At 46.1% G+C, this 144,179-nt stretch overlaps 1 protein-coding gene across 1 annotated transcript; it reads right to left on the bottom strand.

Moving 5' to 3' along the window:
• Positions 1 to 49,891: 49,891 nt before the first annotated feature.
• LOC141173171 (leukocyte immunoglobulin-like receptor subfamily A member 5) lies at positions 49,892 to 104,710 on the bottom strand. The gene is made up of 5 exons (XM_073657804.1): positions 104,593 to 104,710; positions 97,055 to 97,084; positions 94,765 to 95,034; positions 51,503 to 51,805; positions 49,892 to 50,671 (listed from the first exon to the last, which is right to left on the bottom strand). The coding sequence occupies exons 1-5, from the start codon at positions 104,624 to 104,626 to the stop codon at positions 50,499 to 50,501; spliced, it is 810 nt and encodes a 269-aa protein (XP_073513905.1). The 5' UTR covers positions 104,627 to 104,710; the 3' UTR covers positions 49,892 to 50,498.
• Positions 104,711 to 144,179: the final 39,469 nt, after the last annotated feature.

The raw sequence follows: 144,179 nt of genomic DNA, 5'->3' as shown, positions 1-144,179 counted from the left end.
GTGTGCATAGCCTAGTGAGGGCCCGAGTAGGCCGAAGGCGAGTGGCGAGTTAGTACATAAGGGGCAGAGGAGCTTAACCAGCTCACCCCGAAGCATTTACCGGACACTGGATCCGAGCTTACCGGGATCTCTATGACCCAGTAAGGCATAACCGGAATCCCTTGAGAACTACAAGTTCCAGGATCGCTAAGGTGTTGATACTTAACAGAGCCAGGAGACGCTTAGGCCCCGCATACTGGGAGTGTGAATTCCAAGAGAAGGCCCTACCACAAGGTCAGCCAGCGCAGGACAGAGAAAAAGTTAGGCCTAGCTCCAGGCAGGTCAGAAACTTACTACGCAGAGGCAAGAAACAGGAGGCCCTACACCCACTCATTGGGGAGGATCCTGATATGCAACCTTCACCCTATAGTGCTCCGGGATGTGGTTGAATTTCCTCCAGTAAAAGGTACTGAAGTGACTACCGTGTCCGTTCCCGTTCTTGCTCTGACCCAGCTGGGTCTCACCTGTCCTGCATTCCCCCTGCATACGCTGCCCTGAAACCTAGCTCCACCTGTGGGGAGCTATACCATCGAGCTGCCTTATCACGGGCCTCAGTGGACTGCTGCAGCGCTGGTACTTCTCACCAGATACCACAGGTGGCGTCACGAACTCTTATAAAATTAACAATTATCCACCCTTTTAAAGAGTGAGGCCAGGGTACGGGCCAGGGAGCCGACCACCGCGACATCCCCAAGGCCAGGCAAAGGCCCGGGTGACCTCATCGACTGGCTGACTGTGGGTTGACAGTAAGTGGGATCTCCAACCTTGTCATCATCACCCTGTGTGTTATCACACCCGTCGTCCTCAAAGCCAACCTCTTCCTGCCCTGACCGAAAAGTCAAGTTGTCGCTACAATCAGGTATTTGAGTCTCATCATCGTCTTCATCATTGTCTCCACCAACAGGAGTTACAGTTTGGGAACGAGGGTCTACATTATGCTCAGAACCTTCTTCATCTTGTCCTGGATCCGACTTTGGGCATCAGTGCCCGATTCTGGGCATCAGTGCAGATCATTTCCTCATCTGGATTAACAGAAGCTCTGGAGCAGACCTCCGTTCCCAGGCTATAGTATGAGTAAACAGCTCTGCAGACTCAACCATCTGTGTTAACCCATACTCAGACGGGCAGCTGGAGACTTGGGAGCTGTGAGGCAGCAAGTGCGATTGGGGTGACACCTCTGAGGACTGGAGTATTTGTGATGTTGAAATTGAGGTGGAGGAGAGCCCACTTGAAGGAGCACTTGATATCCGCTGTAGCACCTGCTGTTTTTGTGCCTCATCTGGAATTTGTAGCGATGGGCGTGTCTGTAACAAAGGGATCGTATCACATTGTCCACGAAAAGAAGTCGACATGTTAGTTTGGCTGGAAGATGGTCTTTCTTCTGCAGATGTTAATCCCCCCCCCACTGCGGGGGGGCTCGACCCACCAGTGGACAGGCACCAGTATTGGCAGAGGGGGGCTGGCCGTCAGGGTCCACCGCGGCTCTGGCACAAACCCGGCGACACGGAGGTGGCAAGGGCAGGAACTGACTGGCCGTGTCGGCTTCTCACTTTTTGGATTTTAGAAGTGCATGACATGCCTATATCTGTGTCTCCCCCTCCTTTTACTCCTCCACCTCCTTTCTTTTCGCATGACTATATGTACTTGTCACTTTTCCATGTGTTATTTATGTCTTCTGAGCAGTTTGTCAGCTTTTGGACACCTTTGAAGGTGTTTTCTATGTGTTTCTATGTGTTTTTGTTTGCCTACCATTGGTTTTAACGGTGTTCGAAGGTGTTCGACGAACAGTTCGATGAACACAAGGATGTTCGACGAACCAAACCGAACTCGAACACTACGGGGGTGGCTCAACACTAATGGTGATGCTAATTATGGCGTCATCGCCGCTCACCATCTTGGTGGAGTCCTCAAAGTTTTGGAGGATTATACAGAATTCTTACATCCCTGTCCACTCCTGAGGTCTTATATGTGGAGTCTAACCTGAATACCAACGGCCTTGTTGATGCTAGTAGTCAACAACTGCCCTCTTCTGCTCACAAATCCTTCCCAACATCTGCAGAGTAGAGTTCCAAAGCGTGGGGACATCGCAGATCAGTCGGTGAGCTGGAAGCTGCAAAAGCTGCTGAAGCACGGCAAGGGCGGTGGAAGCTGTAGCTGACTTTCTAAAATGGGCACACAGGCAGCGTACTTTAACAAGCAGATCCGGGTAGGTTTTGAGAAACCACTGAACTATGAGGTTAAGCACATGGGCCAGGCATTTTACGTGTGTGAGCTTGCCTCGCCTCAGAGCCGCCACCAGGTTCCGGCCATTGTTACACACAACCATGCCTGGCTGTAGGGTCAGCAGTGTCAGTCACAGATCTGCCTGCTCTTTCAGAGCTGTCCACAACTCTTCAACGTTGTGCAGTTTGTCACCTAAGCATATTAGCTTCAGAACAACCTGTTGCCACTGAGGCAGTGCTGCAGTGCTTCCAGCTTGCGCCTGATGTGGTCATTTCGGAGATGGAGGCTGAAGAGGAGGAGGAGGTGCAGAAGCTGTAGAATGTGGGGGGCAACCCAGATTGACCCAGGGCCCACAATCCTCAGCTTCTCAATGTCCGACTGGGTCCCGGCTTCCACTATATTAACCCAGTGTGTCGTCAGTGAGATGTACCATCCCTGCCCACAAGCACTTGTCCACATTTCCGTGGTTAGGTGGACTTTCTCAGTAACTGCATTGTTGAGGGCACGGCTAATGTTGTGGGACACGTGCTCGTGTAATGCGGGGATGGCACACAGGGAGAAATAGTGGCGGCTGGGGACCGAGTACCGTGCGATGGCCGCCGTCATCAGGTTGTGGAAAGATTCCATCTTCACGAGCCTAAAAGAGAACATTTTGAGCGCAAGTAGTCGCAAAATGTGTGAACTTAGTAGTGTGGCCTGTAGAGCGTTGGCTTTGTATTTGCGCTTGCGTTCCAAGGACTGGGGTAGGGACAACTGAACGCTGTGCTGGGACAAGGACATGGACGTGCTTGCTGATCGTGCTAGTTGAGAGTGTGCAACAACACGTGCAGGGCGGGAGGAATCTTGGCATGTGCCATGGACAGGGGATTGGCGTGCACGCACAACAGCGGAAGAAGCAGTGGTGCCACCCGCAGACACTGTTTCTGGACCCTGGGGTTTGGCCCACTTAGTTGGGTGCTTTGCTGCCATATGCCTGATCATGCTGGTGATGGTCAGGCTGCTAGTTTTTCTACCCCTGTTGATGCTGGCCTGGCAGATGGTGCAAATGGCCTTTTTGGGGTTATCTGCAGAGTATTTAAAAAACAACCAGACTCGGGAAGACCTAACAGTTGTACTGGCAATGTCCGTCGTGTTGGCGTTACCCGCCTTGTGTCTGCGGTCACCACACTGCTTCTTCCTGCCTGTTGTGGTGCTGCGCCTCCCTCCCCCTGTGTGCTGCTGTCCTCACTCTGTATGTTCCCCTGCCAGGTTGGGTCAGTTACTATATCATCCACCACCTCGTCTTCCACTTCCACACCTTGGTCCTCCTCTTGACTTTCTGGCAATTGTGTATCATCATCATCATCCACCTCTTGCAACAGTAATTGCATATTCCCACCATTGCCTTCATGTGACCGTGGCTGCTCTAATATTTGGGCATTGCTACATGCATTCTCCTTTTGACTCGCTTGAAGCTGGCTGGGCGAGACGTCTACAAATGGAAAAGTGAACAGCTCTTCTGAGTGTCCAAGTGTGGGATCAGTTGTCTCCGGGCATTCGCATGGCGGGAGGAAGGAGGATCAGGATGAGGAAAATGCGGTCCAGACTCACGACTACTGAGACTTGACCGTATGGAAGACAGGGTGGTGGTGGTGGCAAAGTGACTGGAAGCATTATCTGCTATCCAACCAACAACCTTTTGACACTGCTCTGGGTTCAATAGTGGTGTACAGTGGTCCCCTAGTAATTGGGACAGTAAGGTCGAGCGACAAGATTTGGGTGTTTGTTGTGGCACAATTTCAGCTTGCCCACGGCCACAGCCTCAGCTTCGGCCTCTGCATGCACCATCACATCCACTTCCCCGTCCCTTGCCACGCACCTTGCCCATTTTAAATGGAGGACAATATTTACCAAGTTCACGAGAAATGGCTGATTTTGGAATACAGTTACTATATATGTGATACATCTGACAGAGAACCATGGTTTTAAATAGCAGGCCTGTAATTTACTAATATTATTTTACACAGAGACCTAGTGTGAATAGCTTGACCAACACACTGCAACGAAATGGAAGGCAGAAATGGATGATTTTGGAACACTGTTATAGGTGATATGTCTGACAGAGAACCATGGTTTTAAATAAAAGGCCTGTAATTTACTAATAATTTTCTTCACAGACACCTAGTGTGAATAGCTTGACCAACACACTACAACAGAATGGAAAAGGAGGCCAATATTTTCCATGTTCAGTTCAAATTTTTGGATGTTTGTCGCTGAAATATGGAACAGATCTGGCACTATTCTGCAGTGCTAACAAGAAAATGGAGAAGAAAAATGGTGTACTCTGGATTAGAGATGAGCGTTGTTCTACTCGAACTGTTCGCCAATCTCAAATTCGAGCTGTTTTGGGCGGTGTTCGAGCCGTTCGGCGAACACGAATGATTTGAGAAAAATTCGGCTGTTCGAGGTTATGTTCGATAACTGTTTGTGCACCAAAATCATAACTGGATTTTTTCTCAGTAATGATGAAAATTAATGTTAATACGCAGTTTGAGTGTACAGCGGGGTGGGGGGAGGGGCAGGGGATGGATCTCTGCATGAACAATGAAGATCTCCATTTTTTTTCTCTTTCCCGCATTTACAGTGGGGAGGTGCAATCTGTCAGCCTATCAGCAGCGCACACACGGAGCGAAGTGCTTTTTTTCACACAAGCAAGGGCATGTGTCATTGGCAGTGAATGTCACATGTCCTTGCCCTATAAGACCAAGCCATTTTCCCCGTCGCCACCATTTTCTCACTGCTGCAGCTGCGTGTTAGACGGCACCGCTGTTGCTGTGTGCGCTATACCTTGTTAATTTCAAGCCAATTTTCGCACAAATCTACAGATAGCTTGGGAGTAGGGAATAGTTGTGATTGCAGTCCTTTTAAGGACTAGGTTACAGCATTTCCTACGACTTTTATCAGGCAGGTCTGTGCTCTTAAATAGATAGATTGTGGGAGTAAAGACTAATTGTAATTGCAGTCCTTTTCAGGACTAGGTTACATCAGTTCCTATCAGTTTTTGCCAGGCAGGTCTGTGCCAGTGCTGTGCAAGTTTTTTTCACAGCATTTGGCTGAATCTAGCAAAGATAATCCTTTTTGGCCTATTGCAGAGTGTGTTAGTCAGTGGAGCAGCCTATCTGTGTTGCAAGATATACCACCTGTGTATAGAATACCAATTTTTTTACTGCACCTAGTGAAGTAAAATCTTTTGGGCATAGCATCATTCTATTAGTCCATCTATACTGACCTCCATCAGGTTGCAAATTGAATATAATTTTTTTCTGCATCTAGCTCTGAAAAAATATTTGGCCTTCTAGCAGTGTGTGGGACTTGTTCTATTAGTCCATCTATACTGACCTCCATCACGCTGCAAATTCAAAATAATTTTTTGTCTGCATCTAGCTCTGAAAAAATATTTGGCCTTCTAGCAGTGTGTGGGACTTTCTCTATTAGTCCATCTATACTGACCTCCATCAGGTTGCAAATTAAAAATAATTTTTATCTGCATCTACCTCTGAAAAAATATTTGGCCTTCTAGCTGTGTGTGGGACTTGTTCTATTAGTCCATCTATACTGACCTCCATCAGGTTGCAAACTGAATATAATTTTTTTCTGCATCTAGCTCTGAAAAAAATATTTGGCCTTCTAGCAGTGTGTGGGACTTTTTCTATTAGTCCATTTATACTGACCTCCATCACGCTGCAAATTCAAAATAATTTTTTGTCTGCATCTAGCTCTGAAAAAATATTTGGCCTTCTAGCAGTGTGTGGGACTTTCTCTATTAGTCCATCTATACTGACCTCCATCAGGTTGCAAATTAAAAATAAATTTTATCTGCATCTACCTCTGAAAAAATATTTGGGCTTCTAGCTGTGTGTGGGACTTGTTCTATTAGTCCATCTATACTGACCTCCATCAGGTTGCAAACTGAATATAAGTTTTTGTCTGCATCTAGCTCTGAAAAAATATTTGGCCTTCTAGCAGTGTGTGGGACTTTCTCTATTAGTCCATCTATACTGACCTCCATCAGGTTGCAAATTCAAAATAATTTTTTGTCTGCATCTAGCTCTGAAAAAATATTTGGCCTTCTAGCAGTGTGTGGGACTTTCTCTATTATTCCATATATACTGACCTCCATCAGGTTGCAAATTCAAAATAATTTTTTGTCTGCATCTAGCTCTGAAAAAATATTTGGCCTTCTAGCAGTGTGTGGGACTTTCTCTATTAGTCCATCTATACTGACCTCCATCAGGCTGCAAACTAAAAATAATTTTTATCTGCATCTACCTCTGAAAAAAATATTTGGCCTTCTAGCTGTGTGTGAGACTTGTTCTATTAGTCCATCTATACTGACCTCCATCAGGTTGCAAACTGAATATAATTTTTTTCTGCATCTAGCTCTGAAAAAATATTTGGCCTTCTAGCAGTGTGTGGGACTTTCTCTATTAGTCCATCTATACTGACCTCCATCAGGTTGCAAATTAAAAATAATTTATATCTGCATCTAGCTCTGAAAAAATATTTGGCCTTCTAGCAGTGTGTGGGACTTTCTCTATTAGTCCATCTATACTGACCTCCATCAGGTTGCAAATTCAAAATAATTTTTTGTCTGCATCTAGCTCTGAAAAAATATTTGGCCTTCTAGCAGTGTGTGGGACTTTCTCTATTAGTCCATCTATACTGACCTCCATCAGGCTCCAAATTAAAAATAATTTTTATCTGCATCTACCTCTGAAAAAATATTTGGCCTTCTAGCTGTGTGTGGGACTTGTTCTATTAGTCCATCTATACTGACCTCCATCAGGTTGCAAACTGAATCTAATTTTTTTCTGCATCTAGCTCTGAAAAAATATTTGGCCTTCTAGCAGTGTGTGGGACTTTCTCTATTAGTCCATCTATACTGACCTCCATCAGGTTGCAAATTAAAATAATTTTTTGTCTGCATCTAGCTCTGAAAAAATATTTGGCCTTCTAGCAGTGTGTGGGACTTTCTCTATTAGTCCATCTATACTGACCTCCATCAGGCTGCAAATTAAAAATAAATTTTATCTGCATCTACCTCTGAAAAAATATTTGGGCTTCTAGCTGTGTGTGGGACTTGTTCTATTAGTCCATCTATACTGACCTCCATCAGGTTGTAAACTGAATATAATTTTTTTCTGCATCTAGCTCTGAAAAAATATTTGGGCTTCTAGCAGTGTGTGGGACTTGGTCTATTAGTCCATCTACACTGACCTCCATCAGGTTGCAAATTAAAAATAATTTTTATCTGCATCTAGCTCTGAAAAAATATTTGGGCTTCTAGCAGTGTGTGGGACTTGGTCTATTAGTCCATCTATACTGATCTCCGTCAGATTGCAAATTAAAAATAATTTTTATCTGCATCTAGCTCTGAAAAAGTATTTGGGCTTCTAGCAGTGTGTGGGACTTGGTCTATTAGTCCATCTATACTGACCTCCATCAGGTTGCAAATTGAATATAATTTTTTTCTGCATCTAGCTCTGAAAAAATATTTGGGCTTCTAGCAGTGTGTGGGACTTGTTCTATTCGTCCATCTATACTGACCTCCATCAGGTTGCATATCGAATATAATTTTTTTTTGCATCTAGCTCTGAAAAAATATTTGGGCTTCTAGCAGTGTGTGGGACTCATTGTATTAGGCCATCTATACCAAGCTCCACCAGCTTTGAAATTAATAATAATTTTTAGCTGCATCTAGCCCTGAAAATAATTTTTCCCAATAGTGGTAGCAATAGAAATATGGGGCGCGCGCCTGGCTAACAAAAATATACGCTTCATAACACAAAACACCAGCCTAGCGCACTGCATTAATAAGATGGCATCATCGTCTCTCCCAGTGCTAGGCCTACTACGCAGGCTAGCATTCCTGTGCCTAAAACACAATGTATGGGTCCGCGCTAGCCACTATGCTGAGGGGTATAAAGCTGCTGCTAACGCTTTATAACAATTCAATTGGCAGATTTTCACAGAGCTCTTCCACAACGCCCACCCATGGGGCAACAGTTGCCCACCCTCCCTATGGAATCTAGTGGCAAATAGTTGATGCCATTAATCAGAGCGTCAGTTGCCCCGTCAACGTGGCAAGCATACGGTAAGGCATGGGAAGAGTGGACACGACTAGTAGCAGGCAGACGGGTTGACCAATGTGAACAAGCCAGATCACAAGTCACCATAGAATTTCTCCACCAGCTAATGATGAGGGGCATATCAGGGGCGTCAGCGCAGTGGTGTCTGACCGGAGTAGCATTTCACTTCCAACTACTGAATTGGGGAGATGTGACAAAGATTCATCATCAGACAATCCATAAAAGGGTGGAAAAGGGGTCAGCCAAGTCAGGAATGTAGACGTCCCGTCCCGTGTCACTAAAACTGATTTCTCACATCTTATCCCTAACACCATTAACATGACACTCACAATTTGAAGCAACACTAATGTCTACTGCATTTGTGATCGCCTTCTTCAGGGCAATATGTATAAGCGAATTAGTCCCTCAATCCAAAATTACCACCAGTGGAGGCTTATTACACCAGGACGTAGTCATAGCCAACAATGCAATACATCTACGCATACACCAATCGAAAACGGTTCCAGCGGGCAGGGGTACTTGGGTACTTCTACAACCCACAAACGGTACACTGAGTCGGGTAACAATAATAAAAACATATCTAACCATCAGATCACAAAGTAATTTCTTCCTATCACACATTGATGGAACGCCATTATCAAGATACCTGTTCCAAGCTATATTTAATAAATGCATAACATCGGCAGGGAACCACCCCAAAGATTACGGGACACACTCATTCCGCATAGGTGCGGCCACACAAGCAGCAAGAGCAGGACTGTCAGAAACGGAAGTTCAGAGGATAGGGAGATGGCGATCCACGTGTTTGGCGAGATACATAAGACCGGACTTGTTATCCTAACGTGGTTTGTTTCTTTTACAGGTGACGCTAAGCCAACAGTGTGAGTGATAGGCCACTCGTATATATATTGGGCACAAAAAAGGGCGAAAGTCCGCCCAGGCGGGAGGAAATTAGAGTTTCATAACACATATTTCAACTGGAGAGGTATTAGAGGCCTGCTATGGCCACAGGTACTAATGGAGGTAATCAAGGTAGGGAGAGAGGCAAGAGGTCCGGTCATCTTAGTTATACAGGCCGGGGGAAACAACCTAGGTCATCACAAGAGCGCATAACTAATGGCAATAATGAAACTAGACACTGAGCGCTTCAGAGAATTTTTCACAAAATTAGCTATAGTATGGTCAGAGATTGTGCCGATAGCAGTATGGCAAGGTGCGCGAGACATCACGGCCATCGAATGGACAAGGCGGGTAATAAATGTACGGATGGCAAAATTTAGAAGAGACAGAGGCGGTGTAGTGATACGACACCGACAACTGGAAGGAGATAAAGCAGGCCTCATACGGCCCGACGGTGTTCACTTAATAGACATTGGACTGGACATATTCCTGTCAGGACTCCAGGACGGAGTGGAATAAGCGTTAAGAGTGATGGGTGGCGGTCAGAGTCCTGCATACAAGTACGCTGGATCCTCTGTGGCCTGGAAATAGAAAGGACATGTTGGAGAGTTACACTTGTTGGCCAACTAGCCAGAGTGGGGACCCAGGGCATGCTGCAACAAGCTGAATTATTTTAGAAATAAAATGCCTTTCTAATGGAATGAGTATAAAGAGTTAATAAAGCTGTGACCGATCCTCACCCATCCAGTTGTAAGAGTTACATTATTGTATTGTCCATGAAAGGGGGGCGGTAGGGGGGCTGAGCGTCTGGGTTTGGTTGGGGGTCCCCACAGTCTGCCTAGGCTAGATTCATTTAAAAATTCTTATTAGATACACAGGCGGTGCAGCTTGCTTCGCAGCTGGGCTACTACACCCAAAGTATTGCCTAGGCTAGATGCAGTTAAAAATTCTACGCTGACTAGCAGACACTGAAGATTTGGAGCAGACCTCTGAGTAAACAGCTCTTCAGACTCAACCATCTGTGTTACCCCAAGCCATAGTGTATGTAGTTTCTTACAGTTAAAAGGGGGGGGGTGCGACCCAACCCACCTGGAATTGACAATGCCAACGTCACGTAAGACACAGCAAGGGGACTCCCAAAATTGTGGCACAGACACCACTTAACCCTAGAACGCATACCTGTGGCCTTGCAGGCCCGCCCAGTTAATTGTTTTCTATTTTCTGCAAGATTACTTTAGTTAGAATTTTGAAACTCTAGGTATTCTTCATGTATATAGTTGTTTGTCATTTGAGTTTGAGTTATTCCATGTTATTTGCACACAGGCCTAAAGGGCCCCAGGTATGTGAAAGTGTAGATTTTTATGGTCATGCGTTCTAGGGTTAAGTGGCATCAATTGCCCCACTGTTACTTAAAATGGTTGGCGAGGTGATTTTACCAAATCCCCAAGCTTTTAGTCTCCCAAGGATGACACAGGGGTAGAAATGTCCTTGCGAATCCATGATTTGTTCATCTTTATGAACGTGAGTCTGTCTACATTCTCAGTGGACAGCCACGTGCGCTTATCTGTCAGCACACCACCAGCAGCGCTGAACACACGTTCAGAGAGAACGCTGGCTGCATGGCATGACAAGTTCTCCAAGGCGTGAGTGGTGAGTTCCGGCGATTTTTCCAGATTGGAATACCAAAATGAGCAAGGGTCCAGTGACACAGTCATGGCTTCGATGTTCACTTGGAGATTCTCCTGTACCATCCTCTCTAGGCATTGACTATGTGTCAGACTTCTTGTCTCCTGTGGCCTTGCAAAGGATGGTCTAAAAAAGTGGTGAAACGATTCCACAAAATTGCTGTTACCAGCAGATACTGTGTTACTGTTACTGTTTGAGTGATGAAGACTCGACAGTCCCACCGTTGGCAAGTTAGAACTGTGAGATTCACTACGTGCACCACTGGTGTTTTGTGGAAAAGCACATGTAAGATTCTGCAACAGCGTCTGCAGATACTCCTGCATTCGTCAATACCTTTTTATGGCAGGAATTATTTCGGCAAATATACTTTTGTACCGGGGATCTAAGAGTGTGGCAACCCAGTAGTCGGGATTACTTCGAATTCTGACAATCCGGGGGTCATGTTGCAGGTAGTGCAGCAAGAAGGCACTCATGTGTCTTGCGCATCCAGAAGGACCAAGTCCTTGTTGTGTTGGTAGCGAGGTAAGAATCATGCTTCCTTCCTCTGCCCTCTCCCTCCAACCTCGCACAACAGAAATGTGATCAAGGTCTCCCTCATCTGATGAGTCTTCCATGCCCATCGCCAGTTCGTCCTCCACTTCTTCCTCGGCTCCTGCACCTTCCTCAACAGTTTGGCTACTACCATGCGCCCTGGTTAATCCCTCTCCCCCACCCTCCCATGCCTGCCGCCTTGGTGCTGCAAACCGTCTGGACCTTGGAGATGTTATCCCTTCCGCATACGACTCCTTATCTACTTCCTCCACCTCCTCTTGTCCCACCACCTGACTCTGAATTCTGTTTAATGTGTGCTCCAGAATGTAAATCACCGGAATAGTCATGCTGATAATGGCATCGTCGTCAGCACTAAACATCTTCGTCGCCATTTCAAAACTGTGCAGAAGGGTGTGTGGCGCCCCTGAGGGTTCAGTCGCCACAGAGTTACTGCATCTCACCCAGAGGTGTGGTATCTCACCCTCAGGTAAGGAAGGCGTATGGCTCGGGACCCTAACTCCTGCATCCAACACATACCCGCAGTGGGGGTAGGGCGAGATTGCTCCTAAGGGAGAGCACAGTCCCAGGTCCCTAGCTGGTTTGAGGGTCCTATGTAGTGGGTGCTTAGGGGAGCAGCTTAGGGGAGCACATGACAAGGAGAGTATAAATAGGAAGCCATCTTAGAAAGAGCAAGCCAGACAGAGGAGGAAAAGTGACAGGAGCAGAGACTAGGCATGAGCTCTGCTCCGGAGGCGGGCCTAGCCTGGGAGGCCCAGGACTGAAGGAGAGAAGAGAGGAGTGGGAGCTGGAAGGCCACCCGTACTCCCGCTGCTACCAGGAGGTAGAGGGGTCAGGCCAGATAAGGGGAACCGGTCCCTCAACTAGCGGAGAAACAGCAAGGCTCAACTAGAAACTGGAGGCTGCTGCATTTCATGTACTGCAGGCCAAAGTCCACACCAGTCTCATTAAGAAGGTAGCCACATAGGACCCAGGGGACGGAACACACGTCACCAGCTAAGGCCCGAGGATACCGGATAGAAGTGTCACTGCGTGTGAGGTGCAGGGAGAAGGCCAGAGAAAGGACACACAGAAGGGGGTCCTGCTAAGTACTCCGGAGCTATCTGGGGGTGGACTGAGCCCCTCACTGAGTATGCATAGCACGACGGGGGAGATTTCTCTGGTATCTGTAATCTGGACTACAACAACTGTGAGTAATATCTTGAGACGGCATCACACGGACTCTGTGTTCATTACTGACTCCCTGCACTACAACCACCATCATCCACCCACACTGCCCTGAAGCTACACTCTTCCTTTGGTGAGTAATAATACCGTTGCTGCAAAACCACCAGCTTCAGAGGACTGTTCCGCAGCGGCGGCCCATTTGGCCGCACTCCACAGGTGGCGTAGTCAGACATTATAAAATCCATATATACAAATTACCCTTGGATTGACCGCCCTGGGTCACGGACTGGGTCACCGCCACAGTGACTACAACCCCCAGCGTCTACCGGCCCGGCTCAGGGTACCCCATGGCCCAGGGGGCGCGTCAACTTCATAGGTCCCTGATCTGAGACCACTCCTGCAGCATGATTTGCCCCACCTCTGGATCTCGTTGGCCCAGGCTATACGTCAGAACGTATTGCACCAGGGCTTGTCGGTGCTGCCACAGTCGCTGCAACATGTGCAGAGTTGAATTACAACATGTCGGCACATCGAATTTCAGCCGGTGAACTGGCAGGCCCAACGACTTCTGTAGAGATGTAAGTCGTTGAACTTCGGGATGCGAACGGCGGAAGTGAGCACACAGCGACCATGCCCTCTGCAGAAGGCCATCTAGTCCAGGATAGTGGGCTAAAAATTGCTGGACAACCAGGTTCAACACGTGAGCCATACAAGGCACGTGTGTGACATTGCCCCGGCGAAGTGCCGCACCCAGGTTTGCAGCATTGTCGCACATGGCCTTCCCTGGTTGCAGGTCCAGTGGAGACAACCTTTCATGAAACTGGGTCTCCAGAGCTGACCACAACTCCTCAGCTGTGTGACTCACATTTCCCAGACATTTCAAAGTAAACACTGATGCCGTTGAGCCCTGCTGCCAGCATAGTAAGGAGGTGTGCAGGATTCCTTCTGCGCAGTTAGAAAGCAGGAGGCATTACCAGACAGGCTTTGGGTGCAGGTGGAGGACCGAGAGGAGGTTGAGGAGGCAGAAGCAGTGGAGGAACTTCGAGATAAAGAGGATTGACGCACAACTCGTGGGGACGGTAAGACTTGGACAGCAGCCCCTTGTCCTGCTGTCACCATAGTTACCCAGTGCCCAGTCAGCGACATGTAACGCCCCTGTCCATGCCTTCTCGTCCAAGTGTCTGTGGTGAAGTGCACCCTGTCACACACAGAGTTTCTCAAAGAAGCAGTGATGTTGTGTGCGACATGCCAGTGGAGCGCAGGCACACCTTTCTTTGAGAAGTAGTGCCGACTGGGCATCTGGTACTGGGGCACTGTGACGGACATAAGGTCTTGAAAATCCTCTGTGTCCACCAGGTGGAAAGGCAGCATTTCTGTAGCCAACAGTTTGCAGATGGTGAAATTCAACCTCTTAGCTTTCTCATGGCTAGGAGGAAATGGTCTTTTACTTTTCCACATCTGAGGGACCGAGGGCTGGCTGTTGTGCTTAGACGGTGTTGAGTAGGAAGATGCAGGCGGACATGTTAGGTTGCCTTGATCCAAAGGTGGTGCTCTCGATGTCGGAGAGCGCTCAACACTAGCAGGTGTTTCCACTTCCCAATGAACTGACGACCTGCCAATCACACTGGCTGTTGCAGGTAAAGAGGTGGCAGGTCTGCGTCCAAAAACATGTGTGACTGCTGTCCCACCAGTCACAGAGGATGAAGAGGCTGCGGATGCACAAGATGGGGCAGACGGTGGTTGGCCCAGCCGGCTAGGCTAGGCCGCATTGTAGCACAGTGAGCTTCCCACTGCAACTTGTGCTTCATATCCATGTGACGGTACATGCATGAAGTACTCAAACTATGGATTTTTTGGCCTCTACTTAGCTTTTGCTGACAAATATTACAGATAACACGAGTTGGGTCATCCTTATCGATCTGAATAAATGCCCAGGCTATGCAAGGCTTAGAGCCCATGTGACCTGAAGAGCCACTACGACTTGTGGTCAGAGGCAGAGTTTGTGGTTGAGGATGCAGTTGTTGACGTGCTTCCAGTACTCCGTCTCTGTTCAGGAAGGCGCAACCTAACCTCGTCGTCAATAGCATCTGTGATGCCCCGCTGCGCTTGGTATCACAGATCCTAGAAGAGTGCATTGATGGAATCCTCCACAAGAGGCCCCCACAAACATTCACACATCTCCACCTTCCACCTCAGACCAGCAGAGGGAGCCCGTTAGGGATATAAATAGGGAAGGTGGAGCTAGGCAGTTCAGTTCCTCTGAAGAGTTCCTGCAGTAGAGAAGCCTAAGAGAGGTCAGTCTGCAGTGGAGCTCAGTCTAGTCTAGAGAACGCAGTTAATAGTTCAGCAGTGGAGCACGAGACTCCTGCTTGCTAGATTCAGGGAGCCCAGATAGCGCGTAAGGTGTGCCGGTGCCATAAGATGAGTGAAGCGCGGCAAGCTGCCGTTAGTGTGTATAGCCTAGTGAGGGCCCGAGTAGGCCGAAGGCGAGTTAGTACATAAGGGGCAGAGGAGCTTAACCAGCTCACCCCGAAGCATTTACCGGACACAGGATCCGAGCTTACCGGTATCTCTATGACCCAGTAAGGCATAACTGGAATCCCTGGAGAACTACAAGTCCCAGGATCGCTAAGGTGCTGATATGTAACAGAGCCAGGAGATGCTTAGGCCCCGCATACTGGGAGCGTGAACTCCAAGAGAAGGCCCTACCACAAGGTCAGCCAGCGCAGGACAGAGACAAAGTTAGGCCTAGCTCCAGGCAGGTCAGAAACTTACTACGCAGAGGCAAGAAACAGGAGGCCCTACACCCGCTCATTGGGGAGGATCCTGATATGCACCCTTCACCCTACAGTGCTTCGGGATGTGCCTGAATTTCCACCAGTAAAAGGTACTGAAGTGACTACCGTGTCCGTTCCCGTTCTTGCTCTGACCCAGCTGGGTCTCGCCTGTCCTGCATTCCCCCTGCATACGCTGCCCTGAGACCTAGCTCCACCTGTGGGGAGCTATACCATCGAGCTGCCTTATCACGGGCCTCAGTGGACTGCTGCAGCGCTGGTGCTTGTCACCAGATACCACAGGTGGCGTCATGAACTCTTATAAAATTAACAATTATCCACCCTTTTAAAGAGAGACCCCAGAGTACGGGCCAGGGAGCCGACCACCGCGACATCCCCAAGGCCAGGCAAATGCCCGGGTACCGAGTCATCCCCATCCCCAGGGCTAGTCACATCCTCCTCCACCTCCTCTGCTGACCTCTTCGACTGGCTGACAGTGGGTTGACAGTAAGTGGGATCTCCAACCTCGTCATCATCACCCTGTGTGTTATCACACCCGTCGTCCTCAGAGCCAACCTCTTCCTGCCCTGACCGAAAAGTCAAGTTGTCGCTCCAATCAGGTATTTGAGTCTCATCATCGTCGTCATCATTGTCTCCACCAACAGGAGTTACAGTTTGGGAACAAGGGTCTACATTATGCTCAGAACCTTCTTCATCTGGTCCTGGATCCGACTTATAAAGATTCTGGGCATCAGATCAGATCATTTCCTCATCTGGATTAACAGAAGCTCTGGAGCAGACCTCCGTTTCCCAGGCTATAGTATGAGTAAACAGCTGTGCAGACTCAACCATCTGTGTTACCCCATACTCAGACGGGCAGCTGGAGACTTGGGAGCTGTGAGGAAGCAAGTGCGATTGGGGTGACACCTCTGAGGACTGGAGTATTTGTGATGTTGTAATTGAGGTGATGGAGAGCCCACTTGAAGGAGCACTTGATATCCGTTGAAGCACCTGCTGTTTTTGTGCCTCATCTAGAATTTGTAGCGATGGGCGTGTCCGTAAGAATGGGATCGTATCACATTGTCCACGAAAAGAAGTCGACATCTTAGTTTGGCTGGAAGATGGTCTTTCTTCTGCAGATGTTATTCCCCCCCCACCGTGGGGGGCCTCGACCCACCAGCGGACAGGCACCAGTATTGGGATAGGGGGGCTGGCCGTCAGGGTCCACCGCGGCTCTGGCACAAACCCGGCGACACAGAGGTGGCACGGGCAGGAACGGACTAGCCGTGTCGGCTTCTCACTTTTTGGATTTTAGAAGGGCATGACATGCCTATATCTGTGTCTCCCCCTCCTTTTACTCCTCCACCTCTTTTCTTTTCGCATGACTATATGTACTTGTCACTTTTCCATGTGTTAGTTGTGTCTTCTGAGCAGTTTGTCAGCTTTTGGACACCTTTGAAGGTGTTTTCTATGTGTTTCTATGTGTTTTTGTTTGCCTGCCATTGGTTTTAACGGTGTTCGAAGGTGTTCGACGAACAGTTCGACGAACAGTTCGGCGAACACACGGGTGTTCGACGAACCGAACCGAACTCGAACACTACGGGGGTGGCTCAACACTACTCTGGATTGATTTTTAAGCAAATAACCAGAATTAAGATAAAAAAAATGCACTGGCCCCTGATATCTGGGGCTATGTCTACAAATATCTGTAATTATTACAGCAGCAACAGACAAGATGTTCAATGGACCCTCTTGTGCACTGCAGTCTGCCACATACAATGCCTGCCTGCTTAACTCCTGCCTAGCACTGATTATATGCAGCTGGTTTAGTCCTCAGAAGAACTGTTAGTTCAGATGGATATATATACAGTATATATATATATATATATATATATATATATATATGTTGTAACGGGTCTGGGAGGTGGAACCTCAGAGCAACTATACAAAGGGGCAGTCCTTGTAAGGAAGCAGGTGGCTCCCAGGGAAGGCGGGCAGGCAGTCACGGCAAGTGACAGGGACAGTCTCTGGGTAGAAGGGCAGGAGGTCACGGCAAGTGACGGGGACAGTCTCTGGGTAGAAGGGCAGGAGGTCACGGCAAGTGACGGGGACAGTCTCTTGACAGGCGGATGGTCACGGCAGGTGACAGCAGGGTAAGAGTCTCTAGACAGGCAGGTGGTCACGGCAAGTGACGGCAGAGCCTCCTGGTAGGCTAGCAGACAGGTAGCAGGTGGTCGCTCCCAGGTGAGCAGCCAAGAGTCTCTGGACTGGCAGGTGGTCACGGCAAGTGACGGCAGAGCCTCCAGGTAGGCTTAGCAGACAGGTAGCAGGTGAGCGCTCCCAGGTGAGCGGGCAAGAGTCTCTGGACAGGCAGGAGGTCACGGCAAGTGACGGCAGAGCCTCCAGGTAGGCTAGCAGGCAGGTAGCAGGTGAGCGCTCCCAGGTGAGCGAGCAGGAGTCTCTGAACAGGCAGGTGGTCACGGCAAGTGACGGCAGAGCCTCCAAGTAGGCTAGCAGACAGGTAGCAGGTGAGCGCTCCCAGGTGAGCGGGCGGGCAGATCCATAGACAGACTGACAGGTGTTGGAAGGCAGACTGTCGGACCGCAGGAATACAAGCAGATAGACAGGAATCAGGTAGGTATCAAGCAGAGATCTGGCAGGTAACTGGCAGGTAACTGGTAATGGAACCTGAGGGCTGAAGCAGAGTTGAAAGGCTTTGCAACAACATTGCTCGGGCACCTCCATATTGGAGGAGGTGCCTTATATATGGTGAGGTCCTCCGGCCATTGGCCGGGGACTCCTTAGGACGGCGCGCGCGGCCCCTTCAAGAGAGGGGCAGCGCGCGCGCACCATAAGCACAGAGGCCGGGAAGCAGCGCGCGCTGCCAGCCGAGCGGGAGGAAGACGCCGAGCACGGAGCGGAGAGGTGAGGGGAACGGCGTCCCTGCCTAGCAGGAGGCAGGGACGCCAACGCTACATATGTTGTGGAATTCCTATACTAACAGGACGTTCAATGGACCCTCTTGCACTATATGCTCTGCAGTCTGCCACGTACCCTGCCTGCCTGCATAACTCCTGCAATCACCAATGAATATATGCAGCTGGATTAGTCCTCAGAAGGACTTTTAGTTCAGATGGATTTATATATATGTTGTGGAATACCTATAGTAACTATAAACAAGCAAATCTCTCCCTGACTCAGCAGTACCTCTCCCTACTCTTCCTGTTTCTGGTATAGACTGTGACGAGCATGGTGGCGCCAGGTCTTATATAGACCTGATGACGCTGTGTGGCCAGCCATTCACTGTAATGCCTACAACCAACATGGCTACGGCATTACAGTGCATGGCAGGCAATCCTTGCATGTTCATTGACTCACTGAAGAGCGCCAAACATGCAGGGAGGGGACCCGCGTTCCCGCCCGAGCAACCCGGAAACACTCGCCGAGCGCCGAGCTTGTCGAGCACCGTGATGCTTGGGTGAGTACCGAGCAGTGGCGAGCACATTCGCTCATCACTAGTGAATAGCTTTCTTGCTTGGGTACATCTTTATTACCCAGATCCATAGCCAGTCTGTATCACCTAATAGGTCTGGGATGTATGGACATCTTAGGAATAATGTATATTTATAAAGATAGGATAGGTTAAAAAGCATATAATTCATTTTTGTGATTCAGCCCTGCAGGGGCCAGGCTGTTCAGAGCAAAAATTAATTTGTATTTGAATCTGGTCATTTGTTTAAGGTAACTAACAAATTAAAGCTGCACTTTGAAATGCTATAATATGTAAATATTGAATATATAAAATTGGAATTGCATCACTGCTGTAGAAAATAAGTTAAAAAATGAATTGGCCAATTCATGTGAGCCCAACTGCCAGCGACAAGGCAAAATCCTACAATCATATGGCCAGGTAGGATCAAGGTCTATTTAAAACCGCCATAGGCTGATGGGTGGTGATGGGTTTACATGCTATAATGTTTCAAAGTGCTGCTGAGACAGTGTCACTTGCACTATATTGTGTCCTTGCTGGGAATGTAATATATTCTCTTAACTGTTGGTAACCCAATAAAGTCTTACCTGAGTGTGATACCCTTACCCTGTGTTGTCTGAGTAGTGTTCTATTTAAAGGGAAAGAGTATGGGTGTTCAGAGGGATGAATCCCGGCCCGTGCGGTCTTTCTAAAGACAGCCAGGCCAGTGAACGAGAACACCCACTAACTCTTGTGTTCCCACAACTAGTTGTATCCATGTATCATGCCAGTAAACTGCAGACAGTGGTGTGAAAAGCATTTTCCCTATTCCTTATTTTCAATTCTTTTGCATGTTTGTCACACTTAAATGTTTCAGATCACCAAACAAATTTAAATATTAGACAAAGATAACACAAGTAAACACAAAATGCAGTTTTTAAATGAAGGTCTTTATTATTAAGGGAAATAGAAATCCAAACCTACAGGGCCCTGAATAAAAAAGGCATTCCCTTCCCCCTTAAAAAATAAATTAACTGTGGTTTATCACATCTTTGGGAAGCTGAGTTCAATTTCCCTAGCCACACACAAGCCTGATTACTGCCACACCTGTTTTCAATCAAGAAATCACTTTATTAGGACCTGCCTGACAAAGTGAACTAGACCAAAAGATCCTCAAAAGCTAGACATTATGCTGCGATCCAAAGAAATTTTAGAACAATTGAGAAACAGAGTAATTGAGATCTATCAGTTTGGAAAAGGTTATAAAGCCATTTTTAAAGCTTTGCGGCCCCAGCGAACTACAATGAGAGCCATTATCCACAAATGGTGAAAACATGGAACAGTGGTGAATCTTCCCAGGAGTGTCCGGCCGACCAAAATTACCCAAAGAGTGCAGTGACAACTAATCCAAGAGATCACAAAAGACCTCACAACAACATCCAAAGAACTGCAGGCCTCACTTGCCTCAGTTAAGGTCAGTGTTCATGACTCCACCATAAGAAAGAGACTGGGCAAAAATGGCATGCATTGCAGAGTTCCAAGATGAAAACCACTGCTGAGCAATAAGAACATAAAGACTTGTCTCAGTTTTGCCAGAAAACAACTTGATGATATCCAAGACTTTTGAGAGAATACTCTGTGGACTGACAAGATAAAAGTTGAATGTTTTGGAAGGTGTATGTCCCATTACATCTGGCGTAGAAGTAACACAGCATTTCAGAAAAGGAACATCATACCAACAGTAAAATATGGTGGTGGTAGTGTGATAGTCTGGGGCTGTTTTTCTGCTTCAGAACCTGGAAGTTTTGCTGTGGTAAATGGAACCATGAATTCTTCTGTCCACCAAAAAATCCTGAAGGAGAATGCCCGGCCATCTGTTCGTGACCTCAGGCTAAAGCGCACTTGGGTTATGCAGCAGGACATTGATCACAGCACCAAATCCACCTCTGAATGGCTTAAGAAAAACAAAATTAAGACATTGGAGTGGCCTAGTCAAAGTTCTGACCTTAATCCAATTGAGATGCTGTGGCATCACCTTAAAAAGGTGGTTCATGCTCGGAAACCCTCACAATTACAACAATTCTGCAAAGATGAGTGGCCAAAATTCTTCCAGAGCATTGTACAAGACTCATTGCCAGTTATCGCAAATGCTTGCTTAATTGCAGTTGTTTCTGCTAAGGGCGGCCCAACCATTTATTAGGTTTAGGGGTAGTGTTGAATGAGCATGCTCGACACTGCTCGGTACTCTCCCGAGCATCTCACTACTCGGGATGTTCGGCGAGCAACGAGCATTTTCGGTTTACTCGGGCGGGAGCTCGGGTTTCCGCCCTGCATGTTTGGTGCTCTTTACAGAACCAATGAACATGCATTGATTGCCAACCAGTCATGTAATGCCGCAGCCATGTTGGTTGTGGGAATTGCAGTGATTGGCTGGCCGCACAGCGTCACCTCGAGTATTTAAAACAGGGCGCTGCCATCTTGGACACAGTCGCTCCGGATCAAACAGTTTAGGGAGAGTGCTGCTGAGCTAGGGTGAGATTTATACTGCAAAATAGGTAGTGTAGGGTCTACAAAGCCTGCAAAATCAAACAAACAGTCCTTCTGAGGACTAATATTCATCCCAGATATCAGGCAGGCAGGCAGCCAGGCTGTATAGGAGACGCAGTGGTTATACCAACAAACACTGCATTACAGTCCTGTGTGCTGCTTCTCAAATTGCTAGACTTAGCCCCAGGTCTCAGGGGCCAGAAAAAATCCTTCTTTTTCATCTAAATCCTCTTTTTTTTTTCCCTCAGTCAGACTGTACAAATACCCATCTTATTAACCTTTTGGTATTCCCCCCCCCAAAAAAAAAATAAAAATTGAGTGTGTCTGTGAGTGGTCAGACATAAACATATCTGTCTAAAAGAGTCTGGTGTAGGCTAGAGAACTAGAACTGTGGTTTTCCTCTTCCACGGTTCAAATCTGGGTGTAATCCAACTTTTTGCCTTTTTTGCATAAAAAAAAACAGTTTGAGTGTCTCGCTGACTGTTCAGACACAAATATATCTGTTTAAAAGATTCTGGTGTAGGCCAGAGAAGTAGAACTGAGGTTTTCCACTTCCACGGTTCAAATCTGGGTGTAATCCACCTTTTTGCCTTTTTTGCATAAAAAAAAACTGTTTGAGTGTCTCGCTGACTGTTCAGACACAAATATATCTGTTTAAAAGATTCTGGTGTAGGCCAGAGAAATAGAACTGTGATTTTCCTCTTCCACGATTCTAATCTCCTTTTTATTACCCTTTTGCCATTGATAGTGCGAGTGTAAGCTATTTTACTTCATTTACAATGGGCAAGGCGCGTGGCAAGGGACATGGAACTGGACGTTCTGGTGATGGTGCGTGCAGAGGATGGGGCCGTGGCCAAGGTGAAAATGTGCCACAACCAACAGCCACATCTTCTCGCTCCCAGTTCTTGACTGAATTACTAGGGAAGCACACAACAACACCAGTATTGCGAACTGATCAGTGTGAACAGGTTATTAATTGGATAGCAGATAATACTGCCAGTCACCTGGGCACCACAACCTCCCATCTATCTTCCACACGATCAATTTTTAGTAGCCGTGAGTCTCGACCGCATACTCCTCCTCACCTTGATGCTCCTTCCTCCCACCATGCCAAGTGTCGTCAAACAGCAACTGATCCCACAGTTGGACACTCTGAAGAGCTGTTAACTGGTCCATTTCCATATTTGGGGCCCTCGCCTGCTCCGCCTGAAGTGGTGGAAGAGGAGATCCCATGTAGCGATGGCCAAAATTTGAACAGCCACGGCCACAGGAAGGCGACGCTGGCAATTTGTCACAAGAGGTGGGCGATGACGAGACACAATTGCCACGAAGTGAGGAGGAGGACCGTGATGCGGAAGTGGAAGAGGAGGAGGTGGTGGATGATCTAGTAACTGACCCAACGTGGCAGGAGGACACGCAGAGCGAGGCCAGCAGCACACAGGGGGAGAGAGGCAGAGTACCCCAACAGGCAGGAAGAAGCAGTATGGTGGCCGCAGACAGAAGGCGGGCAACCGTTCCCCGTTACACCAACACGAGGGACGTTGCCAATACAAGCGGTAGGTTTTCCAGAGTCTGGAATTATTTTAAAGACTCTGCTGATAAACCCAAAAAGGCCATTTGTACCACCTGCCATGCCAGCATCAGCAGGGGTGACAAAACTACCAGCCTGACCACCACCAGCATGATCAGGCACATGTCAGCAAAGCACCCAACTTTGTGGGGCGAAACCAAGGGTCCACGACCAGTGTCAGCGGGTGGCACCACTGCTTCTTCCACTGTTGTGCGTGTAAGAGAACCCCCTGTTGTGCGTGCAAGGCAATCCCCTGTCCACACAGCATACAAAGATGCCCCCTCCTCTCAGTCTTCACTTGTTATGGCAGTTTCTCAAGAAACAGCATCAACGTCCACGTCCACGTCCCACCGCAGCGTTCAATTGTCCATATCCCAGACATTTGAACGAAAGCGCAAATTCGCAGCCACAGCTCACAGTCCTTAACTCGCACACGACTGCTTGCGTTGGAAATGCTGCCTTTTAGTCTGGTGGAGATGGAATCCTTCCGCAACCTTATGGCGGTGGCCGTCCCTCGGTACTCGGTCCCCAGCCGACACTATTTTGCCCGGTGTGCCATCCCCGCACTACACAAGCACGTGTCCCAAAACATCTGCCGTGCCCTCAACAATGCAGTTACTGGGAGAGTCCACCTGACAACGGACATGTAGACAAGTGCTTGTGGCCAGGGACGGTACATCTCCCTGACGGCACACTGGGTAAACATAGTGGAAGACGGGACCGAGTCGGACCTTGGGAAGGAACACATCCTCCCCACACTGAGGATTGCGGGCCCTATGTCAGTCAGAGTTGCCCCCACAGTGTACAGGTCCTGCGCATTATCCTCCTCCTCCTCATGTTCAGCCTCCATCTCAGATATCACCACATCAGTTACAAGCTGGAAGCACTGCAGTACTGCCTCAGCCAAGTGGCAGCAGGCTGTGCTGAAACTCATAAGCTTAGGTGAGAAACCTCACACTGCTTGTGAGTTGTGGACAGCTGTGAAAGAGCAGGCAGATCTGTGGCTGAGACCGCTGAACCTACATCCAGGCATGGTCGTGTGTGACAATGGCTGTAACCTGGTGGCGGCTCTGAGGCGAGGCGAGATCACACATGTACCATGCCTGGCTCATGTGCTTAACCTCGTGGTTCAGCGGTTTCTTAAATCGTACCCCTCATCTCATCCCAATGTGCATTGGGGGACAATAAGGGAGAGGAGGAGGAGGAGGAAGAACAGGAGCTGGTATCATGCGCTGTAGACGGTAGTACCTGTACAACTATATAGAATAGAAACTACCGCACTCCCGGAGTGGTAGTGGTGCCCAGGTAGGGTTACAAGCCCGTATAGATACAGAAAAATAACCTGGCACTCGGAAGACTCATCGGTTCTTTTAGTGATTTTTAATAAAGAAATGTAGTAAATAGCAAAATAAACAGACGTTTCGGTCACAGTAGACCTTCATCGGTGTACTACAAAAGTAAAGAAATATAATAGTGAGTACCACATAGAAATATGTAATTCATATAACATAGGTGTGACACAATGGGATCAAAATTCAATTGGTCATGGATAATGTACATACAGGAAATACAACATCGGGAAAACAATAGTAATATAGTAGAGGGTCTGAGGAAAAGAGGGGGGGGGGGATGGGAAGGAGGACTAGGTTAGGAAGGAAAGGAAAAATGAAAAGTGACATACCAGATTTATAAAAGGCTTGATGTATTTGGGCCGCTGTCTGTAGAATTTTGTAAACTAAGGGAACACATATAGAAAAATTAGGTCAAGAACACACTTAGTGTTATAGGTGGCTCAAAAACCCGATAGGTGCTGTGGGATGAGGAACAACGGAGAACACATAATGTGTGAGGGCAGGGGATGAAAGAACGTACCCGTTGTTTGCGGTAGGTACTTAAAGGTAATGGCCTGGTCGGTGCCGTAAGCTGTATAGAGTATGGAGTAAATAATAAAATGTCTATGGAATATGGGGGCATTAAGTATAGTAGGAGCAAAATAAAGGAAAAGACATACCCGTAGAAGAAGATGAATAACCCGAGGCAATAGCCTGGTAGGAAGATGTATGCTAAGGGAAAAACAGGGGAAAAGAATGGCACATTAAATGGAGCCCCAATAAGTGTTGAAGATAAGGGGACCAGTGTAGAAAGTGTACCTGTATTGTAGGGGACGCAGGACGCGGTATCCACCGTTTGTCCAGGAGCATGTGGCAGGAAAAGGCACCAGGGGTCTTTAAATAGGGGATAGGAGGGGTGAAAGGTTGTAATAGAGGCCAATCATTGGTGGTAGTGGTGTGGGAACGCGCTGCATTAGATTCCGGAATAGGACCTGAAAACCGGAAGTAGCGTCAAATGACGCTATTCAGGTCCTGTGAGGAGAGAATCGGTCACGTGACCGGAAGTGACGTGTGTATGCGTTCCACACTGTGTTTCATGCGTTCCACTGAGCGAGGGGAGCGCTGTAATACTTGTGACAGCGCTGCAGAGCAGAGGAGACCCATTAATAGATGTGTGGTTGTGTTCCACACAGGTACCATGCGTTCCACAGAGCGGTGGGAACGCTATAACACTTGTGACGGCATTGTAGAACAAGGGAAAGCCAGGAATGGGAGTCCAGGAAGGATGGGGATCAGGAGGAGGGATGCCATATTAGGATGGGATCTGGAGAAACAAATAATGATAGCATGAGTAATTAAAGCAGAAAACACGGTGTATATCATAAAAACCATGATAAAGTGTAGTCATATCATCACGACCCCCCAAGCAACAAATAAAAGAGAATAAAATAGAAGAGGTTCCAATGAATAATATGCGTGTATCTTGGTAGTGGGTACCTGTATATATGTAATCCGTGTTGTGTGGCAAGACTCAGTCGAAGTGGAAGAACTTAATTGGTAAGGAGGCACACACGCATAAAACATACATATACAATTATACATACCCATTGCGAGGTGGCTATAGTCGTTTAGGTAAAGGAGCTAAGATCGTATTCCTTATTTAAGCCCCTTGGGGATAACGATTGTAACTCGTGGATCCAAAAAGCCTCTCTATATTTAAGAAGGCGAATACGGTCGCCTCCCCGTCTGGGAGGTGGTACGTGTTCAATCACTTGAAATTTTAGCTGTGCTACTGAGTGGCCAGCTGATGTAAAATGTGATGGAACGGGAAGAAGAAGGTTTTTACAACGTATGGTCGATTTGTGTTTAGAGATCCTATCCTTAACACACTGGGTGGTTTCTCCCACGTAAATGAGACCACAAGGACATTTAAGGATGTAAACAACATAGGAAGAGTTACAGGTAAAGTAGTCCTTAATTTTGTACTGTTTCCCCGAGTGTGGGTGGTAAAAAGTATCACCTCGGATGATATTGTTGCATTGGTAGCATTGAAGACATGGGAATGTGCCATTTTTGGGTGTGGATAGAAATCTTTGTCGAGGTTTAGTAATGGGGGTGCCTACGTCGGAATGGACGAGGCGGTCATGGATGTTAGTGGGTCTCTTGTAACATGGTAAAAATGGAGCTTTGAATTCTTGGACTGTGGGATAGGCTGTTTGAAGTATGCTCCAATGTTGTCGTATTTTCTTGTGTATTATCGAGACTGCAGGATGGTAGGTATGGACAAATGGTATACGGTTATGGGAGGAAAGTCGGGGTCTATTGGTGGGTTCTAGGGCCCGAGATAATGTATTAGGTGGGTAACCTCTGTTGAGGAACTTCTCTTTCATCTCGGTGATCCTCATGTCCCGTGTGATAGTATTGCTGACAATTCGTTCAACGCGGTGGAATTGGGACTTGGGTACCGAGGTGAAGATGGATTTAGGGTGGAGGCTGGTATAATGTAAGAGGCCGTTTCTGTCTGTGGGCTTAACATAAAGGTCCGAAGAGAGGTGTCCTAAGTTATCTTTCAAAATGGTAGTGTCGAGGAAGTTTATGGATTCCCTGCTAGAGGAAATGGTGAAATGTAGGCCCTCCCAGGACGAATTGAGGGTCTCGAAGAATAGTGATAGGGTTTCTATGGGACCCGCCCAGATGCAAAAGATGTCATCAATATAGCGTTTCCACATCCTGGAATGGGTTTGGAAGAGTGGGTTGGTGTACACCACCTCTTCTTCAAACGATGACATGAAGCAGTTTGCATATGGTGGGGCTACATTTGATCCCATGGCGGTGCCCTGTTTCTGTAAGTAGAAGGTATCCTGGAAGAGAAAGAAGTTTTTGGACAGGACCAAATGAAACAGGTCTAGACAGAGGTGACTAATTTCCGGTGGTGTTTGGGAAAACTCCAATAGATTTTTGACGCAAATAATACCCTTTTCATGTGGGATTGAGGTATATAGTTTGTTTACATCCAAAGTGACCAGTAAGGAGTCTGGGTGGACCTGCTTAATTTCTCTAATAATGGTAAGAAAAGCTCCTGTGTCTAGAATAAAGGATGTAGTTTGTTTAACCAGAGGGGTCAGGATTTTCTCCAGAAAAATGGCTAGAGGTGAGAGAATGGAATCAGTGGCGGCGACGATGGGACGACCCGGGGGATTATTCATGTTCTTGTGTATTTTAGGTAGTATGTAGAATACTGGAGTAATTGGGAATTTGTTAATTAAAAAATCACAGGTTTTGATATCTATCGTCCCGTTCAGGGAATGGTGTTTCAATATTTCGGAAATGGCCCCCCTGATCATGGAAGTTGGGTCATGTGAGAGTTTCTGATAAACTGAGTGGTCATTCAAATGTCTCTGGATCTCACCCAGGTAAAAGGATGTGTCCATCACCACTATCGCTCCCCCCTTGTCTGCCGGTTTTATGGTAATTGAGGGGTCGGACTGAAGTGTTTTGAGTGCCTGTCTATCCACAGAAGATAGATTCTGGTGGTAGTGTAACCGGCCCAGGTCAATGTCTGATCGTAGTTTTAGAAAGGATTGATTAATGAAGTCGATAAAAGTCTCTGCTGCGTGATAATGTTGAGGGGGTCGGTATGTACTTTTGTTTCTCAATCCCAAACTGGTGGCTGTGATGCTAACGGAGTCATTGGAGGGTATGGTGATGTCAGTAACAGTTTTCTGGGAGAAATGTGTTTTCAGTCTGATGGACCTATAGAATCTCTGCAATTCCATTTCTAAGCCAAATGTATTACATTTGTATGATGGGCAGAAGGACAGGCCTTTTTGTAACACCATTAGTTCCGCTATACTATCGATCGAGAAGAAATGTTCACTACCAATGGGGTCGTACCTGGGAACGTGTGACTCTGGTGAAGTTCCTGTCCCCTCCTGTTGGTGCCGCCTCTCCTCGTCCTCTTCCTCTTCTGTTGTATTTTTTCCGGTAACCTAAAAAATGATGGGTAGAGGTGGAAGGTTGATCTCGTCTGTCTGTCTCCGAGCCGGAGGAGGATAGATCGGTTGAGGAGCGTCCAGGATACCCCGGTCCATGTTTCATGATAGAAAAGTCGCGCCATTTGTAAACTCGGTTTTTCTGGTAGTCCTCCGTATCACGGATGAATTTCAGCCTTTTCCTGTTTTCTGTGTCTCGACGATGTTGTTCAAGGTTCTGGTTCACCTTGATCTTTAAGGAGCTCAAATCCTCCGCGGAGGTCGTGGATGTCAGTTGGGATTCAATGTTAGAGATTTGTTCCTTCGATATAATTATTTCCTTCTGTAAAGATTCGATAGTCAGGGTCATCAAATCAAACGAGCATTTGTTCAAAATACGTTCAAATTTAAGACAGTAGTCTTCTTGGTTACTAAAAAGGGTAGGGCGTAATGGGACCCTAAGTCCCCTCGGAATACGTTGAACTCGAACGTAATCAGAAAGAGTCGCACAGTGTAATTCAAGATTGGTGCAATGGCGTAATTCCTTCTCCCAATCCCTGCTTCTTGTTTCCCTGGGCGGTACTTTCAGGAAGTCACAAGAAAAATTGGAGTTGGAAATGATACTGGAAGTTTCCTCGGCGTTGTAGAAGAAGGTGTTAGTTGTCATGACACTACAGGGTGCTGGTATATAGAAACCAGATATACAGAATAGAAACTACCGCACTCCTGGAGTGGTAGTGGTGCCCAGGTAGGGTTACAAGCCCGTATAGATACAGAAAAATAACCTGGCACTCGGAAGACTCATCGGTTCTTTTATTGATTTTTAATAAAGAAATGCAGTAAATAGCAAAATAAACAGACGTTTCGGTCACATTAGACCTTCATCGGTGTACTACAAAAGTAAAGAAATATAATAGTGAGTACCACATAGAAATATGTAATTCATATAACATAGGTGTGACACAATGGGATCAAAATTCAATTGGTCATGGATAATGTACATACAGGAAATACAACATCGGGAAAACAATAGTAATATAGTAGAGGGTCTGAGGAAAAGAGGGGGGGGAATGGGAAGGAGGACTAGGTTAGGAAGGAAAGGAAAAATGAAAAGTGACATACCAGATTTATAAAAGGCTTGATGTATTTGGGCCGCTGTCTGTAGAATTTTGTAAACTAAGGGAACATGACGCGCCCCCTGGGACATATTCCTTTTTGAGGGGAATACCCGGCACCGGATCAGATGGGGGGGGTTGTAGTCTCCGAGCGGCTGTGACCCGGTCCCGTGCCCAGGGCGTCAAGCTCAGTGTTATGTGGCAGTCCTACAGATGTTATTAAAGTTCTTTTATGTCGACTACGCCACCCGTTGTGATGCGGTCACTGTGGCCGCCGCTGCAGCAGGGTCCGCTGAGGCTGATGGTGGGTGCGCAGCTTGGTGGGATAACCCCCAACTGGAGGGGTATAGCCTCAGGGGGGACAGGCGCAGAGGATGGGGGTTGTGGTGGTGCGATGCAGCCGGCAATGAAGACAGACTCGGGTTGTGCAGTTAAGGGTGTTTACTTACTGCTGATGTTGTACTGGTCACTCCAGCTGCTAGTGACCACCCGAGCCGTGCTGCGTCCACCAGGTCCTGGATCCGGCCAACCCCCAAACAAGTCCAGAGCGTGGCCCTGAGCTCTCCCTCTGTCCTTTCTTCAGCCGTCCCCACCAGGGATTCACCTAGGTCCAGCTCCCTCGGGCCTTCTTTTGGGACACCCTTGGCCCTGGGTTCCCTGACCCTTCACGTGGTGTGCCTTCGGGGTGAATGTGGTAGGTGACCGTGACAGACACTGCCCACGGTCTCCGGTCTCTGGCTGGGGATTGTTTTTGCCCCCACCAGCTTGGGTTCCGGTACCCTCTTGCTGACTCCTCACCCGGTGCTCTAATTTGGGTTCTTGGGTCCCTTCTGTCTTCCCCCTCTGGGTCTTTCTCTTTCTTTCTCCTCTCTCTCTCTCCAGGGCTGCTGTTTCCTTCTCTCTCTCCAACTGACTTGTTCTCAGCGTCTGACCCTGATTCTAGTTGGTGCCCTCCTTATATATCCCTCTATGTGTGAGCTCAGGTGACCAGCACCCAATGAGCTCCTATCACTACCCAGACTGCTCCCCCTATCTGCCCCTACACTACATGGGATGTACCAACCCCCCTCCCACTCCAGCCAGGAACAGGCTCGGTTGTACCTGCACATTTCTAAGTGGGAGTACCGTCGGCCTGCTCCTCTGGAATGGGATGTATGTAGTGCATGCAGTCTATCTGAGCTCAGTTCCACACTCCTTCCTTACCCGGGAGTGGAATATCACACCTCTGGGTTGAGGTGCAATACCCCTGTAGCAGCCGAATCCTCAGGGTGCTACATTCCCCCCTGGTAAATCACAGCACGTCCTCGGGCTGTAAGACATAAAACACCAAAACATACAAAATTTTTATATGAACATATAAAACATATAAACATTATATATATATAAAACTTTTTATATAAACATTCTCGTAGACTTCTCTTGTCTCTGGTTCCTCCTCCGGACACTGTGCAACGTATGTCCGGGAAAAGTGCGACAGTCTCTTAGAAAAATCTGGTTTTCTTATAAAACCGGTAGGGGGCGCTTTAGGACGCGCAACTATATACAGGGGAAGTTGAAAGTTGGCCGCTCTCAGTCCTCGGCCAGGTAGAGGGTAGGGAATGGCTGCTCACAGTCCTCAGCCTGTAGGATGAAGGGGTTAACGGGTAAAACAGTTCACTGGTCCCAACGGGGACTATTTTAGCAGCAACAACAGTTCCAGTTCCTTTATACCCTGATTGGGTAACTATTTACAACACCTGCTCTGCCGCACTCAACGGCGTCTTCCTCCTGCTCTTTGCTTATAGCTGGTTGTTACTTCAGACCCGTCCGGGTCCTCTTGCTCCTCCTCCTCGCACCGCAATTCCTCCTCCGTCAGGCGGTGTACGTGGAGGGCGTAAGGTCCTTTGGCACACTTGTGCCGGGTGAAAGTGACCTCGTCTCTGACGTAGAGGTCACGGCCTTTGTGACCTTCCGGCAGGTGGGACTCGACGTCTCTGCGAGTCACAAAAACGTCACCGCGGTTGTTACGGTCCCGAATAAAGCCCCACCCATGCTGCGGGTTGAACTTTATCACTGTCCCGATGGTGCGGGGACAATGCGCTGCACAGGGGTTCCTCCTAGTCCGGCTCTTCTGCTCCGCGCTCTGGATTTGGGCCTGTTGTTCTCTGACCCGCCTCTCCTCCCGTTCTCTCTTAAACTCTGCCAGCTGTTGACGGCAACACTCTGTACGTTCAGCTGCGGCTGCCCGAGTTTCTCCGGTGAACCCCATCAAATCTTCTCCCGTGGGGTCCCACACGAATTGGGCTTCTGCTAGAGGAGGCGAGACCCGAGCCACGGGCTTCGGAGCCGGGATTAGGGGCTCACACAAGGGCCCTAGTCTTTGCTGCCGCTCCAGCTCAGGGTACCCTTCGGGCCAGATGAAGGGCCGCCCGTCCGGCCATGTGAGCTGGCCGAAGAGGTCCTCCCCCAGGTGTGGCACCCTAGGTATTGCGGGCGCGGGCGCGGTGGTGGTGGCGCCCGGGTTGCCCAGGCCTTGCGGCCAGGCCTGGGGCACCTGGAAGGTGAAGGGCACCGTTAGGACGGCGGCGCCCTGGGCTACCTGGCCTTGCGGCCAGGCCGGAGGCTCCGCGGAGGTAGGGGGCGCTGTTGGTGATGCGGCGCCCGGGGGTACTAGGCCTTGCGACCAGGCTGGTGGTAATTCCTGCTTTGTCACGCTCCGGGTCGGGGCGCGTGACGTCACAGGGGTCGCTGCGGCGGCTTCCGGTCGGGGCCTAGTCCATGGCGGTGACCTGGCGGCTACGGGCACAGCAGGGGGACTTTCGGGCTCTGCGACGGGGAGCTGGGGCAGGTAAGCGGTGTCACGGCTTGGGGTATAGGCGTCCCCTTTACCTGCCTCCATGCGTTCGGCTCCCTCCTCGGCGCCGTCTCCGGCCTTGGGTCCTCCTGCGCCATCCTCAGAGGCGGTCTGCTTCCTCTTCCAGGGTAGCGTGCTCCGTTGACTGGTCTCCGCTTGCTGGGCCATCTCCCGGCTCCACTCCGCCAGTATCTCCCGCTGTACCCGGGCCATCCTCCTTGCGAGGCCCTCCAGGGCAGTTTGTGCACACTCCCGGTCTCGGGGGAGCTGCGCTAGGATCTCCGCTAGACCTAGCGGGGTTGTGGACTCTAGCAGGCTCCTGACCATCGGGTCGGTGCTGCTCTGCTCTGCTTCCGGCAGGCTCCTGGCCAGCGGGCCGGTGCTGCTCTGCCCTCCTTCCTCGGTCTCTAGCAGACTCCTGGCCAGCGGGCCGGTGCTGTTCTGCTCTCTTTCCATCTCCGGGTGAGCTTTTCTGCTGCTCCTTTCCAGGCTTCCTGCCTCCGGGTGCGCTCGCTCCAGACTGCTCCAGGCGACACCCATCTTTTCTCTTCTCTTTCGTCTCCTCCCACTTCGAGGGCGGTCCCGGGGCAACTCGGTGACTGTCAGCTCCAGGGGGAGTTCTTTCACGCTGACAGACACCTCCAGCATCACAGTCTCTGTTGGTGGGGGCGGTTTCCACTTTTGGCGCCATTTTCTGTCCTGGCCCACGATGGGAGGTGGCCTCCTGCCCTCCTTTGGCACGCCCATAATGGCGTCCGCTGCTCTTCCAAGGCGGGAAATCTGCGGTTTTGGCGGGAAGCGTCGCCCAGTGGCGGGAAACTCTGCAGATGGCGGGAACAAGCTGGAAATGGCGGACAATCGGCGGGAAACGACTGGTGATGGAGTCCGATGGCGTGGACCCTCCGGAACCGGCGGGAGACTTCTTTCTGAGGTAAACTTGCACTTTTCTTCAGGCACGCAGTACCCGGGTGTTGCGGGCACGTAATCCTGCCGACTACGCCAAAATTGACGCGCCCCCTGGGACATATTCCTTTTTGAGGGGAATACCCGGCACCGGATCAGATGGGGGGGGTTGTAGTCTCCGAGCGGCTGTGACCCGGTCCCGTGCCCAGGGCGTCAAGCTCAGTGTTATGTGGCAGTCCTACAGATGTTATTAAAGTTCTTTTATGTCGACTACGCCACCCGTTGTGATGCGGTCACTGTGGCCGCCGCTGCAGCAGGGTCCGCTGAGGCTGATGGTGGGTGCGCAGCTTGGTGGGATAACCCCCAACGGGAGGGGTATAGCCTCAGGGGGGACAGGCGCAGAGGATGGGGGTTGTGGTGGTGCGATGCAGCCGGCAATGAAGACAGACTCGGGTTGTGCAGTTAAGGGTGTTTACTTACTGCTGATGTTGTACTGGTCACTCCAGCTGCTAGTGACCACCCGAGCCGTGCTGCGTCCACCAGGTCCTGGATCCGGCCAACCCCCAAACAAGTCCAGAGCGTGGCCCTGAGCTCTCCCTCTGTCCTTTCTTCAGCCGTCCCCACCAGGGATTCACCTAGGTCCAGCTCCCTCGGGCCTTCTTTTGGGACACCCTTGGCCCTGGGTTCCCTGACCCTTCACGTGGTGTGCCTTCGGGGTGAATGTGGTAGGTGACCGTGACAGACACTGCCCACGGTCTCCGGTCTCTGGCTGGGGATTGTTTTTGCCCCCACCAGCTTGGGTTCCGGTACCCTCTTGCTGACTCCTCACCCGGTGCTCTAATTTGGGTTCTTGGGTCCCTTCTGTCTTCCCCCTCTGGGTCTTTCTCTTTCTTTCTCCTCTCTCTCTCTCCAGGGCTGCTGTTTCCTTCTCTCTCTCCAACTGACTTGTTCTCAGCGTCTGACCCTGATTCTAGTTGGTGCCCTCCTTATATATCCCTCTATGTGTGAGCTCAGGTGACCAGCACCCAATGAGCTCCTATCACTACCCAGACTGCTCCCCCTATCTGCCCCTACACTACATGGGATGTACCAACCCCCCTCCCACTCCAGCCAGGAACAGGCTCGGTTGTACCTGCACATTTCTAAGTGGGAGTACCGTCGGCCTGCTCCTCTGGAATGGGATGTATGTAGTGCATGCAGTCTATCTGAGCTCAGTTCCACACTCCTTCCTTACCCGGGAGTGGAATATCACACCTCTGGGTTGAGGTGCAATACCCCTGTAGCAGCCGAATCCTCAGGGTGCTACAAACACATATAGAAAAATTAGGTCAAGAACACACTTAGTGTTATAGGTGGCTCAAAAACCCGAAAGGTGCTGTGGGATGAGGAACAACGGAGAACACATAATGTGTGAGGGCAGGGGATAAAAGAACGTACCCGTTGTTTGCGGTAGGTACTTAAAGGTAATGGCCTGGTCGGTGCCGTAAGCTGTATAAAGAATGGAGTAAATAATAAAATGTCTATGGAATATGGGGGCATTAAGTATAGTAGGAGCAAAATAAAGGAAAAGACATACCCGTAGAAGAAGATGAATAACCCGAGGCAATAGCCTGGTAGGAAGATGTATGCTAAGGGAAAAACAGGGGAAAAGAATGGCACATTAAATGGAGCCCCAATAAGTGTTGAAGATAAGGGGACCAGTGTAGAAAGTGTACCTGTATTGTAGGGGACGCAGGACGCGGTATCCACCGTTTGTCCAGGAGCATGTGGCAGGAAAAGGCACCAGGGGTCTTTAAATAGGGGATAGGAGGGGTGAAAGGTTGTAATAGAGGCCAATCATTGGTGGTAGTGGTGTGGGAACGTGCTGCATTAGATTCCGGAATAGGACCTGAAAACCGGAAGTAGCGTCAAATGACGCTTTTCAGGTCCTGTGAGGAGAGAATCGGTCACGTGACCGGAAGTGACGTGTGTATGCGTTCCACACTGTGTTTCATGCGTTCCACTGAGCGAGGGGAGCACTGTAATACTTGTGACAGCGCTGCAGAGCAGAGGAGACCCATTAATAGATGTGTGGTTGTGTTCCACACAGGTACCATGCGTTCCACAGAGCGGTGGGAACGCTATAACACTTGTGACGGCATTGTAGAACAAGGGAAAGCCAGGAATGGGAGTCCAGGAAGGATGGGGATCAGGAGGAGGGATGCCATATTAGGATGGGATCTGGAGAAACAAATAATGATAGCATGAGTAATTAAAGCAGAAAACACGGTGTATATCATAAAAACCATGATAAAGTGTAGTCATATCATCACGACCCCCCAAGCAACAAATAAAAGAGAATAAAATAGAAGAGGTTCCAATGAATAATATGCGTGTATCTTGGTAGTGGGTACCTGTATATATGTAATCCGTGTTGTGTGGCAAGACTCAGTCGAAGTGGAAGAACTTAATTGGTAAGGAGGCACACACGCATAAAACATACATATACAATTATACATACCCATTGCGAGGTGGCTATAGTCGTTTAGGTAAAGGAGCTAAGATCGTATTCCTTATTTAAGCCCCTTGGGGATAACGATTGTAACTCGTGGATCCAAAAAGCCTCTCTATATTTAAGAAGGCGAATACGGTCGCCTCCCCGTCTGGGAGGTGGTACGTGTTCAATCACTTGAAATTTTAGCTGCGCTACTGAGTGGCCAGCTGATGTAAAATGTGATGGAACGGGAAGAAGAAGGTTTTTACAACGTATGGTCGATTTGTGTTTAGAGATCCTATCCTTAACACACTGGGTGGTTTCTCCCACGTAAATGAGACCACAAGGACATTTAAGGATGTAAACAACATAGGAAGAGTTACAGGTAAAGTAGTCCTTAATTTTGTACTGTTTCCCCGAGTGTGGGTGGTAAAAAGTATCACCTCGGATGATATTGTTGCATTGGTAGCATTGAAGACATGGGAATGTGCCATTTTTGGGTGTGGATAGAAATCTTTGTCGAGGTTTAGTAATGGGGGTGCCTACGTCGGAATGGACGAGGCGGTCATGGATGTTAGTGGGTCTCTTGTAACATGGTAAAAATGGAGCTTTGAACTCTTGGACTGTGGGATAGGCTGTTTGAAGTATGCTCCAATGTTGTCGTATTTTCTTGTGTATTATCGAGACTGCAGGATGGTAGGTATGGACAAATGGTATACGGTTATGGGAGGAAAGTCGGGGTCTATTGGTGTGTTCTAGGGCCCGAGATAATGTATTAGGTGGGTAACCTCTGTTGAGGAACTTCTCTTTCATCTCGGTGATCCTCATGTCCCGTGTGATAGGATTACTGACAATTCGTTCAACGCGGTGGAATTGGGACTTGGGTACCGAGGTGAAGATGGATTTAGGGTGGAGGCTGGTTTAATGTAAGAGGCCGTTTCTGTCTGTGGGCTTAACATAAAGGTCCGAAGAGAGGTGTCCTAAGTTATCTTTCAAAATGGTAGTGTCGAGGAAGTTTATGGATTCCCTGCTAGAGGAAATGGTGAAATGTAGGCCCTCCCAGGACGAATTGACGGTCTCGAAGAATAGTGATAGGGTTTCTATGGGACCCGCCCAGATGCAAAAGATGTCATCAATATAGCGTTTCCACATCCTGGAATGGGTTTGGAAGAGTGGGTTGGTGTACACCACCTCTTCTTCAAACGATGACATGAAGCAGTTTGCATATGGTGGGGCTACATTTGATCCCATGGCGATGCCCTGTTTCTGTACGTAGAAGGTATCCTGGAAGAGAAAGAAGTTTTTGGACAGGACCAAATGTAACAGGTCTAGACAGAGGTGACTAATTTCCGGTGGTGTTTGGGAAAACTCCAATAGATTTTTGACGCAAATAATACCCTTTTCATGTGGGATTGAGGTATATAGGTTGTTTACATCCAAAGTGACCAGTAAGGAGTCTGGGTGGACCTGCTTAATTTCTCTAATAATGGTAAGAAAAGCTCCTGTGTCTAGAATAAAGGATGTAGTTTGTTTAACCAGAGGGGTCAGGATTTTCTCCAGAAAAATGGCTAGAGGTGAGAGAATGGAATCAGTGGCAGCGACGATGGGACGACCCGGGGGATTATTCATGTTCTTGTGTATTTTAGGTAGTATGTAGAATACTGGAGTAATTGGGAATTTGTTAATTAAAAAATCACAGGTTTTGATATCTATCGTCCCGTTCAGGGAATGGTGTTTCAATATTTCGGAAATGGCCCCCCTGATCATGGAAGTTGGGTCATGTGAGAGTTTCTGATAAACTGAGTGGTCATTCAGTTGTCTCTGGATCTCACCCAGGTAAAAGGATGTGTCCATCACCACTATCGCTCCCCCCTTGTCTGCCGGTTTTATGGTAATTGAGGGGTCGGACTGAAGTGTTTTGAGTGCCTGTCTATCCACAGAAGATAGATTCTGGTGGTAGTGTAACCGGCCCAGGTCAATGTCTGATCGTAGTTTTAGAAAGGATTGATTAATGAAGTCGATAAAAGTCTCTGCTGCGTGATAATGTTGAGGGGGTCGGTATGTACTTTTGTTTCTCAATCCCAAACTGGTGGCTGTGATGCTAACGGAGTCATTGGAGGGTATGGTGATGTCAGTAACAGTTTTCTGGGAGAAATGTGTTTTCAGTCTGATGGACCTATAGAATCTCTGCAATTCCATTTCTAAGCCAAATGTATTACATTTGTATGATGGGCAGAAGGACAGGCCTTTTTGCAACACCATTAGTTCCACTATACTAAGCGATCGAGAAGAAATGTTCACCACCAATGGGGTCGTACCTGGGAACGTGTGACTCTGGTGAAGTTCCTGTCCCCTCCTGTTGGTGCCGCCTCTCCTCGTCCTTTTCCTCTTCTGTTGTATTTTTTCCGGTAACCTAAAAAACCTTCTTCTTCCCGTTCCATCACATTTTACATCAGCTGGCCACTCAGTAGCGCAGCTAAAATTTCAAGTGATTGAACACGTACCACCTCCCAGACGGGGAGGCGACCGTATTCGCCTTCTTAAATATAGAGAGGCTTTTTGGATCCACGAGTTACAATCGTTATCCCCAAGGGGCTTAAATAAGGAATACGATCTTAGCTCCTTTACCTAAACGACTATAGCCACCTCGCAATGGGTATGTATAATTGTATATGTATGTTTTATGCGTGTGTGCCTCCTTACCAATTAAGTTCTTCCACTTCGACTGAGTCTTGCCACACAACACGGATTACATATATACAGGTACCCACTACCAAGATACAGGCATATTATTCATTAGAACCTCTTCTATTTTATTCTCTTTTATTTGTTGCTTGGGGGGTGGTGATGATATGACTACACTTTATCATGGTTTTTATGATATACACCGTGTTTTCTGCTTTAATTACTCATGCTATCATTATTTGTTTCTCCAGATCCCATCCTAATATGGCATCCCTCCTCCTGATCCCCATCCTTCCTGGACTCCCATTCCTGGCTTTCCCTTGTTCCACAATGCCGTCACAAGTGTTATAGCGTTTCCACCGCTCTGTGGAACGCATGGTACCTGTGTGGAACACAACCACACATCTATTAATGGGTCTCCTCTGCTCTGCAGCGCTGTCACAAGTATTACAGCGCTCCCCTCGCTCAGTGGAACGCATGAAACACAGTGTGGAACGCATACACACGTCACTTCCGGTCACGTGACCGATTCTCTCCTCACAGGACCTGAATAGCGTCATTTGACGCTACTTCCGGTTTTCAGGTCCTATTCCGGAATCTAATGCAGCGCGTTCCCACACCACTACCACCAATGATTGGCCTCTATTACAACCTTTCACCCCTCCTATCCCCTATTTAAAGACCCCTGGTGCCTTTTCCTGCCACATGCTCCTGGACAAACGGTGGATACCGCGTCCTGCGTCCCCTACAATACAGGTACACTTTCTACACTGGTCCCCTTATCTTCAACACTTATTGGGGCTCCATTTAATGTGCCATTCTTTTCCCCTGTTTTTCCCTTAGCATACATCTTCCTACCAGGCTATTGCCTCGGGTTATTCATCTTTTTCTACGGGTATGTCTTTTCCTTTATTTTGCTCCTACTATACTTAATGCCCCCATATTCCATAGACATTTTATAATTTACTCCATTCTCTATACAGCTTACGGCACCGACCAGGCCATTACCTTTAAGTACCTACCTCAAACAACGGGTACGTTCTTTTATCCCCTGCCCTCACACATTATGTGTTCTCCGTTGTTCCTCATCCCACAGCACCTATCGGGTTTTTGAGCCACCTATAACACTAAGTGTGTTCTTGACCTAATTTTTCTGTATGTGTTCCCTTAGTTTACAAAATTCTACAGACAGCGGCCCAAATACATCAAGCCTTTTATAAATCTGGTATGTCACTTTTCATTTTTCCTTTCCTTCCTAACCTAGTCCTCCTTCCCATCCCCCCCCCTCTTTTCCTCAGACCCTCTACTATATTACTATTGTTTTCCCGATGTTGTATTTCCTGTATGTACATTATCCATGACCAATTGAATTTTGATCCCATTGTGTCACACCTATGTTATATGAATTACATATTTCTATGTGGTACTCACTATTATATTTCTTTACTTTTGTAGTACACCGATGAAGGTCTAATGTGACCGAAACGTCTGTTTATTTTGCTATTTACTACATTTCTTTATTAAAAATCACTAAAAGAACCGATGAGTCTTCCGAGTGCCAGGTTATTTTTCTGTACCTGTACAACTGTCATACCGTCGGTTCAGCGTGTTTGGCCTGAGGACAGGGTGAGGAGGAGGAGGAAGAGAGCATTGTCAGTCGTCATCTTGGTGAGGACACGGAAGTCTTGCCCGTTACCAGTCTTGCACGCATGGCTGACTTTATGTTACTCTGCCTTAACCGTGACCCTCGCGTTGTCAAAATGTTGAGTGACAGTCATTACTGGTTGGTGACACTTTTAGACCCCTGCTACAAGGAGAACTTTCACTCTCTTATTCTGGGGGGGAAAGGTCTACAAAAATGGGGTAGTACCAGAAGTACCTTGCTGCAGAACTGTTAAAAAATTCCCATCTGAATACGCTAGCAGCAGAGGTCACAGTTCGTTGCCCAACCAAGGCGTACAGGTGAGAGAGACGCAACTCCAATCCAGCAGAGGCAGGGGAACACTGTCAACATTCTGGGACAGTTTTCTGAGACCCACCCAGCTTACAGACACTGAGGCGCGGGGTACTCTCACAAGGAGTGGAAAGTTTCAAAAGATGGTGAGGGAGTACCTTGCCGACCGTACCAGCATCCTCCGTGATTCCTCTGTGCCTTTTAATTATTGGGTATCCAAGCTGGACACTTGGAATGAACTTACTCTGTACACCTTGGAGGTCCTGGCCTGCCCTACCGCTAGCGTGTTATCGGAGCGTGTTTTTAGTGCCGCTGGGGGAATTATAACTGATAAGCGCACTCGCCTGTCAACTGACAATGCTGACAAGCTGACCCTTATCAAAATTAACAAGGGCTGGAATGGGCCAGACTTCTCATCACCACCAAATGACAGCAGAGTAACATAAAGTCAAATGCACTGTGTTATTTCGGGAGGTGTATTCCCATGCACTGCTTCACACCCACACATGGGTATACGCTTCCTCATTTAAGCTGTTTTTTGCTCTTCTCCTTATCCTCAGCCTCCACCACCACTATACCACCAGGGTGACCGTGGTCCGCGTTGCCAGCATTGCAAGTTCCTCCGTCCTAATTTTTGGCAGCTTTTGCTTGGAAAGCATAGGCAAAGACTATGGGAGACCCACTCCCCAATAATGGGAATAATGTTTTTAATATGCTGTACTGCATGGCTCTTGTACAGGGCATTGCAAGTTCCTCCGTCCTAATTTTTGGCAGCTTTTGCTTGGAAGGCATAGGCAGAGACTATGGGAGACCCACTCCCCAATAATGGGAATAATGTTTTTAATATGCTGTACTGCATGGCTCTTGTAGGGGCATTGCAAGTTCCCCTGTCCTAATTTTTGGCAGCTTTTGCTTGGAAGGCATAGGCAAAGACTATGGGAGACCCACTCCCCAATAATGGGAATAATGTTTTTAATATGCTGTACTGCATGGCTCTTGTAGGGGCATTGCAAGTTCCCCTGTCCTAATTTTTGGCAGCTTTTGCTTGGAAGGCATAGGCAAAGACTATGGGAGACCCACTCCCCAATAATGGGAATAATATTTTTAATATGCTTTATTGTATGGCTCTTGTAAGGGGCATTAAAATCGTCTTGTTAAGCTACTGTGACCTCCACGTCTCTTCCAAGGGTCATTGATATTGTCTTTTTATTCCACTGGGACCTCCACGTCTCTTCCAAGGGGCATTAAAACCGTCTTGTTAAGCTACTGTGACCTCCGCGTCTCTTCCAATGGGCATTAAAACCGTCTTGTTAAACCACTCTGAACTCCACGTCTCTTCCAAGGAGCATTAAAATCATCTTGTTAAGCTACTGTGACTTCCACGTCTCTTCCAAGGGGCATTAAGACCGTCTTGTTAAACCACTCTGAACTCCACAGCTCTTCCAAGGGGCATTGAAATGTTGTTTTTAATTACCTCTAAACTCAACGACTCTTCCAATGGGCATTGCCTTTCCTCCTAGTTTTAGTCAGCTTTTCCTTTTCAATGCATAGGTGAACACTAAGGGAGACCCACTCCCCAATAATGGGTAGAAGGTTTTCAGTGCGCAGTAATCCACGTCTGTTTCAAGGTGCATTGCAGTTCCTCATAATTTTTGGAAAGCCTTCCATTCACTGCTTAGGCCAACAGTGTACAGTGTACAGGAGACCCAGTTGCTATAAATGGAAAAAACGGTTCAGTTAAGGCCCTCTGACCTCCATGTCACTTCCAAGGGGCATTGAAATTTTTGGTAGGCATTGCACTCACTGAATACCCTATAACTGTGTAGCCGAACCACTCCTTTTGGTACAGAAACATATCCTACAAGACATGTGTGGTTGACTGGCCTGATATTGATGTGAATGTTCCCTGTTCCTTCTGCTCTTTCTCCTTTGCCACCACCTCATCCATCATTCATCACCTGAAGCTTTGTTTTAATGGGAGTCATAGAACTGTGATATTAGCAGAAAAACATCCAACAATCCTCGGCGGAGGTAGGATATGCGCCAAAACGCTGACCACCTCAGGCCTAGCCGCTACTACATACATGCGCTTGCATTCCAAGGAACAGAAAGCTAAGGAGATGGATGGCCTCATGATCATGAATAATTTACTCGTTGTGTAGGAGGCCGACCACTGCTGCTGTCTACCTTCTGAACTTTGGGTTGAAGCCTCTTTGACCCAGGACCCGCAATCCTCTATATCTGGAGGACGTGTTGCATCCCAGTGTCCAACTGTGTCCCGGCTTCCACAATATTAACCCAGTGTGAAGGCGTCAGTGAGATGGACCATCCCTGGCCACATTCACTTGTCCACTTGTTTGTGGTTAAGCTGTCCTTCCCACTACATGCACTGGGGAGGGCACAGGTAATGTTTTGGTATGCGCGCTTGTGTATAAGGCGCACCGGGACAAATAGGGATGGCTGAGGACCATTTATGGACACCCGGCCGCCCCCAGGCTGCTGGGGACCGTGTGTGGGCACCCGGCCGCCGGGCGACTCGGGACCGAGTATTTATACCAGGCCGCCGACGCAGCCATGATGTGGTGGCCAGATTCCACCTCCAGATGCCTAAAAGGCCCAATTTCAAGTGCAAGCAAGCAAGCAGTATGGTATTGCAGCCTGGGGGTGGGTGGGTGGCAGGCTGCATACTTGACCTTGCATTGCAAGGAATTGGGGAGGTACAATTGAACACTGCCCTGGGACAAGGACTTGCACTTCTGATGGGCACACTTTTAGGCAGTGACCAGGGTGTCAGAGATGCTTCCAGGGGTCTTCCCCATGCTGTTCCCATGTCTTTTCAGCACTGTATGCATGCGTCACACAGCACATGGCCAGATAAGGTTTGTAAAATGTTAAAATCACATTTCCCGGTGAATGTATTTGTCACGGTTGAAAGCAATACAAAAGTGCAAAAACGCATAAAAAATGCTACTTGTGAACATAGCCCAAGGTGTGGAGGAGTATTTTTTTTTTTTAGTTATTTATTTTACCTTATACACATGTCTTTACCCTGGAAAGGAAGTTCCTTAACATATTTCACAGGAAAACAGTTTCAGTTTCGTTTTTAAACTTTTTATTGTGAGCCCGTAAAAGTGGCTTAATACCTCTGACCACGTTGTTGACAGCAGTGACCTGGGGGTCAGAAATTCTTCCTGGGGTGATCCCCATGCTGTCCCCATGTCATTTGAGCACTGTCACTATCGTTTTGGGCACTTTTTAGGCTTTCTACAGACTGCCGGGGGTGCCGCCGCAAAAATGCTCGGGTCTCCCATAGACTAACATTGGGCTCGTTGCTCGGGTCGAGCACCCGAGTATCATGGTGAGCTCGGCCCAAGCTTTGAGCACCCGAGCATTTTAGTGCTCGATCAACACTATTTAGGGGGCAATCTTTTAATCACACAGGGCCCTGAAGGTTTGATTTCTTTTTCCCTTAATAATAAAGACCTTCATTTAAAAACTGCATCTTGTGGCTACTTGTGTTATCTTTGTCTAATATTTAAATTTATTTGGTGATCTTAAACATTTAAGTGTGACAAACATGCAAAAGAATATGAAATTAGAAAGGGGGCAAACACCTTTTCACACCAGTGTATTTTTCCTGTTACCCTACCCTTAACCCATTGACAAATAATAGACACTAAATTTACCCTTTCCTGATGTACCTGCGCAATTAGCAATAGGTGTCAGTTCTAACATAAATCTGCTGAAACTCTCATCATAGCACTTAAACTCTTTGAATATTGTGGTGAATAGGGATAAGTGTCACCTACAGTAAGCAGTTTTAAAAAGAGAAAGACCTCTATCCATAGACCCAATAGCCAATTTTGATGTGATCGCAAGATGCCAATTGGTTGCTAATGGTATCACAACAGTCATGGACGTTAGCTTAGCCCCTTCAATATGATATAGGTATATGTCGGGAGTGTTTTTTATGACATAAAGAATATGTCTGACCTATTGCTCCCATTGAATATCCAAGCAGTGTCATACAGGATATCAGCGATTTGTACTATATATGAATAAAAGGTGACTCAATTAGGTCCAGAGAATGCATACAGCCACTTGAATGACTGAAAATCATCAGATCCCAGGCAAAATAAAGTTAATTATCTCCCAAGTGCCGCACTTTCAGCACTACGGCCAGGTATCTTCATTATGCTATTAACCTGCAGATTAACCACTATCTGCAGGTTAATAGCGTTAGTGGACCTGACAGGTTCCTTTTAAGACTCACCTTTTAATTTTTGTATTGCAAATTGACCAAAATTTTCCCAACAGGCAGATTATCTAAATGGTTGATTTTGGAAATGGCATAAATATCTAGAATTGAAATAGTCCAAATAGATATTTTAGCAATCATTGCCTTAGTGCACGTTTTTTGTTTTGTTTTGTATGTTTTTGTTATGAATTGTGGTTCTGTGCTCCCACCTGGTAATGGAGCAGGTGCGGGACGGCACTTCTCCAGTCACAAGTGCCACCATTTCCCTGTCCCTGGAGGCGGAGTTACCACCCGTTCAGGGAAACTGTCCCAATCTTGTAGAGCATAGAATTCTGGGGTTGTGGGATGTGTGAGAACGTGGGATGCTGTGTCCCTCACTGCTTTCTCTGCCCGGGGAAGATGGGACGCTGTCTTCCTCGGTTACCAAGCAACGCAGGACGCTGCTTTGTTTGACAATAAGCAATGATGGGATTTTGTACAGCCTGTTGAAGATAGCAGGCAGTGGCTGTCTGGGGATGATTGGGAGGTAATCAACACCTGATCATTGGGCTGGCTATATAATCCTGCTCCCTGCTCAGTCCTTTGCTGTTTATTGCAGTTCCCATGTGCTATAGTGTTGAGTGGTGCAAGGTAGTAGCTTTTACTATCTTTTCAGTGGTTTTCTCTTTTTCTCTTCTGGTTACACTTCCTGGGGTCCTTGCAGAGGTACTCACCTGGTCCTGGACTAGGCACCAGCCGCGTGACCAGATGCCAGCTCTCTGGCGACAGTGGGCCTGGAAAGGGCTTTGCCCAAAGTCCCCCTTCCATCTCTGGGAGCTAGATGAAAAGTATTCCTGGCTCTCAAGGGCTGTCCTAGCAGGCAGCTTGTGTCAAGTGTGTCTGTGGCTGCGCCTATGCTGGTTTAGTGCCAGTCTTGCTGGATCCCCCTGCACAGCGCATAACAGTTTTGAGCCTTTTTTTGTTTGCACCCAATTCATTATCGTATTTACACATCTTTTAAAGTCTATTGTATTTGTGCCTGTTTTTTCTTGTTTTTCATTTTGTTTTCAGAATCTATCAATTCCAGATGTTTTCTCCTGATTCTTCAATAGTAAGTTTTTAAAAAGTTACAAAATTAGTAGAGATGAGCGGTGTTCGACTAGAACTGTTCGCCAATCTCAAATTCGAGCTGTTTTGGGCAGTGTTCGAGTTGTTCGACGAACCCGAACGATTTGCAAAAAATTCGGCTGTTCGAGGTTATGTTCGATAACTGTTCGTGCACCAAAAGCGTGTCCTGCATGTCTGGTGCTATTTAGAGCACCAATCATGCAGGGATTGTCTGCCACTCACTGTAATGCCACAGCCATGGTGGTTGTGGCATTACAGTGATTGCCCAAATCGATGGGAACTGTGCTCACAGTGAAACACGAAAAGCCGGCAATTCAGCAGCGGCATACACCGGTACCCGACAATTTAGAACCGAAAGAATAGAGCTTCACACATAGATTAGATAGATATAAACATGTCAGTCACATATATAAGAAGTACAGTGACAGTGCTGCTTACTGTACTTGTCATTTAGTGTAAAGGATTTATCAAAAAAAATAATAGTGTTTTCATGCACCGTCTCTTTAAAAAAGCCGGCCGGCAATTCAGCAGCGGTACCCGACAATTTAGAATAGAAGGAATAGAGAATCACACATAGATTAGATAGATAGAAACATGTCAGTCACATATATATGAAGTACAGTGACAGTGTTGCTTACTGTACTTGTCATTTAGTGTAAAGGATTTATTAAAAAAAATAATAGTGTTTTCATGCACCGTCTCTTTAAGAAAGCCGGCCGGCAATTCAGCATCTGTACCCGACAATTTATAACAGACAGAATAGAGCTTCACACATAGATTAGATAGATAGAAACATGTCAGTCACATATATATGAAGTACAGTGATAGTGTTGGTTACTGTACTTGTCATTTAGTATTAAAATAAAGGATTTATTATTAAAAAAATTGGCGTGGGGTTCCCCTTAATTTTAGGCTCTAGCGGAGGTTAAGCAGACAGCTGGGGCAGATGTTTGAAGCCTGGGAAGGGGGTAATACCCACGGAGCTTCCCATGCTACTAATATCAGCCCCCAGCTGAATACATAGCCTTTACTAGCTATTAAAATGGGGGACCCCCCCAAAAAAATGACGTGGGGTCCCCCCTAATTTAATAGCTAGCAAAGGCTAGGCAGACAGCTGGGGGCTGATATTAATAGCCCAGGAAGGGAGCCATGAATATTGGCCCCCTCCCAGGCTAGAAACACCAGCCGTCAGCCTCCCCAGAAATGGCGCATTCATAGGATGCGCCAATTCTGGCACTTAGCCTCGCTCTTCCACGCTGCCTGGTGCGGTGGCAGGGGGTAATAGGGCTGGGGTTGATGTCAGCTTATAATGCCAGCTGACATCAAGCCCAGGTTAGTAATGGAGAGGCGTCTATAAGACACCCCCATTACTAACCCCATAGTCAAAGTTAAAAGAAAACACAAACACCCAGAATAAAGTCCTTTAATTGAAATAAAGACACAATCCTTTATTGTTCTAAATTAAACCATACTTACCATCACGCCCATTCCAGCTGAAGCCAACGATCTCCTGTAATAAAAATAAAATAATAAAGCAACATCATCCTTACCTTTCCATGGTTCCCACGACAGCTTCAGCTCTGCTACATCGAGATGACAGGCTGGACCGCAGCAGAACGCTGCCATCCAGCCTGTCATCCCGCAGACACTGAGAAGAGCAGGCTTGCTTGCGCTCCACATTGTCTCTCTGTGACGGCATAAAGATGAGCCGAGGTCATGTCCAATGAACTCGGCTCACCTCATGCACGTCACTTACAGCGTGGGAGAATTCTCACGCTGAAGCGCTGAGTGCAGGAGAATTCTCCCACGCTGTCAGTGACGTGCAGGAGGTGAGCTGAGTTCATTGGACATGAGCTCACCTTATGCACGTCACTGACAGCGTGGGAGAATTCTCCTGCACTCAGCGCTTCAGCGTGAGAATTTTCCCACGCTGTCAGTGACGTGCATGAGGTGCGCCGAGTTCATTGGACATGAACTCGTCTCATCTTTATGCCGTCACAGCCAGACACTGCAGAGCGCAAGCAAGCCTGCGCTTCTCAGTGTCTGCGGGATGACAGGCTGGATGGCAGCGTTCTGCTGCGGTCCAGCCTGTCATCTCGATGTAGAAGAGCTGAAGCTGTCGTGGGAACCATGGAAAGGTAAGGATGATGTTGCTTTATTATTTTATTTTTATTACAGGAGATCGTTGGCTTCAGCTGGAATGGGCGTGATGGTAAGTATGGTTTAATTTAGAACAATAAAGGATTGTGTCTTTATTTCAATTAAAGGACTTTATTCTGGGTGTTTGTGTTTTCTTTTAACTTTGACTATGGGGTTAGTAATGGGGGTGTCTTATAGACGCCTCTCCATTACTAACCTGGGCTTGATGTCAGCTGGCATTATAAGCTGACATCAACCCCAGCCCTATTACCCCCTGCCACCGCATCAGGGCAGCGTGGAAGAGCGAGGCTAAGTGCCAGAATTGGCGCATCCTATGAATGCGCCATTTCTGGGGCGGCTGACGGCTGGTGTTTCTAGCCTGGGAGGGGGCCAATATTCATGGCTCCCTTCCTGGGCTATTAATATCAGCCCCCAGCTGTCTGCCTAGCCTTTGCTAGCTATTAAATTAGGGGGGACCCAACGTCATTTTTTGGGGGGGTCCCCCATTTTAATAGCTAGTAAAGGCTATGTATTCAGCTGGGGGCTCATATTAGTAGCCTGGGAAGCTCCGTGGGTATTACCCCCTTCCCAGGCTTCAAACATCTGCCCCAGCTGTCTGCTTAACCTCCGCTAGAGACTAAAATTAAGGGGAACCCCACGCTAATTTTTTTTAATAATAAATCCTTTATTTTAATACTAAATGACAAGTACAGTAACCAACATTGTCACTGTACTTCATATATATGTGACTGACATGTTTCTATCTATCTAATCTATGTGTGATTCTCTATTCTTTCTGTTATAAATTGTCGGGTACAGATGCTGAATTGCCGGCCGGCTTTTTTAAAGAGACGGTGCATGAAAACACTATTATTTTTTTTAATAAATCCTTTACACTAAATGACAAGTACAGTAAGCAACATTGTCACTGTACTTCATATATATGTGACTGACATGTTTCTATCTATCTAATCTATGTGTGAGGCTCTATTCCTTCTTGTCTAAATTGTCGGGTACCGGTGTATGCCGCTGCTGAATTGCCGGCCGGCTTTTTTAAAGAAAGCGTCTTCTGAGCAGTTTGTCAGCTTTTGGACACCTTTGAAGGTGTTTTCCATGTGTTTCTATGCATTTTTTTTGCCTGCCATTGGTTTTAACGGTGTTCGACGGTGTTCTAAGGTGTTCGACGAACAGTTCGACGAACAGTTCCTCGAACATCCCGGTGTTCGACGAACCGAACCGAACCCGAACACTACGGGGGTGGCTCAACACTAAAAATTAGATTCAAATTCCCTCCAATCCCCACCTGGTGTATTTTTGAATACTGCAGTATTATGGCACAATTTTTATAACTTTTGGCGACAGAAGTTGTAAATACAGTTCAAGACAGGAAGAAAGCTTATTTTTTACTTTGTGCCAAATTCATGGACCCCTGTGCTGCAAAGAAATTTTTCATTTTTGCTCATGTTTTTCCTCTCCTTTCAGGAGCCATCCCTATTTTTAAAAGAAAGAAAATATTGTCTAAATGCCCTTTTACATGGGACAACAATTGGCAGAATGAGAACACTCATTGGTCAGTGTAAATCATCATGTTTGCTCATTTCCATGCTGTTTAAACAATTTCCGGTGTAAACTAGGGATGTGCTGCTGACAATACACAAAAGTATTAAAGAGGTTGTCTACTACTTGGACAACCCTTTCTGAATTTGAATTTTTGCTCACAATAAAATAAAAACACCTAATCTCACCTCTGATGCCAGTGCCGTTTCAGCAGTATCGACACTTGCGTTCCTGGGGCTTGTTATGTCACGCGAGCCCTTTGTCCAATATGTGTCGGCTTCACTGTCCTTACCTTCAGATAAATGGAACATCGAGAGGAAGTCTGAGAGCTGCCGCAACCCTGACTTCCTCTTGATGTTCGATACATCTGAAGGCAGGGACAGTGAAGGCAGTGCTGATTGGGCTCAGGTGATGTAACAACCTCAACTTGAGCCCCGGGAATGCGAGTGCCGACACCGCTGGAACACCACCGGCACCGAAGGTGAGTATAGGTATTTTAATTTTAACGGGGGCAAACATTCAGATTGAGAAGGTGTTGTCCTAGTAGTGGACAACCCCTTTAATAAAGCTTGCAAGGGGAAGTAATCTGCCAGTGTAAAACAATTTGTAATCAGTGTTGCTCGTTTGCTAGCACTCTTTTTCTACGTTCTTCTCTTCCTTGTATTTACAAACTATGATGCTTCAGAGTCTGCATTCCACCACGTGGTTTACACTGTTTTCATTCTATAATCTACTGTATAAAACCCCATCTCCCTCCCCGTTGCTATTTGTAACAATCAGACAAAACCAGGAGCAGATTAGTGTGGGTTCTGTTAGAAGCAGCAGGACAGCCAGCTTGGAAAAGGGGTTACACAGACTCTACAACAGCAAAATGGTTGGATTTTCTTTTACAATGATTTTGACTGTTTACAAAATTTGCATTCAGAAAGCAGAAAACGATAGAAAACATCAGTATAATAAAGTTCCTAATTTTTAACCTAATTATTGCAATTAAAAAGCTATAAAACATCTGTAAAGGTGATGCTATTTGCAGCAAAACATCATTCAGTCTGACTTTCAAAATCCATAACTGAATTCACAGAATTTACCCGGAAGCATCTTCACCTTGTATTCTGCACCCTTAGGTAATTTCAGATTTAAGATGTAAGTAAACAATTCGAATCTTTGGTAGAACTGAATATTCAATCACAAAACCACAGGCCAAAATAATCAGACATATGGCCAGAGCAAGACGTAGTCTGTTTATAGTGGTGTAATCAGCTACAGTTGTGTAATCAGCAATGATCCCGAAATCTAAAAGTAGAAGAAAAACAAATAATATACATTAACAATTGTTACCCAGAAGCACACACTTGTCGGCACATTGGAGCATGTTTATGAAAAGTGTGCTTGTTTTTTTTGGCAAGTTTTAGATTATGCATGTTTATAATTTGCATCAGAAAAAATAGTATTTTTTTTACATATTTGAAAGTGGGAATGGCTTAGAAGTTTTTAAGTTTTAGACATATTTATGACTAGTTTTTGACAAAATGTGGCACAAAAATCTGGCGCAAAATATACCACTTCCAAATTGGCAAAGTTTGACATGGTTAGCGTAATTTTCCATTGGACAAGCATCCAAGTAAAAATAATTTAAGTTATAGAAACAAAAATTCTGAAACAATTTTTACTTTAGTCTTTGACACATTTTATGATTTTAAGAATGCAGCCAATTTTTATTTTTGTGTTTTTTATTCTTTCCTCCCCTTTTGCAAAGACCCATAACTTATTTGTCCATCGATATAGATGTCTGAAGACTCGTCTTTTGCAGGACAAATAGTAGTTTTGAAAAACATCATTCATGTCACCATATAGTGGAAAGGAAAATGAGTAAAAAAATTACAATTACAGTAAAATGGTAAAAGAAAAACAATTCCGCCATTGTATTTGGGGTTTTATTTTTACAGCGTTCATCATCATAAATTCTTCGGTGAAGGGAAAGCATACCTCTGGTCTTTGTTACTTCTCTACACATTGCTTCTTTTGCAGATATATTAAATTATTATATAGACTCAACAATCAGAACAACGAATGGTCCATGGCAGAAACAAAGGCTAAGAAAACCCTGATTTATTTGATAATTACCTTCACATTCTGTAGGGGTCACACTATCACTTAGAGGTGATTCAATCCAATGATGGGGTTGTTCATTTACTTGTAAAAGATAAGAACATCTGTATTCTGCGGTGAAATTAGAAACTTTAAAAATCTTTTTTTGAGAAGTAATTGTTTTAACAGGCCAAATTTCAAGCTGTGTTTTTCCCGAATATAGAAAAAAGCGCTGAATTTTACATTCACATGGAGGCTTTGGTGCACTGCAGGTTATTAGGACCGGCTTGTCTTCTAATTCACCTTGTGCACATGCTGATATGCTCGGTTTGTGTGTATCTAGAAGAGATGAGAGTTATTAAATATACTGTATAATATTTTGAAGTAGCACCAAATTCAAGAAATTGAAAAAGTTTTAAAGTTTAAAGCTGAAAGAAGACTTTAGTCCCTTTTCTTCAATGTATAGTGATAGTGAAAAAGTTTTATATCCAGCACAGGAATTAAAAGTAATAAAAACCCTTATTGAGACTTAATTAAAATATATTGTATAGGCAATAGTGTTGCGCGAATGTGCTCGAATAAGGTGTTAGCCGAGCACGCTTGGGTGCTAACCGAGTAGCTTCGGCGAGCTCAAATACTGTGTTTGAGTCACCGCGGCCACATGTTTTTCAGCTATTAGACAGCCGCAACACATGCAAGGATTGCCTGCTTGTTAGACATGCAGCCGTGGCAACTCGAACATAGTATTCGAGCATTCTGAAGCTACTCGGTTAGCACCCGAGTGTGCTCGGATAACACCTTATCCGAGCACATTAGTGCAACACTAGAAGGCAAGTGTGACGACACAGCTTTTCTTCTTAATTATGCCAGACATAAATTCAGTAGGCCAGGAGCCATACACTTTTATCTTTATGTTGACTTTTGAATTTATGTGTTTTCTTTGGTGATCAACACAAACTATATTTTGAATAAGCCTGGATGTTGACACTTGATTTGATATTTACTGCAACTTATTGTCTGTAAGCCATGCAAGACACGGTCATGAAACAATGCGGTTTGCTAATATGTTGATTACATCTAATACCAGCCCATGCAGCTTGTGGACTTGTATTGTTTGGGTGGTTATAGTTTAGCCTTCAGTGTTTGCAAGTCCACTTTGGGGGTTGAGCTGTGGATACTAGTGCAATGTGATTTAATATCATCATCTCTGATCCTTGACCTGTGAATGATGGCTTGAAAGGACAATTGTGAACTATAAAAAGGGGGTCTCTGCCTCTGTTCTGGGTGACTCTACAGGATGTCAACTTAGGGGACCATGACCCCAGCTGGACGAATACAGATCTGCTCCATTGATCGTTGCTGACCCTCATAGATGTATTGAAGAATCCAGGTTGGGACAATCAGATCACTTGGCTACAGACCTCACTGTTCTCAGCTAGTTGCCTAAGCTTATCATTACCTCCTCTCCTTGGGTGCCCACCAATAGCGGGGTGCCCTTGGTGGGGGTAGTCGGCCCTGGAAGCCCAAAAATTGCAGCTGCTCTATTTCCGGCAGGCCAGTGGAAGGGTGAGACTCTGTAATTTGCACCATCTTGGGTATTTGCTGGGACTGTTCTATATGTTATTTTTTTGCTGGTAGCTCAATAAATTATTGCCACACTGTTTTATCCTCACCCTGTGTTAGAATCATAGAATCATAGAATGGTAGAGTTGGAAGGGACCTCCTGGGTCATCTGGTCCAATCCCCTGCTCAAAGCAGGATTCACTAGATCATCTCAGACAGATGTCTGTCCAGCCTCTGTTTGAAGACGTCCATTGAAGGGGAACTCACCACTAGTGTTGAGCCACCCCCGTAGTGTTCGAGTTCGGTTCGGTTCGTCGAACACCCGTGTGTTCGCCGAACTGTTCGTCGAACTGTTCGTCGAACACCTTCGAACACCGTTAAAACCAATGGCAGGCAAACAAAAACACATAGAAACACATAGAAAACACCTTCAAAGGTGTCCAAAAGCTGACAAACTGCTCAGAAGACACAACTAACACATGGAAAAGTGACAAGTACATATAGTCATGCGAAAAGAAAAGAGGTAGAGGAGTAAAAGGAGGGGGAGACACAGATATAGGCATGTCATGCCCTTCTAAAATCCAAAAAGTGAGAAGCCGAGACGGCCAGTCCGCTCCTGCCCGTGCCACCTCCGTGTCGCCGGGTTTGTGCCAGAGCCGCGGTGAACCCTGACGGCCAGCCCCCCTCTCCCAATACTGGTGCCTGTCCGCTGGTGGGTTGAGAGAGCCCCCCTGTGGTGGAGGCAGCTCTAAGCTTTTTAATTTAAATTGTCTCTCTAATTTGAATGAATACACTTTAAATCCATTTACAAGGATCTATTGGAGGGCAAGTCTCATGCCAGCAGCCGCGTAATTCCAGCTCCAGTAGCGTCCACTAAAGCTGCTGCAGTTAAAAAGCTTTTATAAGGATCGAGCTCGGCTGTCCACCGCAAGGCATCCTAGTGCCAGTCCCAGCCCCTATGCCTTGGGGTGCCTCCTGATGCTCTTCACTAAGTATCCCGTGGTCCCGAAGCATTTCCTTTGAAAAAATTAAGTGTCCAAACTACAGGTGGTGTAGCTTGCTTAACAGCCGGGATAATCCGCTGACTAGCAGACACTGCTACTAGGCACAAAGTATTTCCTGGGCTAGATGCAGTTAAAAATTTGTAAGTAGATACTCTCGTTGGATGCTGAGAAAGCATTCCATAGAGTCTCCTGGCACGCCATATATGATTCTCTTAAAAAGCTTGGGGTAGGGGTCTAGGGGACCCTTTTATAGCCAAAATCACGGCCCTGTATCACAATACGTCACCTAGGCTGAAGATAAATGGAACTGTAGCACCGAGGGCTCGGTTGCTACAGACGTATTGCACCTCACCCAGAGGTGTGATATCTCACTCTCAGATAAGGATGGAGTGTGGATCAGGACCCGACACCTGCATGCATTACACCACATTGCCGTGGGGCAGGGCGACCAATATGCCCCTGAGATGGGCACGACAGTCCCTGTCCCTGGCTGGAGTGGGGGGAGGGAACACTGAGGAAGGGGAACCCTGCAGTGCAGGAGCAGGGAGGAAGCAGTTCCTGGGTGCATTGAGAAGGGAGTATAAAAGGTGGGCACCATCTTAGTTCAGTGCAGAGAAGTCTGAGCAGAAGTGGCAGGGAGCAGGGGCTCTGCATGAGCTCTGCTCCGGAGGCGGGCCTAGTAACAGAGGCCCAGGCCTGCAAGAGGGAGAAGGAAGGAAGAGGAGCGGAGAAGGCTCCAGGAACGAGGAATGAAGGGATCCCAGGGGTGCGGACGGGCGAGTCGCCACCGCACGCCCGAATCCACCTGCGTGGAGGGGTCAGGCCAAAGGGGGAGACCGGTCCCCGAACTAGTGGAGGCAGGAAACGACCCTCAGATAGAAACCGGAGGCTCTGACATTTTATGTGGCGCAGCCCCTTGCTCCACCCGCTAGGAAGGCACCACATAGGGTCAGGGAAACTGGTGCCAAGTTTACCAAGAGGAGGCCCGAGGCAGCCGGACAGAAGTGTTGGTAAGAAAGGCCAGACAAAGGACACACAAAGGGGGTCCTGTGAAGCGCTCCAAAGTTATCTGGGAGTTGTCTGAGCCCCTCACCTGGTGAGCACAGTACGACGTGGGCAGCCGTTACCTGCAGACGTGGTCTGGATAATAAGAACTGTGAGTAAAGGCCCTGAACTGCATCACTGACTCCGTGTCGTTACTGCTGCTGCCCTGCACCATCACCCCCATCCTCCGCATACACTGCCCTGAGGCTATACTCCTCCCGTGGGGAGTTATGCTACGCTCTGCTGCACCCACAACACCAGCCTTAGCGGTCTGCCCTGTAGCGGCGGTTCACTCTGACCGCAATCCACGGGTGGCGTAGTCGGACATTTAAACATCAAAACCACATAAATAGTTCCGCCACTGGTTTGACCGCCCTGAGCCACGGAACCTGATCGCCGCCACGAAGACTACAACCACCAGCATCCACCAAAAAGGGTCCGGCTCCGGGTGTCCCAAGGCCCAGGGGGTGCGTCAGAACATTTTCATCACCTTTCACAATCACCAATGGGACAAGGCAGGGATGTCCTCTGTCCCCTCTCTTATACATCCTAGTGACGGAGCACCTGCTCTCATCAATTCGCCATAACCCCAATATTAGGTGGATTGAGGTGGGAGGCGCCGAGTACAAGTGCTCTCTATTTACTGATGATGTCCTAGTATATATCACTCAATCACATATATCCATCCCTGCTGTTATGGCTGAAATAGATCACTTTGTTACATGGTAAAATTTTAAAATCAATGCAGCGAAGTCTGAGGCCCTCGATGTCTCCCTCCCTAAATCCATATAGGATTCCATCCAGTCCAACTTTCCCTTTGCCTGGCCCTCACAGGGTATCAAATACTTAGGAATTCCTATTCATAGAGACCTCTCCCATCTATGTTATCTTAATTTTGGGCCCTTTATTGAACAATTCCATACAGACCACGGTTGGCAAGTTAGAACTGTAAGATTCACTACGTGAACCACTGGTGTTTTGTGGAAAAGCACATGTACACCGCGTTCCAAATTATTATGCAAAAAATGTTTAGGAGTGATAAGGGAAGAATTTGTTTGTTTGTCAGTTAAACTCATTGATGGTGATGTGTGTCAGGGCTCTTTATATCACTGTAAGCAATTGCAGACACCTGTGCTAATTAGTTTGGCAGGTGTGTCCAATGAAAGGCAAGACTACTTAAGAAGGCTCTCTCACATTATTAAGCAGCCTACATTTTCTGCCAAAATGGGAAAGAAAAAGGATGTGTCGGCTGCTGAGAAGCAACAAATTGTGGAGTGTTTAGGTCAAGGCATGACTACAATCAACATTGTGCGATGATCAGGATGAAGTGTCTTGGCAATCAAGAAGTATGTAGCTGATTCACAGTACACACGTGTGCGTGCTGATAAGGGCAAATTGAGGACTCTTTCCTACAGGCAATTACGTCAGGTTGAAAGAGCAGCGGCAAAAAAGCCTTGTCATAGCAGCAGACAAGTTTTTGAAGCTGCTTGTGCCTCCAACGTCCCCCGAACAACAAGATGCAGGGTCCTTCAGAGGTTTGCAGCTGTGCATACGCCATCCTGTCGACCTCCTCTATCCACTTCACACAAGCAGAAACGGCTCCAGTGGGCCAAACATTACATGAAGACTGATTTCAAAACTGTTTTGTTCACGGATGAGTGCCGTGCAGCGCTCGATGGTCCAGATGAATGGAGTGGAGGATGGCTGGTTGATGGACACCCCACGCAAACACGGCTACAGCGCCAACAAGGAGGAGGTGGAGTAATGTTTTGGGCTGGAATCATGGGGAGAGAGATTGTCGGCTCCTTTAGGATCCCTGAAGGCGCTAAAGATGAACTCCATAATGTATGTGGATTTTCTCAAACAGCACTTCCTGTCATGGTTCAAGAAGAAGAACCGTGTATTTCACAGCAAGATCATTTTTCTGCATGATAATGCACCATCTCATGCTGCACATAAAACATCTGCATCTCTGGCTGATATGGGCATAAAAAGGGACAAACTTATGGTGTGACCCCCATGCTCCCCTGACCTCTACCCCATTCAGAACCTTTGGAGCATCATTAAAAGGAGTGTCTATGATGGCGGGAGGCAGTTCACATCTAAGCAACAGCTCTGGGAGGGTATTCTGTCCTCATGCAAAACAATTGAAGCAGAAACCATCCAAAACCTGACAAATTCAATGGACGAGAGAGTTCAGAAGCTCCTTTCGAACAAGGGGTCCTATGTGAAAATGTAACATCACCTAGAATAAAGTTTTGAGTTGAAAACTGTTTGATTTCAGTTTCTAACAACCTGCTAATGCTTATAATTTCAAAAATGACCATTTTTTTGGTCTTTATTAAAATGAAAAGGTTGATCGAAAAGTTTGGGGGATCTAAGAGTGTGGCAACCCAGTAGTCATGATTACTTCGAATTCTGACAATATGAGGGTCATGCTGCAGGTAGTGCAGCAAGAAGGCACTTATGTGTCTTGCGCATCTCGGAGCCCCAAAATTATTTTCCGGGCTAGATGCAGCCAAAAATTATTTTTAATTTTAAATCTGGTGAAGCTTATTATAGATGGCCTAATAGGATCAGTGCTGCACACTGCTACAAAGCCCAAATTATTTTCCAGTCAAGATACAGATAAACATGATTAGTAATTTGAAAGCTTAAAACGGTTGGTAGGGTGATTTTAACCAATCATCAAGCTTTTACTCTCCCCAGGATGACACAGGGGTAGAAAAGTCGTTTCGGATCCATGATTTGTTCATCTTTATGAACGTGAGTCTGTCTACATTATCAGTGGAGAGCCGCGTGCGCTCATCTGTCAGCACACCACCAGCAGCGCTGAACACACGTTCAGACAGAACGCTGGCTGCGGGGCATGACAAGATCTCCAAGGCGTAAGTGGCTAGCTCCGGCCATTTATCCAGATTGGAAGCCCAAAAAGAGCAAGGGTCCAGTGACACAGTCGTGGCTTCAATGTTTACTTGGAGATACTCCTGTACCATCGTCTCTAGGCGTTGACTATGTGTCAGACTTCTTGTCTCCTGTGGCCTTGCAAAGGATGGGCTAAAAAAGTGGTGAAATGATTCCGCAAAATTGATGTTACCAGCAGATACTGTGGTTCTGTTACGGTTTGAGTGCTGAACACTTGACGGTCCCACGGTTGGCAAGTTGGAACTGTGAGATTCACTACGTGCACCACTGGTATTTTGTGGAAAAGCACATGTAAGATTCTGCAACAGTCTCTGCTGATACTCCTGCATGCGTGCATCCCTTTCTATGGCAGGAATAATTTCTGCAAATTTACTTTTGTACCGGGGATCTAACAGTGTGGCAACCCAATAGTCAGGATTATTTCTAATTCTCACAATTCGAGGGTCATGTTGCAGGTAGTGCAGCAAGAAGGCACTCATGTGTGTTGCGCATCCAGGAGCACCAAGTCCCTGTTGTGTTGGTGGCGAGGTAACAATCATGCTTCCTTCCTCTGTCCTCTCCCCCAACCTCACACAACAGAAATGTGATCAAGGTCTCCCTCATCTGATGAGTCTTCCATCAGTTCGTCCTCCACTTCTTCCTGGGCTCCTGCACCTTCCTCACTAGTTTGGCTGCTACCATGCGCCCTGGTTAAACCATCTCCCCCACCCTCACATGCCTGCCGCCTTCGTGCTGCCGACCGTCTGGACCTTGCAGATGTTAGCCCTTCCGCATACAACTCCTCCTCCTCTACTTCCTCCACCTCCTCTTGTGCCACCACCTGACTCCGAATTCTGTTTAACATGTGCTCCAGCATGTAAATCACCGGAATAGTCATGCTGATAATGGCATCGTCAGCACTAAACATCTTCGTCGCCATTTCAAAACTGTGCAGAAGGGTGCATAGGTCCCTGATCTGAGACCACTCCTCCAGCGTGATTTGCCCCACCTCTGAATCTCGTTGGCCCAGGCTATACGTCAGAACGTATTGCACCAGGGCTTGTCGGTGCTTCCACAGTCGCTGCAACATGTGCAGAGTTGAATTCCACTGGGTAGGCACATCGCATTTTAGCCGGTGAAGTGGCAGGCCCAACGACTTCTGTAGAGATGTAAGTCGCTGAGCTGCGGGATGCGAACGGCGGAAGTGAGCACACAGCGACCGTGCCCTCTGCAGAAGGCCATCTAGTCTGGGATAGTGGGCTAAAAATTGCTGGACAACCAGGTTCAACACGTGAGCCATACAAGGCACGTGTGTGACATTGCCCCGGCGAAGGGCCGCACCCAGGTTTGCAGCATTGTCGCACACGGCCTTCCCTGGTTTCAGGTCCAGTGGAGACAACCATTCATGAAATTGGTTCTCCAGAGCTGACCACAACTCCTCAGCTGTGTGACTCACATTTCCCAGACATTTCAATGTAAAAACCGCCTGATGACGTTGAGCCCTACTGCCAGCATAGTAAGGAGGTGTGCAGGATCCCTTCTGCGCAGTTAGAAAGCTTGTGGCATGACCAGACAGGCTTTGGGTGCAGGTGGAAGACCGAGAGGAGGTTGAGGAGGCAGAAGCAGTGGAGGAAAAATGACATAAAGAGGATTGACGCACAACTCGTGGGGACGGCAAGACTTGGACAGCAGCCCCTTGTCCTGCTGTCACCATAGTTACCCAGTGCCCAGTCAGCGACATGTAACGCCCCTGTCCATGCCTACTCGTCCAAGTGTCTGTGGTGAAATGCACCCTGTCACACACAGAGTTTCTCAAAGAAGCGGTGATGTTGTGTGCGACATGCTGGTGGAGCGCAGGCACACCTTTCTTTGAGAAGTAGTGCCGACTGGGCATCTGGTACTGGGGCACTGCGACGGACATAAGGTCTCGAAAATCCTCTGTGTCCACCAGGCGGAAAGGCAGCATTTCTGTAGCCAAGAGCTTGCAGATGGTGAAATTCAACCTCTTAGCTTTCTCATGGCTAGGAGGAAATGGTCTTTTACTTGTGCACATCTGAGGGACCGAGGGCTGGCTATTGTGCTTAGACGGGGTTGATAAGGGTGTCCCCGGCAAATTGCCGGTCTGTGAGGAAGATGCAGGCGGACATGTTAGGTTGCCTTGATCCAAAGGTGGTGCTATCGATGTCGGACAGCGCTCAAGACCAGCTGGTGTTACCACCTCCAAAGAAAATGATGACCTGCCAATCACGCTGGCTGTTGCGGGTAAAGAGGTGGCAGGTCTGCGCCCCAAAACAGGTGTGACTGCTGTCCCCCCAGTCACAGAGGATGAAGAGGCCGCGGATGCACAAGATATGGCAGACGGTGGTTGGCCCGGCCGGCTAGACCGCATTGTAGCACACTGAGCTTTCCACTGCAACTTATGCTTCATGTCCATGTGCCGGTTCATGCATGAAGTACTCAAACTATGTATTTTTTGGCCTCTACTTAGCTTTTGCTGACAAATGTTACAGATAACACGAGTTGGGTCATCTTTATCGATCTGAAAAAATGCCCAGGCTATGCAAGGTTTAGCACCCATGCGACCTTAAGAGCCACCACGACTTGTGGTGAGAGGCAGAGTTGTGTTTGAGGATGCAGTTGTTGACGTGCTTCCAGTACTACGTCTCTGTCCAGGAAGGCGCAACCTGACCTTGTCGTCACTAGCATCTTCCTCCAACTCCTCTGCTGACCTCATCTCTTGGCTGACTGTGGGTTGACAGTAAGTGGGATCTCCGACCTCATCATCATCACCCTGTGCGTTATCACACCCGTCGTCCTCAGAGCCAACCTGTTCCTGCCCTGACAAAAAACTAAAGTTGTCGCTCCAATCAGGTATTTGAGTCTTATCATCGTCTTCCTCATTGTCTCCACCAACAGGAGTTACAGTTTGGGAATGAGGGTCTACATTATGGTCAGAACCTTCTGCGTCTGGTCCTGGATCCGACTCATAAAGATTCTGGGCATCAGTGCAGATCATTTCCTCGTCTGGATTCACAGAAGCGCTGGAGTCGACCTCTGATTCCCAGGCTATAGTATGAGTAAACAGCTCTGCAGACTCAACCATCTGTTCTACCTCATACTCAGACGGGCAGCTGGAGATTTGGGAGCTGTGAGGAAGCAAGTGCGATTTGGGTGACACCTTTGAGGACTGGAGTATTTGTGATGTTGAAGTTGATGTGGAGGAGAGCCCACTTAAAGGAGCACTTGATATCCGTTGAAGCACCTGCTGTTTTTGTGCCTCATCTGGAATTTGTAGCGATTGGCGTGGCCGTAAGAAAGGGATCTTATCACATTGTCCGCTAAAAGAAGTAGACATTTTAGTTTGGCTGGAAGATGGTCTTTCTTCTGCACCTACCCCACGGACACAACCTTTTTTCCCCTTCCCAACACGCCTATTCCCCTTTCCACCAGCAGCAGGCCTTTTTCCACTCATTTTGGTGGTTAACTAATTCACAACTCTGGAGCTGTTTGCACAAAAAAACAATGGATGGTAACCGAGCAGAGCTGAGTGGCCAAACTGTGGTATTAGGCCAAAACTATTGGCTGGGTTAGATGCAGAAAAAAATTATTTTTAATTTGCAACCTGATGGAGGTCAGTATAGATGGACTAATAGACCAAGTCCCACACACCGCTAGAAGCCCAAATATTTTTTCAGAGCTAGATGCAGAAAATTTTTTTATTCAATTTGCAACCTGATGGAGGTCAGTATAGATGGACTAATAGACCAAGTCCCACACACTGCTAGAAGCCCAAATATTTTTTCAGAGCTAGATGCAGAAAAAAATTATTTTTAATTTGCAACCTGATGGAGGTCAGTATAGATGGACTAATAGACCAAGTCCCACACACTGCTAGAAGCCCAAATATTTTTTCAGAGCTAGATGCAGAAAAAAAATATTTTTAATTTGCAACCTGATGGAGGTCAGTATAGATGGACTAATAGACCAAGTCCCACACACTGCTAGAAGCCCAAATATTTTTTCAGAGCTAGATGCAGAAAAAAATTATTTTTAATTTGCAACCTGATGGAGGTCAGTATAGATGGACTAATAGACCAAGTCCCACACACCGCTAGAAGCCCAAATATTTTTTCAGAGCTAGATGCAGAAAAAAATTATATTCAATTTGCAACCTGCTGGACGTCAGTATAGAAGGACTAATAGAACAAGTCCCACACACTGCTAGAAGCCCAAATATTTTTTCAGAGCTAAATGAAGAAAAAAATTATTTTTAATTTGCAACCTGATGGAGGTCAGTATAGATGGACTAATAGACCAAGTCCCACACACTGCTAGAAGCCCAAATATTTTTTCAGAGCTAGATGCAGAAAAAAATTATTTTTAATTTGCAACCTGATGGAGGTCAGTATAGATGGACTAATAGACCAAGTCCCACACACCGCTAGAAGCCCAAATATTTTTTCAGAGCTAGATGCAGAAATTTTTTTTATTCAATTTGCAACCTGATGGAGGTCAGTATAGATGGACTAATAGACCAAGTCCCACACACTGCTAGAAGCCCAAATATTTTTTCAGAGCTAGATGCAGAAAAAAATTATTTTTAATTTGCAACCTGATGGAGGTCAGTATAGATGGACTAATAGACCAAGTCCCACACACTGCTAGAAGCCCAAATATTTTTTCAGAGCTAGATGCAGAAAAAAATTATTTTTAATTTGCAACCTGATGGAGGTCAGTATAGATGGACTAATAGAACAAGTCCCACACGCTGCTAGAAGCCCAAATATTTTTTCAGAGATAAATGAAGAAAAAAATTATTTTTAATTTGCAACCTGATGGAGGTCAGTATAGATGGACTAATAGACCAAGTCCCACACACTGCTAGAAGCCCAAATATTTTTTCAGAGCTAGATGCAGAAAAAAATTATTTTTAATTTGCAACCTGATGGAGGTCAGTATAGATGGACTAATAGACCAAGTCCCACACACCGCTAGAAGCCCAAATATTTTTTCAGAGCTAGATGCAGAAAAAAATTATATTCAGTTTGCAACCTGATGGAGGTCAGTATAGATGGACTAATAGAATGATGCTATGCCCAAAAGATTTTACTTCACTAGGTGCAGTAAAAAAATTGGTATTCTATACACAGGTGGTATATCTTGCAACACAGATAGGCTACTCCACTGACTAACACACTCTGCAATAGGCCAAAAAGGATTAGCTTTGCTAGATTCAGCCAAATGCTGTGAAAAAAACTTGCACAGCACTGGCACAGACCTGCCTGGCAAAAACTGATAGGAACTGATGTAACCTAGTCCTGAAAAGGACTCCAATTACAATTAGTCTTTACTCCCACAATCTATCTATTTAAGAGCACAGACCTGCCTGATAAAAGTCGTAGGAAATGCTGTAACCTAGTCCTTAAAAGGACTGCAATCACAACTATTCCCTACTCCCAAGCTATCTGTATATTTGTGCGAAAATTGGCTTGAAATTAACAAGGTATAGCACACACAGCAACAGCGGTGCCGTCTAACACGCAGCTGCAGCAGTGAGAAAATGGTGGCGACGGGGAAAATGGCTTGGTCTTATAGGGCAAGGACATGTGACATACACTGCCAATCACACATGCCCTTGCTTGTGTGAAAAAAAGCACTTCGCTCCGTGTGTGCGCTGCTGATAGGCTGACAGATTGCACCTCCCCACTGCAAATGCGGGAAAGAGAAAAAAAAATGGAGATCTTCATTGTTCCTGCAGAGATCCATCCCCTGCCCCTCCCCCCGCCCCGCTGTACACTCAAACTGCGTATTAACATTAATTTTCATCATTACTGAGAAAAAATCCAGTTATGATTTTGGTGCACGAACAGTTATCGAACATAACCTCGAACAGCCGAATTTTTCTCAAATTGTTCGTGTTCGCCGACCGGCTCGAACACCGCCCAAAACAGCTCGAATTTGAGATTGGCGAACAGTTCGAGTAGAACAACGCTCATCTCTACTCACCACCTCTCGTGGCAGCCTGTTCCACTCATTAATCACCCTAACTGTCAAAAAGTTTTTTCTAATATCTAATCTGTGTCTCCTCCCATTTAGTTTCATCCCATTGCTTCTAGTCTTTCCTTGTGCAAATGAGAATAAAGATGATCCTTCTACAATATGACAGCCCTTGACATATTTGTAGACAGCTATTAAGTCTCCTCTCAGTCTTCTTTTTTGCAAGCTAAACATTCCCAAATCCTGCAACCGTTCCTCATAGGACATGGTTTGCAGACCAGTCACCATTCTGGTCGCTCTTCTCTGAACTTGCTCCAGTTTGTCTATGTCTTTTTTAAAATGTGGTGCCCAAAACTGTACACAGTATTCCAGATGAGGTCTGACCAAAGAGGAGTAAAGACCGATAATGACTTCACGTGATCTAGACTGTATGCTTCTGTTAATACATCCCAGAATTGTATTTGCCTTTTTTGCTGCTGCATCACACTGTTGACTCATGTTCAGTCTATGATCTATTAGTATACCTAAGTCTTTTTCACATGTACTGTTGCTTAGCTCTATTCCTCCCATTCTGTATATGCTTTTTTCATTTTTATTGCCCAGATGTAGTACTTTGCATTTTTACCTGTTAAAAACCATTCTGTTGGTTGCTGCCCACTGCTCCAGTTTATTTAGGTCTTTTTGAATCCTCTCTCTCTCTTCTCTAGTATTAGCTATCCCTCCTAGCTTTGTGTCATCAGCAAATTTAATCAGTTTACCCTCAATTCCTTCATCTAAATCATTGATAAAGATGTTGAACAATACAGGTCCCAGGACGGAGCCCTGTGGTACCCCACTTGAGACATTCATCCAGCTGGATGTGAAGCCATTTACAACCACCCTTTGAGTCCGATCACTAAGCCAGTTATGAATCCACCTAACAGATGCCTGGTCCATTGCATACTTGGTCATTTTTTCAATAAGGATGGTGTGAGATACTTTGTCAAATGCTTTGCTGAAGTCAAGATATACTATATCTACAGCATTTCCCTGATCCACCCAGTCAGTGATTCTGTCATAGAAGGAAATTAAGTTAGTCTGACATGACTTGTTAGTTACAAACCCATGCTGACTCTGGTTAATCACTTCATTCTTATCCATGTACTTACATACATGTTGTTTAATAATTTGTTGCCTGAGTATTGTTCTGCCCATGGTAAAAAAGAGCGGGCGTTCAGTGGTATAAGCCCTGGTCCATGTGGTCTTTCTAAAGACAGCCAGGCCAGCGGACAAGAGCACCCACTGACCCCATGTCTTCACATCAAGTAAGAAAAAGTATAACTTTTTTAATCCTTTCAAGTCTCACTGACTCTTAGTCATATGTAAAACAAAAATTAACATACTATTGATATAAACCACAACACCTAATAGTCTGATTACTTCGCATATTGATTGTACCTTAGAGAAAATGCATTTGAACTGAAAATTCACATTCAGATGCTAAAAAAACCTCACTGCAAAAACTCATCATTTGAAAAATAGATTTTAGAGTCCACATTAAACCATCATCTAGAAAAAAAATCACACCTATAAAATAATTTGATAAAGATATATGCATGAATACATTAAGTTTATCAATAACTGCACTAATGTAAACAGACACATAGAATACGCAGAAAAAAGAGCATGGATCGAACCTCCAAAAAATCATACATTGATCTAATGCCGCTGGGCAAAAAGAGATTTTAATTAGAAGGACACTGCAAAAGGGGTGCAGCCTACCTTTGCTCTCATTTGAGATCCAGTATTTTTCATTACTTTCCCCTCTGCTGGCTCTAATATTCTGTGATCTTAGACTAGATTGGAAACTAACTCCTGTAATGTCTCCTATGCAAATTGCCTATTTAGATTGAAGAAAACTTGATCCACATATTGGATGTAGAAATCCTAAAAGTCAATATTAAACATTTAACCAGCCAAGCTATGTGTCTTAGGATAAGAAGCCATATCAGAAGCTTCATTTTGTGACACATGTTTTGGGGTGTTACTCCTCATCAGTGCAGAGCAGGAAATCTAAGTGAAAGGCCTCTGACTGGTGTTCTGTTATGATCTGCAACATGTACTAAGAAAAGATAGGGGAAGGCTGTCCCTACAGTAAGACTAAGCTGAATCCCTACGATGTAGCGGGCTGCCTGTTCCTAGCGAACAGACCCGCCTTAGTCCTCGGCTAGTCTGAACGAAGACCTATAGCATAAAGGGAGGAATCCCTAAAAGAACTAAGGACTGGGACAAAAATGGGACACCTCCTAAAAAGAGAAGTTGTTGCAGAACACAAAAAGACAAACTGACAAAAAGGCACCGAAGCACCAGGCTAGAGAAACAGTCAAACACTGAAGTCCAGCACAGCCAAAAGGGCGGAGCTGGAATATAAAGGCAGATGGTCACGTGACCGCAAAACACAAGATGGAAAAAAAAAACAGAAGGGTTCTGACAGTACCCCCTCTTTTATTTGGATCCTCCGGATCCTCCAGGCCCAGGCCTATCCGGAAACCTTGTGGAAAGCTTTAACAAGCCTAGGAGCAGAGACATCATCTGTCCTTACCCAAGAGTTTTCTTCGGGACCAAAACCCTTCCAGGAAACAAGATACTGTAATCTCCCTCTATGCCATCTAGAATTCAAGATGCAATAAATTTCATATTCGCCATCTTCCACCACAGGAGGAACTGTGACAGTGGCGTCCCTATCAGATACATCAGCCTTTTTCAACAAGGAAACATGAAACACAGGATTAATCTTCCAGGAAGTAGGGACATCCAACCTAACAGCAGACGGGTTAACAACCTGAAGCACTTTAAATGGACCCACAAACTTAGGACCCAGTTTTTTAGAGGGAATCCTCAACCGCAGGTTCTTCGAGGACACCAAACCAACCATGTCACCCACAGTAAACAAAACCTCCTTATGCTTCCTGTCAAAATACTTCTTAGACTTCTTGTTAGCCTCTTGAAGGTTGCAACGTACATTAGTCCAAACTCTCTCCAAATCACCGGAAAAATTCTCCTCTTGCACCACCGACCCCAATTTCTAGAACGAACCAAAAGACGGATGTCTCCCAGTACAACAAAAAAAGGAGAACACCCAGCAGAGGAGGATGTATGATTGTTAAGAGCAAATTCTGCGAGAGGCAGAAACCCAGACCACACCTCTTGATTGTCCGCCACAAAACAACGCAAAAACTGTTCAACATCCTGGTTCTTTCTTTCAGTCTGTCCATTAGACTCAGGATGATAACCAGATGAAAATGACAAATGGACTCCCAACCTGTCACAAAAAGCACGCCAAAAGCGAGCCACAAACTGAGGTCCTCTATCAGAAGCAATATCCGTGGGAATGCCATGGAGCTTGACAATCTCCTTAACAAACGCCTTAGCTAGTGTCTTGGCACAGGGCAACTTAATGAATGGAACCAAATGACACATCTTACTAAAACAGTCCACGACCACCCAGACGACAGTAAAACCCTCGGACACAGGAAGATCTGTAATAAAATCCATTGTGAGATGCATCCAAGGCAAACTAGGAACCTCCAGAGGGAAAAGCAACTCCGCAGCAAGAGTATGTGAAGCCTTTGACCTAGCACACACAGTACATTGACGCACCCACTTGATGACTTCCTTCTGCCATCCAGACCACCAAAAACTGCGACTAATAGGTCTCTTAGTCTCTGAAATTCCTGGATGACCTGCCAACCGAGACTCACGACACTCCACAAACAAATCTTTCCTAAAGGCTCTAGGCACGAACAACCTCCCATGGGGAGTGTTAGATGGAGAATCATCTTGAGCTTTCAGAATCCCATTCTCCAAAACGGAGTCCAACGCCACCACCACAACTCCTTCCTGTAAAATGCTCTCCTCCTCCTCAGCACCGACCATAGGAGAGAAGCTGCGAGATAAAGCATCGGCTTTAACATTCTTAGTACCAGGGATATAGGTAACAGAAAAATGAAACCTAGAAAAAGAAAGTGCCCATCTAGCTTAACGGGCATTCAAGCGCTTGGCAGCATCCAGATAGATCAAATTCTTATGATCTGTGAAAACCTGAATAGGAATTCTAGCGCCTTCCAAAAAATGAAGCCAATGTTCAAACGCGAGTTTAATAGCCAGCAATTCACGATTTCCAACATCATAATTCAGTTTGGTTTCCGAAAATTTTTTCGAAAAGAAGGCACAAGGATGTACTCCACCCTTGCTCTCCTGAGACAAAACTGCTCCGACCCCCAGCGATGAAGCATCGACCTCGACCAAAAAAGGCTTGATCTCATCAGGCTGCATAAGGATAGGGGCAGAACTGAACCTCTCTTTGAGATACTCAAACACTTCAATGGCCTCAGTAGTCCACTGGGCCGTATTCGCACCTTTCCTGGTGAGATCGGTCAGAGGCTTAGCAATTAAAGAAAAATTCTTAATGAATTTCCTGTAATAATTGGCAAACCCAAAAATATCTGTATAGATTTCAAACCAATAGGCCTAGGCCATTCCTGCACAGCCTGAACCTTCACCGGGACCATCTCAAATCCCTCGCTAGAGACAATTTAGAACAAAAAAATAATTTTCTGCACAGCAAACTCACATTTCTCCAGCTTAGCAAAGATTGAATTATCACTCAATAACGGCAAAACTTCACATACACTCTGCCAATGGGACTCTAGATCTGGTGAATAAATCAAAATGTCATCCAAATACACAACCACATTCTTACCAATCAAAGGTCTCAGGATGTCATTAATAGAGATGAGCGGTGTTCGAATCGAACTGTTTGCCAATCTCAAATTCGAGCTGTTTAGGGCGGTGTTCGAGCCGTTCGGCGAACACAAACAATTTGAAAAAAAATTCGGCTGTTCGAGGCTATGTTCGATAACTGTTCGTGCACCAAAATCATAACTGAATTTTTTCTCAGTAATGCTGAAAATTAATGTTAATACGCAGTTTGAGTGTACAGCGGGGCGGGGGGGTGCAGGGGATGGATCTCTGCAGAACTAATGAAGATCTCCATTTTTTTTTCTCTTTCCCGCATTTACAGTGGGGAGGTGCAATCTGTCAGCCTATCAGCAGCGCACACACGGAGCGAACTGTTTTTTTTCACACAAGCAAGGGCATGAGTCGTTGGCAATGTATGTCACATGTCCTTGCCCTATAAGACCAAGCTATTTTCCCCGTCGCCACCATTTTCTCACTGCTGCAGCTGCGTGTTAGACGGCACCGCTGTTGCTGTGTGCGCTATACTTTGTTAATTTCAAGCCAATTTTCGCAGAAATCTACAGATAGCTTGGGAATAGGGAATAGTTGTGATTGCAGTCCTTTTAAGGACTAGGTTACCTCATTTCCTACGACTTTTATCAGGCAGGTCTGTGCTCTTAAATAGATAGGTTGGGAGTAAAGACTAATTGTAATTGCAGTCCTTTTCAGGGCTAGGTTACATCAGTTCCTATGACTTTTCTCAGGCAGGTCTGTGCTCTTAAATAGATAGGTTGGGAGTAAAGACTAATTGTAATTGCAGTCCTTTTGAGGGCTAGGTTACATCAGTTCCTATCACTTTTTTCCAGCCAGGTCTGTGCCAGTGCTGTGCAAGTTTTTTTCACAGCATTTGGCTAAATCTAGCAAAGCAAATCCTTTTTGGCCTCTTGCAGTGTGTGCTAGTCAGTGGAGTAGCCTATCTGTGTTGCAAGCTACACCACCTGAGTATAGAATACCATTTTTTTTACTGCACCTAGTGAAGTGAAACCTTTTGGGCATAGCATCATTCTATTAGTCAATCTATACTAACCTCCACCAGGTTGCAAATTCAATATAATTTTTATCTGCATCTAGCTCTGAAAAAATATTTCGGCTTGTAGCAGTGTGTGGGACTTGTTCTATTAGTCCATCTATACAAACCACCACCACTATGCAAATTCAATATAATTTTTTTCTGCATCTAGCTCTGAAAAAATATTTCGGCTTGTAGCAGTGTGTGGGACTTGTTCTATTAGTCCATCTATACTAACCTCCACCAGGTTGCAAATTCAATATAATTTTTATCTGCATCTAGCTCTGAAAAAATATTTCGGCTTGTAGCAGTGTGTGGGACTTGTTCTATTAGTCCATCTATACTAACATCCACCAGGTTGCAAATTCAATATAATTTTTTTCTGCATCTAGCGCTGAAAAAATATTTCGGCTTGTAGCAGTGTGTGGGACTTGTTCTATTAGTCCATCTATACTAACCTCCACCAGGTTGCAAATTCAATATAATTTTTATCTGCATCTAGCTCTGAAAAAATATTTCGGCTTGTAGCAGTGTGTGGGACTTGTTCTATTAGTCCATGTATACTAATCTCCACCAGGTTGCAAATTCAATATAATTTTTTTCTGCATCTAGCTCTGAAAAAATATTTTGGCTTGTAGCAGTGTGTGGGACTTGTTCTATTAGTCCATCTATACTAACCTCCACCAGGATGCAAATTCAATATAATTTTTTTCTGCATCTAGCTCTGAAAAAATATTTCGGCTTGAAGCAGTGTGTGGGACTTGTTCTATTAGTCCATCTATACTAACCTACACCAAGTTGCAAATTCAAAATAATTTTTATCTGCATCTAGCTCTGAAAAAATATTTTGGCTTTGGCTTGTAGCAGTGTGTGGGACTTGTTCTATTAGTCCATCTATACTAACCTCCACCAGGTTGCAAATTCAATATAATTTTTTTCTGCATCTAGCTCTGAAAAAATATTTCGGCTTGTAGCAGTGTGTGGGACTTGTTCTGTTAGTCCATCTGTACTAACCTCCACCAGGTTGTAAATTCAATATAATTTTTATCTGCATCTAGCTCTGAAAAAATATTTTGGCTTGTAGCAGTGTGTGGGACTTGTTCTATTAGTCCATCTATACTAACCTCCACCAAGTTGCAAATTCAATATAATTTTTTTCTGCATCAAGCTCTGAAAAAATATTTCGGCTTGTAGCAGTCTGTGGGACTTGTTCTATTAGTCCATCTATACTAACCTCCACCAGGTTGCAAATTCAAAATAATTTTTATCTGCATCTAGCTCTGAAAAAATATTTTGGCTTTGGCTTGTAGCAGTGTGTGGAACTTGTTCTATTAGTCCATCTATACTAACCTCCACCAGGTTGCAAATTCAAAATAATTTTTTTCTGCATCTAGCTCTGATAAAATATTTTGGCTTGTAGCAGTGTGTGGGACTTGTTCTATTAGTCCATCTATACTAACCTCCACCAGGTTGCAAATTCAATATAATTTTTATCTGCATCTAGCTCTGAAAAAATATTTCGGCTTGTAGCAGTGTGTGGGACTTGTTCTATTTGTCCATCTATACTAACCTCCACCAGGTTGCAAATTCAATATAATTTTTATCTGCATCTAGCTCTGAAAAAATATTTCGGCTTGTAGCAGTGTGTGGGACTTGTTCTATTTGTCCATCTATACTAACCTCCACCAGGTTGCAAATTCAATATAATTTTTTTCTGCATCTAGCTCTGAAAAAATATTTTGGCTTGTAGCAGTGTGTGGGACTTGTTCTATTAGTCCATCTATACTAACCTCCACCAGGATGCAAATTCAATATAATTTTTTTCTGCATCTAGCTCTGAAAAAATATTTCGGCTTGAAGCAGTGTGTGGGACTTGTTCTATTAGTCCATATATACTAACCTCCACCAAGTTGCAACTTCAAAATAATTTTTATCTGCATCTAGCTCTGAAAAAATATTTTGGCTTTGGCTTGTAGCAGTGTGTGGGACTTGTTCTATTAGTCCATCTATACTAACCTCCACCAGGTTGCAAATTCAATATAATTTTTTTCTGCATCTAGCTCTGAAAAAATATTTCGGCTTGTAGCAGTGTGTGAGACTTGTTCTATTAGTCCATCTATACTAACCTCCACCAGGTTGCAAATTCAATATAATTTTTTTCTGCATCTAGCTCTGAAAAAATATTTCGGCTTGTAGCAGTGTGTGGGACTTGTTCTATTAGTCCATCTGTACTAACCTCCACCAGGTTGTAAATTCAATATAATTTTTATCTGCATCTAGCTCTGAAAAAATATTTTGGCTTGTAGCAGTGTGTGGGACTTGTTCTATTAGTCCATCTATACTAACCTCCACCAGGTTGCAAATTCAAAATAATTTTTATCTGCATCTAGCTCTGAAAAAATATTTTGTCTTTGGCTTGTAGCAGTGTGTGGAACTTGTTCTATTAGTCCATCTATACTAACCTCCACCAGGTTGCAAATTCAATATAATTTTTTTCTGCATAGAGCTCTGAAAAAATATTTCGGCTTGTAGCAGTGTGTGGGACTTGTTCTATTAGTCCATCTATACTAACCTCCACCAGGTTGCAAATTCAATTTAATTTTTATCTGCATCTAGCTCTGAAAAAATATTTCGGCTTGTAGCAGTGTGTGGGACTTGTTCTATTAGTCCATCTATACCAACCTCCACCAGGTTGCAAATTCAATATAATTTTTTTCTGCATAGAGCTCTGATAAAATATTTCGGCTTGTAGCAGTGTGTGGGACTTGTTCTATTAGTCCATCTATACTAACCTCCACCAGGTTGCCAATTCAATATAATTTTTATCTGCATCTAGCTCTGAAAAAATATTTCGGCTTGTAGCAGTGTGGGGGACTTGTTCTATTTGTCCATCTATACTAACCTCCACCAGGTTGCAAATTCAATATAATTTTTATCTGCATCTAGCTCTGAAAAAATATTTCGGCTTGTAGCAGTGTGTGGGACTTGTTCTATTTGTCCATCTATACTAACCTCCACCAGGTTGCAAATTGAATAAAAAAAATTTCTGCATCTAGCTCTGCAAAAATATTTTGGCTTGTAGCAGTGAGTGGGACTTGTTCTATTAGTCCATCTATACTAACCTCCACCAGGTTGCAAATTCAATAAAAAAAATTTCTGCATCTAGCTCTGAAAAAATATTTTGACTTGATGCAGTGTGTGGGGCTTGTTCGATTAGTACATCTATACTAACCTCCACCAGGTTGCAAATTCAATATAATTTTTATCTGCATCTAGCTATGAAAAAACATTTTGGCTTGTAGCAGTGTGTGGGACTTGTTCTATTAGTCCATCTATACCAACCTCCACCAGGTTGCAATTTCAATATAATTTTTTTCTGCATCTAGCTCTGAAAAAATATTTCGGCTAGCAGAAGTGTGTGGGACTTGTTCTATTAGTCCATCTATACTAACCTCCACCAGGTTGCAAATTCAATATAATTTTTATCTGCCTCTAGCTCTGAAAAAACATTTCGGCTTGTAGCAGTGTGTGGGACTTGTTCTATTAGTCCATCTATACCAACCTCCACCAAGTTGCAAATTCAATATAATTTTTTTCTGCATCTAGCTCTGAAAAAATATTTTGGCTTGAAGCAGTGTGTGGGGCTTGTTCTATTAGTCCATCTATACTAACCTCCACCAGGTTGCAAATTCAATATAATTTTTATCTGCATCTAGCTCTGAAAAAATATTTCGGCTTGCAGCAGTGTGTGGGACTTGTTCTATTAGTCCATCTATACTAACCTCCACAAGGTTGCAAGTTCAATATAATTTTTATCTGCATCTAGCTCTGAAAAAATATTTCGGCTTGTAGCATTGTTTGGGACTTGTTAAATTAGTCCATCTATACTAACCTCCACCAGGTTGCAAGTTCAATATAATTTTTATCTGCATCTAGCTCTGAAAAAATATTTTGGCTTGTAGCAGTGTGTGGGACTTGTTCTATTAGTCCATCTATACTAACCTCCACCAGGTTGCAAATTCAGTATAATTTTTTTCTGCATCTAGCTCTGAAAATTTATTCGGATTGTAGCAGTGTGTGGGACTTGTTCTATTAGTCCATCTATACTAACCTCCACCAGGTTGCAATTTCAAAATAATTTTTATTTGCATCTAGCTTTGAAAAAATATTTTGGCTTTGGCTTGTAGCAGTGTGTGGGACATGTTCTATTAGTCCAGCTATACTAACCTCCACCAGGTTGCCAATTCAAAATATTTTTTTTCTGCATCTAGCTCTGAAAAAATATTTGGCCTTCTAGCAGTGTGTGGGGCTTGTTCTATTAGTCCATCTATACTAACCTCCACCAGGTTGAAAATTCAATATAATTTTTATCTGCATCTAGCTCTGAAAAAATATTTCGGCTTGTAGCAGTGTGTGGGACTTGTTCTATTAGTCCATCTATACTAATCTCCACCAGGTTGCAAATTCAATATAATTTTTTTCTGCATCTAGCTCTGAAAAAATATTTTGGCTTGTAGCAGTGTGTGGGACTTGTTCTATTAGTCCATCTATACTAACCTCCACCAGGATGCAAATTCAATATAATTTTTTTCTGCATCTAGCTCTGAAAAAATATTTCGGCTTGAAGCAGTGTGTGGGACTTGTTCTATTAGTCCATCTATACTAACCTCCACCAAGTTGCAAATTCAAAATAATTTTTATCTGCATCTAGCTCTGAAAAAATATTTTGGCTTTGGCTTGTAGCAGTGTGTGTGACTTGTTCTATTAGTCCATCTATACTAACCTCCACCAGGTTGCAAATTCAATATAATTTTTTTCTGCATCTAGCTCTGAAAAAATATTTCGGCTTGTAGCAGTGTGTGAGACTTGTTCTATTAGTCCATCTATAGTAACCTCCACCAGGTTGCAAATTCAATATAATATTTTTCTGCATCTAGCTCTGAAAAAATATTTTGGCTTGTAGCAGTGTGTGGGACTTGTTCTGTTAGTCCATCTATACTAACCTCCACCAGGTTGTAAATTCAATATAATTTTTATCTGCATCTAGCTCTGAAAAAATATTTTGGCTTGTAGCAGTGTGTGGGACTTGTTCTATTAGCCATCTATACTAACCTCCACCAGGTTGCAAATTCAATATAATTTTTTTCTGCATCAAGCTCTGAAAAAATATTTCGGCTTGTAGCAGTCTGTGGGACTTGTTCTATTAGTCCATCTATAGTAACCTCCACCAGGTTGCAAATTCAAAATAATTTTTATCTGCATCTAGCTCTGAAAAAATATTTTGGCTATGGCTTGTAGCAGTGTGTGGAACTTGTTCTATTAGTCCATCTATACTAACCTCCACCAGGTTGCAAATTCAATATAATTTTTTTCTGCATAGAGCTCTGAAAAAATATTTCGGCTTGTAGCAGTGTGTGGGACTTGTTCTATTAGTCCATCTATACTAACCTCCACCAGGTTGCAAATTCAATATAATTTTTTACTGCATCTAGCTCTGAAAAAATATTTTGGCTTGTAGCAGTGTGTGGGACTTGTTATATTAGTCCATCTATACTAACCTCCACCAGGTTGCAAATTCAATAAAAAAAATTTCTGCATCTAGCTCTGAAAAAATATTTTGGCTTGTAGCAGTGAGTGGGACTTGTTCTATTAGTCCTTCTATACTAACCTCCACCAGGTTGCAAATTCAATAAAAAAAATTTCTGCATCTAGCTCTGAAAAAATATTTTGGCTTGATGCAGTGTGTGGGGCTTCTTCTATTAGTCCATCTATACTAACCTCCACCAGGTTGCAAATTCAATATAATTTTTATCTGCATCTAGCTCTGAAAAAATATTTCGGCTTGTAGCAGTGTGTGGGACTTGTTCTATTAGTCCATCTATACCAACCTCTACCAGGTTGCAAATTCAATATAATTTTTTTCTGCATCTAGCTCTGAAAAAATATTTCGGCTTGCAGCAGTGTGTGGGACTTGTTCTATTAGTCCATCTATACTAACCTCCACCAGGTTGCAAATTCAATATAATTTTTATCTGCATCTAGCTCTGAAAATATATTTCGGCTTGTAGCAGTGTGTGGGACTTGTTCTATTAGTCCATCTATACCAACCTCCACCAAGTTGCAAATTCAATATAATTTTTTTCTGCATCTAGCTCTGAAAAAATATTTTGGCTTGAAGCAGTGTGTGGGGCTTGTTCTATTAGTCCATCTATACTAACCTCCACAAGGTTGCAAGTTCAATATAATTTTTATCTGCATCTAGCTCTGAAAAAATATTTCGGCTTGTAGCAGTGTGTGGGACTTGTTAAATTAGTCCATCTATACTAACCTCCACCAGGTTGCAAGTTCAATATAATTTTTATCTGCATCTAGCTCTGAAAAAATATTTCGGCCTGTAGCAGTGTGTGGGACTTGTTCTATTATTCCATCTATACTAACCTCCACCAGGTTGCAAATTCAGTATAATTATTTTCTGCATCTAGCTCTGAAAATTTATTTCGGCTTGTAGCAGTGTGTGGGACTTGTTCTATTAGTCCATCTATACTAACCTCCACCAGGTTGCAAATTCAATATAATTTTTTTCTGCATCTAGCTTTGAAAAAATATTTTGGCTTTGGCTTGTAGCAGTGTGTGGGACATGTTCTATTAGTCCAGCTATACTAACCTCCACCAGGTTGCCAATTCAAAATAATTTTTTTCAGCATCTAGCTCTGAAAAAATATTTTGGCTTCGGCTTGTAGCAGTGTGTGGGACTTGTTCTATTAGTCCATATATACTAACCTCCACCAGGTTGCAAATTCAATATAATTTTTTTCTGCATATAGCTCTGAAAAAATATTTCGGCTTGTAGCAGTGTGTTGGACTTGTTCTATTAGTCCATCTATACTAACCTCCACCAGGTTGCAAATTCAATATAATTTTTATCTGCATCTAGCTCAGAAAAAATATTTCGGCTTGTAGCAGTGTGTGGGACTTGTTGTATTAGTCCATCTATACTAACCTCCACCAGGTTGCAAATTGAATATAACTTTTTCTGCATCTAGCTCTGAAAAAATATTTCGGCTTGAAGCAGTTTGTGGGACTTGTTCTATTAGTCCATCTATCCTAACCTCCACCAGGTTGCAAATTCAAAATAATTTTAATATGCATCTACTTGATAGCACCACCTTTGGATCAAGGCAACCTAACATGTCCGCCTGCATCTTCCTCAAAGACCGGCACTTTGTGGGACACCCTTCTCAACCCCGTCTAAGCACAACAGCCAGCCTTCGGTCCCTCAGATGTGGACATGTAAAAGACCATTTCCTCCTAGCCATGAGAAAGCTAAGAGGTTGAATTTCACCATCTGCAAGCTCTTGGCTACAGAAATGCTGCCTTTCCGCCTGGTGAACACAGAGGATTTTCGAGACCTTATGTCCGTCGCACTGCCCCAGTACCAGATGCCCAGTCGGCACTACTTCTCAAAGAAAGGTGTGCCTGCGCTCCACCAGCATGTCGCACACAGCATCACCGCTTCTTTGAGAAACTCTGTGTGTGACAGGGTGCATTTCACCACAGACTCTTGGACGAGTAGGCATGGACAGGGGCGTTACATGTCGCTGACTGGGCACTGGGTAACTATGGTGACAGCAGGACAAGGGGCTGCTGTCCAAGTCTTGCCGTCCCCACGAGTTGTGCGTCAATCCTCTTTATCTCAAAGTTCCTCCACTGCTTCTGCCTCCTCAACCTCCTCTCGGTCCTCCACCTGCACCCAAAGACTGTCTGGTCATGCCAAAAGCTTTCTCACTGCGCAGAAGGGATCCTGCACATCTCCTTACTATGCTGGCAGTAGGGCTCAACGTCATCAGGCGGTTTTTACTTTGAAATGTCTGGGAAATGTGGGTCACACAGCTGAGGAATTGTGGTCAGCTCTGGAGAACCAATTTCATGAATGGTTGTCTCCACTGGACCTGAAACCAGGGAAGGCCGTGTGCGACAATGCTGCAAACCTGGGTGCGGCCCTTCGCCGGGGCAATGTCACACACGTGCCTTGTATGGCTCACGTGTTGAACCTGGTGGTCCAGCAATTTTTAGCCCACTATCCCAGACTAGATGGCCTTCTGCAGAGCGCACGGTCGCTGTGTGCTCACTTCCGCCGTTCGCATCCCGCAGCTCAGCGACTTACATCTCTACAGAAGTCGTTGGGCCTGCCACTTCACCGGCTAAAATGCGATGTGCCTACCCGGTGGAATTCAACTCTGCACATGTTGCAGCGACTGTGGCAGCACGACAAGCCCTGGTGCAATACGTTCTGACGTATAGCCTGGGCCAACGAGATCCAGAGGTGGGGCAAATCACGCTGGAGGAGTGGTCTCAGATCAGGGACCTATGCACCCTTCTGCACAGTTTTGAAATGGCGACGAAGATGTTTAGTGCTGACGATGCCATTATCAGCATGACTATTCCGGTGATTTACATGCTGGAGCACATGTTAAACAGAATTCGGAGTCAGGTGGTGGCACAAGAGGAGGTGGAGGAAGTAGAGGAGTTGTATGCGGAAGGGCTAACATCTGCAAGGTCCAGACGGTCGGCAGCACCAAGGCGGCAGGCATGTGAGGGTGGGGGAGATGGTTTTACCAGGGCGCATGGTAGCAGCCAAACTAGTGAGGAAGGTGCAGGAGCCCAGGAAGAAGTGGAGGACGAACTGATGGAAGACTCATCAGATGAGGGAGACCTTGATCATATTTCTGTTGTGCGAGGTTGGGGGGAGAGGACAGAGTAAGGAAGCATGACTGTTACCTCGCCAACAACACAACAGGGACTTGGTGCTCCTGGATGCGCAACACACATGAGTGCCTTCTTGCTGCACTACCTGCAACATGACCCTCGAATTGTGAGAATTAGAAATAATCCTGACTACTGGGTTGCCACACTGTTAGATCCCCGGTACAAAAGTAAATTTGCAGAAATTATTCCTGCCATAGAAAGGGATGCACGCATGCAGGAGTATCAGCAGAGACTGTTGCAGAATCTTACATGTGCTTTTCCACAAAACACCAGTGGTGCACGTAGTGAATCTCACAGTTCCAACTTGCCAACCGTGGGACCGTCAAGTGTTCAGCACTCAAACCGTAACAGAACCACAGTATCTGCTGGTAACATCAATTTTGCGGAATCATTTCACCACTTTTTTAGCCCATCCTTTGCAAGGCCACAGGAGACAAGAAGTCTGACACATAGTCAACGCCTAGAGACGATGGTACAGGAGTATCTCCAAGTAAACATTGAAGCCATGACTGTGTCACTGGACCCTTGCTCTTTTTGGGCTTCCAATCTGGATAAATGGCCAGAGCTAGCCACTTACGCCTTGGAGATCTTGTCATGCCCCGCAGCCAGCGTTCTGTCTGAACGTGTGTTCAGCGCTGCTGGTGGTGTGCTGACAGATAAGCGCACGCGGCTCTCCACTGATAATGTAGACAGACTCACGTTCATAAAGATGAACAAATCATGGATCCGAAATGACTTTTCTACCCCTGTGTCATCCTGGGGAGAGTAAAAGCTTGATGATTGGTTAAAATCACCCTACCAACCGTTTTAAGCTTTCATAGAATCATAGAATCATAGAATCATAGAATGGTAGAGTTGGAAGGGACCTCCTGGGTCATCTGGTCCAACCCCCTGCTCAAAGCAGGATTCACTAGATCATCTCAGACAGATGTCTGTCCAGCCTCTGTTTGAAGACGTCCATTGAAGGGGAACTCACCACCTCTCGTGGCAGCCTGTTCCACTCATTAATCACTCTAACTGTCAAAAAGTTTTTTCTAATATCTAATCTGTGTCTCCTCCCATTTAGTTTCATCCCATTGCTTCTAGTATTTCCTTGTGCAAATGAGAATAAAGATGATCCTTCTACAATGTGACAGCCCTTGACATATTTGTAGACAGCTATTAAGTCTCCTCTCAGTCTTCTTTTTTGCAAGCTAAACATTCCCAAATCCTGCAACCGTTCCTCATAGGACATGGTTTGCAGACCAGTCACCATTCTGGTCGCTCTTCTCTGAACTTGCTCCAGTTTGTCGATGTCTTTTTTAAAATGTGGTGCCCAAAACTGTACACAGTATTCCAGATGAGGTCTGACCAAAGAGGAGTAAAGACCGATAATGACTTCACGTGATCTAGACTGTATGCTTCTGTTAATACATCCCAGAATTGTATTTGCCTTTTTTGCTGCTGCATCACACTGTTGACTCATGTTCAGTCTATGATCTATTAGTATACCTAAGTCTTTTTCACATGTACTGTTGCTTAGCTCTATTCCTCCCATTCTGTATATGCTTTTTTCATTTTTATTGCCCAGATGTAGTACTTTGCATTTTTCCCGGTTAAAAACCATTCTGTTGGTTGCTGCCCACTGCTCCAGTTTATTTAGGTCTTTTTGAATCCTCTCTCTCTCTTCTCTAGTATTAGCTATTCCTCCTAGCTTTGTGTCATCAGCAAATTTAATCAGTTTACCCTCAATTCCTTCATCTAAATCATTGATAAAGATGTTGAACAATACAGGTCCCAGGACGGAGCCCTGTGGTACCCCACTTGAGACATTCATCCAGCTGGATGTGAAGCCATTTACAACCACCCTTTGAGTCCGATCACTAAGCCAGTTATGAATCCACCTAACAGTTGCCTGGTCCATTGCATACTTGGTCATTTTTTCAATAAGGATGATGTGAGATACTTTGTCAAATGCTTTGCTGAAGTCAAGATATACTATATCTACAGCATTTCCCTGATCCACCCAGTCAGTGATTCTGTCATAGAAGGAAATTAAGTTAGTCTGACATGACTTGTTAGTTACAAACCCATGCTGACTCTGGTTAATCACTTCATTCTTATCCATGTACTTACATACATGTTGTTTAATAATTTGTTCAAAGATCTTTCCTGGTATAGAAGTCAGACTCACCGGCCTATAGTTCCCTGGGTCCACCTTCTTCCCCTTTTTGAAGATAGGAACAACATTTGCTCTTCTCCAGTCTTCTGGGACTTCTCCTGTTCTCCAAGAATTTTCAAAGATTATGGAGAGTGGTTCTAAAATTTCTTCTACAATCTCCTTCAGTACTCTGGGGTGTAATTCATCTGGACCTGGAGACTTGAACTCATTTATGTTAGCTAAATATTCCCTCACAATCTTTCTGTTTACTGATAACTTGGATTCCTCTATTCCTTTAAAAGGACAGTGAAGATCAGTTGATGTTACATTTTCTTTCTGAGAGAAAACACATGCAAAATAGGAATTAAAAAGTTCGGCCTTCTAAACATCCTCTCTTACCATTTCTCCATTTTCATCCTGTAAAAATCCTATAGCATCTTTGACTTTTCTTTTACTTTTGACATACCCCCAAAATCCTTTTTTATTGCTTTTGACATCTCTTGCAAGCCTTAATTCATTGTCCGCTTTAGCTAACCTGATACGTGCCCTGCAGGATCTGCAGACTGCATTATAATCTTCTTTAGATATGCCTCCCTCTTTCCATTTAATAAACATTTCTTTCTTTCTTTTTAGCATGTGTTTAAGTTCTGTGTTCATCCATCCTGGTTTCCTTAAATGCTTCCCATTCTTCCTACTTTTCGGGATTGTTAACGATTGTGCTTTGAGAATCTCATTTTTAAAAATTTCCCATCCTTCCTGGACATTTTTGTCCTTAAGGACATCCAGCCATTGGATCCCTCCTATTCTCTTTCTGAGTCTCTTAAAATCTGCCTTTCTAAAATCTAACCTTGAAGTTTGAGTCTTCACATGTCTTCCTCCTCTAGTTATCCAAAATTCTATAATAGCATGATCGCTGCCTCCTAGGGTCCCAGCCACCTTTACCTCCTCAACCATTTCCTCCCTGTTTATAAGGATTAGATCCAAAGTAGCAGATCCCCTTGTTTTCTCCCCTACCTTTTGGAAGATAAAGTTGTCAGCAAGAGAGGATAAGAATTTGCTTGACCTGTTAGTTTTACTTGAGAGAGATTCCCAACAAATGTCTGGATAGTTGAAATCTCCCATGACCACTACGTCATATTTTTTGGAGAACTTGGTCATTTGATACATAAAGAGTTCATCCATATCTTCAGCTTGCCCAGGTGGTCTGTAGTAAATGCCTACAATGGTGTCCTTTCCGTTGTTCTCTCCTTGTATTCTTACCCAAACAGTTTCCACAGAACTCCCAGTCTCTGAAGCTTCAATCTCTGTGCAGATATACGCTTTTCTAACATACAATGCAACACCTCCTCCTCGTTTATCAAGTCTGTTTCTTGCAAATAAGTTGTATCCTTTTAGCCTTTTATTCCAATCATGTGTATCGTCCCACCAAGTTTCAGTGATTCCAATGACATCATATTCCTTTTCCTGCATTAGTAGTTCCAATTCTCCTTGTTTGTTGCCCATGCTTTGTGCATTTGTATAAAAACATTTTAGTTTGTGATTGGTTTCTCTTCCTCCCATATTTTTATTATTTAGATTTTTTTGTCTTTGTTCTTCTTTTCCACTTCCAGTAGCAGAGATCTCAATAGTATTTGTCAGCTGTATGGCTTTTTCTGGCCTTTTGCTTCCCTTCCCACATTGTTCTAGTTTAAAGCTCTTCTGATGAGTGTAGCAAGGCGACTTCCAAATACATGTTTTCCAGTCTTCGTAAGGTGCACCCCATCTCTAGCAAGTAGTCCATCGTATAGGTAATTCATTCCGTGATCCAGAAATCCAAATCCTTGTTGACGGCACCATCGACGTAGCCAGTTGTTCACCTGTAGAATCTTATTCCACCTCATTGTTCCATGGCCATCCACTGGGAGGATGGATGAGAAGACCACCTGCGCTCCCAATTCTTTCACTTTCTTGCCTAAGTCTTCAAAGTCACTGCAGATGGTTGCCAGGTCCTTTCTTGCGGTGTCATTTGTCCCCACATGTATTAGCAGGAATGGGTAGTGATCTGTAGGTCTGAAGAGTCTTGATATCCTGTCAGACACATCTTTAATTTTTGCTCCTGGAAGACAGCACATTTCTCTTGAGGTTATGTCTGGTCTGCAGATAGCGGCCTCTGTTCCTCTTAACAGGGAATCCCCCATGACCACCACTCTCCGTTTTTTCTTCACAACATTCTTCTTTCTCCATCCAGGAGGATTCTGAGGGCTTACAAGGTCATTCATTGCTGGCAAAGTCTTATCTTGCTGTATTTCTTCATGGTTCTCCTGTGTGAGAGCCTGGTACTGGTTCCTGAGCAGTATGGGTGCTGACTGCCTCTCGATCCTCCTGCTTCTGTGGGTCACATGCTTCCATTCCTCTGTTTCGTCAGGTGCAGTTCGAATTTCTTCTCTTTCTGAATCATGAAGAGATAATTCTGCTCTGTCTAAGAACTCTTCACCTTCCTTAATGATTTTCAAGGTAGTTAACCTCTCTTCTAGATTTCGCAACTTTTCCTCCAACAGGGACACAAGCTTGCATTTCTGGCATGTGAAGTCTGGCTTTTCCACTGGCAAGTCTGTGAACATGTAGCAGGATATGCAGCTCACCAAATGGCTCCTGGACTCTTCCATGTTCTTATTGTTAATGTTCTGAAAACAGTGAAAAAAGCTTAAAAAAAAAAAAGCTTCAAAATGCGCGCGCCGGTAGGCGCGCGGTTTACCGATGTCCTCTTTTCAGCTCCAACAGCCAAAATCCAGTGTTCTTTGAGCTCGCGGAGACTCTTCACTTACCCCAAAATGCAGTGGGAATATGCAAATTATCTCCTCAGGACTCCTCCCCTGGTTTACCGATGTCCTCTTTTCAGCCCCAACAGCCAAAATCCAGTGTTCTTTGAGCTCGTGGAGACTCTTCACTTACCCCAAAATGCAGTGGGAATATGCAAATTATCTCCTCAGGACTCCTCCCCTGGTTTACCGATGTCCTCTTTTCAGCTCCAACAGCCAAAATCCAGTGTTCTTTGAGCTCGCGGAGACTCTTCACTTACCCCAAAATGCAGTGGGAATATGCAAATTATCTCCTCAGGACTCCTCCCCTGGTTTACCGATGTCCTCTTTTCAGCTCCAACAGCCAAAATCCAGTGTTCTTTGAGCTCGCGGAGACTCTTCACTTACCCCAAAATGCAGTGGGAATATGCAAATTATCTCCTCAGGACTCCTCCCCTGGTTTACCGATGTCCTCTTTTCAGCTCCAACAGCCAAAATCCAGTGTTCTTTGAGCTCGCGGAGACTCTTCACTTACCCCAAGATGCAGTGGGAATATGCAAATTATCTCCTCAGGACTCCTCCCCTGGCTTTCAAATTACTAATCATGTTTATCTGTATCTTGACTGGAAAATAATTTGGGCTTTGTAGCAGTGTGCAGCACTGATCCTATTAGCCCATCTATACTAAGCTCCACTAGATTTAAAATTAATAATAATTTTTAGCTGCATCTAGCCCGGAAAATAATTTTGGGGCTCCGAGATGCGCAAGACACATAAGTGCCTTCTTGCTGCACTACCTGCAACATGACCCTCATATTGTCAGAATTCGAAGTAATCATGACTACTGGGTTGCCACACTCTTAGATCCCCCAAACTTTTCGATCAACCTTTTCATTTTAATAAAGACCAAAAAAATGGTCATTTTTGAAATTATAAGCATTAGCAGGTTATTGGAAACTGAAATCAAACAGTTTTCAACTCAAAACTTTATTATAGGCGATGTTACATTTTCACATAGGACCCCTTGTTCGAAAGGAGCTTCTGAACTCTCTCGTCCATTGAATTTGTCAGGTTTTGGATGGTTTCTGCTTCAATTGTTTTGCATGAGGACAGAATACCCTCCCAGAGCTGTTGCTTAGATGTGAACTGCCTCCCGCCATCATAGACACTCCTTTTGATGATGCTCCAGAGGTTCTGAATGGGGTAGAGGTCAGGGGAGCATGGGGGTCACACCATAAGTTTGTCCCCTTTTATGCCCATATCAGCCAGAGATGCAGATGTTTTATGTGCAGCATGAGATGGTGCATTATCATGCAAAAAAATGATCTTGCTGTGAAATACATGGTTCTTCTTCTTGAACCATGGCAGGAAGTGCTGTTTGAGAAAATCCACATACATTATGGAGTTCATCTTTAGCTCCTTCAGGGATCCTAAAAGGGCCGACAATCTCTCTCCCCATGATTCCAGCCCAAAACATTACTCCACCTCCTCCTTGTGGGGGTTTTTGCCGTGTTTGCGTGGGGTGTCCATCAACCAGCCATCCTCCACTCCATCCATCTGGACCATCGAGCGCTGCACGGCACTCATCCGTGAACAAAACAGTTTTGAAATCAGTCTTCATGTAATGTTTGGCCCACTGGAGCCGTTTCTGCTTGTGTGAAGTGGATAGAGGAGGTCGACAGGATGGCATATGCACAGCTGCAAACCTCTGAAGGACCCTGCATCTTGTTGTTCGGGGGACGTTGGAGGCACCAGCAGCTTCAAAAACTTGTCTGCTGCTATGACAAGGCTTTTTTGCCGCTGCTCTTTCAACCTGACGTAATTGCCTGTAGGAAAGAGTCCTCAATTTGCCCTTATCAGCACGCACACGTGTGTACTGTGAATCAGCTACATACTTCTTGATTGCCAAGACACTTCATCCTGATCATCGCACAATGTTGATTGTAGTCATGCCTTGACCTAAACACTCCACAATTTGTTGCTTCTCAGCAGCCGACACATCCTTTTTCTTTCCCATTTTGGCAGAAAATGTAGGCTGCTTAATAATGTGAGACAGCCTTCTTAAGTAGTCTTGCCTTTCATTGGACACACCTGCCAAACTAATTAGCACAGGTGTCTGCAATTGCTTACAGTGATATAAAGAGCCCTGACACACATCACCATCAATGAGTTTAACTGACAAACAAACAAATTCTTCCCTTATCACTCCTAAACACTTTTTGCATAATAATTTGGAACACAGTGTACATGTGCTCTTCCACAAAACACCAGTGGTTCACGTAGTGAATCTTACAGTTCTAACTTGCCAACCGTGGTCTGTATGGAGTTGTTCAATAAAGGGCCCAAAATTAAGATAACATAGATGGGAGGGGTCTCTATGAATAGGAATTCCTAAGTATTTGATACCCTGTGAGGGCCAGGCAAAGGGAAAGTTGGACTGGATGGAATCCTATATGGATTTGGGGAGGGAGACATCGAGGGCCTCAGACTTCGCTGCATTGATTTTAAAATTTGACCATGTAACAAAGTGATCTATTTCAGCCATAACAGCAGGGATGGATATATGTGATTGAGTGATATATACTAGTACATCATCAGCAAATAGAGAGCACTTGTACTCGGTGCCTCCCACCTCAATCCACCTAATATTGGGGTTATGGCGAATTGATGAGAGCAGGTGCTCCGTCACTAGGATGTATAAGAGAGGGGACAGAGGACATCCCTGCCTTGTCCCATTGGTGATTGTGAAAGGTGATGAAAATGTTCTGATGCACCCCCTGGGCCTTGGGACACCCGGAGCCGGACCCTTTTTGGTGGATGCTGGTGGTTGTAGTCTTCGTGGCGGCGACCCGGTTCCGTGGCTCAGGGTGGTCAAACCAGTGGCGGAACTATTTATGTGGTTTTGATGTTTAAATGTCCGACTACGCCACCCGTGGATTGCGGTCAGAGTGAACCGCCGCTGCAGGGCAGACCGCTGAGGCTGATGTTGTGGGTGCAGCAGAGCGTAGCATAACTCCCCACGGGAGGAGTATAGCCTCAGGGCAGTGTATGCGGAGGATGGGGGTGATGGTGCAGGGCAGCAGCAGTAACGACACGGAGTCAGTGATGCAGTCCAGGGCCTTTACTCACAGTTCTTATTATCCAGACCACGTCTGCAGGTAACGGCTGCCCACGTCGTACTGTGCTCACCAGGTGAGGGGCTCAGACAACTCCCAGATAACTTTGGAGCGCTTCACATGACCCCCTTTCTGTGTCCTTTGTCTGGCCTTTCTTACCAACCCTTCTGTCCGGCTGCCTCGGGCCTCCTCTTGGTAAACTTGGCGCCAGTTTCCCTGACCCTATGTGGTGCCTTCCTAGCGGGTGTAGCGAGGGGCTGCGCCACATAAAATGTCACAGCCTCCGGTTTCTAGCTGAGGGTCATTTCCCGCCTCCACTAGTTTCGGGGACCGGTCTCCCCCTTTGGCCTGACCCCTCCACGCAGGTGGATTCGGGCGTGTGGTGGCGACTCACCCGCCCGCACCCCTGGGATCCCTTCATTCCTCCTTCCTGGAGCCTTCTCCGCTCCTCTTCCTTCCTTCTCCCTCTTCCAGGCCTGGGCCTCTGTTACTAGGCCCGCCTCCGGAGCAGAGCTCATGCAGAGCCCCTGCTCCCTGTCACTTCTGCTCAGACTTCTCTGTACTGAACTAAGTTGGTGCCCACCTTTTATACTCCCTTCTCAATGCACCCAGGCACTGCTTCCTCCCTGCTCCTGCACTACAGGGTTCCCCTTCCTCGTTGTTCCCTCCCCCCACTCCAGCCAGGGACAGGGACTGTCGTGCCCATCTCAGGGGCATATTGGTCGCCCTGCCCCATGGCAATGTGGTGTAATGCATGCAGGTGTCGGGGTCCAGATCCACACTCCATCCTTACCTGAGAGTGAGATATCACACCTCTGGGTGAGGTGCAATACCTCTGTAGCAACCGAGCCCTCGGGGTGCTACAGTTCCATTTATCTTCAGCCTAGGTGACGTATCGCGATACAGGGACGTGATTTTGGCTATAAAAGGGTCCCCTAGACCCCTACCTCAAGCTTTATAAGAGAATAATATATGGCGTGCCAGGAGACTCTATGGAATGCTTTCTCAGCATCCAACGAGAGTATCTAATTACAAATTTTTAACTGCATCTAGCCCAGGAAATACTTTGTGCCTAGTAGCAGTGTCTGCTAGTCCACGGATTATCCCAGCTGTTAAGCAAGCTACACCACCTGTAGTTTGGACACTTAATTTTTTCAAAGGAAATGCTTCGGGCCCCCGGGATACTCAGTGAAGAGCATCGGGAGGCAGCCCAAGGCACAGGGGCTGGGACTGGCGGTAGGACGCCTTGCGGTGGACCACCAAGCTCGATCCTTATAAAAACTTTTTAACTGCAGCAGCTTTAGTGGACGCTACTGGAGCTGGAATTCCCGCAGCTGCTGGCATCAGACTTGCCCTCCAATAGATCCTTGTAAAAGGATTTAAAGTGTACTCATTTAAATTAGAGAGACAATTTAAATGAAAAAGCTTAGACCTGCCTCCACCGCAGGGGGGCTCGCTCGACCCACCAGCGGACAGGCACCAGTATTGGGAGAGGGGGGCTGGCCGTCAGGGTCCACCGCAGCTCTGGCACAAACACGGCGACACGGAGGTCGCACGGGCAGGAACGGACTGGCCGTGTCGTCTTCGCACTTTTTTGGTTTTAGAAGGGCATGACATGCCTATATCTGTGTCTTCCCCTCCTTTTACTCCTCCTCCTCTTTTCTTTTCGCATGACTATATGTACTTGTCACTTTTCCATGTGTTAGTTGTGTCTTCTGAGCAGTTTGTCAGCTTTTGGACACCTTTGAAGTGTTTTAAAGCAGTTTTCCATTCATCAGCCTCCTTCACTCATAACAAATTGTATGCCCCCCGGAGATCAATTTTAGAGAACCACTTGGCCCCACCAACTGGTTAAACAAGTCAGGAATTAACGGCAATGGGTAGGAATTGAGTACGGTAATCTTATTAATTTCACGAAAATCCAGACATGGACGTAATCCCCCGTCCTTTTTTTTAGCAAAGAAAAATCCAACTGCCACAGGTGACTTAGAAGGTCTAATGTGACCAGCAGCCAAGCTAGTCTGTATGTAACCTCCAAGGCCTTTCTTTCAGGAATAGTCAGATTAAACAAGCGACTCTTGGGAAGAGTAGCTCCAGGAACTAACTTAATGGCGCAATCATAATCCCTATGAGGAGGTAAAACTTGCGACTCCTCCTCTGAAAAAAACCTCCAAAAATCTTGAATAGGTACAGGTAATTCCCCTTTTTCCATAGCCGCAATGTGACCATTACAACATTTATCATAGCACTTCGGACTCCAAGACTTAATCACATTAGTAGACCAGTCCAGTAAAGAATTGTGCAGTTTTAACCAAGGCAAACCTCAAACAACCGGAGAGGGTAAATTATCTAATACAACCAAGTCCAAAATTTCTTGGTGAACTCCATTGATATTGAGGAAATGCAGCAACCTTGTGAGTAATACGTTTCAAGGGAGTGTTATCAATTGCAATCACAGAAATAGGTGATGACAAAGGTTTGGATTTCAATTTAAGGTTTTCCAAAAACCCTTTATCAATCACATTAAGTGTTGAACCACAATCCACAAATACCTGAAATTCAATCAAATTTTCCTGCAAAGTAGTACTCCCAGAAAGAAATACTCCTGCAGAGCGTAAACAAGCTATACGGGCATACCTGACTTTTTTTTTCTTTACTTAAACGAAGCTCACAATACTTAATCAAATGGTCAGCTTTACCACAATAAATACCTCGGCGAACCTCCCGTCTCTTTCCTGAGAGCAGAGTGACATCGCCCCAACCTCCATTGGTTCTCCGCCGTCAGAGCAGATTTTCTGGGGACTAGGACCTGACATTACAGGAGTCTTTACCTCATTTACCCTGGACCTCAGTCTCCTGTCCACATGAACAGCTAACTGAATGGCATCCTGCAGAGTCTCAGGTGCGGGGAATGCAATTAGCAAATCCTTAACCCTTTCACTCAGACCAGCAAGAAATAAACATTTCAGCCCAGGATCATTACATTTAACTTCTGAAGCCCATCTCCTGAAGTGTGTGCAATAATTTTCAACATCACCTGACCCCTGATTCAAACGCCTGAGTTCTGCTTCAGCAGATGAGACTCGGTCAGGATCATCATATAATAGACCCATAGCAGAAGAAAATTCTTCAACAGACCTTAAACACGGATCATTAGGTTGGAGAGAAAAGGCCCACCCCTGTGGTTCATTGAGCAAAAGTGACATAATAAAACCAATGCACTGTGATTCATTCCCAGAGGACCCTGGTCTCAAACGAAAATATAACAAACAAGCATTTTTAAAGGAAAAAAAAATCTTGCTGTTTACCATAAAAAACATCAGACAGTCCTACCTTGGGTTCAACAAAATGCGCTCCAGAACAGCTACTCACGTGTTGCTGAAGCTCGGCCACCTCCAGAGACAATCCCTGCAGGCGTTGAGTCAAATCCTGGATGGAAACCATACTGATCCCCGAATTTCTTTCTTTTTCGTTTTTTGGGCTGGACTTATTGTTATGATCTGCAACATGTACTAAGAAAAGATAGGGGAAGGCTGTCCCTACAGTAAGACTAAGCTGAATCCCTACGATGTAGCGAGCTGCCTATTCATAGCGAACAGACCCGCCTTAGTCCTCGGCTAGTCTGAACGAAGACCTATAGCATAAAGGGAGGAATCCCTAAAAGAACTAAGGACTGGGACAAAAATGGGACACCTCCTAAAAAGAGAAGTTGTTGCAGAACACAAAAAGACAAACTGACATTAAGGTACTAGAGGTCCCAGAAGGACCAAACGAACTGACAGAAAGGCACCGAAGCACCAGGCTAGAGAAACAGTCAAACACTGAAGTCCAGCACAGCCAAAAGGGCGGAGCTGGAATATAAAGGCAGATGGTCACGTGACCGCAAAACACAAGATGGAAAAAAAACAAACAGGAAGGTTCTGACATCTTCTAAGGGAGAACGTTTTTCCTTCAAAAAGTGTCTCCGATACATTGTACATATTGTAAGGCAGCGCTAGTCATCATACTGGGGGACACTCGCATCACCGGGTCAATTAAAGCACACCAGCCACGTTTTTCCAGTTTTCACACTCCAGCAGTTTATTATACAACATATCTGCTATTGTAGCACCCTGAGGATTCGGCTGCTACAGGAGTATTGCACCTCAACCCAGAGGTGTGATATTCCACTCCCGGGCAAGGATGGAGAGTGGAACTGAGCTCGGTAGGCTGCATGCACTACACACATCCCATTTCCGAGGAACAGGCCGACGGTACTCCCACTTAGAAATGTGCAGGTACGACCGAGTCTGTTCCTGGCTGGAGTGGGAGGGGGGTGGTACATCCCAAGTAGTGTAGGGGCAGATAGGGGGAGCAGCCTGGGTAAAGATAGGAGCTCATTGGGTGCTGGTCACCTGAGCTCACACATAGAGGGTGTATATAAGGTGGGCACCAACTAAGAACAGGGTCAGATGCAGAGAGTCAGTCGGTTGCAGAGAACAAGTCAGGAGCAGAGGAGAGAAGAAAGACCCAGAGTGAGAGAGGAGAAAAGAGAGAGACCCAGAGGCACAGAAGAAAAGGACTCCAAGATCCCAACTAAAATCCCCGGGTGAAGAGTCGGCATCAGGGTACCGGAACCCAAGCTGGTGGGGGTAAAAACATTCCCCAGCCAGAGACCGGAGACCGTGGGCAGCATCTGCCACGGTCACCCACCACATCCACCCCGAAGGCACACCACATGAAGGGTCAGGGAACCCAAGGCCAAGGGTGTCCCAACAGAAGGCCCGAGGGAGCTGGACCTAGGTGGATCACTGGTGGGGACGGCCAGAGAACGGGACAGAAAGAGAGCTCAGGGCCACGCTCCGGACTTGTTTGGGGGTTGGCTGGATCCAGGACCTGGTGGACGCAGCACGGCTCGGGTGGTCACTCGCAGCTGGAGTGACCAGTACAACATCTGCAGTAAGTAAACACCCTTAACTGCACAACCCGACTCTGTCTTCACTGCCGTCTGCACTACACCACCACAACCCCCATCCTCTGCACCTGTCCCCTCTGAGGCTATACCCCTCCCGTTGGGGGTTATCCCACCAAGCTGCGCACCCACCATCAGCCTCAGCGGACCCTGCTGCAGCGGCGGCCACAGTGACCGCATCACAACGGGTGGCGTAGTCGACACAAAAGAACTCTTAATAACATCTGTAGGACTGCCACATAACACTGAGCTTGACGCCCTGGGCACGGGCCGGGTCACAGCCGCTCGGAGACTACAACCCCCCATCTGATCCGGTGCCGGGTATTCCCCTCAAAAAGGAATATGTCCCAGGGGGCGCGTCACTATAACCGAGTCCAACTCAGTGGCTCGCCGACATATTACACATATAGTGTCCAGGAGCCTTTCAAGTGGCAGACAGGCCCACTTGGCTCCAGTTACAGCCTCCAGCAAAGTCACTTATATCATTGTCCATATAACACAGTGTTTAACATTTGCGGGGTTTTAGCTGCTTTAGAATTGTTCTGCCACCACTGTGGCTTTACGGCTTCCCAGATGGGGGTCTCCAGCCCTCGTTCCTTCAAAGGCTACTGGTATGTGGTCTCACCTCACATCCAGCCTTTGCCTTCCAGGACTCTTGCCTTCCAAGCCTCTGGCCCTCCAAGGCTACTGGGATCGCTTACACCTAAGGATCCAGCCTCCGCCTTTCAGGCTTCACCAGGCTTCAATAGGCCTCACTAGGCCTCACACTCTAGCGGTGTCCCACACGGGAACAGGCCTCACGCCTTACACACCCTGTCTCAAAACTACCAGGGGTTTTTATATCTTCCAACGCACACAGGACCTGTGCTGATGTCACAGTCATGTGATCAGACATTCTGTGTGCACAGGACCTGTGCTATGTCACAGTCATGTGACCAATCACCTGAGGGGGGAGGTACATTATCAGCCAAAACACACCCTGGACCATTACAGTTATGCCGCAAGCCGCTGCATTACAATATAGACATGAAGAATTCCTGATCTCCTGCCTTTATATATAATATAGAAGAAGCAGCAGATTGTCTAACCTGAAAATAAAAGGCTAGGTCATTTAATTAAATCTGTAATTCTTCTCACCCCAACATCTGTCGGGGAGGATTTAGGAGGTCCCCATACACATCAGATAGTCAGCTAATCTCATCAAAATTGGTGGGTTCAGCCAACTTTTGTGTAGTGTGTTTCCATGCCCTAAATTTGCTGTTGCACAGTTGCTCATATGCAACTAATGACATGACTTTAAGGGCATGTTCATACGACGCGTTATTGCAGTCTTTTTTCAAAAATTTTTTGCCACAAAAAAACGCACTATTTTACTGTATCAACAAAGTGAGTGAGATTTCTGTAATTTCATACCCATGCTGCTTATTTTTTCCTTACATATTTGGAACAGTTTCAAATCTACAGCATGTCAATTCTTTCAGCGTTTTTTGCATTTTTCACTTAGAATGGAAGAAAAAAATGAATCAAAACAGGAATCAAAAAACACACTCAAAAACGTGTGTATTTAACGCAGTGTTTTTCCTACCAACACTCCAGTATTTGCAGCAGATTTTTCTGCTACAAATACTGGACATGTGCACATAGCCTTAGATGCGTCTTAGTGGGTCATACTTGATACCAACACTCCAGTATTTGCAGCAGATTTTTTTGCTACAAATACTGGACATGTGCACATAGCCTTAGATGCGTCTTAGTGGGTCATACTTGATCCAGCAGTCAGTGAATCATTGCTCAGAGCTTTATGTTCGTATGTGATATGTAGTTTACACGCTTGTTTTTAGCCAATCAGCAATGGTAGGAAAAAAAACAGTTATGCACTTTTCATATTGGACCAGAAGGTGGGGTACTCACAGCCTATAGATAGCAAGATACTACATGAGTGATACATACTTCTTAACCACCCTAAGAGCCGGTACTGATATAGCACACAGTTGCCTTCATAGCAGCATCATTTCTTTTAGGTACTTGTACTTGCACACATTTTTGAAGGAGCTCAGTAGGGAGGTTGGTTCAGACTTCTTGGACAATAAGTACCCACAGATATTCTGATTAATGGCTTCCTCAGTGCTGACAAATACCGGCAGATATTTATCCATTATGCTATATCATCAGGGAGGTGTCTGATTGACTCCAAATGTATTCTGCTTAATGACATTCAGTTAATGTCATTAAGAACGATATTCAGCCTAAGGAAGAACAAGGAGTCCTGGAAGTGATGATATGGCCCCCAAAAAACATGATGTCAGTATCATAGAGTCTGTCTGCCATTACATGAAGAGACAGAAGGATTTGCACAAGAACACATCTACAGAAGATCTGTGGGTTAGTTATCTAAGATGTCTGGAACAATTTCCTTGCCGAGTTCCTTCAAAAGCTATGTACAAGTACCTAGTTTCATGATTGTAAGAGACCATGGGCTCCAAAAGGCTGCCTTCGAGAGACCTTCACAAGCCACTCGTTTGGCAGATTCCAGAGGTACCCCAACCTTCATCCTTTAACCCCTTTACAGGGATCTGGTCTTACAATAGTGTTCAGTGGACTGATTCTACAGAAGGGTTGCCGTCGGAAGGAGCGAAGCAGAGGCAAGAAGGGTCGCAGAGCAGGGTCCGAGGCAAGAGGTCACGTCAGGAACAGAATTGTAAGACAAGACGATAGACAAAATTCATGCCGAAGTCAGAAAACAGCAGGAATCAAGAAAACAAAAGAATCAGGGACAGACAATTAGCCTCATAGATCCCTAATATAGCGGCACCAAAAAGTCCCATGAATGAAACAGATTGATGCTGTCACGCATCACCCGCAACAAAGACACGGAGCTATCTAGTGGCAAAAGCAGGAACAAAAGGGACAGGCATCGGCACAAGTGTTACAGTACCCCCCCTTTTACGAATGGTCTCCAGACGCTTAGGACCAGGCTTACCAGAGAAAGATCGATGGAACTTTCTGATAAGATTGTCAGCATTGATGATATTAGCTGACACCAACAATCTTTGCTCGGGTCCATAGCCCTTCTAATGACCAAGGTACTGCAAGAATTATCTTACTATCCTGGAATCAAGGATTTTTTACACTTCATACTCAACTCCAACCAACACATGTGGATGAGGGTTATCAACAGGGTGCACCGGTAAAAAGTGATATATATATTATACATATATATACATATTATATACCAGAACATCTACTTACCTATTACATTTAATGTAAGGAAATCACTGTAATCTCTCCACTTTTGGTCATAGTATTGATAACAGTAATAATCAGTAGAGTTATGTTCCTGTACATTTGTCAGAGTAAAGTTTTGTTCGTTCACCTTTGTGTTTTCCGCTATAAACAATGGAGCGCCGTTCCTTAGTAAACTAAATCTTCCCTGATTATATGGGGATGAACATATGATTGTTACGTTACTTCCCTTCTGGACTACTTTGCTTGGAAATGCTTGAATTTCTAGTCTCAATCCTGCAAAAAAAAACCTCAGAGATAACAATGCAGAAAATAATGGATGGTGGTACTATGCAAACACCTTAATGATATAAAAAGCTGCCTGGTCAGTATTTGTGATATGCAATGTTTTTTAAAGACGCAAGGTCTGGAACGCGTTTGCAAAGCTAATACCATATTGGTTGTGACTTTTGAATATAAAAGTTTTTAATATTTTTCAATAAAATTCAAGTTTTTACCGGATCTTGATGCTGGAGCCCTCTTTTTTTTCCCTCTACGGACATTTATTTTACACTTAAATCCCTATTTATTTCATGTCTTCATCTAATCTTTTTTATAATATGCTTTAATTAAAAATTCCCTACCATTCCCTCTCTACTGTATCTAATTGAATTATTTATTTTTTCTACTACTTCCTCATTCATGACACTATGTTTGAGAATGAGAGTGCATGATGAGATAGTCAAATGTGTTGTTATTAGGGGGTGGAGGTCACTGTCCCATCCTCGGCCTCTCCCTGAAATGAAGCTTCATCAGTAGCTCCCGTTTCAGTGACTGGGCTAGTCCCTGCTCTTCTGAGCATGCATCGGTTTTTATTTCTGATGAATGCTCAGGAAATTCCTGTCACTGTGCACTATGCACTCAGTTGCTGGCTGTGATCAGTAGTAATGAGCCGGCAAGAGAGCGCTATGTCAGTGAAGGTTGTATGGAGAATACCTAGCATACAGAGACCAGAGTCGCTTATGCAAATGACATTACTTACTGGTGGAGTGCTGGTCTGTGCATTTCATGCATGCCAGTATTCTTCTTACAATGCACATTGACAGTGCGCTCTCTTGCCGGCTCATTACTTCTGATCAGAGCCAACAAGAGAGCAGTGTCACTGTGCATATTGCATGGTGACAGGAATCTCCTGAGCATATGTCGGAATTGAAAAGTGTGGTCAGTAGCGCAGGGACTAGCCCAGCCCCTGAAACAAGCATCATTGATGAAGCTTCATTTCAATGAGGGAGCAGAGGCTGTGGCTGTGACCGGAGCCGTTGCCCCCTAATGACGACTTGTTTCACTATCCTTGAATGCACTGCGATTCTCAAATGAAGTATAATGAAAGATGAAGTAGTGAAAAAAATAAAGCCATTAGATTGAGTAGAGAGGGAACTGTATTGCCTTTAGAAGTAAAAAAAAATTTAGCTCCAGACCACCGTTCTAAAGATCAAGATTTTTTGTTTCTTAGAATAAAGAATAAAGAAAATAAATGCACTTTTAATTTAAAAAATGTATTTTAAATCATGTATTTGTGTTGTTTTAGCTGTATATTTTATTTATTTATTTTTTTAAAGTTTGTTTAATTTTTTTTACTTTTATTTCTTTTTACTTTTGTCCTATAAATGTTCTGTTTCTTTACAACTAGAAAACGATGGAATTTAATTATAATGAAATATGACTTATAGTGCAGTAGTGTACTAATCATAGCATTTAAAGGGCTAAGTGTCACCTGTTGATGTACTATCACAGAAGACGAAACCCTCAGGAGTGGAGTGTCCAAAAGTGTCCAAAGAGTCATTTTCAACACATCAATGCCAGTATGGCTGTTGCTGTGCTACTGTGAGGTGTCTTTGTGGTCTGAACGCGCTACCATGGCTGCAGCGTTTCCGGACTTGTCTCCCATCGAGCACATCTGAGACTTCATTGGTCGGTGATTACTCAGGAGCTGCCAGCAGCAGATCTTGATGATTTTCCCAAGTGCATTCAGCGTGAGAGAACATTCCTCAGACAACCATTAATAACCATATGGATGTAGGTGTGGGGATTTCTGCAAGAGGCGTTCATACTCAATACTGAGTTAATACATATGTTTAGAAAATTTTGTTTCTATTTTTCCATCATTTGCAAATCAGTAACAAGTCTCCACCTCGTGATTTCCATAATTCCACGCCTCTTCTTGGTGTTACAATTTCAATGTCGAGTAGTGTATATATTACTTAAACATTGACATTTGTTCATTAATAACAAAAATGAAAAGATTACATGTACTCACCCCAAGCTAACTGTAATGCTGGTAACATATCTAAAAAGGTAAAATATGTTCAATTAAAAAGAGATACCAGCAAATGTTGTAGTTTAAACCAAAAGCATAAATAAAAAAAATGCAAACAACATTGTAATTTAACATGCAAGAAAACCACAGACTAAATAAATGACCAAAAAAACACACGTTACTCAACCACATTGTGGGAACAGCATTTAAAGGGGTTGATGATTGATGATCTATTTTTATTACACTGTAGGTCATCAATATGAGATCGATGAGGGTCTGACATCAGGCCCATTCACCTATCATCTGAAATATTTACAGCAGATACAGTAAAAGTAATGTAAGGGGTGAAACACACACGCTTTGTGGCCACTGCTAGGTACTGGCCCTTACCTCTTATTTGCTTACATAGGAAATAAACATCAGTACTTGGCAGCAGCCATTAAACAATGTGTTCCCCTACACCACTTAAATCTGTCTCCTGCCGGTGAGGAGTTCAGCTAATTGGAGATGTGCTCTGTGTCAGACCCCCAACCTTCTCATAATTTCTAAGTCCCGAATAATATTACAAAACTACTTTTGGAAGTGAAGCAAAATACAAGGATAGATCCTTCACAGTTTAGTTTACTGATCAGCATAAGTAGAGCATTTCATCACAATATTACAGAACGGCAAGACAACATTATAATCTTATCTCCGAGATATGAAAATGTTGCATAACTTTTTAATGTGAAATATTTAAGTGGTGCGCCAGACCATTAAATCAAAAACCACCTTGAGGATCGCAGAAGGTAAGAGATTCGCAAGCCCAACGGCTAGAGCTGGAATGACCTGACTGATGGAATTTAATCTTGCAAATCAATCAAATAATCTTTAGAAAACACATAAGAAACACCTATTTAAGGCAGGCCCTGAAAGAACCTCTGCGCTACAAACATGAGCTTCCTTGAGGTTAAGGCTGAAGCCCGAGTACGCGAGCAGGAGGCCCGGAATGTGGTGGGTATGGTCCAAAGCCATGAAGCAACCACCTTTTGGGCTCCCAATGCTGAACCAGACTGGGTCTGTGAATTATGGCAGGAGATGAGAGAAATCAGGGGGAAGCTATTGAGTCTAAGAAAAACTATGCCAGAATCAAACTCCGCACCCCAGTATGAACAGTGACCAGAAAGGAAGTACCCACCTCATGGAGGGCAACAATTCCGGTCTACATGCCAACCAGACAAGCGCAGAATTGATTGTTGGACCTGTGGAGGAATGGGACACCTGTCAAGGGACTGCCAAACCAAAAACAATCACAAATGGGGGAGACCATTAAACTGAGGTGCCCAGCAGTGTGCTCCCTGCACATTGTGGTGGCCAGGTCCTACTGCAAGAGGCCTGAAAGCTCCAAAGACATCAACTCCGAGAGTCCCACTACGTGGGCTGAGCTGAATGGACAGATTATTCGTTATCTGATGGATATTGTGTCACAGGTTACTACCATGCTAGAAGCTTATTTCAGTCAGTGATTCCCAAATGTCACCGGATTGAAGGGGCTCAACCATTCGACTGATGGCTGCAAACAAGTTACCTATCCCAGGAGCAGAGATGGTGTGGATGGACATACAGGTATGTGTAACATACCTGGCGGCGTCCTTGCATAGTGGTCCATCTCCCACTGTGCAAGAGCGCGCACTTGATCTCCAGTCCAGAATGTCTCTCTGGCTTCCCTCCATGCTGTCTGTTTGTGTCTGTTTGTGTCTGTTTCTGCTGCTTAAGGGCGGCGCCCGATCACTTCCTGCTTTTTGTACCTGCTGTGGGTCACACCCCTTGTGCGTCCTCAGCCTATTGCTGTCTGTCACCTGGTATTTAACCCAGCTGCTCCAATCAATCCCTGCCTGAGCATCTTGCCCTGTCAGTTGGCTTTTGTCTCTGACATGCCAGGTCCTGTCTATGTTACCTGTCTTGCAGTTTCTGTTCCCATGTCTGTACTGTGTCCTATCTGTGTACCCTAACCTGCAGTCTGTACACGTTCCTTGCCTGTTCGTTCCGCCTTCCTGGAGGCTGTATTTCCAGGCCAGTCTGAACACACTCCTTGCCTGTTCGTCCCGCCTCTCTGGGGGCCGTATTCCCAGATCCGCTCCTGTATCCCGCTGCAGTGTCGGTCTCCTCCGTACACTCAGTTCCAGTCTGAACTCTCTCCTATCCTTTACCTGTTTTGCCTCTATGTCCGTTCCTTTCCTTTTTCTGCAGAGTCTGAACTTGTACCTAACTCCTGCTTGTTGTCTCTGTACTCCCGTTTGTGAGTTTGTGGTCCACTCGCTACTTCACTGCAAGTACCCTGTGGGTATCTGGCTCTGCCTTTCCCTTCCTGTCTGTTCCGTGTGAACAGAGCCTTGTCCCCCCGCTCTGACTCCTTTGCTCACTGCTCCGGCAGTCTCGCTCCACTCTGACTCCTTTGCTCACTGCTCCGGCAGTCTCGCTCCGCTCTGACTCCTTTGCTCACTGCTCCGGCAGTCTCGCTCCGCTCTGACTCCTTTGCTCACTGCTCCGGCAGTCTCGCTCCGCTCTGACTCCTTTGCTCACTGCTCCGGCAGTCTCGCTCCGCTCTGACTCCTTTTCTCACTGCTCCGGCAGTCTCGCTCCGCTCTGACTCCTTTGCTCACTGCTCCGGCAGTCTCGCTCCGCTCTGACTCCTTTGCTCACTGCTCCGGCAGTCTCGCTCCGCTCTGACTCCTTTGCTCTCTGCTCCGGCAGTCTCGCTCCGCTCTGACTCCTTTGCTCTCTGCTACGGCAGTCTCGCTCCGCTCTGACTCCTTTGCTCTCTGCTCCGGCAGTCTCGCTCCGCTCTGACTCCTTTGCTCACTGCTCCGGCAGTCTCGCTCCGCTCTGACTCCTTTGCGCACTGCTCCGGCAGTCTCGCTCCGCTCTGACTCCTTTGCTCACTGCTCCGGCAGTCTCGCTCCGCTCTGACTCCTTTGCTCACTGCCCCGGCTGTCTCGCTCTGCTCTGACCTCTTGCTCACTGCTCCAGGCGGTCTTGTCCTGCTCTACTCTTGCTCACCGCTCCAGGCGGTCTCATCCTGCCCTGCTCTCGCTCACCTCTCTGGGCGGCCTCACTCTGCTGTGTTTGTCCGCCACATCTGTGGTTCTGTTCCTGAGTCCCAGTGTGTACTGGGTCCTATCCCGCCTGTGTTCCTACCTGCTAGTGCCTCCCTGTCTGCACTCTAGCTGTGCTTGCCTGTACCCCCCTGCCTGCATACCCGCCTGCCTGCATACCAGTCGTGCCTGCCTATACCCACCAGTCTGTGCGCCAGCCTAACCAGTCTGTTCCTGTATTCCCCTGTGTGGGTCAACAGCCGTGTCCGGGGTCTGTCCTGGAGTAGCACCTGGTCCCTCTGCTCGGTTCCTCCTTGGTGCACTGGCGTCGTATGCCGTCGTATGACCCTGGTCGGATCGGGTGAATACCTAGTTACGCCCCTCCAAGCATTCACTCTCCGGCACGGTCCAGTGGAATCACACGCACATGCCGCTCAGCCCGGGCGTGTGCATTACAGTATGTAGACGGAATAAAGGGAAGAAGGGTATCGAGATGGTGAAGGGCACCATCTGGAATGGGTTAATAGTCACATTGGGGATGAATGTCCCAAAGGAAGTAGGGCTGTTGTTGGTGGATGGCCAGAGAGTGAGCGACTAGAGACAAGCAGCACAGCAATGCCCTAGCAGAAGAGTATTCCAGCTGCTGATCCGGGCCAGTCAATTTCAGAGGTCGCCAGTCACCTCTCAGGCCCTAGAAGAAGTAGTGGTACCTGCTACTACTGCCATGACCTTGCCACATGGCCAGACTGTGCTCACTATGACGGTCCGGGTCCTTACAACTTTGGAAGAAGTGGAAGTGAAGGTTGAATTCCAATGGACGGGAGAAGTGATGCCAGGACTTGCTAGTAGCCTGCACACCAACGACAGCACCAGGGACTTGTGTTGGAGAAATGCCTTAATTTCAGTGGAACAAGCCTGCGGTTGACTCCCGAGAAGGAAATGGCATGATTTTACGTGATGCAGGAAAACCTCACAAGGTTAGATACTGTGAAGTTGATTCCAATGGTCCTGCATTGTCCGAGATTCGTACCCTTTGCCGAGGATAAAAGAGTCCCTGTCGGAGCTGAAGATAAAACCTTGAAAGTGCCACCCGTTTCAGAAGGAAATACACTGATGAGCAAAAGGGTAACAATGTTTTGAACTTTTGATTCTAGGCTCTGTATCTCACCATCCACTACTGTTTCAAACGTGAGACTACCATCATTTTATAGACAATTATCTTGGCTAGCTCATACATGAATTTGACTAATTTTTGCTCCTGGTGGTGTAAAAATCTTTTTCTTCCAGTTTACTGCAAAATACAACCTGTTTTCACATTCTCTAATAGCTCAATGTATTATTAGGTAGATTCCCAAGCGAAAGGTCACTGGTTCGAATTAAGGAGCAAACATGAAGAACATTTCCCAAGAAAAGAGAAACGGCATCATCCAGTTCACCGATAGCGTGTCTCCCGGCCAAGAAAATTACCAAACTGCATAATTTGAGTGCCATGACAGTTGGAAGAATACAAAATGAAGTCCAACCATCCATTCAAAAGCTAAGAGGTGGGCGTCCAGGCAAAATATAGGAATCAACAAACCAGCTCATCACAAAGTCTATCAGACAAACATGGCAGTGGAGGTGGCTCATATGCTTCGTAAAAGTGGGATCACAGAAGTCCATGCAAGCACTGTGGCCCAAAAAAAGGTGAAGAAGCCTCGACTTCACTATCGTCATAAGAAGCATCGTCTCGAGTTTGCAAAAAAGTACGAAAAGTGGACAGTAGAAGATTGGAAACGGGTGATTTGGAGAGATGAGAAAAAAACTCAACAGACTAGGATCTTATGGGTGCAAACGGGTCTGGAAGAAACAACTGAAAAAGGGACTAACAGATCGAGAAATTGAAGGAACTGTCAAGTTTGGTGGAGGAAGCCTGAAGATATTGGGTTGTTTCATAGTTGGATACTTAACCAAGATCAGTGGTGGTGTCAATGCTGAGCTATATGTGAGTGAGTATCCTACAAGATGTGTTACTTCTATATACCAAAACACAAAAAATAGTGCACAAAAGTCATATTTTGTTTAAATTCATTAGATAAATAACATAAAAACAAATTAAGAGCAGAGTAACCAAAATGGAGGACCACAATAGCAAGTAGTAATATAACTTATAAGTAATTGTATATGCCTCCCAGTTCCTCTAGTGTCTGTCTCTTTAAGTAATCCATAATATGACCAATATTGGAAAAAGAGCACTTACATCTTGTGATGAGGAGAAGTGTAAAGCTGCTGTGTGGCGCACACATAGGCTACAGTTAGGTCCATATATATTTGGACAGAGACAACATTTTTCTAATTTTGGTTCTAGACATTACCACAATGAATTTTAAACGAAACAATTCAGATGCAGTTGAAGTTCAGACTTTCAGCTTTCATTTGAGGGTATCCACATTAAAATTGGATGAAGGGTTTAGGAGTTTCAGCTCCTTAACATGTGTCACCCTGTTTTTAAAGGGACCAAAAGTAATTGGACAGATTAAATAATTGTAAATAAAATGTTCATTTCTAGTACTTGGTTGAAAACCCTTTGTTGGCAATGACTGCCTGAAGTCTTGAACTCATGGACATCACCAGACGCTGTGTTTCCTCCTTTTTGATGCTCTGCCAGGCCTTCACTGCGGTGGTTTTCTGTTGCTGTTTGTTTATGGGCCTTTCTGTTTGAAGTTTAGTCTTTAAGAAGTGAAATGCATGCTCAATTGGGTTGAGATCAGGTGACTGACTTGGCCATTCAAGAATATTCCACTTCTTTGCTTTAATAAACTCCTGGGTTGCTTTGGCTTTATGTTTTGGGTTATTGTCCATCTGTAGTATGAAACAGCGACCAATCAGTTTGGCTGCATTTGGCTGGATCTGAGCACACAGTATGGCTCTGAATACATCAGAATTCATTCGGCTGCTTCTGTCCTGTGTCACATCATCAGTAAACAATAGTGACCCAGTGCCACTGGCAGCCATGCATGCCCAAGCCATCACACTGCCTCCGCCGTGTTTTACAGATGATGTGGTATGCTTTGGATCATGAACTGTACCACGCCTTCGCCATACTTTTCGCTTTCCATCATTCTTGTAGAGGTTGATCTTGGTTTCATCTGTCAAAAGAATGTTCTTCTAGAACTGTGCTGCCTTTTTTAGATGTTTTTTAGCAAAGTCCAGTCTAGCCTTTTTATTCTTGATGCTTATGAGTGGCTTGCACCGTGCAGTGAACCCTCTGTAGTTACTTTCATGCAGTTTTCTCTTTATGGTAGATTTGGATATTGATACGCCTACCTCCTGGAGAGTGTTGTTCACTTGGTTGGCACTTGTGAAGGGGTTTCTCTTCACCATGGAGATTATTCTGCGATCATCCACCACTGTTGTCTTCCGTGGGCGCCCAGGTCTTTTTGCATTGATGAGTTCACCAGTGCTTTCTTTCTCAGGATGTACCAAACTGTAGATTTTGCCACTCCTAATATTGTAGCAATTTCTCGGATGTTTTTTTTCTGTTTTTGCTGCTTAAGGATGGCTTCTTTCACCTGCATGGAGAGCTCCTTTGACCGCATGTTTACTTCACAGGAAAACCTTCCAAATGCAAGCACCACACCTCAAATCAACTCCAGGCCTTTTATCTGCTTAATTGAGAATGACATAATGAAGGGATAGCCCACACCTGTCCATGAAATAGCCTTGGAGTCAATTGTCCAATTACTTTTGGTCCCTTTAAAAACAGGGTGGCACATGTTAAGGAGCTGAAACTCCTAAACCCTTCATCCAATTTTAATGTGGATACCCTCAAATGAAAGCCGAAAGTCTGAACTTCAACTGCATCTGAATTGTTTTGTTTAAAATTCATTGTGGTAATGTCTAGAACCAAAATTAGAAAAATGTTCTCTCTGTCCAAATATACTGTATATGGACCTAAGTGTATATATCCTATGTAGCCGAATTGTTGTATTTCCATTGTAAAATAACTTACTGTCTTCCCATTGTTTGCCTGTATAACACAATCAACATTTGCCAGATATGCAACAATTGGAGTGCCTGACCCTGCCCGACCCTCCCCCTATGCCCATATCATGAATATTTAGGTTATATGGTTGTAAAGGTGTTAATGAAATGCATTATTAGTTATAATTTAGAAAAAAAACTGCTGAAAAAGGTGTAATTTTGCAGGATGACCGTTTGGCAAAAATAGTCTATTAACATACATTTGACTATTGGGTAAAACAGTGTATACACCAGAAGGAGGTTCCCTGCTATATATGCCAAATGCACAAACAAAGACAAAATAAAAAAAGACAATTGTACAATCCAACAAAAAGACATATTATTACAATAACAAAACAATGGAATATAATAACAATCTATATGATCGTTATGCTGCTCAATCTACTGTGTGCAGATTGATTTAAACATATCCTATTATTTATAAGACAAGCTTCTACTTACATATATATGTTGTGAAGAAATTTGAAGACATCATGTACGAGAAACAGAAATCAGAGGAACCCTTTGAAGATGCCAGAGAAGAATGAGAGAAGTTCTCCAAATAAAAAGAGAAAATCACCACTTTGAATTTACAGTTCCTGTTCTTGTTGTTTTATAATACACCGAAAATGTCTCACATCTATAAATAAATGTTCTTTCCACCCTCAAGTTGTGATGCCCTCATTTTAGAGAAAGTGAGGCATGTTACTTTAGAGAGTGCATAAAATGTAATTATACCTGGGCAAAAGAGCCTTAAAGAGCTCATAAAATCACTGCCCCTAGTGAGAATATAATATAGTGAACTGAGAGAGGCATGGGTTATTGTATGCATAAATAATGATGACGACGATGTTCACTGACATGATAAGTGCATAAACAGTGCAGCCCGAGGCTCAAGCCAAAGCTTCTGCCTGCCATACAAGAGGTTGTGAGTTTGAATCCTGTGGAGGACCAGAATTCAAGAAACGCAAAGAATGTATGTATGAAGAGAGCGCAAATGTGGCACCCCAGGGGTCTGGTTGCCACAGTAATAGAAATATTATGTCTGGGAGCAAGTGGGAGGTTTCTCTGGTCAGGAGCCCTAAGCATGCAACACCGCCCACCCAGACCTGGGTGGGGAAGAATTTGCCCTATATAAACTGGGTCTGGGGCGGGATTAGAAGTGAAGTCCCAGACAGAGACGCAGTCAGGTCTGGAGGACAGCAGACACAGGGAAAGTGACAACAGGAGCTCTGTAGGAGCAGGAGCAAGTGCCAGAGGCTGGAAGCTAGATAGCTCGCCTTGGCTGAAGACACTAAACCCGGACACGGAGTCCGAGGCTGTGGGGACATCCAGGTCCAGCAGCAGAATCCAACCGGCAGGGGATTCCATGTCCTTTGGCCATAGAAGCCCGGAGGCACGGTCACAAGCAAGGGACCAGCACCGCCATCGTGAAGCGGAGGCTAACGGAAGGCCCCAAGTCACCGGCCATACGGGTGAGCACCACACGGTATACTCAGGGACGTGGGCTAGTTCTACCCGCATAGAGCAAGGTAGCCAGGAAAGAGTGCAGATAGTCGGGGAGGCCTACAACTCCACCTGGCCAGGGGAGATCCTACTTGCTTACAGACTGACCAGGCCCCTACTGCTAACCAGTACTCCCGGGAGGGTCTGCGTTATACCATCAGTAAAGACCCTGAACTGCACCACACGTCTCTGTGTTTCATCGCCGCACCAGCACCATTAGCACTGGGACGCTCACACCATCACTCCCATCATCCACACTAGCTGCCCTGAGGCAATACTTCTCCCGTGGGGAGTTATCCCATACTTGGCTGCTCTTACAACAACAGCCTCAGCGGTCTGCAGCGCAGCGGCGGTCCCCACTGACCGCAATCCACGGGTGGCGTAGTCGGACATTTGTTATCACACCCAGACTGCCACTGGTTTGACCGCCCTGGGCACGGACCGGGTCACAGCCACGGAGGACTACAACCCCCCAGCGATCCGGCTCCGGGTATCCCCTACACAGCACAGGCCCAGGGGGCGCGTCACAAACAAATGACAGGTGCCGGACCCTCCACGAAGGCCATGTGTTGGAGAAGGATCTGAATAATTACTGCAAAGTCTGAACCAGCAAACCAGACAACATCACTGTTCTGACCCTAACAGATTCATCAAATTACTGGTTCTGTGGAAACAGAGTTAAAGTTGGGACATAACTCTGACCATTGGGACATCCCTCACAATGTGTACTGTTTTGCTAGATTTGGGACTGTTGGGAGGTATGGTAGTAAGTGCTCACAGTGACTAAAACCTTTGGTACCATAGTACCCGAAGATTAGCTCAAGCAAGAGATTTATTTCACACTTCATGTATTTGTCTCAAAATTGTTTTTCAGAAGCATGCACCTCCCAACTACCTGAATTTTTGGGGCAGACCTTATCGCTTGATTGATAATTATAACTAGTGGCATTGTTGTGCAACAGGCCCGAACCGTGCGTTCTCCGATTGCTGGTGTCCTAGGCAACAATAAACAATAAAAAATACAATTTTAAAGTATGCTCATACTAGAGTAGAAAAAATAGGTTCCATTCTTATCCAGATTAGTGGGAAGTGTGAAATCTGTATGGTATTCCCGTATGTAATGTGAGTACAATTATTGTGCAATTATTTTCTTGCATGGCAACTGTATGCCATCCATATGATATGCATATCCAATCACTATGAAATGCGTTTTTTAACCATCTTTTCCAAATTAAAGACACTAGTGAAGGGCCTGTATGATTGATAACCCTATAAAAGCACACTAATAAAGGTCAAACCTGGGAGCACATACATATTGTTCGGTAGATGTCCATATAATATTCTTCTACCTGCATATTATATTTCTCCTACCTGCAGATATGCCCTTTAATAAATTGTCATTTAATCAAACTGACCATGTCCCTTTTAATTGGGTGCTGTCCCTAGAATTTGGAAAAATGTACCAGTCATTGTGGATCCGAGGAGGCGGTGCAGAGTATGGGTCCATCAAATTCACCGACTACACTCTATATGTAAACGGCGATGATAAAACACACCTTTTATTATACCTCATTAAAAACTTCAAAAATGAGGGACAAGAATATAAAACCAACTACGGCAGGTGAACATATATGTCTGCGAACATCCTATGCAAAAAGAGGGGCTCAGTAAGTCACTGAGTCACTGGAAAGGGTGAAAAAAAAAAATGAAATTTACAGTAATATATACATAATAATGGTTGAAACCACCTTATATGAGGTCAAAAACAACATAGGAAAACTTGCACAAATCAAACATCTGTATAAGAGTTCATATCATGTTTGCAGAAATTGAATATGGCAAAAAAAATGACTAACAATATGTATGGGTCTCTGAAAAAATGCACGCAGCATTCCAATGGGTATGTACAGAAAGTAATTCTTATAAGGATCACTGAAAAAGGAAAAAGTGCCCCTAGTATATAGTAGCATAGATGGGGATTTAGAAAAGGGTCTGTTAGAGTCTTAAATGCAATAGACAGCCATGGTGCCACTTAGTAGATAATAACTGTGAGATAGTGACGGACAAATCCACAAGAGGGAGCTGAAGATTTAGACCATGATGAGAGGTACCATGTGTCAGTCACTTGATAGAAACATGATGGAAAAAAAAGAAGTTAAGATGAGCCACAGGGTGGATACAAACTAACTGACCTCTAACAGAAGACAACCGAGTGTGACATGAAGATGCACTTACCAGATTGCATATAGTACACTGCATGTAACAGTACTGTGGGAAATATGGGTTCATGCCAATAGGATTTGCGCTGGTGTGCCTGGTGCCTACATGTTGTTTTTCACCGCATATAAGGTGGCTTCAACCATTATTATGTTTATATTACTCTAAGTTTAATTGTATATTTCACAGTAACATATACTCGGATTTGTAAGATTGTAACTTTTTTCTGTTTGTTTATTGTACCCCTTAGTCTGAAAAAGGTCCTTTAGACCGAAACGTCACTGTTTTTGGATTGCTTTGCTAAAAAATTTAATTTTTTTTCTGCAACTTAATGAATGCTGGATTCTTTCTTCAATGAGAATATGGAGTGGTATCTAGTGATGAGCGAATATGTTCAGTTAACCGATTCGGTGAGTATACTCGGGCGAGTATCTTCAGCGTACTCGGTGATATGTTTGAATGACTCCCGTGTGCATGATTTGCGACTGTTTGACAGCCCTTAAAGAGGATCTCACCAGGACAAAAGTGGCCAGCATTTACTCTTATGTTATTGACTCGCCCCCTGGGCCGTGGGGTACTCGGTAGACGGGCCGGTCGATGCTGGGGGATGTCACAGTGGCAGTGACCCGGTCCGTGACCCAGGGCGGTCAATCAAAGGGAAAGTAAAAGGGGAATAAAGTTTTTAGAGATAATGTTCGTGACGCCACCTATGGTATGCGGCTATATGGAGCCGCCGCTGCGGTGCAGGTTCACTGGAGCTGATGGTGACGCAGCAGAGTTGGTTCAGCTCTCGACAGGCAGAGCTTAGCTCCAGGGCAGTGTAGATGAATAAAGAGGTAGATGTTGTTGGTGCTGTGTAGTGCAGGGCTGGTGATGGTGCAGCAATTATTCAAGGACACAGTGGGGTGCAGTCTTCAGGTTTTACTCACAGTTATTCAAGATTCCAGGTTACAGTTACCAGTGTTTAACGGCACCCACGTCATCCTGTGTCCTCCGTGGTAGGGGTCCAGCAATCTCTCAGGTATCTCAGGAGTACTTAAACGGGAACCCGTTCTTTGTACCTTTCCTGGTTGTCTCACTGCGCTGGCTCTCACCCTCCTGCCCTGCACCTCACAATCAGTGTCCCAAGCCAGTGGCCTCGGGCCATGTCGGACGACGTGCTCTCAGTCCCCTGGACCCTATGCGGCCACCTTTTCGGCGATGTAATTGTGGATTTTGGCTGCAACACCTTGAAAATGCTGCTGTCACGCCCCAAGGGCAATGGGGTACTCGGAGTCCGGGCCGATAGATGCTGGGGGAAAGGGATATGTCACAGTGGCTGGCCCGGTCCGTGGCCCAGGGCGGTCAACTAAAAGGGGGGAAAGTTTATAGGGGGTTTATAGTTCGATCGTGATGCCACCTGCGGTTTCTGGTAATTTGTACCCTCGCTGCTGCAGACCTCTGAGGCAGTTGATAAGTCAGCTGGGATGGAACGGCTTCCCACAGGTGGAGCGGGCCTCAGAACAGGGTAGAGTTTGATGGTGGGTGGTGATGCTGGGACCTGTAGTGCAGGCGGAATGGCGCAGCAGGAGTAACTGACAGAGACAGGGGATTCGCTTCAATACCTTTACTGGTGCCGATGTCAGGTACGCTCCAGGGTACTCAATAGGATGGGTGCACTTCAGGACTTCTCCCCAGTGAGCGGGTATAAAGCCTCCTGGTCCGCATCTGCCTCTCTGTATGCTCCTGGCCAGCCTGCAACTGGGTCTAGCTTATGTGTCGTGCTGTTCCTTCACCTGTCGCTTGGTAGTAGGACCTTCTGCTGGCAACCACTATACCTGGTAATGCTGGGGCCTTCGTGGTTCCTGGTCCTGTTAAGGGTTTAGCTTCAGGTCGGCCAGGGACTTGTAGTCCTCCTTGTATGCTGGTGATCCCTACTGGGTATAAAGGACACTGTAGGCGCGGAAACGGTGTCCGGTTTGTATATTCGGGGTGAGCCTATGATGCTCCTCTGCCCCCTCAACTCCTCTCTCCTCTCCTCTTCACCGTCGCCCACACTTGGGGCCCTCAGAACACAGCAGCAGACGTGCTGCGTCTTCGCTGCTCTCAGCGTCAGCACGCTCTCAGACTCTCTGACTCTGTCTGACTGCCTAACTCTGACTGAACTGCCTGGCTCCACCCTCCATATATATATCCCTAACAGGCTCCCTCTGGTGGTATGAGGTGGAAGGGTGGAGGTGTTTGTATGTAATGAGGGCCTCTTGTGGAGACGTCCATCCATGCACCCTGGGTCCTGTGGTACCTGTGAACAGCAGGGTGCCCAACTGCAGCCTCTGGTTGGCTAGCTGAGCCTGGTTGTTCTCCACTAGTTTGGGGTTGGTCTCCTTCTGCGGCCTGATCCCTCCACGTCAGCGTGAATTCGGGCTCACGGGTGGCCTCTGCACTCGCCGTTCCCCTGGGATCCCTTCTCTCTTCCTGGAGCCCTTGATGTGCCCCCTGGGCCGTGGGGTACTCAGTAGCCAGGCCGGTCGTTGCTAGGGGAGATGTCACAGTGGCGCTGACCCGGTCCGTGACCCAGGGCAGTCAATAAAAGGGGAATTTGGGAAAGGGGATTATAGTTTTTATATAATGTTCGTGATGCCACTTGTGGTATGCGGCTATATGGAGCTGCCGCTGCGGTGTAGAACCTTTGGAGTCGATGATGATGTAGCAGAGTTGGTTCAGCTCTACACAGGCAGAGCTTAGCTCCAGGGCAGGAAGTGGTGATTTTATAGATGTTGCTGTGTAGTGCAGAGGATGGCGCAGTCAATAATCAGTCCACAACTTAATAGCAGTTTCCTCTTATCTTTACTTGCGGTGGTTAGGAAAACCGGGGCATGGGTACTAGCTGGTAGTAGAGGTCCGGGCGGCCTGGAAGCAAGTTTGGAATCCACCTCGCCAGGCGAAGTTGTAGGCCTTCCCTTTGCACTAATCTCTTTGGCCCTGCTGCTTGTAGCTATGCTGTGGCCCTCATCCCTGAGTAAAACATCTTTGTGCTCACCCGTATGGCAGGCAGCTCGGGCATTCCTGGAGCATCGCTCCCACGTGGCGGTGCTGGGCCCTATGGTGCTGCTGAGCCTCTGGGCGTCTGATGGGGCCAGGAGACCTGCAGTCTCCTGCCCTCTGGTTTCTGCTGCTGGGCATTCAGTGCCCCACAACCTCGGACTCTGGTGTCTGGTTCTTCTGCGCTTCTCTCTTCTTGGGTGAACTGCCGTGTAGCTCCACTCCCTAGGTCTTTCCTAGTCAACGTCCTGACTTCAACTCCTCTCTGCTCTCCTCATACTAACTAACGCTGCCTCCAGATCCCAGTTGCTAAGGGGAGGAGCTCCCCTTGCTGGTCTGGAGCCAGGAAAGTGTTGCATGCTAGCAAACCTGATTAGGGGACCCCTCCTTGCTTCCAGGCATGGCATCACCCCCTTGTGAGGGAAGCAATGCCATTGTGGCAACCGAACTCCTGGGGTGCCACATTCCCCCCTAGTTAACTTCAGTACTCCCGGACTGAGGATACCCTTTTGAATTAACAATCAACAATAACAATTCACATTGCAAACAGTTTACAAAATCTCAAAAGGCAAAAACTACAAAAACCCAAGCAAAAACATACAGCAGTCACTGCGGCGCTTAGTCTTTACGCCACAATCCGGGGATTATCTTTTCTTTTCGGATAATTGAAATTTGGCTGGTGGGAACCGTATCAACCCACTTTGTGTATCGTCCCTTAGCGTGGCTTCAGGGCACTCTTTCGGTGGGCCTGGTCTTCAGCCACGCCTGCGGTTTATTTTCAAGACCACTTACTAACTATTTTCAATATTGTCCTGACCACACTTAGTCCTGTGGTCCAATTGTCCATAAATTTAGCAAATATATATATCTAGCATTATTTAACGATTACAACTATATATAACATACACTTTTATTCTCTTACACTTTAGTTCCTCCAGCGGGAAGGGAGCTGACCTTTAGTACTCCGGGTCGATCTACATGGTACATTTATTGTCACTGACCTACCCTGGTCCCTAGTGTCTACCCCTGGTGTGGTGGGTTCAGTGTGAACTACACTACGGGTAGTCTGAGGTAACACCGGTAGGCTGGGTAATCTCCTACAAATTGTTTGACTCACCCTGGGTATGACAGCAAGTTTCTAGATCTAAACCCTATAGAAAACCTTTGGAGGGAGTTGAAAGTCCATGTTGCCCAGCGACAGCCCCAAAACATCACTGCTCTAGAGGAGATCTGCATGGAGGAATGGGCCAACATACCAGCAACAGTGTGTGCCAACCTTGTGAAGACTTACAGAAAACGCTTGACCTCTGTCATTGCCAACAAAGGATATATAACAAAGTATTAAGATGAACTTTTGTAATTGACCAAATACTTATTTTCCAACAAAATTTGAAAAAAAATTCTTTCCAGATCAGACAATGTGATTTTCAGGGTTTGTTTTCTCATTTTGTCTCTCATAGTTGAGGTCTAACTATGATGTCAATTACAGGCCTCTCTCATCTATTTAAGTGGGAGAACTTGCACAATTGGTGGCTGACTAAATACTTTTTTTTCCCCGCTGTATTTGTCACGTTGCTAAAAATGTCTGTATTAATACCGCAGTAATATACGATCATTTCTGATGACCACTGTTTTAGGCAGTGACCTGGTATGCAGAGATGCTTCCAGGAGTCTTCCTTATGCTGTACTCATGTTAATTCAGCAATTTACAGCATGTGCCTGATAATGTCTCACACATCACATGACCAGGTAAGGTAGTAAATGTTAAAATTATATTTACCGGTGATTGAATTTTTCACGGTTGAAAGCAATGCAAAAGTGCAAAAACGCATCAAAACGCTACGTGTGAACAGAGCCCAAGGTGTGGAGGAGGATTTTTGTTTTTGGTTATTTATTTTGCCTTATATAAGTCATTACCCTGGAAAGGATGTTCCTTAACATATTTCCAAGGAAAATCCATTTTGGATTCATTTTTGTATGTATTATTGTGAGTCCATAAAAGTGGCGTAATACCTCTGACAACGTTGTTGACAGCAGTGACCTGGGAGTCAGAGATGCTTCCAGGGGTCTTCCCCATGCTGTTCCCATGTCATTTTAGCAATGTTTCCATCAAAATGACCACTTTTTAGGCCCCCTCCTAACGATCTGTTGGGTGTATAAAATATCTACTGAATGTGGTCTAATTAGCGTATTATTAGAATTTATTTATCTCTCATATTACGTGCTTAGTGCGGGATGAATAACACTTATACCTCCCTTATTAACCAAACATTGATCACTCATACTCCTGTATGACCTAAAAATAATATAAAAATTATACAACGTCTAAATTATTCACATTATTACACATTCATCATAACAGGAAAACACTGGGTTAAGGACTTGTGTTCAACGAAAAAATTGGGGATATTTTTTTCTTTAATAAATTGTATACTGTGACCCTTATGACTAATCTTCAAGTTTGAGTAACTTTTATAACATAGGGCAAGGTGATTCCTCTTGGTTGTTGATAATGCTTCAGATTATTTCCTAGAGATTTATCCATATGTAATAATATACAGTAATTTTTCATATACCTGTGCTTGTTTATAGAAATGTTTTGTTCCTTTTTTCCACACATATTTCACGAGAACTGTAATATAAGGGCACATACGTAATTAAGAAGTTTCCTTTTTTGAAACATCATCTAGTTGCAGAATTTCACTGGTAATTGGGGTTTTACTATGAAATTTTATCCTATTTTTGTTTGATTTTTTTACTTTTTAGATTAACCACAAAAACCTATAAACAGTGATAGATTTCCTAAAGGAGATAAAACGTGGCACTATATAAGCGTAATAAGATTTAATAAATTGAAAAGGTGAGTATCTATAGTAAACTGCTCACCTGATGCGGTTGTGCAAACAGAGGCACAACTCCTGCTTGAAGTATAGATGAATATGCGAAAGACTGCGGCCAACCTGATGAGGTGGGATTGGACCCTATGACAGGAGTATCCCACAGCTTAGATGCCAGAATGGAGAACCAGGGAATGGCGCTGTCTTTGCCACTTGGTCACAAAGACAGCGCCATATCTTGGTTCTTCATTCTGACATCCACAATAAATTATGCAATGTTGCTTGAAATTTTGTGAACCATTGAGAATTTTTTTACATTTTTCCATAAATTTGACCTAAAACTACACCGAATTTTCACATAGGTCTTAAAATAAGACAGGAAACTAAATCAAACAAATGTGTAAAAAATATTAGACTGCATCTAAGCGTTTCCAGTAATTGTTGATTAGTCCTGAAAATCGGCCTGAAATTTTCTCTCATTCTTCCATGCAAAAGCTTCAGTTCTGTAGTGTTGGTGGGATTTTGACGCGCCCCCAGGGCCGTGGGGTACTCAGAAGCCGGGCCTATGGGTGCCGGTACGGGGGTTATCACGGTGGCTGGCCCGGTCCGTGACCCATGGCGGTCAGTAAAAAGGGGAGATTTCTATTTATATGGGGTTTTTGGAATAGTGTTCGTGACGCCACCTGTGGATTGCGGCCAGAGGGGTGCCGTCGCTGCGGAGCAGTCCTTTGGAGCTGGTGTTACGGCAGCAGGGATGGTGTGGCTCTCCACAGGTAGAGCTAGCTCCAGGGCAGTGTAGGTGGTGTAAGTTGCGATGGGCGTTGTAGTGCAGGGGGAAAGATGGCACAGCTGAAATAATGGACGGAGGCAGTACGGTGCAGTCATCTGAGTCTTTACTCACAGTTCTTATGACGGTTCCACTGGTGCACTGTACAGGTGTCAGTCTCCCACGTCGCGCTGCGTTCACCAGGAAGGGGTTCAGCACTTCCTCAGGCAGATTAGGAGTACCTGACAGAACCCCACTTTCTCGTGTTCCTAGCTAGACCGTCTTCACGCTGGGTCTTTCTCCCTCTTGCCCTGCGCTGCCCACTCTCAATCCCGCTCGGGTGCTCTGAAGTCCCTCCTGTACGTTGGAGTTCCCGGACCTGCTTGACCTTCACAGGGATTAGAATGCGGCTTCGGCAACTGACTATATAAGCCAGAAGCCTCCGGTTTTCCCAGCCGAGACGTAGAGTAACACAGCTGGACCAGGGGCCGGTCCCCTTCTTGCGGCCTACGATCCCTCTGTCTTCTGACAGATTCGGGGCGTACGGGTGCCGTCCTGCACTCGCCGTACCCCCTAGAATCCCCTCCTAGATCGGAGCCTACTCCCCTGCTCCACTCCTGGGCCTCTAGGACTGGGCCCTACTTGTGGAGCAGAGCTCCTAATGAGACTCTGCTCCCGGACTGACTGTCCTGAGCTGTTCTTCTGAACTGCTCTCCTCTACTGACCTGCCACCCTAAGATGTCCTCCCTATTTATACCTCACTCTATAGTGCTCCCTTAAACTGCTTCCTCCACCCACATCACTACTGGTTCCCCCTACCTCTGGGTTCCCCCCACTCCATCCAGGGACAGGGCTCAGCAGGAAGCACATTGCGTCTTGCCCTACCAGCTGGCCTGGAGCAGTGTAGCATTGGATGCAGGTGTTGGGGCTCCGGGCAGCACTCCCTCCTTACCTGAGAGAAGGAGATACCACACCTCTGGGTGAGGTGCAGTACCTATACGGCGAATGAACCCTCAGGGGCGCCACACTCCCCCCTGATAAAACACAGCACGTCCGCGGTCTGGAGCAGAGTAAAACAAGGCATAATATTGACATGCAAATTTTTAAGAATGCATTCGCATATAAGATTATAAAACTTTTCTTCCCTTTATGGGAGGCACATCACTTTGAACGTTACAGGTTATATTTATCATACATTATAAGTGTTACGCTAACGCCCGGACTGACTGGCGTGAGCGTGATTAGTGATCCCACTGTACCATGAGCCGAGGAGTGCCTGGAGGGGCGTAACTAAGTATCAACCCGATCCGACCAAGGTCGCACGGTGGCTCAGTCGACTCCGTGATCCAAGGAGGAACCGAGCAGAGGGACCAGGTGCTACTCCAGGTCAGACCCCGGTCACAGCTGTTGACCCACACCGGGGAATGCAGGAACAGGCAGGATAGACTGGCATACAGACAGGTGGGTATTGTCAGGCACGGCTGGTATGCAGACAAGGTGGGTACCGGTAAGCACGGCTGGTATGCAGACAGGTGGGTACTGGTAAGCATGGCTGGTATGCAGACAGGTGGGTACTGACAAGCACGGCTGGCATGCAGACAGGGAGATACTGGCAAGCATGGCTGGAGTGCAGACAGGCAGGTACTAGCAGGTTGGAGCGCAGGCTTGATAGGGTCTAGTACAGACTGGGAGACAGGAACAGAGCCGAGATGCGGTAGACAAGCAGAGTAAAGTGAAACTGCTGGAGCGGAGGACAAGGCAGAGCAGAGCGAAACCGCCGGAGCGGTGAGCAAGCAGAGCGGAGCGAAACCGCAGGTGCAGTGGACAAGGCAGAGCAGAGCGAAACCGCCGGAGCGGTGGACAAGGCAGAGCAGAGAGGAACCATCAGAGCAGTGGACAAGGCAGAGCAGAGCAAAATCGCAGGTGCGGTGGACAAGGCAGAGCAGAGAGGAACCGCCGGAGCAGTGGAAAATGCAGAGCAGAGAGAAACCACTGGCGCGGTGAGCAAGCAGAGTGAAACAAAACCTCAGGTGCGGTGGACAAGGCAGAGCAGAGCGAAACCGCCGGAGCGGTGGACAAGGCAGAGCAGAGAGGAACTGCCGGAGCGGTGGACATGGCAGAGCAGAGCGAAACCGCAGGTGCGGTGGACAAGGCAGAGCAGAGAGGAACCACCAGAGCGGTGGGCTAGGTAGAGCAGAAAGGAACCGCCGGAGCGGTGGGCAAGGCAGAGCAGAGCGAAACCGCCGGAGCGGAGAGCAAGCAGAGCAGAACAGGGCTGAAGGTTCAGGCAGAGAGGACAGGGCTCTGTTCACATGGAACAGACTGGAAGATACAGGAAGATGGCTAGAACACAGGAGGTAGATACGGAGGAAGGGAAAAGGGACAAGCAGAACCAGATACACACAAGGTACTTACAATGAAGTAGCGAGTGGACACAAAACTCACAAACAGAAGTACAGAGACAACGAGTTGGAGTTAGGTGAAGGTTCAGACACTGCAGGAAATAGGAGGGTAAGGACATAGAGACAAACAGGTAACAGGCTAGGAGACAGTTCAGACAGTAACTGATACTGCAACGAGACACAGGAACGAGCCTGGGTATACAGCCCCCAGGGTGGCGGAAATGGACTAGAAGTCACAGATAACAGGCCTGGGTATACAGCCCCCAGGGTGGCGGAAACAGACTAGAAGTCAGAGATAACAGGCCTGGGTATGCAGCCCCCAGGGTGGCAGAAGCAGACAAGATACAGGACAAGACCTGGCAACTCAGAGGCAAGGAGCACACTGATAGTTAGTGTTGCTCAGGCCCCTCCTTCTGGGTGGAGGGGGTTTAAATATCCAGTGACTCACAGCAATAGGCTGGAGACGCATTAGGAGTGCGCCCACAGCAGCTATAAGAATCAGGAAGTAACCGGGCCGCCACCCTAAGCAGTCAGACAAGAGACATGCACACAGCATGAACTGGAGCAAGGTTTGCAGGCTGGACTGATGGGTAAGATTGCGGTCTTGCATGGTGGGAGGTGGTACACTATGCAAGCACGCCGCCAGGGATGTTACAATAAGGCACTTCTTAATAATATCTCTGTAACAGGGTGTAATAGTAGCAGCATGAGGAATCCGTCCGCAAACCCTCAACGTAGGGCCTGGGCGTGGCTGCAGGGCATAGGTGATCCTGGAGTTGGACCACGTCTTCCGCCACGCCAAACGGGTTTTTCTTCTGAGGTAATGGTTGTTAATATAAAACCAATAGGGTGCACTTTAAGAAGTGCAGAACTATTTACACAATTAGTTTCTGGCTGTTCACAGTCCCCAGCCTGGAGTCTATATTCCCTGATGGGTAATTATGTATACATAAAACAACTGGTGGTACCCTTACGGGTGACTATTTACAGTTAGTCCCAACAACTGGCCTAGCAGTGGGGTCCCCGCCTGGGGTATGTTTGGTTCTTACCAGACCCAGCCGGGTCATAATGTATGTCCTGCGGGGGGGTGTCCTCGATGACGCGGTACACTTGCAGGGCGTACCACCCGCGCTCCCCGTGGTGACGTGTATAGGTATCTCAGTCACCAGGGTATAGATTCCGCTCGGGATGGCCCTGTTCCAGCTCGGGCTCAACATCCCGCCGGTTCACGAAGATGTCCCTCGCGAAGTCAGTATCCCGTATGAAGCCCCACCCAGCCTTCAGGTCGAACTTCACCACGAGTCCCTCGTCATGGGGGCTGGGGTGGGCTGACTCCGCCTGGCGAACTTGAGCCTTTACGGCCTTGTTCTGGGCCTCCAGGTGCTCACAGCGCGCCCCCCGAGCGCGCCGCTCCTTCTCCAGCTGCTGGAGCTCCCGCCTGCAGAATTCTTTCCTCCGCAGGGCTTCGGCCTGGGTCTCCCACGGGAACCCCATCAGGTCCCCACCCTGGTTGTCCCAGCAAAACTCCTCTCCAGCGGAGTAGGCAACCGGGGGCGCTGGTGTCGGAAGTAGCAGGCGCGGCTGCTGGTCCTCGAATCGGGCGGACCAATCGAAGACCGGCGCGCCGTACACCCACTCGGGAGCCGGAGGTGGAGGCGCCGGGAGGGAACCAAGAAGAAGGTTCCTGGTTTCAGTGCCCGGGAGTGAAGGTTCCGGGAGGGCAGTGAGAGGAGGATCCTCAGGGTCAGCGCCCGGGGGTGGAGGTTCCGGGCAGAGCAGCTGCTCCAGAGAGGGCATAGCGGAATACGGGGAGTGCTGGTGAAAGAGGCCCAGGAGCAGGTCGGCTCTTGCAGCGCCCGGGCAGGGGATTCCTTCCTACCTGCTCCTGTGCTGTATACGGCCTCCTGGTGCTCCACTGGCTCCGCCGGGGCTGGGGTGTCGCTGCTGCCATTCGGTGCTGTTCTACGCCATGCTGCCAACTAGAGATGAGCGTTGTTCGACTCGGACTGTTCGCTAATCTCAAATTCGAGCTGTTTTGGGCGGTGTTCGAGCCGTTCGGCGAACACGAACGATTTGAAAAAAATTCGGCTGTTCGAGGTTATGTTTGATAACTGTTCGTGCACCAAAATCATAACTGGATTTTTTCTCAGTAATGATGAAAATTAATGTTAATACGCAGTTTGAGTGTACAGCGGGGCGGGGGGATGGGCAGGGGATGGATCTCTGCAGGAATAATGAAGATCTCCATTTTTTTTTCTCTTTCCCGCATTTACAGTGGGGAGGTGCAATCTGTCAGCCTATCAGCAGCGCACACACGGAGCGAAGTGCTTTTTTTCACACAAGCAAGGGCATGTGTCATTGGCAGTGTATATCACATGTCCTTGCCCTATAAGTCCCAGCCATTTTCCCCGTCGCCACCATTTTCTCACTGCTGCAGCTGCGTGTTAGACGGCACCGCTGTTGCTGTGTGCGCTATACCTTGTTAATTTCAAGCCAATTTTCGCACAAATCTACAGATAGCTTGGGAGTAGGGAATAGTTGTGATTGCAGTCCTTTTAAGGACTAGGTTACAGCATTTCCTACGACTTTTATCAGGCAGGTCTGTGCTCTTAAATAGATAGGTTGGGAGTAAAGACTAATTGTAATTGCAGTCCTTTTCAGGACTAAGTTACATCAGTTCCTATCAGTTTTTGCCAGGCAGGTCTGTGCCAGTGCTGTGCAAGTTTTTTTCACAGCATTTGGCTAAATCTAGCAAAGCTAATCCTTTTTGGCCTATTGCAGAGTGTGTTAGTCAGTGGAGTAGCCTATCTGTGTTTCAAGCTACACCACCTGTGTATAGAATACCAATTTTTTTACTGCACCTAGTGAAGAAAAACCTTTTGGGCATAGCATCATTCTATTAGTCCATCTATACTGACCTTCATCAGGTTGCAAATTGAATATAATTTTTTTCTGCATCTAGCTCTGAAAAAATATTTGGGCTTCTAGCAGTGTGTGGGACTTGTTCTATTAGTCCATCTATACTGACCTCCATCAGGTTGCAAATTGAATATAATTTTTTTCTGCATCTAGCTCTGAAAAAATATTTGGGCTTCTAGCAGTGTGTGGGACTTGGTCTATTAGTCCATCCATACTGACCTCCATCAGGTTGCAAATTGAATATAATTTTTTTCTGCATCTAGCTCTGAAAAAATATTTGGGCTTCTAGCAGTGTGTGGGACTTGGTCTATTAGTCCATCTATACTGACCTCCATCAGGTTGCAAATTAAAAATAATTTTTTTCTGCATCTAGCTCTGAGAAAATATTTGGGCTTCTAGCAGTGTGTGGGACTTGTTCTATTAGTCCATCTATACTGACCTCCATCAGGTTGCAAATTGAATATAACTTTTTTCTGCATCTAGCTCTGAAAAAATATTTGGGCTTCTAGCAGTGTGTGGGACTTTCTCTATTAGTCCATCTATACTGACCTCCATCAGGTTGCAAATTGAATATAATTTTTTTCTGCATCTAACCCAGCCAATAGTTTTGGCCTAATACCACAGTTTGGCAACTCAGCTCTGCTCGGTTCCCATCCATTGTTTTTTTGTGCAAACAACTCCAGAGTTGTGAATTAGTTAACCACCAAAATGAGTGGGAAAAGGCCTGCTGCTGGTGGAAAGGGGAATAGGCGTGTTGGGAAGGGAAAAAAAGGTTGTGTCCGTGGGGTAGGTGTTAAAGCAACAGTAACATCTGCAGAAGAAAGACCGTCTTCCAGCCAAACTAAAATGTCTACTTCTTTTAGCGGACAATGTGATAAGATCTCTTTCTTACGGCCACGCCAATTGCTACAAATTCCAGATGAGGCACAAAAACAGCAGGTGCTTCAACGGATATCAAGTGCTCCTTTAAGTGGGCTCTCCTCCACATCAACTTCAACATCACAAATACTCCAGTCCTCAAAGGTGTCACCCCAATCGCACTTGCTTCCTCACAGCTCCCAAATCTCCAGCTGCCCGTCTGAGTATGAGGTAGAACAGATGGTTGAGTCTGCAGAGCTGTTTACTCATACTATAGCCTGGGAATCAGAGGTCGGCTCCAGCGCTTCTGTGAATCCAGACGAGGAAATGATCTGCACTGATGCCCAGAATCTTTATGAGTCGGATCCAGGACCAGACGCTGAAGGTTCTGACCATAATGTAGACCCTCATTCCCAAACTGTAACTCCTGTTGGTGGAGACAATGAGGAAGACGATGATGAGACTCAAATACCTGATTGGAGCGACAACTTTAGTTTTTTGTCAGGGCAGGAACAGGTTGGCTCTGAGGACGACGGGTGTGATAACGCACAGGGTGATGATGATGAGGTTGGAGATCCCACTTACTGTCAACCCACAGTCAGCCAAGAGATGAGGTCAGCAGAGGAGGTGGAGGAGAATGCTAGTGACGACGAGGTCAGGTTGTGCCTTCCTGGACAGAGACGTAGTACTGGAAGCACGTCAACAACTGCATCCTCAAACACAACTCACCACAAGTCGTGGTGGCTCTTCAGGTCGCATGGGTGCTAAGCCTTGCATAGCCTGGGCATTTTTTCAGATCGAAAAAGATGACCAAACTCGTGTTATCTGTAACATTTGTCAGCAAAAGCTAAGTAGAGGCCAAAAAATACATAGTTTGAGTACTTCATGCATGAACCGGCACATGGACATGAAGCATAAGTTGCAGTGGGAAGCTCACTGTGCTACAATGCGGCCTAGCCGGCCGGGCCAACCACCGTCTGCCATATCTTGTGCATCCGCGGCCTCTTCATCCTCTGTGACTGGGGGGACAGCAGTCACACCTGTTTTGGGACGCAGACCTGCCACATCTTTACCCGCAACAGCCAGCGTGATTGGCAGGTCATCATTTTCTTTGGAGGTGGTAACACCAGCTGGTGTTGAGCGCTGTCCGACATCGATAGCACCACCTTTGGATCAAGGCAACCTAACATGTCCACCTGCATCTTCCTCACAGACCGGCAGTTTGCCGGGGACACCCTTATCAACCCCGTCTAACCACAATAGCCAGCCCTCGGTCCCTCAGATGAGGACAAGTAAAAGACCATTTCCTCCTAGCCATGAGAAAGCTAAGAGGTTGAATTTCACCATCTGCAAGCTCTTGGCTACAGAAATGCTGCCTTTCCGCCTGGTGGACACAGAGGATTTTTGAGACCTTATGTCTGTCGCAGTGCCCCAGTACCAGATGCCCAGTCGGCACTACTTCTCAAAGAAAGGTGTGCCTGCGCTCCACCAGCATGTCGCACACAACATCACCGCTTCTTTGAGAAACTCTGTGTGTGACAGGGTGCATTTCACCACAGACACTTGGACGAGTAGGCACGGACAGGGGCATTACATGTCGCTGACTGGGCACTGGGTAACTGTGGTGACAGCAGGACAAGGGGCTGCTGTCCAAGTCTTGCCGTCCCCACGAGTTGTGCGTCAATCCTCTTTATCTCAAAGTTCCTCCACTGCTTCTGCCTCCTCAACCTCCTCTCGGTCCTTCACCTGCACCCAAAGCCTGTCTGGTCATGCCACAAGCTTTCTAACTGCGCAGAAGGGATCCTGCACACCTCCTTACTATGCTGGCAGTAGGGCTCAACGTCATCAGGCGGTTTTTACTTTGAAATGTCTGGGAAATGTGAGTCACACAGCTGAGGAGATGTGGTCAGCTCTGGAGAACCAATTTCATGAATGGTTGTCTCCACTGGACCTGAAACCAGGGAAGGCCGTGTGCGACAATGCTGCAAACCTGGGTGCGGCCCTTCGCCGGGGCAATGTCACACACGTGCCTTGTATGGCTCACGTGTTGAACCTGGTTGTCCAGCAATTTTTAGCCCACTATCCCGGACTAGATGGCCTTCTGCAGAGGGCACGGTCTCTGTGTGCTCGCTTCCGCCGTTCGCATCCCGCAGCTCAGCGACTTACATCTCTACAGAAGTCGTTGGGCCTGCCACTTCACCGGCTAAAATGCGATGTGCCTACCCGGTGGAATTCAACTCTGCACATGTTGCAGCGACTGTGGCAGCACCGACAAGCCCTGGTGCAATACGTTCTGACGTATAGCCTGGGCCAACGATATGCAGAGGTGGGGCAAATCACGCTGGTGGAGTGGTCTCAGATCAGCTACCTATGCACCCTTCTGCACAGTTTTGAAATGGCGACGAAGATGTTTAGTGCTGACGATGCCATTATCAGCATGACTATTCCGGTGATTTACATGCTGGAGCACATGTTAAACAGAATTCGGAGTCAGGTGGTGGCACAAGAGGAGGTGGAGGAAGTAGAGGAGGAGGAGTTGTATGCGGAAGGGCTAACATCTGCAAGGTCCAGACGGTCGGCAGCACCAAGGCGGCAAGCATGTGAGGGTGGGGGAGATGGTTTTACCAGGGCGCATGGTAGCAGCCAAACTAGTGAGGAAGGTGCTGGTGCCCAGGAAGAAGTGGAGGACGAACTGATGGAAGACTCATCAGATTAGGGAGACCTTGATCACATTTCTGTTGTGCGAGGTTAGGGGGAGAGGGCAGAGGAAGGAAGCATGATTGCTTGGATGCGCAAGACACATGAGTGCCTTCTTGCTGCACTACCTGCAACATGACCCTCGAATTGTGAGAATTAGAAATAATCCTGACTACTGGGTTGCCACACTGTTAGATCCCCGGTACAAAAGTAAATTTGCAGAAATTATTCCTGCCATAGAAAGGGATGCACGCATGCAGGAGTATCAGCAGAGACTGTTGCAGAATCTTACATGTGCTTTTCCACAAAACACCAGTGGTGCACGTAGTGAATCTCACAGTTCCAACTTGCCAACCGTGGGACCGTCGAGTGTTCAGCACTCAAACCGTAACAGAAACACAGTATCTGCTGGTAACATCAATTTTGCGGAATCATTTCACCACTTTTTTAGCCCATCCTTTGCAAGGCCACAGGAGTCAAGAAGTCTGACACATAGTCAACGCCTAGAGACGATGGTACAGGAGTATCTCCAAGTAAACATTGAAGCCATGACTGTGTCACTGGACCCTTGCTCTTTTTGGGCTTCCAATCTGGATAAATGGCCGGAGCTAGCCACTTACGCCTTGGAGATCTTGTCATGCCCCGCAGCCAGCGTTCTGTCTGAACGTGTGTTCAGCACTGCTGGTGGTGTGCTGACAGATAAGCGCACGCGGCTCTCCACTGATAATGTAGACAGACTCACGTTCATAAAGATGAACAAATCATGGATCCGAAACGACTTTTCTACCCCTGTGTCATCCTGGGGAGAGTAAAAGCTTGATGATTGGTTAAAATCACCTCACCAACCGTTTTAAGCTTTCAAATTACTAATCATGTTTATCTGTATCTTGGCTGGAAAATAATTTGGGCTTTGTAGCAGTGTGCAGCACTGATTCTAATAGGCCATCTATACTAAGCTCCACCAGATTTAAAATTACTAATCATGTTTATCTGTATCTTGGCTGGAAAATAATTTGGGCTTTGTAGCAGTGTGCAGTACTGATTCTATTAGGCCATCTATACTAAGCTCCACCAGATTTAAAATTACTAATCATGTTTATCTGTATCTTGGCTGGAAAATAATTTGGGCTTTGTAGCAGTGTGCAGCACTGATTCTATTAGGCCATCTATACTAAGCTCCACCAGATTTAAAATTACTAATCATGTTTATCTGTATCTTGGCTGGAAAATAATTTGGGCTTTGTAGCAGTGTGCTGTACTGATTCTATTAGGCCATCTATACTTATCTCCACCAGATTTAAAATTACTAATCATGTTTATCTGTATCTTGGCTGGAAAATAATTTGGGCTTTGTAGCAGTGTGCAGTACTGATTCTATTAGGCCATCTATACTAAGCTCCACCAGATTTAAAATTACTAATCATGTTTATCTGTATCTTGGCTGGAAAATAATTTGGGCTTTGTACCAGTGTGCAGCACTGATTCTATTAGGCCATCTATACTAAGCTCCACCAGATTTAAAATTACTAATCATGTTTATCTGTATCTTGGCTGGAAAATAATTTGGGCTTTGTAGCAGTGTGCAGTACTGATTCTATTAGGCCATCTATACTAAGCTCCACCAGATTTAAAATTACTAATCATGTTTATCTGTATCTTGGCTGGAAAATAATTTGGGCTTTGTAGCAGTGTGCAGTACTGATTCTATTAGGCCATCTATACTAAGCTCCACCAGATTTAAAATTACTAATCATGTTTATCTGTATCTTGGCTGGAAAATAATTTGGGCTTTGTAGCAGTGTGCAGCACTGATTCTATTAGGCCATCTATACTAAGCTCCACCAGATTTAAAATTACTAATCATGTTTATCTGTATCTTGGCTGGAAAATAATTTGGGCTTTGTTGCAGTGTGCAGTACTGATTCTATTAGGCCATCTATACTAAGCTCCACCAGATTTAAAATTAATAATAATTTTTAGCTGCATCTAGCCCAGGAAAATAATTTTTGGGCTCCGAGATGCGCAAGACACATAAGTGCCTTCTTGCTGCACTACCTGCAACATGACCCTCAGATTGTCAGAATTCGAAGTAATCCTGACTACTGGGTTGCCACACTCTTAGATCCCCCACACTCTTCGATCAACCTTTTCATTTTAATAAAGACCAAAAAAATGGTCATTTTTGAAATTATAAGCATTAGCAGGTTATTACAAACTGAAATCAAACAGTTTTCAACTCAAAACTTTATTCTAGGTGATGTTACATTTGCACATAGGACCCCTTGTTCGAAAGGAGCTTCTGAACTCTCTCATCCATTGAATTTGTCAGGTTTTGGATGGTTTCTGCTTCAATTGTTTTGCATGAGGACAGAATACCCTCCCAGAGCTGTTGTTTAGATGTGAACTGCCTCCCGCCATCATAGACACTCCTTTTGATGATGCTCCAGAGGTTCTGAATGGGGTAGAGGTCAGGGGAGCATGGGGGTCACACCATAAGTTTGTCCCCTTTTATGCCCATATCAGCCAGAGATGCAGATGTGTTATGTGCAGCATGAGACGGTGCATTATCATGCATAAAAATGATCTTGCTGTGGAATACACGGTTCTTCTTCTTGAACCATGGCAGGAAGTGCTGTTTGAGAAACTCCACATACATTATGGAGTTCATCTTTACCCCTTCAGGGATCCTAAAGGGGCCGACAATCTCTCTCCCCATGATTCCAGCCCAAAACATTACTCCACCTCCTCCTTGTTGGCGCTGTAGCCGTGTTTGCGTGGGGTGTCCATCAACCAGCCATCCTTCACTCCATCCATCTGGACCATCGAGCGTTGCACGGCACTCATCCGTGAACAAAACAGTTTTGAAATCAGTCTTCATGTAATGTTTGGCCCACCGGAGCCGTTTCTGCTTGTGTGAAGTGGATAGAGGAGGTCGACAGGATGGCGTACGCACAGCTGCAAACCTCTGAAGGACCCTGCATCTTGTTGTTCGGGGGACGTTGGAGGCACCAGCAGCTTCAAAAACTTGTCTGCTGCTATGACAAGGCTTTTTTGCCGCTGCTCTTTTAACCTGACGTAATTGCCTGTAGGAAAGAGTCCTCAATTTGCCCTTATCAGCACGCACACGTGTGTACTGTGAATCAGCTACATACTTCTTGATTGCCAAGACACTTCATCCTGATCATCGCACAATGTTGATTGTAGTCATGCCTTGACCTAAACACTCCACAATTTGTTGCTTCTCAGCAGCCGACACATCCTTTTTCTTTCCCATTTTGGCAGAAAATGTAGGCTGCTTAATAATGTGGGACAGCCTTCTTAAGTAGTCTTGCCTTTCATTGGACACACCTGCCAAACTAATTAGCACAGGTGTCTGCAATTACTTACAGTGATATAAAGAGCCCTGACACACATCACCATCAATGAGTTTAACTGACAAACAAACAAATTCTTACCTTATCACTCCTAAACACTTTTTGCATAATAATTTGGAACACAGTGTACATGTGCTTTTCCACAAAACACCAGTGGTTCACGTAGTAAATCTTACAGTTCTAACTTGCCAACCGTGGTCTGTATGGAGTTGTTCAATAAAGGGCCCAAAATTAAGATAACATAGACGGGAGAGGTCTCTATGAATAGGAATTCCTAAGTATTTGATACCCTGTGAGGGCCAGGCAAAGGGAAAGTTGAACTGGATGGAATCCTGTATGGATTTGGGGAGGGAGACATCGAGGGCCTCAGACTTCGCTGCATTGATTTTAAAATTTGACCATGTAACAAAGTGATCTATTTCAGCCATAACAGCAGGGATGGATATACTAGGACATCATCAGCAAATAGAGAGAACTTGTACTCGGTGCCTCCCACCTCAATCCACCTAATATTGGGGTTATGGCGAATTGATGAGACCAGGTGCTCCGTCACTAGGATGTTTAAGAGAGGGGACAGAGGACATCCCTGCCTTGTCCCATTGGTGATAATGAAAGGTGATGAAAATGTTCTGACGCGCCCCCTGGGCCTTGGGACACACGGAGCCGGACCCTTTTTGGTGGATGCTGGTGGTTGTAGTCTCCGTGGCAGCGACCCGGTTCCGTGGCTCAGGGCGGTCAAACCAGTGGCGGAACTATTTATGTGGTATTGATGTTTAAATGTCCGACTATGCCACCCGTGGATTGCGGTCAGAGTGAACCGACGCTGCAGGGCAGACTGCTGAGGCTGGTGTTGTGGGTGCAGCAGAGCGTAGCATAACTCCCCACGGGAGGAGTATAGCCTCAGGGCAGTGTATGCGGAGGATGGGGGTGATGGTGCAGGGCAGCAGCAGTAACGACACGGAGTCAGTGATGCAGTCCAGGGCCTTTACTCACAGTTCTTATTATCCAGACCACTTCTGCAGGTAACGGCTGTCCATGTCGTACTGTGCTCACCAGGTGAGGGGCTCAGACAACTCCCAGATAACTTTGGAGCGCTTCCAGGACCCCCTTTGTGTGTCCTTTGTCTGGCCTTTCTTACCAACCCTTCTGTCCGGCTGCCTCGATCCTCCTCTTGGTAAACTTGGTGTCAGTTTCCCTGACCCTATGTGGTGCCTTCCTAGCGGGTGTAGCGAGGGGCTGCGCCACATAAAATGTCACAGCCTCCGGTTTCTAGCTGTGGGTCGTTTCCCGCCTCCACTAGTTTTGGGGACCGGTCTCCCCCTTTGGCCTGACCCCTCCACGCAGGTGGATTCGGGCGTGCGGTGGCGACTCGCCCGTGCGCACCCCTGGGATCCCTTCGTTCCTCGTTCCTGGAGCCTTCTCCGCTCCTCTTCCTTCCTTCTCCCTCTTCCAGGCCTGGGCCTCTGTTACTAGGCCCGCCTCCGGAGCAGAGCTCATGCAGAGCCCCTGCTCCCTGTCACTTCTGCTCAGACTTCTCTAAACTGAACTAAGATGGTGCCCACCTTTTATACTCCCTTCTCAATACACCCAGGAACTGCTTCCTCCCTGCTCCTGCACTACAGGGTTACCCTTCCTCAGTGTTCCCTCCCCCCAGTCCAGCCAGGGACAGGGACTGTCGTGCCCATCTCAGGGGCATATTGGTCGCCCTGCCCCACGGCAATGTGGTGTAATGCATGCAGGTGTCGGGTCCTGATCCACACTCCATCCTTAGCTGAGAGTGAAATATCACACCTCTGGGTGAGGTGCAATACCTCTGTAGCAACCGAGCCCTCAGGGTGCTACAGTTCCATTTATCTTCAGCCTAGGTGACGTATTGCGATACAGGGCCGTGATTTTGGCTATAAAAGGGTCCCCTAGACCCCTACCCCAAGCTTTTTAAGAGAATAATATATGGCGTGCCAGGAGACTCTATGGAATGCTTTCTCAGCATCCAATGAGAGTATCTAATTACAAATTTTTAACTGCATCTAGCCCAGGAAATACTTTGTGCCTAGTAGCTGTTAGAACCTTGCTGTTAGGTTTTTTTTCCTTTGCTGGTCACATGACTTTGTTGGCCTATTTAATCCTGCTCCGCCCTTCTGGCTTTGCTGGACTTCATTGTATATCTACTTTCTAGCTAGCCTGTGCTCTGTATCTAACTCTGTTAGTTTGCTTGGTCTACGGACCTCTATGTTCTATCTATTTTGTTTGTTCGTCTGTCTGCTACTATTTCTGTTAGGAGGTGTCCCATATTCCTCCCAGTCCTTAGTACTTGTAGGGATTCCCTCCCCACATCTATAGGTCTTCGTACAGACTAGATTAGGACTTTAGCAGGTCTGATCGCAGGATCAGGTTCCCTGTTACATCGTAGGGATTCAGCTGAGTCTTATAGTAGGGACAGATCTCCTCTCTTTCCTTAGCTTTGGTAGCAGAACATAACAGTAAGTCCAGCCTGCAAATTCTCTAAGGAAAGATTTTTCTGTTCCATCATGGTGTCGGTTCAGGATTTGGCTCATCGCCTGCAGGGACTCTCTCTGGAAGTGGCCGAACTCCGTCAGCACGTGAGTAACTGTCCTGGAGCACATTTCTTGGAGCCTAAGGTATGTTTGCCGGATTTATTTTTTGGTGAACACCGAGAATTTTTTTCATTTAAAAATGCTTGCTTATTGTATTTTCGTTTGAGACCTAAGTCCTCTGGGGATGAATCCCAGCGCGTAGGGTTCATAATGTCACTTTTGCGCAAAGAGCCTCAGGAGTGGGCCTTTTCTTTGCAACCTAGTGATTCATGCTTCAGATCAGTGGATAGTTTTTTTTCTGCTTTGGGACTATTATATGATGATCCTGACCGTGTCGCATCAGCTGAGACTGAGTTGAGACGTCTAAAACAAGGATCGGGTAATGTGGAAAAATATTGTACACATTTTCGTCGTTGGTCCACTCAAACAGGGTGGAACGATTCTGCTCTGAAAAGTCTATTTCTTGCTGGGCTCAGTGAAAGGGTTAAAGACCTGCTAATTGCTTATCCTACACCTGAGGATTTGCAACAGGCTATGCAATTAGCTATACGGGTGGATAGAAGACTGCGTGCTAGGGTTAATGAGAGCAAATCCTCTGCTATGTCAGTTTCTGGTTATGATAATGTGTGTACTAACAGTGGTGAACCGATGGAGATTGGATCGGTGGCACCTCGCTCTCAAGAAAAAGACCGTCGTTTTTCGGAAGGCTTGTGCTTCTATTGTGGAAAATCTGGTCATTTGATTAAAGGCTGTGAGCTTCGGATGAAGAAAGAAAAAAAAATGGTCAGTCACGCCCGTATTGCCTGTTTAAATTCCAAGGGTATATTTTTAGCTGCTTCCACGATTGCTCAGAAAAAATTAATGGAATTTCGGGTGTTTGTTGATTGCGGGTCTACACTGAATGTAATTGATGGGGGATTCGTGGAAAAACTCAATTTAAAACCTGAACCTTTATCATCCCCCATTGCTGTGGTTTCTGTGGATGGCTCCCCTTTGAAGAATATTACTCTCAAGGTCAGTGAATTTCCTCTCACTATTAATGGTGTTCACCATGAGAAATTGGATTTGGTAGTGTTGAATAACTTGCCTTCTCCAGTAATATTGGGTTTGCCCTGGTTAAAATTTCACAATCCTGTACTGGATTGGTCTACCAGTGAAATTAAATCCTGGAGCCATAAATGTTATGACAAGTGTTGTAATGGGCGTATTGCAGCTTTGGATAGGGGAGAATTGCCTGTTCCTATTCAGGATTTTTGGAGAGTTTTTTCTGAGAAGGAATCGCAGGTTTTGCCTCCCCATAGAGACTATGATTGTTCTATTGAATTTGTCCCTGGAGCGACTCTTCCTAAAAGTCGTTTATTTAACCTTACTATTACTGAGAGGAAGGCTTTGGAGGAATACATACAGACAAGTTTGGCCGCCGGTCACATTAGGCCCTCTAAGTCTCCTGTGGCGGTTGGATTTTTTTTTGTAAAAAAAAAGGACAGCGGTTTACGTCCTTGTCTGGATTTTCGTGAGATTAACAAAATTACGGTACGCAATCCTTACCCACTGCCATTGATTCCTGATCTGTTTAACCAGTTAATGGGGGCCAAGTGGTTCTCTAAAATTGACCTTAAGGGGGCATACAATCTGTTGCGCATGAAGGAGGGTGATGAATGGAAGACTGCTTTTAACACTCCTGTGGGTCATTTTGAGAATCTGGTTATGCCTTTTGGTCTTACTAATGCTCCTGCATTTTTTCAGAATCTGATTAATGACATCCTTAGACCTTTGATCGGTAAAAATGTGGTTGTGTATTTGGATGACATTTTGATTTATTCGCCAGATCTGGAGTCTCATTGGCGGAGCGTGCGTGAGGTATTACAGTTATTAATGGACAATTCGCTTTTTGCTAAGCTGGAGAAATGTGAGTTCGCTGTACAGAGAATTAGTTTTTTGGGCTACATTATCTCCAGCAAAGGTTTTGAGATGGATCCGGTTAAGGTTCAGGCTGTGCAGGAATGGCCTAGGCCTATTGGTTTGAAATCGATACAGAGGTTTTTGGGTTTCGCCAATTACTACAGAAAATTCATAAAAAATTTTTCTAGTATTGTCAAACCTCTGACTGATCTCACCAGGAAAGGTGCTGATGCGGTTCAGTGGTCTTCTGAGGCCATTGAAGCTTTTGTGTATCTCAAGGAGAGGTTCACCTCTGCTCCCATCCTTATGCAGCCTGATGTTACTAGGCCGTTTTTGGTTGAGGTTGATGCTTCCTCTGTGGGGGTTGGCGCAGTATTGTCTCAGGATAACGGGGATGGATTACATCCCTGTGCCTTTTTTTCAAAAAAATTTTCGGAGACTGAACTGAATTACGATATTGGTAATCGTGAATTAATGGCTATTAAACTCGCATTTGAACACTGGCGCCACTTCTTGGAAGGTGCGGAATTTCCCGTTCAGGTTCTTACGGATCATAAAAATCTGATATATCTTGATGCTGCCAAGCGCCTGAATGCCCGTCAGGCTAGGTGGGCACTGTTTTTCTCGCGGTTTAATTTCTCCGTTACTTACATCCCTGGTACTAAGAATGTTAAGGCGGATGCCTTATCTCGCAGTTTTTCTCCCATAGTCGGTGCTGAGAAAGAGGAAAACATTTTACAAGAAGGTGTTGTGATAGCTGCTTTAGACTCCGTTTTGGAAGATGAGATTCTTAAAGCTCAGGAGAATGCCCCATCTAACACTCCTCATGGGAGGTTGTTTGTGCCTGGGACCTTTAGGAGAGATTTGTTTGTTGAGTGTCACGAATCTCGGTTGGCAGGTCATCCCGGAATCTCTGAGACCAAGAGACTGGTGGGTCGCAGTTTTTGGTGGCCTGGATGGCAGAAGGAAGTCATTAAGTGGGTGCGCCAATGTACTATATGTGCTAGATCTAAGTCCTCACATACTCCTGCTGCGGGGTTGCTTTGTCCTTTGGAGGTCCCCAGTGCTCCTTGGACACATTTGGCTATGGACTTTATAACTGACCTTCCCCCCTCTGAGGGTTTTACTGTCATCTGGGTGGTCGTGGACCGTTTTAGCAAGATGTGTCACTTGGTTCCCTTCGTCAAACTGCCCTGCGCTAAAACTCTCGCTAAGGCCTTTGTCAAGGAAATTGTCAGACTTCATGGCGTTCCTACTGACATTGTTTCTGATAGGGGTCCTCAGTTTGTGGCTCGTTTTTGGCGTGCCTTTTGTGACAGGTTGGGAATTCATTTGTCGTTTTCGTCCGGATATCATCCTGAATCTAATGGCCAGACAGAAAGGAAAAACCAGGATGTTGAGCAGTTCTTGCGTTGTTTTGTGGCAGACAATCAAGAGGGGTGGTCTGAGTTTCTGCCACTTGCCGAATTTGCTCTGAACAATCATACATCTTCTTCTGCTGGTTGTTCGCCTTTTTTTTGTTGTTCTGGGAGACATCCGTCGTTTGGGTCGTTCTCCAAGTTGGGATCTGCCGTGCCTGAGGAGGAGAATTTTTCCGGTGATTTGGAAAGAGTTTGGACGGATGTGCGTGGTAATCTTCAGGAGGCCAACAGAAAATCTAAAGACTACTTTGATAGGAAACGACAGGAGGTTTTGTTCGCTGTTGGTGACATGGTTTGGTTGTCCTCTAGGAATCTGCGGTTGAGGATTCCTTCTAAGAAATTGGGTCCCAAGTTTGTAGGGCCCTTTAAGGTGCTTCAGGTTGTCAACCAATCTGCTGTTAGGTTGGAGGTTCCTACCTCCTGGAGAATTAATCCGGTCTTTCATGTCTCTCTGTTAAAAAAAGCTGTTGTGTCGGATGGTGACGCCTCTGCCTCTGTTCCTCCGGTGGTGGAGGACGGGGAATATGAAATTTCTCGCATCCTTGACTCTAGACGGTATAGAGGTAGTTTGCAGTATCTTGTGGCCTGGAAAGGTTTCGGACCCGAGGATAACTCTTGGGTGAGGTCAGATGATGTTTCCGCGTCCAGACTTATCAGAGCGTTTCACAGGAGATTTCCTGATAAGCCTGGTCCTAGGGGATCCGGAGGATCCTCTTAGAAGGGGGGGTACTGTTAGAACCTTGCTGTTAGGTTTTTTTTCCTTTGCTGGTCACATGACTTTGTTGGCCTATTTAATCCTGCTCCGCCCTTCTGGCTTTGCTGGACTTCATTGTATATCTACTTTCTAGCTAGCCTGTGCTCTGTATCTAACTCTGTTAGTTTGCTTGGTCTACGGACCTCTATGTTCTATCTATTTTGTTTGTTCGTCTGTCTGCTACTATTTCTGTTAGGAGGTGTCCCATATTCCTCCCAGTCCTTAGTACTTGTAGGGATTCCCTCCCCACATCTATAGGTCTTCGTACAGACTAGATTAGGACTTTAGCAGGTCTGATCGCAGGATCAGGTTCCCTGTTACATCGTAGGGATTCAGCTGAGTCTTATAGTAGGGACAGATCTCCTCTCTTTCCTTAGCTTTGGTAGCAGAACATAACAGTAGCAGTGTCTGCTAGTCAGCGGATTATCCAGGCTGTTAAGCAAGCTACACCACCTGTAGTTTGGACACTTAATTTTTTCAAAGGAAATGCTTCGGGACCATGTGATACTCAGTGAAGAGCATCAGGAGGCACCCCAAGGCATAGGGACTGGGAGTGGCGGTAGGACGCCTTGCGGTGGACAGCCAAGCTCGATCCTTATAAAAGCTTTTTAACTGCAGCAGCTTTAGTGGACGCTACTGGAGCTGGAATTACGCGGCTGCTGGCATGAGACTTGCCCTCCAATAGATCCTTGTAAAAGGATTTAAAGTGTATTCATTCAAATTAGAGAGACAATTTAAATTAAAAAGCTTAGAGCTGCCTCCACCACAGGGTGGCTCGCTCGACCCGCCAGCGGACAGGCACCAGTATTGGGAGAGGGGGGCTGGCCGTCAGGGTCCACCGCGGCTCTGGCACAAACCCGGCGACACGGAGGTGGCACGGGCAGGAACGGACTGGCCGTGTCGGCTTCTCACTTTTTGGATTTTAGAAGGGCATGACATGCCTATATCTGTGTCTCCCCCTCCTTTTACTCCTCCACCTCTTTTCTTTTCGCATGACTATATGTACTTGTCACTTTTCCATGTGTTAGTTATGTCTTCTGAGCAGTTTGTCAGCTTTAGGACACCTTTGAAGGTGTTTTCTATGTGTTTCTATGTGTTTTTGTTTGCCTGCCATTGGTTTTAACGGTGTTCGAAGGTGTTCGACGAACAGTTCGAAGAACAGTTCGGCGAACACACGGGTGTTCGACGAACCGAACCGAACTCGAACACTACGGGGGTGGCTCAACACTACTGCCAACTTCTCCAGCAACTCGCTCCTCCATTTGGTGACTGCTGCTTGCTGGGCCTGTTCCACTCGTTGGCTCAGCCCCAGGACTTCACTCTGGAGGAACTTCGCATCCTCCGAGGATACTTTACTTGATTCTCCCTCCACGGTGAGGGGGATCGCTTGCTGCTGCAGGCCAGAGGCGGAGGCTGGATTCTTGCTTCCGTCCATTCTGGCTGCCGGGTGCGGTCTGTCTAGACTGGTTAAGACCACACCCTGTCTCCATTCCTTCTCTCCTCCTCCTCTCCTCTTTCGGGGGCGGTTCCATGGCAATCTGCTGTCGGTCACTCCCTGTGATGGCCTCCCTGCCTTGACGGACACATCTATGCGGACAGTCACTGTTGCAAGGGGCAGGGTATGCTTTTGGCGCCATTCTGGGACCTGGCCCACGATGGGAGGTTTCGTATTGTTGTCCTTTAGCACGCACATAATGGCGCCCGCTCTTCTGGGGCGGGCGCCACATTCAATGCAGAAAAACAGTCCTTAGGCACACAATACCCGCTGACAACGGGTTGGTCACGTATCCTGTTCGTGACGCCAGAAGCTGACGCGCCCCCAGGGCCGTGGGGTACTCGGAAGCCAGGCCTATGGGTTCCGGTACAGGGGTTATCACGGTGGCTGGCCCGGCCCATGACCCAGGGCGGTCAGTAAAAAGGGGAGATTTCTATTTATATGGGGTTTTTGGAATAGTGTTCGTGACGCCACCTGTGGATTGCGGCCAAAGGGGTGCCGTCGCTGCGGAGCAGTCCTTTGGAGCTGGTGTTACGGCAGCAGGGATGGTGTGGCTCTCCACAGGTAGAGCTAGCTCCAGGGCAGTGTAGGTGGTGTAAGTTGCGCTGGGCGTTGTAGTGCAGGGGGAAAGATGGCGCAGCTGAAATAATGAACGGAGGCAGTACGGTGCAGTCATCCGAGTCTTTACTCACAGTTCTTAGGACGGTTCCACTGGTGCACTTTACAGGTGTCAGCCTCCCACGTCGCGCTGCGTTCACCAGGCAGGGGTTCAGCACTTCCTCAGGCAGATTAAGAGTACCTGACAGAACCCCACTTTCTCGTGTTCCTAGCTAGACCATCTTCACGCTGGGTCTTTCTCCCTCCTGCCTTGCGCTGCCTACTCTCAATCCCGCTTGGGTGCTCTGAAGTCCCTCCTGTACATTGGAGTTCCCGGACCTGCTTGACCTTCACAGGGATTAGAATGCGGCTTCGGCAACTGACTATATAAGCCAGAAGCCTCCGGTTTTCCCAGCCGAGACGTAGAGTAACACGGCTGGACCAGGGGCCGGTCCCCTTCTTGCGGCCTACGATCCCTCTGTCTTCTGACAGATTCGGGGCGTACGGGTGCCGTCCTGCTCTCGCCGTACCCCCTAGGATCCCCTCCTAGATCGGAGCCTACTCCTCTGCTCCCCTCCTGGGCCTCTAGGACTGGGCCCTACTTGTGGAGCAGAGCTCCTAATGAGACTCTGCTCCCGGACTGACTGTCCTGAGCTGCTCTTGACGCGCCCCCTGGGCCTGTGCTGTGCAGGGGGATACCCGGAGCCGGATCACTGGGGGTTGTAGTCCTCCGTGGCGGTGACCCGGTCCGTGCCCAGGGTGGTCAAACCAGTGGCAGTCTATTGGTGTTATAATAAGTGTCCGACTACGCCACCCGTGGATTGTGGTCAGTGGGGACCGCCGCTGCGCTGCCGACCGCTGAGGCTGATGTTGTTTGCGCAGCTGAGTATGGGATAACTCCCCACGGGAGAAGTATTGCCTCAGGGCAGCTTGTGTGAATGATGGGAGTAATGGTGTGAGCGTCCCAGTACTAATGGTGCTGGTGCGGCGATGAAACACAGAGACGTGTGGTTGCAGTTTCCAATGCTTTACTCACAGTTCTTTACTGGTCCTAGTCACCTCGGTACCGGCGGTGACTGCCCAAGCCGTGCTGCGTCCACCAGGCAAGGGGCTCGACCAACTCCCAGGCAATTCCAGAGCGTGGCACAGGGCTCCCTTCCTTTCCTTTCTCTGGCCGTCCCCACCAGTGACCCACCTTTGTCCAGCTTCCTCGAGCCTTCTGTTGGCGAAACCTCTCTCCGGTTTCCCTGACCCTATACGGTATGCCTTTCTGGTAGATGTAGTGAGGGGTCGCACCAAGATGTGGTAACAACCTCCGGTCTTTGGCTGAGGAATCTGTTGCCTCCACCAATTTGGGTTCCGGTACCCTGTTCTGCCAACCCTTCACCCTGTATCTCCTCTGGGCATATGGGATTCCTTCTGTCCTCGTGTCTCTGGGCCTTTCTCTGTGTTCCTTGCTTCCTTTCCCCTCTGTTCCAGTTCCTTTCTTACTTTCCTTTCCGTTCCTTCTTCTCTCTCTCTCTCTCAGGCTCCAGCTTCCTGACAAGGCCTGCCTGCAGAGCAGAGCCCATGCAGAGACTCTGCTTCCTGTCTTCTCCTCCGACTGTCTCCACTGAACTGAACACTGATCTAAGATGGTGCCCACCTTATATACCTCCCTCTAACACCCGAGCCCAGGTGACTTGCAACCAATGGGCTCCTATCTATGCCCAGAGACCCACCCCTATCTGCTCCTACACCACTGGGCTTTCCTTTCCCCGCCCCACTCCAGCCAGGGACAGAAGCTGTCATGCCTGCACTTCTGTGGGAGCACCGTTGAGCTGTCCCTCGGAAATGGGGTGTGTGTGGTGCATGCAGCCTACCGAGTCCTAGTCCACACTCCATCCTTACCCGGGAGTGGAATATCACACCTCTGGTTTGAGGTGCAATACCCCTGTAGCAGCCGAGCCCTCGGGGTGCTACATTCTTCTGAACTGCTCTCCTCTACTGACCTGCCACCCTAAGATGGCCTCCCTATTTATACCTCACTCTATAGTGCTCCCTTAAACTGCTTCCTCCACCCACACCCACTACTGGTTCCCCCTATCTCTGGGTTCCCCCGACTCCAGCCAGGGACAGGGCTCAGCAGGAAACACATTGCGTCTTGCCCTTCCAGCCGGCCTGGAGCAGAGTAGTGTTGGATGCAGGTGTTGGGGTTCCAGGCAGCACTCCCTCCTTACCTGAGAGAAGGAGATACCACACCTCTGGGTGAGGTGCAGTACCTCTGTGGCGACTGAACCCTCAGGGGCGCCACATTTTCTCCAATTAACTGCTCACTTTGGGTCCTTCTACAACATTTCTATAGTATTAATGTCAGGACCTTAACTTTATTAAACGTTATTCTCCTTTAACCATTCTTTTATAAAAAGGCTTGTGTACTTTGGGTTGTTATTAATTATTGTTGCTAATAAAATTAAAATGTCATTGTTCCATCAATGATGGAAAGTTGCCCTAGCCCAAATGAAGCAAAAGACGTTCAAACCATGATACTACTACCACCATGTTTTTATGATAGAATTCAGTGTTTTATTTTTTTCTCCAAGCATAAGGCTACTCATTTATACCAAGATGGCTTCTGGCTTGTCCAACTGATCGTTAGCAAACTGCAGACAAGCAGGAGAGCAGCGACTTTCTCCTTTCAATCATGCTATGCACACCATTGTCATTCAGTGTTCTTCCTCTGATGGACTCATGAACATTAACAATATGCTGCGGGGATACGTGACAGAGACGGGTCAGAAGATTGTGACGTCTTGTTAAACAAACCATTGCATGTACAGTTGAAACCAGAAGTTTCCATACACTACATAAAAAGACACATCTGCATGTTTTTCTCAATATCTGACATGAAATCACAATAAACCTTTCCCGTTTTAGGTCAATTAGGATTACCATAATTTTTAATATTTGCCAAATGCCAGAGTAATGAGAGGGAGAGAGAATGTTTTAAGGCATTTTTATTACTTACTGAAAAGTCAAAAGTTTACATACACTATGATTACTATGCCTTTAAAAAATTCTGGACTGCCCATATGATGATGTCATGTGTTTGGAAGCTTCTGATAGTTTTTTTGGCAACATCTGAGTTAATTAGAGACACACCTGTGGATGTATTTTAATGCACACCTGAAACACACTGCTACTTTGTGTAGCATCATGAGAAAGTCTAAAGAAATGAGCCAAGATATCAGGAAGAAAATTGTGGACTTGCGCAAGTCTGGCTCATCCTTGGGTACAATTTCAAGATACCTGAAGGTGCCTCATTCATCTGAACAAGCAATTATGCGCAAATACAAACAAGATGGGAATTTCCAGCCATCATACCGCTCAGGAAGGAGACGAGTCCTGTGTCACAGAGATGAACGTGGTTTGTTCTGAAATGTGCATATCAACCCAAGGACAAAAGCAAAAGACCTTGTGAAGATGATGGTGGAAGTTGGTAAGATTGTGCCAATATTCACAGTGAAACGAGTACTGTATTAACATGGACTGAAATGCCACTCTGCCAGGAAGAAGCCATTACTCCAAAAGAAACATAAAAAAAAAGATTTATGTTTGCAAATGCACACAGGAACAAAGACCTTAATTATTGGAGACATGTCCTGTGATCTGATGAAACTAAAATTGAACTTTTTGGGCATAATGACCATTGTTACATTTGGAAGAAAAAGTGAGAAGCTTGAAAGCCTAAGAACACCATCCCAACTGTGAAGCACGGGGTGGCAGCATCATGTTGTGGGGTTGTTTTGCAGCACAAGGGACTGGTGCACTTCACAAAATAGATGGCATCATGAGAAAAGAAGATTATGTGTCAATACTGAAGCAAAATCTCAAGACATCAGCCAGGAAGTTAAAGTTTGGGCGGAAATGGGTCTTCCAAATGAACAATGACCCGAAGCATACTGACAAAATGGTAACAAAGTTGTTTAAGGATAACAAAGTCAATGTTTTGGGGTGGCCATCACAAAGCTCTGATCTCAATCCTATTAAAAGTTTATGGGCAAAGCTGAAAAGGCAGGTGCGAGCAAAGCAACCTACAAACCTGGATCAGTTACATCAGGTTTGTCAAGAGGAATGGGCCCTTGTTCCAACCAACTATTGTGAGAAGCTTTTAGAAGGATATCCCAAACATTAGACCCAAGTCATTCAGTTTAAGGTCAATGGAACCAAATACTAATGTAAACTTTTGACTTTGCAGTAAGTAATAAAAAGGCCTTAAAACATTCTTAAAAATTATGGTAATCCTAATTGGCCTAAAACAGGAAAGGTTTATTCTGATTTCATGTCAGATATTGAGAAAAACATGCATATGTGTCTTTTTATATAATGTATGTAAACTTCTGGTTTCAACTGTATTAGATCTGCTTCATCTTCCTATTAGCAGTGCAGTTTTTCCTTGCTCTGTCATTGCATGGGTTAATTATTTCAATTAATCTCCTGGAGCTTTCTGTCCTGAATTGCCTCAGCTGTTCTGTGTTGGCCATTCCTCCCAGGTATATATGCTCACCTCTTGCACTAGGGAATTGCTGGTGATAGTCATAACTTCCTGGTTTGGTGGTGAAGAAGAGTTCTGAATTAGGAGCAGTTGGTCGGTGTAGTTTACAGGAGATATCTGAGTGGATTTAGTATTGTGTGTTTATCCTAATCCTCTCCCATTTGTTTTACGCCTCCTACTGTTCCCTTGATTTCCACTTGGTTGTTTGGTGAGTGCATTTGTATGATTGTAGTTTTCTTTTATCCCTTTCTGTTTCCTCTGACTGTCAGGTTTGTGTTATCCTATACACTTCTGTTCCATACTTCCCTGGGTGGGGGAGGAAACTGATCAGCATGCATAGAGGAACATAGCAAGGTACGAGACCCCAGCATCTCCACCATCAGGGGTAATTTGGGGTACAGGGATAGCCTAGGGTCCTCCTAGCTTGAGGGACAGGAAAGGAGCCAATTGCCCAGGGAAATCCAGCTAGAGTATTGTGACACATTAACTAATGTGAGATTGGTCTTTATTGCTTAGAGGTTACCTTGGGTTTCTTTGTGACCTTGAGTACTATTATATGACTTGCTTTTGCATTGATCTTTGTCAGATGACCATTCCTGGGGAGTGTAATAATGTCTGACTGTGGATTGGTGAAGTCCAAACTATAAAGATGGTTTTGTAAGCTTTTCGATCCTGATGACCATCAGCGACTATTCTACTAAGATGCTCAGAAATCTCCCTTATTTGTACCATGATACACTTCTACAAACATATGTTGATAACCCAACAGATGAATAACTGAACAAAAAAGATCAGAGGTAAACAAGTTCCTTAAAAAACCTTTAATGAATCATGGTTTGGCTATAGATGGCACTGCATAGAGAGACACTCACACAACACTGATACATATATTTAAAAGGATATCATATCCCTACATGATATGAGTATAATGTATATGTCTGTACAATAATTGACAATATAATACGTAATCATGCAGACATCATCAATTTGTATTATTTGTCTCATTAATGGTGAGGACAGCACAAAATAACTTTAATTAGAATTTGTACAGACTATACATAAACAAGGTGCTTGGTGTAATAAGTACTAAGAAGGAATATCCTTTCATGGCATAAATGCAAAAGCACCACAATTAATCAGTCATAGCCATAGAAAAAAAGTGCTTTTAGTGCACTAAATATCAAACTGAACCAGACAAGGATAAAAGTAGATCACCATAATTTATGTATATGTGGTATATCATCCTGTACTGATAATGCATATCACCAACACAGGAAAAGGGTGATATGATAGTCCAATCATACTCGCAATTCAAATAAGTGCAAATAGCATGATACCATTAGTCTCTTTATACCCAAGTGCTGTCAAAAATATCTAATTCACAGATAGAACCCACATGGAACTTATCTATATAGTGTGGATTGTCTTGGACATACTCATACCTGTATAATATACTATACCAGAGCCGAGTGGCGCCTACCCCGACGCGCGTTTCGGTATCGCACCTGATGATATTATTGTACTGACATATACATTATACTCATATCATGTAGGGATATGATATCCTTTTAAATATATGTATCAGTGTTGTGTGAGTGTCTCTCTATGCAGTGCCATCTATAGCCAAACCATGATTCATTAAAGGTTTTTTAAGGAACTTGTTTACCTCTGATCTTTTTTGTTTGGTTATTCGTCTGTTGGGTTCTGTATATGTCCCGAGTTTATCTAGTCCGATGCATATGTGGTCATAAGACAAGTAGAGATGCATATAAGAAATCTGTTTAATGCAGTTTTTGTATCAAGTATAATAATTTAAACATATGTTGAGAAGATCAAACTGTGATAGGTTCTTGCTCTTCAAACCCTTCATGACATATGACGTATATTTACATCATATGTCGCTTCCCTGACTTTGTGAGCATGTGAGCTCACATCTTTCCAGACACATGATGGCTGATTTAATTGACCATCATGTGCCTTTAACATCCGTGGGTGGGGCAGTTAACCTGTTAAATTCAGTTATCAATCTCTGACAGCGGGATTTAACAAGTGCCAACAGGGGTGCCTGTCATTTTATGGTTTCATCGGCATGCTCATGGTAGTCATGACAGCTGGGGTCTGCTGATTACCACCGGGCCTGTCATTATGATCCTCCTCTGAACGTCGACCATTGGCTGGTGTTCATAGGAGATCGTGATTCCCGCTATACATAGCAGTACTGGTGCACTGCTATTTATAACACAAGCGATCAGAAGATTGCAGCTTCAAGTCTCAAGTCTTACTTATTGAAGAAAAGTAAAAAAGTTTTTTAAAAAATGTGAAATGTGAATTTCATGAAATAATAAAAAAAAAAATACGTGGGGATTCGCCCTATTTTTGTGTCCAGCTAGGTACAACTAAGCAGCTGGGGGCTGGAATCCGCAGCGCAGGGTGGCCCAAGCTTTCTTGGCCCCCCCCCGCTGCAAATTGCAATCCGCAGCCACCCCAGAAAATGGCGCGTTCATAGAAGGATGAGGTTGGTTTATTATTTTACTTTTATTGCAGAAGACATTGGCTTCAGCTGGAATGGGCGATACGGTAAGTAGGGTTTAATTTAGAACATTAAAAGAATGTGTCTTTATTAGTGTTGAGCGAGCACTAAAATGCTCGGGTGCTCGAAGCTCGGGCCGAGCTCTCCGTGATACTCGGGTGCTCGACCCGAGCAACGAGCCCAATGTTAGTCTATGGGAGACTCGAGCATTTTTGCGGTGGCACCCCCAGCAGTCTTTTAAAAGCCTAACAAGTGCCCAAAACGATAGTGACAGTGCTCAAATTACATGGGGACAGCATGGGGATCGCCCCAGGAAGCATTTCTGACCCCCAGGTCACTGCTGTCAACAACGTGGTCAGAGGTATTAAGCCACTTTTACAGGCTCACAATAAAACGAAAGTGAAACTTTTTTCCTGTGAAATATGTTAAGGAACATCCTTTCCCGGGAAAAGACTTGTGTATAAGTTAAAATAAATGACCAAAAGCAAAAATACTCCTCCACACCTTCGGCTTTGTTCACAAGTAGCATTTTTTATGCATTTTTGCACTTTTGTATTGCTTTCAACTATGACAAATGCATTCACCGGGAAATGTCATTTTATCATTTTACAACCTTATCTGGCCATGTGCTGTGTGACACATGCATAAAGTGCTGAAAAGACATGGGAACAGCATGAGGAAGACCCCTGGAAGCATCTCTGACTCCCAGGTCACTGTCTAAAAGTGTGCCCATCATAAGTGATCCTTGCTGCATCAGAAGATGCAGACTTGCAACTATCCCCATGCAAGTTCTAGTCCCAGGGCAGTGTTCAATTGTACCTCCCCCATTCCTTGCAATACAAGCGCAAGTATGCAGCCACCCACCCACCCACCCCCAGGCTGCAATACCATACTGCTTGCTTGCTTGAACTTGAAATTGGGCCTTTTAGGCATGTGGAGGCGGAATCTGGCCACCACGTCATGGCTGTGTTGGCGGCCTGGAATCCATACTCAGTCCCCAGCCGCCCAGCGGCCGGGTGTCCATACTCAGTCCCCAGCCGCCCCGCGGTCGAGTGTCCACACAGTCCCCAGCCGCCTGGGGGCAGTCGGGTGTCCATAAACGGTCCCCAGCAGCCCCCATTTCTCCTTGGAACATCCCCCCACACACTTTTCTTAGCCCGGCCTGCTTTAGGCAGCATTGGACGAGCCCACCAGAGAACCAGCCTCCTCCGGTGGGCCCTGACTTCTCCATCGGTGGATTTGAGAGTACCAAGGTGAGGAGCATGATGATGATGACAGAAGTTAGCATCTGCTATGTTTTCTTTTAATGCAAGTGTAAGTGTGCAGCCTGCCACCCACCCACCCCCAGACTGCAATTCCATACTGCTAGCTTGCACTTAAAATGGGGCCTTTTAGTTTAGAGGAGGCCGAAGCTGGCCACTACCTCATGGCTGCTTCGGCAGCGAGGTATCCATACTCAGTCCCCAGCCGCCCCTAATTGTCCTGGTGTGCCTTATACATAAGATTAAGCGCGTATACCAAAACATTACCTGTGCCCTCCCCAGTGCATTTAGTGGGAAGGAGAGCCTATTCCGCTGTAGTGTGTGCATGCCAAACCCCTGTTCATGGTACATGCGAAGATTAGTGTTGAGCCACCCCCGTAGTGTTCGAGTTCGGTTCGGTTC

Source organism: Phyllobates terribilis, unplaced genomic scaffold (genome assembly GCF_046119375.1).
Source record: "Phyllobates terribilis strain yellow unplaced genomic scaffold, ASM4611937v1 Scaffold_12__6_contigs__length_324123572, whole genome shotgun sequence".
Classification (NCBI taxonomy): domain Eukaryota; kingdom Metazoa; phylum Chordata; class Amphibia; order Anura; family Dendrobatidae; genus Phyllobates; species Phyllobates terribilis.
Note: the sequence above shows the minus strand (reverse complement) of the source record. Positions and strands in the feature narration are given on the sequence as shown.

Excerpts from the sequence above, each read along its gene's own strand:
- LOC141173171 (XM_073657804.1), bottom strand. The coding sequence starts at position 104,626 with ATGATGTCTTCAAATTTCTTCACAACATATATAT. Across the intron at positions 97,085-104,592 it reads TTTCTTCACAACATATATAT|ATATGTTACCAGCATTACAG; the intron begins GTAAGTAGAAGC and ends TTACCTTTTTAG. Across the intron at positions 50,672-51,502 it reads GACCCCTACAGAATGTGAAG|ATTTCGGGATCATTGCTGAT; the intron begins GTAATTATCAAA and ends TTCTACTTTTAG.